Source organism: Bombina bombina, chromosome 3 (assembly GCF_027579735.1).
Source record: "Bombina bombina isolate aBomBom1 chromosome 3, aBomBom1.pri, whole genome shotgun sequence".
NCBI lineage: Eukaryota > Metazoa > Chordata > Amphibia > Anura > Bombinatoridae > Bombina > Bombina bombina.
The window spans coordinates 1,186,689,330-1,186,833,508 of record NC_069501.1 but is presented as its reverse complement, the minus strand read 5'-3'; the positions used below and the strand labels follow the sequence as shown (position 1 = coordinate 1,186,833,508).

The window sequence follows — 144,179 nt, the reverse complement described above, 5'->3', positions numbered from 1 at the left end:
TGCAATAAAATGATGCCCAGTCCACCTGCAATAAAATGATTCCCCAGCCCCACTGCAATAAATGATTCCGCCAGCCCCACTGCAATAAATGATGTCCCCAGCAATAAAATGAAGCCCTCCTGCAATAAAATGATGCCCATTCCCCCTGTAATAAAAAGATGCCCCTTGAAATAAAAATATGCCCCCAGCCCCCCTGAAAAAAAATTATGCCCCATCTCCCCTGCAATAAAATTATGCCCCCTGCAATAAAATTATGCCCCCAACAAAAATATGATGCCCCAGCAATAAAATGATGTCCCCAGCCCCCAGCAATAAAATGAATCCCCCCTGCAATAAAATGATGGCTCAGCCCCCTTCAATTGCCCCCAGCCCCCTGCAATAAAATGATGCCCCCATGGACCACTGCCAGTAGCTCATATACTGCAAGACTGCAATGCTATTGTGTATGTGACAGTCAGTGTATATAACTTAAAAAAGGCCTCAAAAGGAACTTGAAATTTACACACACGTGGGGTCTTGGACAGGACTGACTGTGGTCTGTGAAGGAGTGTGCAGCCTAGGAGGGAAAATGGGAAAAGTTTCTTAGCTCTGCCTACCATACCAATGATTCATGAATATGCACAGCCAGCCCTGGCCCTGACTACTCCTCTGTCGGTCCCACACTCGGTTCCCACTCTCTCTCTCTGATGCCTGCTGCGCCTGCAAAAGTGACCCCCACTCTCTCTGCTACGCCTGCTCTGCTGCTCACAATACCACCTTCTCCTCCCACCGACCATCACGGCTAGCCGCTCCTCCACTGACTGACTCATCAAGTGGGTCATGACGGAACAAACTCTCCTCAGACATTGCCATTGCTGTTGTAAACTGATGGTATCTCTATTAAAGTCTATGGATATGTTTTATGTTACCAATGGTTTACAACAGCAATGGAAACAAGGAATAAAATGGTTTACAGAAATTTTTAGTTTCTAAAACGTAAATCCTTTAATATATATTATGACAGTGTGAAGACCAAAATGCCTAAACAAATACTGCTTTAATTTATCTTTGTGACATATATTGTATGTCTATCTATCTATCATCTATCTATCTATCTATCTATCTCACTAATCTATCTATCTCATTCTATCTGTATGTCTGTATTTATCTATCCATCTATCATCTACCTACCTATAGATCTATCTATCTCTCTAATCTATCAGTATCCACTATCTATCTATTTATCTGTCTGTCTATCTATCTCTTCCTATCTATCTATTGATCTACCTACCATCTATCTCTCCAATCTATCTCTATCTATATCTATCTATCTACCTACCTATATATCTATATATTATCTATCTAGCTATCTATCTCTCTAATCTATCTATATCTATCTATCTATCTATCTAATATATATTTCTATCTATATATATCGATCGATCTATCTATCTATTTGTCTATCTGTCTATACATCTATATACCTATACATCTATCAACCTTTGCATCTATCTATCTATCTATTATCTATCTATTTATCTATCTATCTATCTATCTATCTCTATCTATCTAATCTATCCACCTAAACAAAGTCCATGGCGTGCAGCTGCATTAGACCAGAACCGGAAATAAAACCTCAGGAGTAAAGGTTATCCAGAGGCTGTCAGAGTGGAGTGCCGTAGCTGTGGGCGATCAATCCGCTGTCAATGATACAGAACTAAAGACGTGCAGGCACTACCGGTGTGATAAAAGGTAAAAACAGTCCTTTATTGGGCTTCAATAAAATACAAAGAATCCATATGAATGGCATACACATAGACAAAAGGGACACACTAAAAGACTTGATAAACATCACCAATGATGCCTACTGCGATCACATGGAAACTGGGGACCACTCAACAATAGTGCTGTCTGCTAGTCCAACCCTCTTTCAGCATTACCTAGCCATAATTCCATTAGCTTCACCACCATTTGTTTGTTCAGAAACATGTACACATTTTATAATCGGTAGGCCTAGTTGCCATTGCTGTTGTAAACTGATGGTATCTCTATTAAAGTCTATGGATATGTTTTATGTTACCAATGGTTTACAACAGCAATAGGACTTAAATGGTTTACAGAAATTTTGAGTTTCTAAAACGTAAATCCTTTAATATATATTATGATAGTGTGAAGACCAAGATGCCTAAACAAATACTGCTTTAATTTATCTTTGTGACATATATTGTATGTCTATCTATCTATCTCACTAATCTATCTATCTAATTCTATCTGTCTGTCTGTATTTATCTATCCATCTATCATCTACCTACCATTCGCCTAGATTACGAGTTTTTGTCGGTAAGGCTGTGCGGGGCTAATGAGCCTTTTTTTCTTACCGCTCACTTAAGCCAACGCTGGTATTACAGGTTTTCTGCAAGCCGGCCTTAGCCTCAGAAAAGTGAGCGTTGAGCAAAATTTAGCTCCACATCTCACTGTAATACCAGCGTTGCTTATGGTAGCGGTAAGCTGGCTAAACGTGCTTGTGCACGATTTCCCCATAGGAAACAATGGGGCTGAGCTGGCTGAAAAAAAACCTAACACCTGCAAAAAAGCAGCGTTCAGCTCCTAATGCAGCCCCATTGTTTCCTATGGGGAAATTAATTTTATGTCTGCACCTAACACCCTAACATGAACCCTGAGTCTAAACACCCCTAATCTTACACTTATTAACCCCTAATCTGCCGCCGCCAACGTCGCTGCCACTGTAATAAATTTATTAACCCCTAAACCTAAGTCTAACCCTAACCCTAACACCCCCTAACTTAAATATAATTTAAAAACATCTAAATAAATTTACTACAATTAAATAAATTATTCCTATTTAAAACTAAATACTTACCTATAAAATAAACCCTAAGCTAGATACAATATAACTAATAGTTACATTGTAGCTAGCTTAGGATTTATATTTATTTTACAGGCAACTTTGTATTTATTTTAACTAGGTACAATAGTTATTAAATAGTTATTAACTATTTAATAACTTCCTAGTTAAAATAAATACAAATTTACCTGTAAAATAAAATCTAGCCTAAGTTACAATAACCCTAACCTAAATTACAATTACACCTAACACTACACTATAATTAAACTAATTACCTAAACTACCTACAATTAATTACAATTAAATTAAATAAACTAAATTACGGGGGAAAAAAATTAAATTACAGAAAATAAAAAAAGAATTACAAGAATTTTAAACTAATTACATATAATCTAATCCCCCTAATAAAATAAAAAAGCCCCCCAAAATAATAAAATTCCCTACCCTATACTCAATTACAAATAGCCCTTAAAAGGGCTTTTTGCGGGGCTTTGCCCCAAAGTAATCAGCTCTTTCACCTGTAAAAAAAAATTCAATACCCCCCAACATTAAAACCCACCACCCACACACCCAACCCTACTCTAAAACCCACCCAATCCCCCCTTTAAAAAACCTAACACTACCCCCTTGAAGATCACCCTACCTTGAGACGTCTTCACCCAGCCGGGCACAAGTAGACGTCCAGAGGGTCCGAAGTCTTTATCCTATCCGGCCAGAAGAGGACCTCCAGACTGGGAGAAGGCTTCATCCAGACGGCATCTTCTATCTTTATCCTTCCGGAGCGGGTCCATCTTCAAGACATCCGACGCGGAGCATCCTCTTCATCCGACGACTGAATGACTGGTCCTTTAAGTGACGTCATCCAAGATGGCGTCCCTTGAATTCTGATTGGCTGATAGAATCCTATCAGCCAATCGGAATTAAGTTAGGAAAAATCCTATTGGCTGATGCAATCAGCCAATAGGATTGACCTTGCCAATAGAATGCGAGCTCAATCCTATTGGCTGATTGGATCAGCCAATAGGATTTTTCCTACCTTAATTCCGATTGGCTGATAGGATTATATCAGCCAATCGGAAATCAAGGGACGCCATCTTGGATGACGTCACTTAAAGGACCAGTCATTCAGTCATCGGCGTCGGATGAAGAGGATGCTCCACGTCGGATGTCTTGAAGATGGACCCGCTCCGCTCCGGAAGGATGAAGATAAAAGATGCCACCTGGATGAAGCCTTCTGCTGGTCTGGAGGTCCTCTTCTGGCCGGATAGGATGAAGACTTCGGACCCTCTGGACATCCACTTGTGTCCGGCTGGGTGAAGACATCTCAAGGTAGGGTGATCTTCAAGGGGGTAGTGTTAGGTTTTTTTAAGGGGGGATTGGGTGGGTTTTAATGTTAGGGGAGTATTGTATTTTTTTTTACAGGTGAAAGAGCTGATTACTTTGGGGCAATGCCCCGCAAAAGGCCCTTTTAAGGGCTATTTGTAATTTAGTATAGGGTAGGGAATTTTATTATTTTGGGGGGCTTTTTTATTTTATTAGGGGGATTAGATTAGGTGCAATTAGTTTAAAATTCTTGTAAGTCTTTTTTATTTTCTGTAATTTAGTGTTTGTTTTTTTCGGAATTTAGTTTATTTAATTTAATTGTAATTAATTTTAGGTAGTTTAGGCAATTAGTTTAATTATAGTGTAGTGTTAGGTGTAATTGTAACTTAGGTTAGGGTTTATTTTACAGGTACTTTTGTACTTATTTTAGCTAGGTAGTTATTAAATAGTTAATAACTATGTAATAACTATTGTACCTAGTTAAAATAAATACAAAGTTGCCTGTAAAATAAAAATAAACCCTAAGATGGCTACAATGTAATTATTAATTATATTGTAGCTATCTTAGGGTTTATTTTATAGGTAAGTATTTAGTTTTAAATAGGATTAATTTATTTAATTGTAGTAATTTAATTTCATTTTATTTAAATTATATTTAAGTTAGGGGGGTTAGGGTTAGATTTAGGGGTTAATAAATTTAATATAGTAGCGGCGACGTTGGGGTCGGCAGATTAGGGGTTAATAAATGTAGGTAGGTGTCGGCGATGTTAGGGATGGCAGATTAGGGGTTAATAAAATTTAACTAGTGTTTGGGAGGTGGGAGTGCGGCGGTTTAGGGGTTAATACATTTATTAAAGTGGCGGCGATGTCCGGTCGGCAGATTAGGGGTTTAACATTTTAGTTAAGTGTTTCCGATGGGGGGGGGGGCTTGGTTTAGGGGTTAATAGGTAGTTAATGGGTGTTAGTGTACTTTTTATGTTACGGCGTTAGCCCATAAAACTCTGACTTTTATATGCGGTAGGAGTCTTGGAGTCTAGGAGTCTTGCCAGGAGAGGGCCAGGAGAGGGTCTACCGCTCACTTTTTCAGGCAATCTTAATACCGGTGTAGGCAAATCCCATTAAAAAGATAGGATACACAATTGACGTAAGGGGATTTGCGGTAAGCTAAAATCGTGGAAAAAAGTGAGCGGTAGCCCCTCTCCTGCCTGACTCGTAATACCAGCGGGCGTTAAAAAGCAGCGTTGGGACCCCTCAACGCTGCTTTTAAGGCTAACGCAAGACTCGTAATCTATCTATCTGTCTCTGTCTATCTATCTCTTTCTATCTATCTGTCAATCTATCGATCTACCTACTATCTATCTCTCTAATCTATCTCTATCTATCTGTCTCTATCTATCTATCTACCTATATATCTATCTATTATCTATCTAGCTATCTATCTCTCTAATCTATCTATCTATATCTATCTATCTTATATATATTTCTATCTATCTATGTCTATCTATCTCTCTAATCTATCTATCTACAGTGGGGCAAAAAAGTATTTAGTCAGTCACCAATTGTGCAAGTTCTCATACTTAAGAAGATGAGAGAGGCCTGTAATTTTCATCATAGGTATACCTCTACTATGAGAGACAAAATGTGGAAACAAATCCAGACAATCACATTGTCTGATTTGGAAAGAATTTATTTGCATTTTATGGTGGAAAATAAGTATTTGGTCACCTCCAAACAAGCAAGATTTCTGGCTCTCACAGACCTGTATCTTCTTCTTTAAGAGGCTCCTCTGTCCTCCACTCATTACCTGTATTAATGGCACCTGTTTGAACTTGTTATGAGTATAAAACGAAATGCTACATACGTATACTACTGCCCTTAACGAAATGCTACATACGTATACTAAATTTGAGACATGCTTTATTGAATATATTGTGGATACAGTCCAATTTCTTTTAACCCATAACTATTTTCTATTTGAAGGCTGTTTTTATGTACAATGTCAGGGCACGGCGATGGGGGCGAAATTCGCCCCCTCGTATGCTAACTTATATCTTGGATATTTTGAATTGAAGAAAATATTCACTACTAATAATCCTTTTCAAAACCGTATTTTATTCTATACTAGATTTATAGATGATTTGCTAATAGTCTGGAAGAATGGTGATTCAACTATAGAACAGTTTATGGGATATTTAAATGACAATAATAACAATTTGAGGTTTACATTCTTTTGCTCTGAGAATAGTGTAGATTATCTAGACCTAACGATAAAAGGAGATGTAGATAAAGGATGCATTACAACAGAAATATTTAGAAAAAAAACATCAGGCAATACCATACTTAGGGCAGATTCTGGCCATCCCTATAGTGTGAAAAAGGGGATCCCTAAAGGCCAGTTTATGCGCTTAAAACGTAATTGTAGTAGTGAAGAGAATTACTCTATACAAGCAAATATATTAAAAAATAGACTGATGGATAGGGGTTATAAGAAAAGAGATCTAGAAATAACCATGGAAGAGGTTAAGGCCATGGACAGGAAAGCTTTATTGCAGGATAAAAACAAACAGGATAAAGTTTTAGGAAATATGGATAAGTTAACTTTTTCCACTAAATATAGTAGACAATATTCAGAAATTTGTAAAATTATTCAGAAATTTAGCCCACTACTAAGAAATGATCCAAAATTGAAAACAGTCATAGACAAAGGAATCAGGTGTGTATCAAGGAGAGCAGAAACCATAGAGAACAATCTTAAAAGAAATTTTTCTAACAAGGAGAAAAAAGAGGATAGAATGTGGCTTAAAAAGAAAAATGGGAACTATAGGTGTGGTGGCACACCATGTAAATCATGTAAATACTTGGTTAGGAGTGATACTTTTAACTCTACAGTAACAGGTAATGTGTACATGGTGAACCATCACCTTAATTGTAATTCCAGATATATAGTGTATCTTATCACTTGCAAACTTTGTTTTTTTCAATACACTGGTAGAACGACACGCATGCTCAAAGATAGAGTGAGAGAGCACCTACTGTCTCTTGAGAGTGAGGTGCCAAAGACACCAGTGGCGAAACATTTTGCCCAACATAGAAGGAATGATAACTTTGATATAAGTGAATTAAAATATATCAATACTTTATTTTCATTTCAAGGTATTGATCATGTGCCCAAGCTGAATACAGGTGGCAATAGATCACAGACGCTTAATAGGAGAGAAGTGTACTGGATTTATACTTTAAAGACAGGGAGTCCTTTAGGCATAAACGAAAACTCAGATGTAAAACTTTATATAGGTAACTAAGTTAAAATCGATAGTTAATAGTATTCGAAATTTTCTCCATAGGATGATAAATATTTAGATATAACTATTAATAAATAAAGGTGAAAAGTTTTTCAAAATATAGCTATTACTAGAGGCTTTAGATTATATTGCAATGGATTATTATTAATTTATTGTGCTTAGTCCTTAATATACGGCTATACTTATATCTAATATATGCCCTTTTATTTGTGTACTATGTAATAGCTCAGCGGTATATAAAATTCTGAGACAGTAAAAGTATTTGTTTATATAGCATTAGATATTTTTCCCACCATTTGTGTTAATGTTTCTAACTATATATTTTTAGATACAATGTGCTTGTAAATTTAAGATTGTTATTTTAAATATTGTGATGTGATAATGATGCACCAAATTGAATGACGTATAGATCACAAACATGCCGCTAAATATATAAGCGGTAGTATACCTTTAAATCCTGAGAATGAATAGTGAGTGTAATAAAAGGTGCAATCAGACAGCTGTGAGTATCCCTGACGAAGTGCTGTTTAGCAGCAGGAAACGCGTTGGATGTAGCTTATGTGTGTGGAGTGGTGGAACCTTTGTTTTTTCGATGTAATAAATACACAGTGTTGATTTAGCTTGGTCTGTGAATGCTTATTTCTTCGCAATTGTGGTAAGATGAGTATAAAAGACACCTGTCCACAACCTCAAACAGTTATACTCCAAACTCCACTATGGTGAAGACCAAAGAGCTGTCGAAGGAAACCAGAAACAAAATTGTAGACCTGCACCAGGCTGGGAAGACTGAATCTGCAATAGGCAAGCAGCTTGGTGTGAAGAAATCCACTGTGGGAGCAATAATTAGAAAATGGAAGACATACAAGACCACTGATAATCTCCCTCGATCTGGGGCTCCACGCAAGATCTCACCCCGTGGGGTCAAAATGATCACAAGAACGGTGAGCAAACATCCCAGAACCACACGGGGGGACCTAGTGAATGACCTGCAGAGAGCTGGGACCCGCGTAACAAAGGCTACCATCAGTAACACACTACGCCGCCAGGGACTCAGATCCTGCAGTGCCAGACGTGTCCCCCTGCTTAAAGGATTACTTTCTGTTATAATTTTTAAGCTAAACAACTAACATATTAAAGTTAATAAACATTAATTAAAACCTACTGACCTATATTTTCTCCAAAACGAAGTTTCATAACGTTCTAAAAGTTATATCTTTTATTCGCCGATGATGTCACGTTATCCTGCCCACTATTTTCAGCACTGCATGTTCAAAATACTTAAACCAATAACTTTGTGTTTAAAGCGCCATTTTGAAACCTAGGTATTGTAAACGGATTGGTACAGAGCAAAGGATACCCACGGAGTATGTTTGGAAAACAATTAAATTTGCAGACAAGATTTCTGATATACGGTAGAGATATGTTAATGAAATGCTATTGATAAAAAGCGTATTTGGGGTAGTTAGTTAGTAACAGGCATAGAAAATATTTACTTACAGTGGCCCTTTAAGCCAGTACATGTCCGGGCCCGTCTGAAGTATGCTAGAGAGCATTTGGATGATCCAGAAGAGGATTGGGAGAATGTCATATGGTCAGATGAAACCAAAGTAGAACTGTTTGGTAGAAACACAACTTTTCGTGTTTGGAGGAGAGAGAACACCATACCTACTGTGAAGCATGGGGGTGGCAACATCATGCTTTGGGGCTGTTTCTCTGCAAAGGGAACAGGACGACTGATCCGTGTATATGAAAGAATGAATGGGGCCATGTATCCTGAGATTTTGAGTGCAAACCTCCTTCCATCAGCAAGGGCATTAAAGATGAAACGTGGCTGGGTCTTTCAGCATGACAATGATCCCAAACACACGGCCCGGGCAACGAAGGAGTGGCTTCGTAAGAAGCATTTCAAGGTCCTGGAGTGGCCTAGCCAGTCTCCAGATCTCAACCCCATAGAAAACCTTTGGAGGGAGTTGAAAGTCCGTGTTGCCCTGCGACAGCCCCAAAACATCACTGCTCTAGAGGAGATCTGCATGCCGGAATGGGCCAACATACCAGCAACAGTGTGTGACAACCTTGTGAAGACTTACAGAAAACGTTTGACCTCTGTCATTGCAAAGGATATATAACAAAGTATTGAGATGAACTTTTGATATTGACCAAATTCTTTTTTTCCATCATAATTTGCAAATAAATTATTTCCAAATCAGACAATGTGATTATCTGGATTTATTTCCACATTTTGTCTCTCATAGTTGAGGTATACCTATGATGAAAATTACAGGCCTCTCTCATCCTCTTAAGTGGGAGAACTTGCACAATTGGTGGCTGACTAAATACTTTTTTGCCCAACTGTATATCTTTCTATCTAATATATATTTCTATCTATCTATCTATCTATCTATCTATTTATCTATCTATCTCTATCTCTATCTGTCTGTCTGTCTGTCTGTCTATACATCTATATACCTATACATCTATCTACCTTTGCATCTATCTATCTATCTATCTATCTATCTATCTGTCTATCTATCTAGCTATCTATTATCTATCTATCTCTACCTATCTAATCTATCCATCTAAACAAAGTCCATGGCGTGCAGCTGCATTAGACCAGAACCGGAACTAAAACCTCAGGAGTAAAGGTTATCCAGAGGCTGTCAGAGTGGAGTGCCGAAGCTGCGGGCAATCAATCCGCTGTCAATGATACAGAACTAAAGACGTGCAGGCACTACCGGTGTGATAAAAGGTAAAAACAGTCCTTTATTGGGCTTCAATAAAATACAAAGAATCCATATGAATGGCAGACACATAGACAAAAGGGACACACGGCCTGACGCCTGATGTGTTTCGCGCCCCCTAGTGGCGCTTAATCATAGGCAGCCCAATAAAGGACTGTTTTAACCTTTTTTTCACACCAGTAGTGCCTGCACTTTTTTTGTTCTGTATCTATCCATCTAATCTATCATCTATCCATATATGTATCTATCTGTCTCTCTGTCTGTACATCTGTCTCTCTGTCTCTGTATCTTTAACTATATACTAGAGAGAGATACACAAAAATGTATGGTTATATTACATTATTATTGTACATTATCCCACCAATAAACGACTAAATGAAAATGTTATTTCAGTAACTAAATACAACCTGCAAAGCTCTTAGTAGTTATGGAAGTAAGTCCAAGCAATGAGTACAAGGGCTGTTTAGGAATTTCCTGAATGTGTTGTGAATCTCATTTGTGAATCCCCTTCTGCAGTGTTCTCTAACAAAGATCTCTTATCCTGTGCTCTTCCTTTCATAGATTCTCTGGCACACAAAGGATAGGAAAGCAATTCTGTGTAGCGGACTAAAGTTGCAACTTCTAAACACCATTATTAGAACACTCTTAAAGCAGATAATCCTTCAATCAGAACCATTCACCCCATCGGCTTTGTTGTAACTTAACAATATTTCATGCTCTAATGGAAATGTTTCTGCTATCTGAATAACACTATTATTTGTTTTATATCTAATGCTGGACATGCCAGGACGGGGTTATTTAAACTCAGAAAATGTTTTGTCACATTCATTTATGTTTTAATGAGTGTTTATACTGTGATAAATAAATTACTTTAAAATTAAAACTGAAAAAATATGGAACAAAAATAGTTTTTTTGCATACAGATGCAGTAGGTTTAAAGGGATACTAAACCCATTTTTTTCTTCTATGAATTGGATATAGCATACAATTTTAAGCAAATTTCGTATTTACTCCTATTATCATTTTTTTGGTTCTCTTGGTATCTTTATTGAAAAAGCAGGAATGAAAGCTTAGGGGCCGGCCCATTTTTGGTTTGGCACCTGGGTACAGCTTGCTGATTGGTGGCTAAATGTAGCCAAAAGTCAGCAAGCGCTATCTAAAGTGCTGAACCAAAAATTGGTCGGTTACTAAGCTTTCATTCCTGCTTTTTCAAATTAAGATACCAAGAGAACTTAGAAAAAATGATAATAAGAGTAAATTAGAAAGTTGCTTAAACTTGCATGCTCTGTCCGAATCATAAAAGAAAAAAATTTGGGTTTAGTGTCCCTTTAAATTCAAGTGAAATCAATGCAAATTTGCTACCGTTGCTACTATTAATCATTTCAATTCATCCAAATCTCCTTGTAAAATATTGTATACAGCCTCATGTGATTATTATTTTTTTTATCTCTTATTCTAAGCTATTTTGTCACTCTCTTAAATGGACAGTCTACTCCAGAATTGTTCTTGTTTAAAAAGATAGATAATCCCTTTATTAAATATTCCTATTTTTTTAATAGCCAACACGGTATCGCTAAAGCTTACAAAATTAGGAGCAATGAGGTGTGTAGCTTGCAGAGTCTCTGATTGGTCCATAGTGATGTGGGCGTGTTTGTAGCTTAGATTTGTATGTAGTGATACGGGCTTACTGTATAAATATATCGGCTCGTTGTATTACTATTCATTAGGTTAGTTTTGAATATTATATTGGGTATCGGATCTACACAGTATGTAGTGCGCTTTAGAATCGGGGACTCTGTGACCACGCACATTACACAAGTCTAGAGAAGATTACTGAGAGTGGAGAATCTGTACTTAGTGGTGTGCGGCTAGCAGAGTCTCTGATTCGCCTTAAGCAAGTGGGGCGTTGTTTGCTATCTGGACAGCAGATTGGTTGATTGTTTAGTTATAAGGTAGCAAGGTAGAGTGTAACAAATTGTAAAGCCTGATGAAACGGCATTGATAGCCGAGAAACGCGTTGCAAAGCAACTTTTAAATGTTTTTATTAAACAGAACTTTTTATCACTCTTCCTTGCTCCTGTGGGTTTGTGATCACCCATAACTAACAGCTTTTGGATCCCTTATTCAGCTGTTCGTTGCAGCCTATTACGGAGGTCGTCTGGAGAAACCGGATCCTCATTACCATCACCTGGGTATCAGCATTTGTTTAGCAGAGTCGCCATTGAGGAGTCAGCTGAACGGCTCTGAAGTTTCGGTCTATCTATTATTGCACTGCATGTGCATACATGTTTGTGAGTATATTACTTTGAGCACAAACAATTGGTTTTCAATTATTGGAACTTGCTGCACAAAGAGCGCCTCTTTTTTTCTTCTGTTTTTCAGGACACTTTTACTTTCTGCTTACAACTTGGAGAGAGCAGCTCACCATTGGATTGATGAACTTTACACCATACTTATAACCTATTTTGGGTTAACACCCACTCTAAGGGACTTCATTTATGTATTTATTTCATGTTTGTTTATTCAATTTCTTTTATTAATTTATTTTGGCACTATTTTAAATAATTAAGTTTGTAACTAGCTAATCTATATTAAGATTTTTATTAGTGATTAGATATTTGGCGCACCTCTGTTTTTTTGTGGTTAGTACAGCGGTTGTACTGTGATCAAACCACATTTGTTGTTATATTAATACACTTTTTACCTCTGTGATTACCTTGTATCTAAGCCTCTGCAGTCTGCCCTCTTTTTTCAGTTCTTTTGACAGACTTGCATTTTAGCCGATCACTGCTGACTTATAAATAAGTGAGCATACTCTTATCTATATGGCACACATACAATTTCATATACACCCATTGAACGCCCATGTTCAGCCAATTTTACAAAAAAGCAACAATAACACTTTGTATTTTGTACTAAAAAGTATGAATTTCTATGTGATTTTTTTACAATTTATGCTGTGCATATTTAGTAAGTAATTTATATAAATATTTTTTTTTTAATAAAATACGATTTTTGATTAAGAATTTTGTTATGATTTTTGATGCACCTTAAAGGGACAGTCTATTCCAGAATTGCTATTGTTTATAAAGATAGATAATACCTTTGTTACCCATTTCCTAGTTTTCCATAACCAACACTGTTAAATTAATATACTGTTTACCTCTGTGTTTACCTTGAATCCAAGCAACTGTGGACAGCCCACTTAGAGACTTGCGTTTTATTAAATCAGTGCTGATTCACAGTAGTGAGCACAATGTTATCTATATGGCACACATGAACTAGCGCTGTCTAGCTGTGAAAAACGACAAAAATGTACTGAGATAATAGGCGGCCTTCAAGGGCTTAGAAATTAGCATATAAGCCTACCTAGGCTTAGTTTTCAACAAAGAATACCAAGAGAACAAAACAAATTTGTTGATTAAAGTAAATTGGAAAGTTGTTTAAAATTGCATGCCCTATCTGAATTATGTTTAATTTTAATTAGACGATATTGTCTTTAACCCCTTAGTAACCAGACCACTTTTCAATTTGTTGACCATCTGGGACCAAGGCTATTTTTGCATTTCTGCGATGTTTGTGTTTAACTATTATTTTCCTCTTACTCATTTACTGTACCCACACATATTATATACTGTTTTTCTCGCCATTAAATGGACTTTCTAAAGATATCATTATTTTCATCATATCTTATAATTTACTATAAAAAAATTATAAAATATTAGGAAAAAATGAAAAAAACACACTTTTTCTAACTTTGAGCCCCAAAATCTCTAACACATCTACAGCCACCATAAAATACCAATGCTAAACAGTTTCTAAATTTGGTCTTGAGTTTAGAAATACCCAATGTTTACATGTTCTTTGCTTTTTTTGCAAGTTATAGGGCAATAAGTACAAGTAGCACTTTGCTATTTCAAAACCATGTTTTTTCAAAATTGGCGATAGTTACATTGTAACACCAATATCTGTCAGGAATCCCTGAATAACCCTTCAAATGTATATATTTTTTAAAAGACGACAACCTAAGGTATTAAACTTGGGGTATTTTGACTTTTTTCATGCAACCATTTTACCACCAATCTATGCCAAAGTTTGGGGGGAAAAAAAAATAATTAGATTTTTTGACAAATAGCAATTTAAGAATACATTTACTGATAAAATGGTAAGGGTTACTGCCAAATAACACCCTCATATGTCTTCAGTAGCATCTCCTGGGTACAGTGATACCACCCATGTATAGGTGTGTCGGGTTCTCTGTGGGCTAAAAGGCCTTTTCTCCAACATTGGTGTGTCCGGTCCACGGCGTCATCCTTACTTGTGGGATATTCTCTTCCCCAACAGGAAATGGCAAAGAGTCACATGATCCCTCCTAGGCTCCGCCCACCCCAGTCATTCTCTTTGCCGTTGTACAGGCAACATCTCAAAGGAGATGGTTAAGAGTTTTTTTGGTGTTTAAATGTAGTTTTATTCTTCTATCAAGTGTTTGTTATTTTAAAATAGTGCTGGTATGTACTATTTACTCTGAAACAGAAAAGGATGAAGATTTCTGTTTGTAAGAGGAAGATGATTTTATCAGACAGTTACTAAAATCGATTGCTGTTTCCACACAGGACTGTTGAGATGAAGTAACTTCAGTTGGGGAAACAGTTAGCAGACTTTTCTGCTTAAGGTATGACTGGCCATATTTCTAACAAGACCATGTAATGCTGGAAGGCTGTCATTTCCCCTCATGGGGACCGGTAAGCCATTTTCTTAGTTTAACATAAAAGAATAAAGGGCTTCAAAAAGGGCTTAAAAACTGGTAGACATTTTTCTGTACTAAAACGATTGCTTTATTAGGCATATTATACAGATTCTAACTAATTATTGGTGTTATAATCTTGGGGAAACGTTTAGGAAAATGGCAGGCACTGTGTTGGACACCTTTTTCAGTTGGGGGCCTTTCTAGTTATAGACAGAGCCTCATTTTCGCGCCAATAATGCGCAGTTGTTTTTGGAGAGCAAGGCATGCAGATGCATGTGTCAGGAGCTAAGAATCACTGAAAAAGCTTATAGAAGGCGTCTTGTGGTATCGTATTCCCCTCTGGGCTTGGTTGGGTCTCAGCAAAGCATATAGCTGGGACTGTATAGGGGTTAAATGTAAAACGGCTCCGGTTCCGTTAATTTAAGGGTTAAAGCTCTGAAATTTGGTGTGCAATACGTTTAATGCTTTAAGACACTGTGGTGAATTTTGAACAATTCCTTCATACTTTTTCACATATTCAGTAATAAAGTGTTTTCAGTTTGAAATTTAAAGTGACAGTAACGGTTTTATTTTAAAACGTTTTTTGTGCTTTATTGACAAGTTTAAGCCTGTTTAACATGTCTGTACCATCAGATAAGCTATGTTCTATATGTATGAAAGCCAATGTGTCTCCCCATTTAAATTTATGTGATAATTGTGCCATAGTGTCCAAACAAAGTAAGGACAGTAATGCCACAGATAATGATATTGCCCAAGATGATTCCTCAAGTGAAGGGAGTAAACATGATACTACATCCCCTACTGTGTCTACACCAGTTATGCCCACACAGGAGGCCCCTAGTACATCTAGTGCGCCAATACTTATTACCATGCAACAATTAACGGCTGTAATGGATAACTCCATAGCAAATCTTATATCCAAAATGCCTACTTATCAGAGAAAGCGCGATTGCTCTGTTTTAAACACTGAAGAGCAAGAGGACGCTGATGATAACTGTTCTGACATACCCTCACACCTATCTCAAGGGGCCATGAGGGAGGTTTTGTCTGATGGAGAAATTTCAGATTCAGGAAAAATTTCTCATCAAGCTGAACCTGATGTTGTGACATTTAAATTTAAATTAGAACATCTCCGCGCACTGCTTAAGGAGGTGTTATCTACTCTGGATGATTGTGACAATTTGGTCATTCCAGAGAAATTATGTAAGATGGACAAGTTCCTAGAGGTTCCGGTGCCCCCCGACGCTTTTCCTATACCCAAGCGGGTGGCGGACATAGTAAATAAAGAGTGGGAAAAGCCTGGCATACCTTTTGTTCCTCCCCCTATATTTAAGAAATTATTTCCTATGGTCGACCCCAGAAAGGACTTATGGCAGACAGTCCCCAAGGTCGAGGGGGCAGTTTCTACTCTAAACAAACGCACTACTATTCCTATCGAAGATAGTTGTGCTTTCAAAGATCCTATGGATAAAAAATTGGAAGGTTTGCTTAAAAAGATTTTTGTACAGCAAGGCTACCTTCTACAACCAATTTCATGCATTGTTCCTGTCACTACGGCAGCGTGGTTCTGGTTCGAGGAACTAGAAAAGTCGCTCAGTAGAGAAACTCCATATGAGGAGGTTATGGACAGAGTTCACGCACTTAAATTGGCTAACTCTTTTATTTTAGATGCCGCTTTGCAATTAGCAAAATTAGCGGCGAAAAATTCAGGGTTTGCTATCGTGGCGCGCAGAGCGCTTTGGCTAAAGTCTTGGTCAGCGGATGTGTCTTCCAAGACAAAATTGCTTAACATTCCTTTCAAAGGTAAAACATTATTTGGACCTGATTTGAAAGAGATTATTTCAGACATCACTGGGGGAAAGGGCCACGCCCTCCCACAGGATAGGTCTTTTAAGGCTAAAAATAAACCTAATTTTCGTCCCTTTCGCAGAAATGGACCAGCCTCTAATTCTACATCCTCTAAGCAAGAGGGTAATACTTCTCAACCCAAACCAGCCTGGAAACCAATGCAAGGCTGGAACAAGGGTAAGCAGGCCAAGAAGCCTACCACTGCTACCAAATCAGCATGAAGGGATAGCCCCCGATCCGGGACCGGATCTGGTGGGGGGCAGACTTTCTCTCTTTGCTCAGGCTTGGGCAAGAGATGTTCAGGATCCTTGGGCGCTAGAAATAGTTTCTCAAGGTTATCTCCTGGAATTCAAGGAACTACCCCCAAGGGGAAGGTTCCACAGGTCTCAATTATCTTCAAACCAAATAAAAAGACAGGAATTCTTACATTGTGTAGAAGACCTGTTAAGGATGGGAGTGATTCATCCAGTTCCAATAAGAGAACAAGGGATGGGTTTTTATTCCAACCTGTTCATAGTTCCCAAAAAAGAGGGAACATTCAGACCAATTTTGGATCTCAAGATCCTAAACAAATTTCTAAGGGTACCATCGTTCAAAATGGAAACTATTCGAACGATCCTACCTACTATCCAGGAAAATCAATTTATGACTACCGTGGATTTAAAGGATGCGTACCTACATATTCCTATCCACAAGGAACATCATCAGTTCCTAAGGTTCGCTTTTCTGGACAAGCATTACCAGTTTGTGGCACTTCCATTCGGATTAGCCACTGCTCCAAGGATTTTCACAAAGGTACTAGGGTCCCTTCTAGCGGTTCTAAGACCAAGGGGCATTGCAGTAGTACCTTACTTGGACGACATCCTGATTCAAGCGTCGTCTCTGTCAAAAGCAAAGGCTCATACGGACATCGTCCTAGCCTTTCTCAGATCTCACGGATGGAAGGTGAACAAAGAAAAAAGTTCTCTGTCCCCGTCAACAAGAGTTCCCTTCTTGGGAAAAATAATAGATTCCTTAGAAATGAGGATTTTTCTGACAGAGGTCAGAAAATCAAAAATTCTAAGCTCTTGTCAAGTACTTCATTCTGTTCTTCGTCCTTCCATAGCGCAGTGCATGGAAGTAATAGGATTGATGGTTGCAACAATGGACATAGTTGCTTTTGCACAAATTCATCTAAGACCATTACAACTGTGCATGCTCAGACAGTGGAATGGGGATTATACAGACTTGTCTCCGACGATTCAAGTAGATCAAAAGACCAGAGATTCACTCCGTTGGTGGCTGACCCTGGACAATCTGTCACAGGGAATGAGCTTCCAAAGACCAGAGTGGGTCATAGTCACGACCGACGCCAGCCTGGTGGGCTGGGGTGCGGTCTGGGAACCCCTGAAAGCTCAGGGTCTATGGTCTCGGGAAGAATCTCTTCTCCCGATAAACATTCTGGAACTGAGAGCGATATTCAATGCTCTCAAAGCTTGGCCTCATCTAGCAAAGGCCAAATTCATAAGGTTTCAATCAGACAACATGACGACTGTTGCATATATCAATCATCAGGGGGGAACAAGGAGTTCCCTGGCGATGGAAGAAGTGACCAAAATAATTCAATGGGCGGAGGATCACTCCTGCCACTTGTCTGCGATCCACATCCCAGGAGTGGAAAATTGGGAAGCGGATTTTCTGAGTCGTCAGACATTCCATCCGGGGGAGTGGGAACTCCATCCGGAAATCTTTGCCCAAATAACTCAATTATGGGGCATTCCAGACATGGATCTGATGGCGTCTCGTCAGAACTTCAAGGTTCCTTGCTACGGGTCCAGATCCAGGGATCCCAAGGCGACTCTAGTAGATGCACTAGTAGCACCTTGGACCTTCAACCTAGCTTATGTATTCCCACCGTTTCCTCTCATTCCCAGGCTGGTAGCCAGGATCAATCAGGAGAGGGCTTTGGTGATCTTGATAGCTCCTGCGTGGCCACGCAGGACTTGGTACGCAGACCTGGTGAATATGTCATCGGCTCCACCATGGAAGCTACCTTTGAGACAGGACCTTCTTGTTCAAGGTCAATTCGAACATCCGAATCTGGTTTCCCTCCAGCTGACGGCTTGGAGATTGAACGCTTGATTTTATCAAAGCGTGGGTTTTCAGATTCTGTAATAGATACTCTGATTCAGGCTAGAAAGCCTGTAACTAGAAAAATTTACCATAAAATATGGAAAAAATATATCTGTTGGTGTGAATCCAAAGGATTGCCATGGAACAAGATAAAGATTCCTAAGATTCTATCCTTTCTACAAGAAGGTTTGGAGAAAGGATTATCTGCAAGTTCTCTAAAGGGACAGATTTCTGCTTTATCTGTCTTACTACACAAACGACTGGCAGCTATGCCAGATGTTCAAGCATTTGTTCAGGCTCTGGTTAGGATCAAGCCTGTTTACAGACCTTTGACTCCTCCCTGGAGTTTAAATCTAGTTCTTTCAGTTCTTCAAGGGGTTCCATTTGAACCCTTACATTCCGTAGATATTAAGTTACTATCTTGGAAAGTTTTGTTTTTAGTTGCAATCTCTTCTGCCAGAAGAGTTTCAGAGTTATCTGCTCTGCAGTGTTCTCCTCCTTATCTGGTGTTCCATGCAGATAAGGTGGTTTTGCGTACTAAGCCTGGTTTTCTTCCTAAAGTTGTTTCTAACAAAAATATTAACCAGGAGATAGTTGTACCTTCTTTGTGTCCGAATCCAGTTTCAAAGAAGGAACGTTTGTTACACAATTTGGATGTAGTCCGTGCTCTAAAATTCTATTTAGAGGCTACTAAAGATTTCAGACAAACATCTTCCTTGTTTGTTGTTTATTCTGGTAAAAGGAGAGGTCAAAGAGCGACTTCTACCTCTCTTTCCTTTTGGCTTAAAAGCATTATCCGATTGGCTTATGAGACTGCCGGACGGCAGCCTCCTGAAAGAATCACAGCTCACTCCACTAGGGCTGTGGCTTCCACATGGGCATTCAAGATTGAGGCTTCTGTTGACCAGATATGTAAGGCAGCGACTTGGTCGTCACTGCACACTTTTGCCAAATTTTACAAATTTGATACTTTTGCTTCTTCGGAGGCTATTTTTGGGAGAAAGGTTTTGCAAGCCGTGGTGCCTTCCATTTAGGTGACCTGATTTGCTCCCTCCCTTCATCCGTGTCCTAAAGCTTTGGTATTGGTTCCCACAAGTAAGGATGACGCCGTGGACCGGACACACCAATGTTGGAGAAAACAGAATTTATGCTTACCTGATAAATTACTTTCTCCAACGGTGTGTCCGGTCCACGGCCCGCCCAGGTTTTTTAATCAGGTCTGATGAATTATTTTCTCTAACTACAGTCACCACGGTATCATATGGTTCCTCCTATATATATTTCCTCCTGTCCATCGGTCGAATGACTGGGGTGGGCGGAGCCTAGGAGGGATCATGTGACCAGCTTTGCTGGGACTCTTTGCCATTTCCTGTTGGGGAAGAGAATATCCCACAAGTAAGGATGACGCCGTGGACCGGACACACCGTTGGAGAAAGTAATTTATTAGGTAAGCATAAATTCTGTTATTTTTAGGTAGCGCATTCCAGTTTTTCAACTTGGAATTTTCACATCGGTCATCATGCACCCATGTCCTATTTGGGACATTTCTGAAGCTGGCCAATGGAATTTACCCCCATCAAACCATATATTTTTGAAAAGTAGACACCCTAGGGTATTTAAAATGCTGGTATTTTAACACTTTCCATGCACTAATTCAACCACTAGTCTTTGTCAAACTTTAGGGTAGTTATTTTTTTGTGTTATTTTTCACACACATTGTATTTTATGCATGGATTTTCAGTTCCTGTTATGTGTTACTGCCAAAAAACACCTCAATATGTGTTCAACAACATCTCCTGAGTACAGTGATACCACCTATGTATAGGTGTGTCGGGTTCTCTGGGGGCTAAATGGCCTTATTTTTAGGTAGCGCATTCCAGTTTTTCAACTTGGAATTTTCACATCGGTCATCATGCACCCATGTCCTATTTGGGACATTTCTGAAGCTGGCCAATGGAATTTACCCCCATCAAACCATATATTTTTGAAAAGTAGACACCCTAGGGTATTTCAAATGCTGGTATTTTAACACTTTCCATGCACTAATTCAACCACTAGTCTTTGTCAAACTTTAGGGTAGTTATTTTTTTGTGTTATTTTTCACACACATTGTATTTTATGCATGGATTTTCAGTTCCTGTTATGTGTTACTGCCAAAAAACACCTCAATATGTGTTCAACAACATCTCCTGAGTACAGTGATACCACCTATGTATAGGTGTGTCGGGTTCTCTGGGGGCTAAATGGCCTTATTTTTAGGTAGCGCATTCCAGTTTTTCAACTTGGAATTTTCACATTGGTCATCATGCACCCAAGTCCTATTTGGGACATTTCTGAAGCTGGCCAATGGAGTTTACCCCCATCAAACCATATATTTTTGAAAAGTAGACACCCTAGGGTATTTCAAATGCTGGTATTTTAACACTTTCCATGCACTAATTCAACCACTAGTCTTTGTCAAACTTTTGGGTAGTCATTTTTTTGTGTTATTTTTCACACACATTGTACTTTAGGCATGTATTTTCAGTTCCTGTTATGTGTTACTGCCAAAAACCACCTCAATATGTGTTCAACAAAATCTCCTGAGTACAGTGATACCACCTATGTATAGGTGTGTCGGGTTCTCTGGGGGCTAAATGGCCTTATTTTTAGGTAGCGCATTCCAGTTTTTCAACTTGGAATTTTCACATCGGTCATCATGCACCCATGTCCTATTTGGGACATTTCTGAAGCTGGCCAATGGAATTTACCCCCATCAAACCATATATTTTTGAAAAGTAGACACCCTAGGGTATTTCAAATGCTGGTATTTTAACACTTTCCATGCACTAATTCAACCACTAGTCTTTGTCAAACTTTTGGGTAGTCATTTTTTTGTGTTATTTTTCACACACATTGTACTTTAGGCATGTATTTTCAGTTCCTGTTATGTGTTACTGCCAAAAACCACCTCAATATGTGTTCAAAAACATGTCCCGAGTACAGTGATACCACCTATGTATAGGTGTGTCGGGTTCTCTGGGGGCTAAATGGCCTTATTTTTAGGTAGCGCATTCCAGTTTTTCAACTTGGAATTTTCACATCGGTCATCATGCACCCATGTCCTATTTGGGACATTTCTGAAGCTGGCCAATGGAATTTACCCCCATCAAACCATATATTTTTGAAAAGTAGACACCCTAGGGTATTTCAAATGCTGGTATTTTAACACTTTCCATGCACTAATTCAACCACTAGTCTTTGTCAAACTTTTGGGTAGTCATTTTTTTGTGTTATTTTTTACACACATTGTATTTTAGGTATGGATTTTCAGTTCCTGTTATGTGTTACTGCCAAAAAACACCTCAATATGTGTTCAAAAACCTCTCCTGAGTACAGTGATACCACCCATGTATAGGTGTGTTGGGTTCTCTGGGGGCTAAAAGGCCTTATTTTTAGGTAGCCCATTCCATTTTTTCCACTTTGAATTTTCACATCCCATGCACCCATGTCCTATTTAAGACATTTCTGAAGCCGGCCAATGTAATTTACTTCAATCAAACCATATATTTTTGAAAAGTAGACTTCCTAGGGTATTTCAAATGCAGGTATTTTAACACTTTCCATGCACTAATTTAACCACTAGTCTTTGTCAAACTATTGGGCATTCATATTTTTGTGTTATTGTTCACATACATTGTACTTTAGACATGGATTCACAGCTCCTGTTATGTGTTACTACCAATTTATTTGTTTTCCATGAATGTGCATATATTTGAAAAGTTGACACCCCAAGGTATTGTATATGGCGTGCTTTGATGCCTTTGAAGCAACCGTTTTAGCCCAAAAAATTGGAGAAAGTGTATGGTGGTTATCTTTCAATTTTAACTTTTAAAAACGCATTGCTTTTTGACTATGATTTAGGAGAGACTGTTGTAAGTTATTGCAAAAGAATACTTCAGGTTGTTTTCTGCAAGGCACCCTGAGTACACCTATGCCCCCCATGCATAGGTTTGCCAGGATTTTGGGAAGGTTATGTTACAATTTTATGACTTGTGATTTTAGTTATTAACAATGAGAGTATTTCTTCTGATAGGCCTATCTTTAGTTTGTGGCCTATCGCATACCCCACTTTTATTTATTGCCATGAAAGTGTATATTTTTTAAATGTTGACACCCCAAGGTATTGTATATGGTGTGCTTTGATGCCTTTGAAGCAACCGTTTTAGCCCAAAAAATTGGAGAAAGTGTATGGTGGTAATTTTTCAATTTTCATTTTTACAGACACATTGCTTTTTGACTATGATTTAGGAGAGACTGTTGTTAGTTATTACAAAAACATACTTCAGGTTGTTTTTTGCAAGGCACCCTGAGAACACCTATGTCCCCATGCATAGGTTTGACAGGGGTTTTGGTTAAAAAAAAAAAACAGGCCCAATTTTAGAAAAAAATAGAGTAGTGAAATGTAAAAATCTGGCACAGTAAAAGTAAAAAAAAAAAAAAACCCATCTAACAGTAAACATAACCAAAAAAAAAAAAAAAATATATATATATATAACACCAAATGTATTTATTGTTTTAAAAATTGACCATTGTATGGTACCGCTTGAAGCAGTCCCCAATGCAGAGTGCAGGCTGTCCAGGGCAATCAGGACAGTGATATATGGTGTCCCTTCTCTTCCCCCTCTTGGTACAGACTCTGCATTTTTTTTGTGGTTTCTGCTTTGCGGCAGTAGGGGGGATTTTAAAAATAAAATGAGTAGCCCCAACTCTGCTCTCTCCCATCACCGCCCGGGGAGCAGGTGCATCATGGTACAAAATCCCAGTAATAATCTGGAGCTGAAACTGTAAAAAAGTTTTTTTAACTCTGGGGTTTGCTTTTTTGAACAACAAAAAAGCGTTGTGGGTTGCAATCTGCATTAGGTAAATTACAACCTTTTTGTACCAGGCCCTTGTCTTCCGCATAATTAGGTAGGGCTGCAGCAGCTGATCAGCCAGATCAACCCCACCCATATGCCGGTTATAAGACTTGATGCACACTGGCTTCCTTATGATCTCAGCTCTGCCACGTACAGAAACCGCCACCGTCCTCTCTGTGTGGATGGTGGTAAGAAGGTATACATCCTTCTTGTCTCTGTACTTAAGTGCCAACAGCTCCTCTTGGCGCAGAGCTGAGGTCTCCCCCCTTCGTAGCCGGGTGCGTACAAGTTGTCCTGGGAAACCTGCGCGGTTCTTTTTAATTGTACCGCAAGCTACTGTATCAAAGCAATACAGTAGCTTGAACAAAAGGACACTTGTATAAAAATTGTCTAAGTACAAGTGATACCCTTTGTTCATTAGGGGTAATATCAGGTCCCAGACAATCTTGCCAGTGGTTCCCATATGTTCTGGGCAACCTGGAGGGTCAAGGTGGCTATCCTTTCCCTCATACACCCGGAAGGCCTGAGTATACCCAGTCTCGCTGTCACAGAGCTTATACACCTTTACCCCATATCTGGAGCGTTTGGAAGGAATATACTGCTTGAATCCCAGCCTTCTCTTATACTTCATTAGGGATTCATCAACGCATATATTCCTTCCAGGTGTATAAGCCTCTGCAAACCTGGCAGAAAAGTGGGTTATCAGGGGGCGGATTTTATACAGCCTGTCAAATTGGGGATGCTCCCTAGGGGGGCACAGGCTGTTGTCGCTGAAGTGCATGAAATGCAGAATCATTTCATACCTCTTCCTCGACATAGTCTGGGAGAAAATGGGGGTAGAGCAGATGGGGCTACTACTCCAGTAGGAGCGAATGGAGGGTTTCTTTATGATGCCCATCAGCATAGTCAATGCCCAGAATTTTTTGAATTCTGGCACATTGATGGGGGCCCATTGCTGCTTTGCCAAATATGTTCCAGGCTTTGCAGCACGGAACTGATGGGCATATAAATTAGTTTGGGCGACAATGTTCCCCAATATATCATCGCCCAGAAACACTTCCAGAAACTGCTGGGGGCTAAAACCTGCCACATCTATATTTATGCCAGCATTTGCTGTGAAGGGTGGGATATCTGGCCTCTGGAGATGAGGCGTTACCCACTCTTCAGCAGCAATGGCAGCAACACGCCTCCTTCTGGCAGGGGGGCTAGCAGGGGGGCTGGCAGGGGGGTAGCAGGGGGGCTGGCAGGGGGGCTAGCAGCCACAGATACATCACTATCAGTTGAGGCTGCATCTAGTGATGTATCTGAGCACATGGCAGGGTCAAAATTGGGTTCTGAGTCAGAAATAGAGGCATCTGACTCTGACGCAAGGATGGCATACGCCTCCTCAGCACTATATCTTTTCTGTGACATTTTTGTATCTGTCACAGAAAACAATTACTAAAAAAAATTAAATTAACTAAATTAATTAACTAAATTAACTAGCAAAAAAGTACAGCTATGCTACTGCCAGTGATTTATAGCGATCACTGGCAAGCTAGGGGTTAATGGCTCTGAAAATTAAATTAAATTAATTAAATGTTTCTGAAAAGAGCCTTTGGGTTTTTAAAAAATTACAACAGCAAAATTAACCCCTAAAAAAATGCACAGACAGCAAAAAAGTACAGCTATGCAACTGCCAGTGATTTATAGCGATCACTGGCAAGCTAGGGGTTAATGGCTCTGAAAATTAAATTAAATTAACTAAATGTTTCTGAAAAGAGCCTTTGGGTTTTTAAAAAATTACAACAACAAAATTAACCCCTAAAAAAATGCACAGACAGCAAAAAAGTACAGCTATGCAACTGCCAGTGATTTAAAGCGATCACTGGCAAGCTAGGGGTTAATGGCTCTGAAAATTAAATTAAATTAACTAAATTAATTAACTAAATTAACTAGCAAAAAAGTACAGCTATGCTACTGCCAGTGATTTATAGCGATCACTGGCAAGCTAGGGGTTAATGGCTCTGAAAATTAAATTAAATTAACTAAATGTTTCTGAAAAGAGCCTTTGGGTTTTTAAAAAATTACAACAACAAAATTAACCCCTAAAAAAATGCACAGACAGCAAAAAAGTACAGCTATGCAACTGCCAGTGATTTATAGCGATCACTGGCAAGCTAGGGGTTAATGGCTCTGAAAATTAAATTAAATTAACTAAATGTTTCTGAAAAGAGCCTTTGGGTTTTTAAAAAATTACAACAACAAAATTAACCCCTAAAAAAATGCACAGACAGCAAAAAAGTACAGCTATGCAACTGCCAGTGATTTATAGCGATCACTGGCAAGCTAGGGGTTAATGGCTCTGAAAATTAAATTAACTAAATGTTTCTGAAAAGAGCTTTTGGGTTTTTAAAAAATTACAACAACAAAATTAACCCCTAAAAAAATGCACAGACAGCAAAAAAGTACAGCTATGCAACTGCCAGTGATTTATAGCGATCACTGGCAATCTAGGGGTTAATGGCTCTGAAAATTAAATTAAATGAACTAAATGTTTCTGAAAAGAGCCTTTGGGTTTTTAAAAAATTACAACAACAAAATTAACCCCTAAAAAAATGCACAGACAGCAAAATGCAGCAAAAAAAAGTGCACCTATGCTACTGCCAGGGATATATAGTGATCACTGGCAAGCTAGGGGTTAATGGCTCTGAAAAGAGCCTTTGGTTCTATATTTTTTAACAAATAAAAGAAATAAATCTCTCTCTCTGCTAAATACAGGTCTCTCTCTCCAACAAAATGGCAAGTGAAGAGAGGGAGGGAGATCCACACTGATCATAGTCAATATTTACAAATATTGACATGATCAGACAAATGGGGTATTTTATTATTATTTTATTTTTAAGGGTGGGAGGCTCAGATTGGGTGACCCTAGCTTGCCCCTATGATGATGCAGGCTAGGGACACCCCCAGAGGCCCCATGATGCACTGGGCATCGCCATCTTGGATGCCTAGTGAAGGGGGAGGGGGGGGGCTATTTGGGCTTTTTTTTTTTATTTTATCCGTTTTTTTTTTATTTTTAATTTATTATTTAATAACCAATTAAGTGCCTCGACCCACCGAGGCACTTAGCACACAAGCAGAGCATCGGAAGCGTGTCCGATCGCTTCCGATGCTCTGAAACACTGCCGGGCTCCACGTGGAGCGAAACCGGAAGTGATCACTCGTGGGGGAGTGATCAATCCGGTCCCGGCACTCAGGAACAGTATTGCAGGATGCCTAGACATCAAGGCAAGCCTGCAATACTGTTAGAGCAGCTGGAAGCGATTTCGATCGCTTCCAGTGCTCTGTTAAACCGACGACGTATGCCATACGTCCTCGGTCGTTAAGTGCTTTTTTTTGAGGACGTATGGCATACGTCGTCGGTCGTTAAGGGGTTAACAAAGAAAACCATGAGAGGAACATTTGATAATAGAAGTTAATTGGAAACAGTAAAATAAATACTGTACAGGTATACCTCACTTTACAGTGCTTCGGCTAATACAGTGCTTTGTGGAGCTGAAGTTCAACCTCCAAGGATTTTGAAACAGTACTGTAATCTTCGTGAGATTGCGAGAAAAGTGACTGGCACCATTTTGTTACGCTTAGTTCACTCTGTTTACAGCATTCCAGTGCAATCTGTGACTCAGTGCTATAGTCTGGCAAATTTTACTACAGTAATTGTCACTATTTTACAGGTACAGTATTTATTGACTACTAATTAAACACTGTGCTGTGCAAACTAAACGTAGCGCTATTGCACCCCTAATATATGTTAGTTCAATGATGTTTTCAAGTTTTTAAACACACTGGCAAGTGAAAAGAAAGCTAAAACTGCCTTGTTTCACTTTAAGGAGGTTTTCACTTTACAGCGGGGCTCCGGTCCCTAACCCCCTGTATGAGCGGGGTATACCTATATATTCTCTGTCTGAATTGCAAAAGACAAATTTTGGGTTTTATGTCTGTTTAATGTGTCAGCGTTTTAAAAAATTATTAGCTTGAGATGCTCAGAAACCCCAAGGCAAAATTGTTACAATAGCGAAGACCACAGATGTACAAAATGTGCATGTCTAGAAAGACATGGGTGAAAGGCAAGTATTCAGATCAGAACAAGACAATGGGGGAGATTTAATAAGCAGCGGATGCTCCTTAACTTTTCTGCCACCTTTTAGGTGGCGAACTGCAATCATCCCGAAAGGAACAGAGTCTCTTCAAATGTTTTACTTTATTGTGTAGGGTTACAGATAAGTTGCAGTAAAAGACGTTCTCAGAGAAAGCACCTGCACTTCCAGAGCGATTCAGTGTTCCCTCCTCCTTCCTCCTAGCAGGCTTCTCCCAATGACATTGCTTCCAAATCCACCAGGTCCTACTAGATTTTAATTAGTTAAACTGTTTGAATTACATATACTGTATAGAAAACTATAAGATACTGTCACTTTCACTGGCTAATAAGGGGTTTTCACAGACCTACAAAGGAGGCAAATATAAGTGAAAAATTCAAAATGAAAACATGGAGGTTATATTGATGATAATTGTCAAATGGTTTTTAGTATGTAATTAATATAATCTGAAACCAGAGTCATCCAAACAGTTTATACAGAGGGCCAGTGGGATGTTCCAAGACTTCATTACATTATACTCATACTAAAGATAAATAATCAAACACAAATTAAATTGTAATTATATTTTTAGTTAAAAATGACATAAGAATTTAGATAAAGGACCACTCAATGCATTAAAAATACATAATTAACAAGCACATAATAAAAAAGACAATGCAATAGCACTTACTCTGAATTTCAAATAAGCAGTAGATTTTTTTTCTGACAAATTCCCCCCCCCCATTTTCCTGCCCCCTGTATCATGTGACAGACATCAGCCAATCAGAGACTAGTATATGTAAACACTGTGAACTTGCTCAGTAGGAGTTTTCTCCCCAGAAAGTGTGAATATAAAAAGTATGTGCAAAATTTGATAATGGAAGTAAATTGGAAAGTGTTCTATCTGAATTCTAAAAGTTTATTTTGACTTGAGTGTCCCTTTAATAATTATTTTAATTGAATTGTTTGTATTACTGTCCTTTACAACAGTTTGATAGAAGTACACATGCTTAGTTACCTAATGAGAAATATGGAACTGATAACAAATTACCAGTGACATATCCAGCAATTACATCTGGGGCAGCACTTCCTGGAGGCCCACTGGTGATTTGTGAGAGGGTTGCAACAGAAAGGCGTTACTAGGCTTCCCGTGGGAGGGGGGGTCACAATGTCCTTTGGGCAAAGGTGGGCAGCGCTAGAAAAAAATACAAACAGTGTTTTCAAGCAGTGCTTTAAAGAAAACAAGTAGATAAATTGGGTTGTTTTTATTTCCGGGGGTTTTTGTTCCCAAATGTAATTTTTTATTTTTTTATTTCATTATTTCTTTTTTATACAACGTAAATAGACATGACACTCATTTTTTTTTTAAATACAGTTTACCTCTATAATCAAATTTGTTTCATTCTCTTGGTATCCTTTGTGAAGGGGCAACAGTGCACAACTGGGAGCTAGCTGAACACACCAGGTGGGCCAATGATAAGAGGCAAATATGTGCAGCTAGCTCCCAGTAGCGCATTGCTGCTCCTCAGCCTACCTAGGTATGCTTTTAAACAAAGAATACCAAGATAACAAAGCAAATTATAGAATAGAAGTAAATTGGAAAGTAGCATTGCATGTTCTTTCTGTATCATGACATTTTCATTTTGACTGTACTGTCCCTTAAAGGGATCCTGTGTCTTCCTAAAGACTTAAGAAGATTAAGGGCCAGATTTCTAGTGGATTAACGCTACCCCCTCTCACTCTAAATACACTTGAAGTAAGTATTTGTGCCTTGGTAGTGCTCGTATTATAAGTTGCAAGTAAAAACTTCTCTCTCGTGCGCTAACATGATGCAAGTAAAAAGCAGCACTTAGAATAGAAGTCACGTGAAAAAAACTAACACCCTACTCACTTGCAAACTCGATCGCATATTCACAAGTGCGTTAACCCGTCATGAAAATATTAATATTTCATGTTCCATTGTTCTTCACATAGCAGAATATGTTCTGCTTATTCATAAATGCATATTTATACATATATCTGATGGTATTTTTGTACAATATATATCTATACCTATTTATATAGATGATTATATATAGGTATAGATATATACAGATAAACAGGAATATCTATTTATAAATATTTAGAACATATTCTGCTATGTGCAGAACATTGGAATGTGAAATATTTGCACTAAATACACAGTATAAAACTTTATTAAATATGAATATTGCATAAATATGTTTTCATCTACTTAAAGGGATACTGAACCCAAATTTTCTCTTTTGTGATTCAGATAGAGAGGCCTATTTAACAAAGGTCTTGCGGACCTGATCCCACAGTGCGGATCAGGTCCGCAAGACCTCGCTGAATGCAGAGAGCAATACGCTCTCCGTATTCAGCATTGCACCAGCTGCTGGTGCAACGCCGCCCCCTGCAGACTCGCAGCCAATCAGCCGCCAGCAGGGGGGTGTCAATCAACCCGATCGTACTTGATCAGGTTGAATTGTGGCGATTCCTGTACGCCTGCTCAGATCAGGTGGACAGGGTTATGGAGCTTAATAAATGGGCCACTTTTTTATTGGTGGATGAATTAATCCTCCAATCTGCAAGAACAACCCAGGTTGTTCACCAAAAATGGGCCGGCATCTATACTTACATTCACTGCCTGATGAAAGGGTGCCACTAACACCGTGAAACGCGTAGCAGATTTTTTGTATTGATTTTAATTCAATCTTTTAATAAATTATATCTCATGCCTTGGGATATTTACTTTTTATGATTTGTGAGCTTTATTTGAGGGTTATATTCCTTCTGTGGATTGTGGTTCCTGTGTACTGGAGTAAGCCAGCTGGTGGGCTCTGATATACCAGCCTGCTCTACTTGCACTGCATTATAGAGCGCACCGTTTGTGAGTATTCAATCTCAGTGGGGATTTATTACTGGGAGCATTGTTCCTTTAAAAGTGACCATCTTCACTATTGGAGTGTTTTTCCCTCCCCCTAATCCCCTTTTTTCCCACTACTACAGAACCCAGGGCACATTGAATCCTATGTGAGCTAGCTGGTGGGCTCTAATCAATCCAGAATGTTGGAATAGCACTGTATTATAGTGCGTTCTCTTTGTGAGTACCTGCTTTTAGAGAGAGGGTGTCTTTGGGAATATTGAATCTATCTGTTGTAACATACTGCACCATTGGAGCGCCTTCTTCCTTTTGTTTTTAAACTTACATTCTTGCATTTCAAATAAAGATACCAAGAGAATGAAGAAAATTTGACAATAAGAGTAAATTACAAAGTTGCTTAAAATTTCATGATCTATGTGAATCACGAAAGAAAAAATTTGGGTTCAGTGTCCCTTTAACTGCAAAGGGTTCCAATGTGCTTATATATATACAGTATATGTCAATATATGTGTGCATATGTATTTATATGTGTATATATATGTCTGTAAATACATATATAAATATATAAATACATATGTACACATATATAAACATATATGTATATACAGGGAGTGCAGAATTATTAGGCAAATGAGTATTTTGACCACATCATCCTCTTTATGCATGTTGTCTTACTCCAAGCTGTATAGGCTCGAAAGCCTACTACCAATTAAGCATATTAGGTGATGTGCATCTCTGTAATGAGAAGGGGTGTGGTCTAATGACATCAACACCCTATATCAGGTGTGCATAATTATTAGGCAAATTCCTTTCCTTTGGCAAAATGGGTCAAAAGAAGGACTTGACAGGCTCAGAAAAGTCAAAAATAGTGAGATATCTTGCAGAGGGATGCAGCACTCTTAAAATTGCAAAGCTTCTGAAGCGTGATCATCGAACAATCAAGCGTTTCATTCAAAATAGTCAACAGGGTCTCAAGAAGCGTGTGGAAAAACCAAGGCGCAAAATAACTGCCCATGAACTGAGAAAAGTCAAGCGTGCAGCTGCCAAGATGCCACTTGCCACCAGTTTGGCCATATTTCAGAGCTGCAACATCACTGGAGTGCCCAAAAGCACAAGGTGTGCAATACTCAAAGACATGGCCAAGGTAAGAAAGGCTGAAAGACGACCACCACTGAACAAGAAACACAAGCTGAAACGTCAAGACTGGGCCAAGAAATATCTCAAGACTGATTTTTCTAAGGTTTTATGGACTGATGAAATGAGAGTGAGTCTTGATGGGCCAGATGGATGGGCCCGTGGCTGGATTGGTAAAGGGCAGAGAGCTCCAGTCCGACTCAGACGCCAGCAAGGTGGAGGTGGAGTACTGGTTTGGGCTGGTATCATCAAAGATGAGCTTGTGGGGCCTTTTCGGGTTGAGGATGGAGTCAAGCTCAACTCCCAGTCCTACTGCCAGTTTCTGGAAGACACCTTCTTCAAGCAGTGGTACAGGAAGAAGTCTGCATCCTTCAAGAAAAACATGATTTTCATGCAGGACAATGCTCCATCACACGCGTCCAAGTACTCCACAGCGTGGCTGGCAAGAAAGGGTCTAATGACATGGCCTCCTTGTTCACCTGATCTGAACCCCATTGAGAACCTGTGGTCCATCATCAAATGTGAGATTTACAAGGAGGGAAAACAGTACACCTCTCTGAACAGTGTGTGGGAGGCTGTGGTTGCTGCTGCACGCAATGTTGATGGTGAACAGATCAAAACACTGACAGAATCCATGGATGGTAGGCTTTTGAGTGTCCTTGCAAAGAAAGGTGGCTATATTGGTCACTGATTTGTTTTTGTTTTGTTTTTGAATGTCAGAAATGTATATTTGTGAATGTTGAGATGTTATATTGGTTTCACTGGTAAAAATAAATAATTGAAATGGGTATATATTTGTTTTTTGTTAAGTTGCCTAATAATTATGCACAGTAATAGTCACCTGCACACACAGATATCCCCCTAAAATAGCTAAAACTAAAAACAAACTAAAAACTACTTCCAAAAATATTCAGCTTTGATATTAATGAGTTTTTTGGGTTCATTGAGAACATGGTTGTTGTTCAATAATAAAATTAATCCTCAAAAATACAATTTGCCTAATAATTCTGCACTCCCTGTACATACATATAGCTATTTAGACATGTATATGTATGTATCTCTTTGTTAAAGTCCTTTGCAAACCTTTTTTTCCTAACACCTGGGACCTCACATCTTTAAGTCCTTATAACTTTTTAGAATATTTTTTATCAGGTGGTTTTATTATGAGTGTAAGTGTACATTTAAATGTATTTTTGATGTGTTTTGGGAAATTGTTTTGTTTCGGGAAACAGTTAACCAGAGCTCTGAGGACGCGATATACTGACGCGTATAAATTTCAATTGCTCTCAAGCGATCACGCTTTCAACTTTTAATACGAGCGCTACTCCTGACTCACGTAAACACCTGCGATAAACCCCTTTTCGCTCATGCTTAACTGTTAGTGCACCCCTCATAATCTGGTTTTAAATCTTTAATTGGACCAAAAATAAATTGATGCACTATGCATTAAAGGAAAAATAAACTATCATGTACCCATATGCAGAATCGCACAGCCCAGCGAAAATTTGTTTAACTTTAATTCATCAATTTTTTTTTAATCATTATTGTTTATGTCCATAATGTACCTTTCAAAATGCAATCCTATCTCACCGTCACTCCGCCTGGATATAAAAAAAAATTGTATTTTGGAATCACAAATATCTTCTTTCTCCTTTTCATTGGTTCCCCACTGGCGTCCCAACTGACTCACTTCACGCCCACAATTGACAATACGCATGCGTTTCTCATGGAATGCTCAGCCTCTGTCGAGGTGCGTTCATGAGACACGCATGTGCATTATCTTTCAAGCTGCAAATTTCAGATATGCTGTTTTTATTGTTTTGTTGACGCATGCGCAATAAAGGAGGCTTCACTGCAACGCTCATGGATGTACACGTAAGAGCGGGTGGGACTGCTCTTACGTGAGAAATAGAAAAAGCAGGAAACTAGCGAGTGGGCGGAGGATGTAAAGAAAACGGTATGCGATTTATTATATTTATTATATAATTATATACAAAAGACCAATGAATTAAAAATAAAAAATTAGCAACTGCATTACTCTTTAGAAGACTAATGAATGGCATTAATTGTGAAGCACAAAATTAACTTTCACTTTAACTAGTAATTGTTTTACGTAATGCTGCCTGGCTTTATTTTCTCCATCTAGATAAATGTGCTTCTACATAAGTGACTTGAAACTTAAACTAAGGAACTTGATGACAAAATCAAATGAAATCTAATCTAAGGTCTAAGTGGATTTATGTTATCCAATCCTTAAAAATCTGTGTTTTTTCCTCTTCCTAAAATATCCACAAGAAAATGTAATAATGTATAAAACAACAAGGAAATCACTTGTTAAGTTAACTTTATAGCATAGTTATTACCACAATATGGAAAAAATAAGGGCCTCGATCCGATATGCAGCGCCGCCCGCAAAAGCCGGCAACGCCAAATTTTGCGCTGGTTTGGTATCACATATAACCTAGAAGTTACGCTCGTATATTTCTGCCTTCGGCCGTAGTTTTTTGGCCCATAGACAGGTATACCAAACCAGCGCAGTTTGGTATCCAAAATACAGCGTAAGGACTTACGTGGCGAAAATGGAGAAATTCTACTCCATTTTCACCTCGCCACAAATTGCAGGCGTAGTAAGCCTTGCGCTGTCTATTGGAGCCCCGTAACTCCCTAAACTAGCTGCTAAATAAAACCTAACACCTAACGCATGCGCAATGTCTATCTACCTGTCAACCGCGATCCCCCGCCGCAATCCCTAATAAAGTATTTAACCCCTAAACCGCCGCTCCCGGACCCCGCCGCCACCTACATTAAATGTATAACCCCCTAATGTGAGCCCCTACACCGCCGCCATCTACATTACCTACCCCCTAATGTGAGCCCCTTACACCGTCGCCATCTACATTACCTACCCCCTAATGTGAGCCCCTTACACCGCCGCCATCTACATTATCTACCCCCTAATGTGAGCCCCTTACACCGCCGCCACCTACATTAACTACCCCCTAATGTGAGCCCCTTACACTGCCGCCACCTACATTAACTACCCCCTAATGTGAGCTCCTACCCCGCCGCCAGCTATATTAAAATTATTAACCCCTAATCTAATCCCACTATACCGCCGCCACCTATATTAAATTATTAACCCCTAATCTAATCCCTCTATACCGCCGCCACCTATATTAAATTATTTAACCCCTAAAATACTAAACTATCCCTACCACTAAACCTAAGTCTAACCCTACAAATAGCCCTGAAAAGGGCTTTTTGCGTGGCATTACCCCAAAGTAAACAGCTCTATTGCCAGCCCTTAAAAGGGCTTTTTGCGGGGCATTGCCCTAAAGTAATCAGCTCTTTTACCAGCCCTTAAAAGGGCTTTTGGCGGGGCTTTGTCACAAAGTAATCAGCTCTTTTGCATCTAATCTAAATCCCCCTAAACCGCCGCCACCTATAATAAATGTATTACCCCCTAATCTAATCCCCCTACACCGCCGCCACCTATATTAAATACATTACCCCCTAATCTAATCCCACTATACCGCCGCCACCTATATTAACTATATTAACCCTAATTATATTAGGGTTAATATAGTTAATATAGTTATTATATTATATATAATAACTATATTAACCCTAATTATATTAGGGTTAATATAGTTAATATGGTTATTATATTATATATATTAACTATATTAACCCTAATTATATTAGGGTTAATATAGTTAATATAGTTATTATATTATATATATATATATATATATATATATATATCTATTTAACTGTACCTAGTTAAAATAAATACCAAGTTACCTGTAAAATAAATATAAACCCTAAAATAGCTACAATGTAATTATTAATTATATTGTAGCTATTTTAGGGTTTATTTTATAGGTAAGTATTTAGATTTAAATAGGAATATTTTAATTAATAATATTAATATTAATTAGATTTATTTTAATAAGAATTTAGTTAGGGGTGTTAGAGTTAGATAGGGTTATTATACTTAATATATATATATATATATATATATATATATATATATATATAAAATAACTATATTAACTATATTAACCCTAATATAATTAGGGTTAATATAGTTAATATAGGTGGCGGCGGTATAGTGGGATTAGATTGGGGGTAATGTATTTAATATAGGTGGCGGCTGTGTAGGGGGATTAGATTAGGGGGTAATACATTTATTATAGGTGGCGGCGGTGTAGGGGGATTTAGATTAGATGCAAAAGAGCTGATTACTTTGTGACAAAGCCCCGCCAAAAGCCCTTTTAAGGGCTGGTAAAAGAGCTGATTACTTTAGGGCAATGGCCCGCAAAAAGCCCTTTTAAGGGCTGGCAATAGAGCTGTTTACTTTGGGGTAATGCCACACAAAAAGCCCTTTTCAGGGTTATTTGGAGGGTTAGACTTAGGTTTAGTGGTAGGGATAGTTTAGTATTTTAGGGGTTAAATAATTTAATATAGGTGGTGGCGGTATAGGGGGATTAGATTAGGGGTTAATTAATTTAATATAGGTGGCGGCGGTTTAGTGGGATTAGATTAGGGGTTAATAAATGTAATATAGGTGGCGGCGGTGTAGGGGGATTTAGATTAGGGGTTAATTAATTTAATATAGCTGGCGGCGGGGTAGGGGGATTTAAATTAGGGGTTAATAATTTTAATATAGCTGGCGGCGGGGTAGGGGGATTAGATTAGGGGTTAATAATTTTAATATAGCTGGCGGCGGGGTAGGAGCTCACATTAGGGGGTAGTTAATGTAGCTGGCGGTGGGGTAGGAGCTCACATTAGGGGGTAGTTAATGTAGGTGGCGGCGGTGTAAGGGGCTCACATTAGGGGGTAGTTAATGTAGGTGGCGGCGGTGTAAGGGGCTCACATTAGGGGGTAGTTAATGTAGGTGGCGGCAGGGTCCGGGAGCGGCGGTTTAGGGGTTAATAACTTTATTAGGTGCGGCGGGGTCCGGGGCAGCGACGGTTTATGGGGTTAATACATTTTTTATTATTAGGAGAGTGAGGGGGAATAGCGGATAGAGGGGTATACGTGTTGGGCTATGTTTGGGAGGCGTGTTAGACAGTACGGGAGATTTTATAACTAAGTCAGGTTTTGTAGTTTCTAAAGTTTCTAAAGTGCCGTAAGTCACTGGCGACTACAGAAATTTGTACTTACGCAGATTTCTGGACATCGCTGGTTTATCCGACTTACGACACTTTAGCATCTGACGGCGCTGTATATGTGATAGCTCGAGTTGCGAGCTGAAACTATGGGCAGCGGGGGTTCCCTCGCTTGTGCCGCAAACTACGATCTATATCGGATCTTGCCCATGTTGTCTATCTTTATAACCATAAAAAAGTGTTCATAGTTCAAGAATGAACAAAATTACTTTTTTAGTCAAGGACAACCCTTTTTAAATCATCAACATCTGTTTCATCAGCCTCATACTGTTTCTGGAAGACGTATGAGGAACAGTTGGAATTTAATTTTTTTTTATAACATCCTGAAATGCATTTCTCAAAAGAAAACATTTTATATGACTATTTTTTGTATGATCTCTGTAAGAAAGTCAAGAACATCAGCACATAACAGCTGTAAACACTTGCACAACACAAAAACATTCTAACATACACAAGCATTCACACACCATCCCACACACACTTTGACACACACAGGGCAGTTTCTAAAGAATCTGGCTCCCAGGGCAAAATTCCAAAATGCGCCACCCTCACAGATTCTAAAGTCCCCCTCCTAGACCTTGCATGTCACTCTGTCATTTAGAGGTCAGCTCCAAAGCAGCAGTGCACTACTGGGACTTAGCTGAACACACCTGGTGAGCAAATGACAAGAGACAAATGTGTGTTGCGACCAACCACCAGTTAGCTCCTAGTAGTGCATTGCTGCTGCTAAGGATATGTACATATGCTTTTCAACAATGGATACCAAGAGAACAAGAATAATAGAATTGTCTTAAAACATTTTGGTGTATCCTGAATTATAAAGTTTAATTGTGATTTTCCTATCCCTTTAAATATGTCCTTTTTATACTACAATATTTTCTCCAAATATATTGATATTATCTAAAAATATCTTTATTTTTTTACTAATTGCCATTATATTTATACTTTTCTTATATCTATGCATATTTATTTGTTTAATGCATATCAAACCCTTTAAATTCTTATCCAAAATGTATCTACAAAACTTCCAATAGACTTTAAAGTTGAACTTTGAAGAAAAGTCATCAGGTAAGATTTTCTAAAAGACTGCAATATGTCACTGGGTGTATTTGTAACTAGATATGTGCGATTCGTTTCGGATCGATTCGGAAATTTGGAAAATTCATCGATTCGGATCAAACCGAATTTCCGAATTAAAATACTGCCGAATTTACCGAATAAATCCGAATTACTTCGGATTTATTCGGTAAATTCGGATGGCCATGGATTACACTACTATTGTACAGTATAAATCTAATCCCACCTAACACTTACCGAAATTCCGAACCGAACCGAATCCAGACGAATTTAGTACATAATACTAGTCTAATCCCACCTAACACTTACCGAAATTCCGAATTTCCGAACCGAATCAAACCGAATCCAGCCAAATTTATTCGAATCCAAATGAATCCAAAACAAATCCGAACCGAATTTATTCGAATCCGAATGAATCCGAAACAAATCCGAACCGAATTGATTCAAATTTTTCCGAATTCTAATCGCTCCGAACCGAAATTCGAAAAAATCCGAATCGATCCGGACCGAACCGAACCGAATTTTTTCGCCATGCACATGTCTATTTGTAACATATTTAGGGGTCTATTACAATTATTTAGAAAAGTTATAACAATTTTATTTTTTACAAAATTCACTATTAAAGTCTATGAGATTTTTGCTGTTTATTTTTCAAATATACTATACACACAGGCAGTAATAGACAGATACATGCAAACACAGACAGTAATAGAGAAAGATATGCACTCACAGACAGTAATAGACTGAGACATGCACTCACAGACAGTAATAGACAGAGACATGCACACACAGGCAGTAATAGACAGAGACATGCACACACAGACAGTAATAGACAAAGATATGCACTCACAGGCAGTAATAGACAGAGACATGCACTCACAGACAGTAATAGACAGAAATATGCACTCACAGACAGTAGTAGACAGAGATATGCACTCACAGACAGTAATAGACAGAGATGTGCACACACAGACAGTAATAGACAGAGACGTGCACTCACAGGCAGTAATAGACAGAGACATGCACACACAGGCAGTAATAGACAGAGACATGCACACACAGACAGTAATAGACACACATGTACACACAGGCAGTAATAGACAGAGACATTCACACCGACAGTAATAGACAGAGACATGCACACACAGGCAGTAATAGACAGAGACATGCACACACATGCAGTAATAGACAGAGATACACACACACAGGCAGTAATAGGCAGAGACATGCACACACAGGCAGGGATAGATAGGCATACACACACACACACAGACTCAGGCAGTAATAAACAGAGACATGCACACACAGGCAGGGATAGATAGGCATACACACAGGCAGGGATAGATAGGCATACACACACACAGACTCAGGCAGTAATAAACAGAGACATGCACAAACAGGCAGGGATAGATAGGCATACACACACAGGCAGGAATAGATAGGCATACACACATATACACTCAGGCAGTAATAGACAGAGACATGCATACACAGGCAATAATAGACAGAGACATGCACACACAGACAGGGATAGATAAGCATACACACACACACAGGCAGTAATAGGCAGATGCACACACAGGCAGGGATACATAGGTATACACACACAGGCAGGGATAGATAGGCACACACACACAGGCAGGGATAGATAGGCATACACACACAGGCAGGGATAGATAGGCATACACACACAGGCAGGGATAGATATGCATACACACACACTCAAGCAGTAATAGCAGATACACACACACAGGCAGGGATAGATAGGCATACACACACACTCAGGCAGTAATAGAAGACACACACACAGGCAGGGATAGATAGGCACACACACACACACTCAGGCAGTAATAGCAGACACAAGTACTCACATGTGAGTTTGTGAAAACTTGTCATTGCCATTATGGAGTAAAGGAAACATACACACACCCATCACTATTAAGCAATTGTAAACAATAAGGCCTAGATTTAGAGTTCGGCGGTAAAAGGGCTGTTAACGCTCCGCGGGCTTTTTTCTGGCCGCACCATAAATTTAACTCTGGTATCGAGAGTTAAAACAAATGCTGCGTTAGGCTCCAAAAAAGGAGCGTAGGGCATTTTTACCGCAAATGCAACTCTCGATACCAGAGTTGCTTACGGACGCGGCCGGCATCAAAAACGTGCTCGTGCACGATTCCCCCATAGGAAACAATGGGACTGTTTGAGCTGAAAAAAAACCTAACACCTGCAAAAAAGCAGCGTTCAGCTCCTAACGCAGCCCCATTGTTTCCTATGGGGAAACACTTCCTACGTCTGCACCTAACACTCTAACATGTACCCCGAGTCTAAGCACCCCTAACCTTACACTTATTAACCCCTAATCTGCCACTCCCGCTATCGCTGACCCCTGCATATTATTATTAACCCCTAATCTTCCGCTCCGTAAACCGCCGCAACCTACGTTATCCCTATGTACCCCTAATCTGCTGCCCTAACATCGCCGACCCCTATGTTATATTTATTAACCCCTAATCTGCCCCCCACAACGTCGCCGACACCTACCTACACTTATTAACCCCTAATCTGCCGAGCGGACCTGAGCGCTACTATAATAAAGTTATTAACCCCGAATCCGCCTCACTAACCCTATCATAAATAGTATTAACCCCTAATCTGCCCTCCCTAACATCGCCGACACCTACCTTCAATTATTAACCCCTAATCTGACGACCGGAGCTCACCGCTATTCTAATAAATGTATTAACCCCTAAAGCTAAGTCTAACCCTAACACTAACACCCCCCTAACTTAAATATAATTTTAATCTAACGAAATAAAATAACTCTTATTAAATAAATTAATCCTATTTAAAGCTAAATACTTACCTGTAAAATAAACCCTAATATAGCTACAATATAAATTATAATTATATTATAGCTATTTTAGGATTAATATTTATTTTACAGGTAACTTTGTATTTATTTTAACTAGGTACAATAGCTATTAAATAGTTAAGAACTATTTAATAGTTACCTAGTTAAAATAATAACAAATTTACCTGTAAAATAAATCCTAACCTAAGATATAATTAAACCTAACAGTACCCTATCAATAAAATAATTAAATAAACTACCTACAATTACCTACAATTAACCTAACACTACACTATCATTAAATTAAATAAACACAATTGCTACAAATAAATACAATTAAATAAACTAGCTAAAGTACAAAAAATAAAAAAGAACTAAGTTACAGAAAATAAAAAAATATTTACAAACATAAGAAAAATATTACAACAATTTTAAACTAATTACACCTACTCTAAGCCCCCTAATAAAATAACAAAGCCCCCCAAAATAATAAATTCCCTACCCTATTCTAAATTAAAAAAGTTACAAGCTCTTTTACCTTACCAGCCCTGAACAGGGCCCTTTGCGGGGCATGCCCCAAGAAGTTCAGCTCTTTTGCCTGTAAAAAAAAACATACAATACCCCCCCCCAACATTACAACCCACCACCCACATACCCCTAATCTAACCCAAACCCCCCTTAAATAAACCTAACACTAATCCCCTGAAGATCTTCCTACCTTGTCTTCACCATCCAGGTATCACCGATCCGTCCTGGTTCCAAGATCTTCATCCAACCCAAGCGGGGGTTGGCGATCCATAATCCGGTGCTGAAGAGGTCCAGAAGAGGCTCCAAAGTCTTCATCCTATCCGGGAAGAAGAGGCGATCCGGACCGGCAACCATCTTGATCCAAGCGGCATCTTCTATCTTCATCCGATGACGACCGGCTCCATCCTGAAGACCTCCACCGCGGACCCATCTTCTTCCGGCGACGTCCAACTGCAGAATGACGGTTCCTTTAAGGGACGTCATCCAAGATGGCGTCCCTCGAATTCCGATTGGCTGATAGGATTCTATCAGCCAATCGGAATTAAGGTAGGAATATTCTGATTGGCTGATGGAATCAGCCAATCAGAATCAAGTTCAATCCGATTGGCTGATCCAATCAGCCAATCAGATTGAGCTCGCATTCTATTGGCTGATCGGAACAGCCAATAGAATGCGAGCTCAATCTGATTGGCTGATTGGATCAGCCAATCGGATTGAACTTGATTCTGATTGGCTGATTCCATCAGCTAATCAGAATATTCCTACCTTAATTCCGATTGGCTGATAGAATCCTATCAGCCAATCGGAATTCGAGGGACGCCATCTTGGATGACGTCCCTTAAAGGAACCGTCATTCTGCAGTTGGACGTCGCCGGAAGAAGATGGGTCCGCGGTGGAGGTCTTCAGGATGGAGCCGGTCGTCATCGGATGAAGATAGAAGATGCCGCTTGGATCAAGATGGTTGCCGGTCCGGATCGCCTCTTCTTCCCGGATAGGATGAAGACTTTGGAGCCTCTTCTGGACCTCTTCAGCACCGGATTATGGATCGCCAACCCCCGCTTGGGTTGGATGAAGATCTTGGAACCAGGACGGATCGGTGATACCTGGATGGTGAAGACAAGGTAGGAAGATCTTCAGGGGATTAGTGTTAGGTTTATTTAAGGGGGGTTTGGGTTAGATTAGGGGTATGTGGGTGGTGGGTTGTAATGTTGGGGGGGGGTATTGTATGTTTTTTTTTACAGGCAAAAGAGCTGAACTTCTTGGGGCATGCCCCGCAAAGGGCCCTGTTCAGGGCTGGTAAGGTAAAAGAGCTTGTAACTTTTTTAATTTAGAATAGGGTAGGGAATTTATTATTTTGGGGGGCTTTGTTATTTTATTAGGGGGCTTAGAGTAGGTGTAATTAGTTTAAAATTGTTGTAATATTTTTCTTATGTTTGTAAATATTTTTTTATTTTCTGTAACTTAGTTCTTTTTTATTTTTTGTACTTTAGCTAGTTTATTTAATTGTATTTATTTGTAGCAATTGTGTTTATTTAATTTATTGATAGCGTAGTGTTAGGTTAATTGTAGGTAATTGTAGGTAGTTTATTTAATTATTTTATTGATAGGGTAGTGTTAGGTTTAATTATATCTTAGGTTAGGATTTATTTTACAGGTAAATTTGTTATTATTTTAACTAGGTAACTATTAAATAGTTCTTAACTATTTAATAGCTATTGTACCTAGTTAAAATAAATACAAAGTTACCTGTAAAATAAATATTAATCCTAAAATAGCTATAATATAATTATAATTTATATTGTAGCTATATTAGGGTTTATTTTACAGGTAAGTATTTAGCTTTAAATAGGATTAATTTATTTAATAAGAGTTAATTTATTTCGTTAGATTAAAATTATATTTAAGTTAGGGGGGTGTTAGTGTTAGGGTTAGACTTAGCTTTAGGGGTTAATACATTTATTAGAATAGCGGTGAGCTCCGGTCGTCAGATTAGGGGTTAATAATTGAAGGTAGGTGTCGGCGATGTTAGGGAGGGCAGATTAGGGGTTAATACTATTTATGATAGGGTTAGTGAGGCGGATTCGGGGTTAATAACTTTATTATAGTAGCGCTCAGGTCCGCTCGGCAGATTAGGGGTTAATAAGTGTAGGTAGGTGTCGGCGACGTTGAGGGGGGCAGATTAGGGGTTAATAAATATAATATAGGGGTCGGCGGGGTTAGGGGCAGCAGATTAGGGGTACATAAGTATAACGTAGGTGGCGGTCGGAAGATTAGGGGTTAAAATTTTAAATCGAGTGGCGGCGATGTGGGGGGAGCTCGGTTTAGGGGTACATAGGTAGTTTATGGGTGTTAGTGTACTTTAGGGTACAGTAGTTAAGAGCTTTATAAACCGGCGTTAGCCAGAAAGCTCTTAACTCCTGCTTTTTTCAGGCGGCTGGAATCTTGTCGTTAGAGCTCTAACGCTCACTGCAGAAACGACTCTAAATACCGGCGTTAGAAAGATCCCATTGAAAAGATAGGATACGCAAATGGCGTAGGGGGATCTGCGGTATGGAAAAGTCGCGGCTGCAAAGTGAGCGTTAGACCCTTTAATCACTGACTCCAAATACCAGCGGGCGGCCAAAACCAGCGTTAGGAGCCTCTAACGCTGGTTTTGACGGCTACCGCCGAACTCTAAATCTAGGCCTAAGTAAATAAATACAAAAAAAGGCATAATGTCAAATATATATATATTTTTTAATTCAACAGTCCTTAAAGGGACAGTCTACATCAGAATTGTTATTGTTTAAAAAGGTAAATAATCCCTTTATTACTCATTCCCCAGTTTTGCATAACCAACACGTTTATATTTATATACTTTTTACCTCTGTGATTACCTTGTATCTAAGCCTCTGCAGACTGCCACATTATCTCAGTGCTTTTGACAGACATGCAGTTTAGCCAATCAGTGCAGACTCATAAATAACTCCACGGGAGTGAGCACAATGGTATCCATATGACACACATGAACTAGTACTGTCTAACTGTGAACTTTTTTCAAAATGCTCTGAGCTAGGAGGCGGTTTTCAACGGTTTAGAAATCAGTTTGAGCCTACCTAGGTGTAGCTTTTCAAAAATACCTCCAAGGGAACAAAGCAAATGTTATGATAAAAGTAAATTTGAAAGTTGTTAACAATTGCATGCCCTACCTAAATCATGAAAGTTTAATTTTGACTAGACTGTCCCTTTAACAGAAAACCTGTTCCTTAGTATGTGGAAACCCAATTTTTATAAAGCACCTTTTTTAATTAGCTCAGTAAAACTAAAAAGTCTGTGCATATCATTATGTAATGAATAATTTGTCATATGCATAAAACATCACCTCTTTAGTGACACAGATCAGTGAGATAGGAGACTGCTTTACTCAGGGTGATTCCTCTCCTTTTTACTTTCAATTTTAGCTCTAAGTAGTTATCCGGTCTTAACACGTCCCCTTCGTGATCTTGTTGCTCCATTAGTATGATTGACATCCAATGCAGCCAATTAACATAACAGCTTCCTTTCAAATATATATATATATATATATTTGTAATGTATATGCTTGTGATCTGTGTATTATAACCTTTGCTATACCAGTAGTTTATCAAGCAAGCACTGCCACTTTAACACAATAAAAAAAAAAATTTTTTTTTATAGTGCTCCCTAATGCTCCCCGGGCCACTGCCCAGTCTGCCCGCCCCTGGAAACGGCCCTGGACACACACGTACATGCACACACACATACTCTAACACACAGACACATGCACACACAAATGCGCAGACACACACATTCTCTAACATATACAATCATATATACTTACACACACACACACACACTGACACACACGTACATGCACAATATACACATATTCTAACACACACAAGCATTTACACACAATCCCACACACACTCTGACACACATGTACATGCACACACACTCTAACACACAGACTCATGCACACACACACATGTGCACACACACATACTCTAACATATACACACATATATACTTACACACACACTCTGACACACATGTACATGCACACACACTCTAACACACAGTCACAGACACATGCATGCAGACACACGCACATTCTCTAACATATACATACATATATACATACAGATATACACACACTCTCTCTCTCTCTAACACACACATTCACACTCTCTGTTAGGGTTAATTGCATTCAGAGAGGATCATGTCAAATTGGTTAGCAGTAGAGGACTCAGCATAGTTAAGTTATTTTGTGATGGGGATAAGGACAGAATGGTTACAGTTGGTTGAGGTTGGGACATTATTATTTTGCAGTGAGATGTCCAGAAAGGGTTGTTAGGATTATAATATAGTTGGTTTGTAAAGAGAATATTATTAATTACTCTATTTCCAGAGCTTTCAATACTCTTGAAAATTCCTTTATTATTTCATGACATCACACAAATAAATGGAGTTGGTCTATTATAGCCACGTGTTAAATGTATTCAGAAACAAACTCTGTGCAATGGATTTACACTGCACTAAGGAGATCACATAGGAGGGGGATATTGGATTTCAAATAGATGCTATTTACATTATATAGTACCATTGGGGTGTTAACTCAATGCAGAAAGATACTTCTTATTGATATTCTGCATTTAGGTCTATGTAATTAAAAGCAGTTGTATGCATTTAAAGCATCTATATAGCTGGGAGAGGAACCAAAAACAAATAATAGCAAAATCCATAGGCGACTATTGCAGACTCAGCTATTATGTCACAGAGGATCCCATAGAACGTAATAGAAAGTGATAGCTGTCACCATTATTTAGAAGCTGCTTTTACTACTCAAATTTTTACCAACTTAAATATGATAGCTTCTCAGCCCACTATTAACAGTTCTGCAACATTGTTGTAGAACTGTGACAATCAATAGTTGATCAAATATTGCACTACAAAGGGCTCCAATGCAATAATATATGTATGTATGTCTATATATTAATATTTATACATACAGTCATGACCAAAAATACTGGCACCCCTGCATTTATGTCAGATAATGCACCACTTCACCCAGAAATTTGCTGCAATTACAAATGTTTAGGCATTCTCATGTTTTATTTATTTTGTTTGTATAAGCATGACACAAAAAAAGTGGAGAAAAAAAGCCAAATCTGACAAATTCCACCCAAAAATTGGACGACAAAATTATTGGCACCTTCTGAAAATTGTAAAAAATAATTGCATTCCAAGTTTGTGATGCTCCTGTGATTTGTAATTAAACTCACCTGTATCAACAGGTGCTGACAATATAGAAATCACACCGGCAACCAGTTAAAATGATAAAGAATTGACTCAACCTTTCTGTTGTGTGTCTCTGTGTGCCACACTGAGTATGGAGAAGAGAAAGAGCAGCAAAGATTTGAGAAGAAAAATTGGGGAAAAGCATGGACAATCTCAAGGTCCAAATCCAAAGATCTTAATGTTCCTGTGTCCACTGTGCGCAACATTGTCAAGAAGTTTACAGTCCATGGCACTGTAGCTAATCTCCCTGGACAAGGACGAAAGAGAAAAAATGATCAAAGATTGCAACAAAGGATTGTTCGAATGGTGGATAAAGAACCTCTATCAACTTCCAGACAAATTCAAGCTGACCTTCAGGAACAGGGTACAAATGTGGCAGCACACACTATAAGCCGCCATCTGAAAGAAAAGAGACGCTATGGTAGGAGACCCAGGTGGACCACACTGCTGACACAGAAACATAAAAACGCCAGATTGGAGTTTGCCAAAACTTACCTGAGAAAGCCAAAATCATTTTGGGGGAATGTGCTGTGGACAGACAAAACAAAATTACAACTTTTTGGTAAAGCCCATCATTCTACTGTTTTCTGAAAAAGAAATGAGGCATTTAAAGAAAAGAATACAGTCCCTACAGTCAAACATGGTGGAGGTTCACTGATGTTTTGGGGTTGTTTTGCTGCTTCAGGCACTGGATGTCTTGACTGTTTGCATGGCATTATGAATTTTGAAGACTACCAAAGAATTCTGTGGTACAATGTAGGGCCCAGTTTCAGATTTGGCTTTTTTTCTCCACTTTTTTGTGTCATACCAATACAAACAAAAGAAATAAGCATGATAATGCCTAAACATTTGTAATTGAAACAATTTTCTGGGAGTAGTGGTGCATTATCTGACAGAAATGCAGGTGTGCCAATATTTTTGTCCATGACTGTATGTATTTATGTGTTTAAATGTGTATATATGTATGTAAATACATAGATACACATATAAATACATAAATAGATATGTACACACAAATAAACATATATGTACACATACAGTACATACATATAGATATTAAGGTAAGGGGCCGATTTATCATGTGTCTGGCAGACATGATCCGCTGTAGCAGATCATGTCCGCCAGACATCTATAAATGCCGTCAGCATACACTGTCTGCATTTATCATTGCATGTCTAGTGAACTGCTTTTGCAATGCCGTCCCTAGCAGGTTTGCGGCTAATAGACCACTGGCAGGGGTTGTTAATCAACCTGATAGTAATGCGATCGGATGGATTGCTGTCGGCCACCTCAGAGCAGGCGGACGAGTTAAGGAGCAGCGGTCTTAAGACCACTGCTTCATAACTTCTGTTTCCGGCGAGCCTGAAGGCTCGCACGGAAACAGATGTATTTGGCCCCATTCAGGCCATGATAAATCGGCCCCTTAGAGATGTTTATGTATGTATCTCTTTGTTAAAGTCCTTTGCCTGCTTTTTTTTTTCTTCTAACACCTGAGACCACATATCTTTGAACCCTTGTAACTTTTTTATGCAATTTTTAAAAATAATTTTTAACAGATTATTTTATTACAAGTGTAACTGTACGTTTAAATTTATTTTTTCATGTATTTTGTGACACTGTTTTGTTTTGAGAAACAGTTAACCAGAGCTCTGGTTAACCAGAGTTATCCGAGGCGTGTTAACTTCAAATGCACTCAAGAGATCGCAATTACTTTCATCATGTAAGGAAAATGCCACCTGATACACACAAAAACTGTTAGCGCGCCACTCGTAATCTGGCTCTAAATCTTTAATTGGACCAAAAATAAAATTATGCATTGCATAAACTAGTAATTGTTTTATGTAATGCTGCCTGGCTATATTTCCTCCATCTAGATAAATGTGCTTCTACATAAGTGACTTGAAACTTAAACTAAGTAACTGGATGTCAAAATTAACTGAAATCTAATCTAAGATCTAATTTATTATTTGTTTAAGTGGATTTATGTTATCCAATCCTTAAAAGTCTGCATTTTTTTCCTCTTCCTAAAATATCCACAAGAAAATGTAATGATGTATAAAACAACAAGGAAATCACTAAGTTAACTTTATAGCATAGTTATTACCACAATCTGGAAGTTGTCTACCTTTATAACCACATAAAAGTGTATATAGTTCACATATGAACAAAATTACTATTTTAGTCAAGGACAACGCTTTTTAAATCATCAACATCTGCTTCATCAGCCACATACTGTTTCTGGAAGACGTATGAGGAACAGTTGGAATTCAGATTTTTTTTTTTTATAACATCCTGAAATGCATTTCTCAAAAGAAAACATTTTATATGACTACTTTTTGTATGATCTCTGTAAGAAAGTCAAGAACATTAGCATCTAACAGCTGCTCGCACCTGCACAACACACAAACATTCTAACATACACAAGCATTCACACACCATCCCACACACACTTTGACACACACGTACATGCACACACACTCTAACACACAGACACATGCGCACACACTCTCTAACACACACAGACGCATACACACACACTGTCTAACACACACACACACACATGCATACAAACACACATGCACACACACACACATTTTCTAACATATACACTCACATATACTTACACACATTCTCTCTCTTTCTAACGCACACGCACACTCTTTGTTAGGGTTAATTGGATTCAGAAAGGGGCATTATTATTTTGCAGTGAGATGTCAAGAAAGTGTTGTTAGGATTATAATATTGTTGGTTTGTAAAGAGATTATTATTAATTACTCTATTTCCTGAGCTTTCAATACTCCTGAAGGTTCCTTTAGTATTTTATAATGATATCACACAGATAAATGGAGTTAGTCTATTATAGCCACAGGTTACATATGCTCAAAAACAAACATCTATGCAATGGAAATACAATGCAGTGAGGAGATCACATAGGAGGGGGTATTTGGTTTCAAATAGCGGTTCTTAACATTATTGAGTACAGTTGGAATGTTAACTCAATTGAGAAAGATACTTTTTGTTGATATTCTGCATTTAGGTCTATGTGATTTAAAGCAGGTGTATGCATTTAAAGCTGAGAGAGGATCCCAAAGCAAATAATAGCAAAAGTTATAGACTATAGCAGACTGAGCTATTATGTCATAGAGGATCCCATAGAAAGTAATAACTGTCACCATTATTTAGAAGCTGCTTGAGCTAATCAAATTTTTAGCAACATAAATATGATCACTCTCAGCCCACTATTAACAGTTCTGCAACATTGTTGTAGAACTGTGCCTATCATGTGACTATCAATAGTTGGTCATATAGAATCTAGTCATATCTATGAAAAGTTCTTCATGTTAAAATGTTTAATATAGATTAAAATAATTTGTTTTCTTATCTATCACAAGTATGCTTTATTTTTTCATGACAATGCAAATCATTCCACAAGTTTTCATTTCTGTGAAACAGTTAAACACAAAGATAACAACAAAATAAAATGTCTCAGTAACATGGACAGAAGTCTGTATCTCTTGTGTGTTTTCGCATCTGAATGAAACTCCAGGGAATATAGCCAAACACCTCCCATTCCGAATGTTGTTGTTGGAATGACAAGAAAAGTTTTCCATGAATACAGGGGGCTACAAGTGGAGCTGACCCAGAACTTTTGCTAAACCAATGTTTGCCCTGTCTTATTATAAGACATTGCAGCAAATACATAATGCTTTCTAGAAACCACACAGGCAAGAGGAAGAGCTTTCCTGGGAAGCTTTTTGGAAAATGGCTTTGAATGTACCAGGTCTGATTGCAGTGATAATTTTTTATTCAATTACCTTAGCAACTGGTATGTGGGCTGCTTGGAAGGCAAAAAAGAGTGAAAAAGGCAAAAATAAAACAGAAGTTGCCATAGTGGGAGGTAGAAATCTGAATATGTTTGTTGGACTGTTCACCACAACTGGTAAGATGTACATTTTTGCAATAATATTTTATAAACTATTTTTTTTATTGTGATTGTGGTAATAAAAATACAATAATTAAAAATGAAATATAAAAAATTAATTATTGCTATTTTTATACCACTTTGCTCATAATATTGTTTATTTCTTAGATATATATATTTTTTTAATAATCATTATATTAATTTGTTATTTTTTTTAAATAAAAACATGCTTTGCCTTATATACAAATATCAAATATCAAATGATTGTAAACTTATGTAAAGATCTAATTATATGTTAAATATTACAATAAAATAATTTTCAAAAATGATATATAAAAAGGAATAAAATACATATAAATAATATTCAACTGAATTAAAAAAATTACAAAGATATATAGTTTTGTTCTATATTTATATGAATTACATTTTTTTAATGTATAATTACAAGGTTGAACATTACATTTATATCAAAACTAGTCAGCAACTGGCATTCATTTCCTTAGTGCTTTCTTTTATTTTCAATAATAAATGTATTTCAGATTGTTCAGCTTTTAGTTGAATATTTTTATTTGTTATTTATATTATTTAACTATATTATTTCATTTACAACAAATTTACATTTTATTTGTAATATGCCATTTGAGAACTTAATAACAAACTTTTGCTATGCAAAAGAAAGCAAAAAATAATGCTATATAATTTATATTATGTATTCTATTGTGTCTTAGTCTGAAGAAGCCTAAATATACATTAAATTAAGACTATTTTATACTTTAAGAGCCATGTTACCTTTCTATTTTAATCAACAATTTAAAAAAATCCTTAAAATTAATATAAAGTAGATGATTCTCAAGTTAGTATAATGAATGTACCTTATAGCATTCACTTTCTGGATTTTTAAATGTTTTTTTTTTTAAAGATTCAGTCAATAATAAAATAACAATTTCCCCCAAAGCAAACAAAAAATAAATAAATCCAGGAATATGTCCTGTAATTGATATATATGTAACTGATATATATAGACTTAAAGGGACAGTCTACTCCAAAATGTTTAATTTTTAAAAAGATAGGTAACGCCTTTACTACCCATTCCCCGGCTTTGCAGAACCAATGTTGTGATATTAATATACTTTATAACCTGTAAACCTCTACATTTCTTACATTGTCTCGGTGCATTTCTATAGCTTTTCACAGCAAAACACTGCTAGTTCATGTGTGCCTATACATAATTATTATTATTATTATTATCAGGTATTTGTAGAGCGCCAACAGATTCCGCAGCGCTGTAAACATAGTCGATGTACAGGATAGCTTTTGTAGGGATCAAGTGGGTAGAGGCCCCTGCCTAGAGTTTCACTGTTGTAGTCGGCTCTAATGAAGGTGATCTGCAACCAGCTGGGCTCGTAGGCTTACATTCTAAGGAGTTTAAGGGAAAAGCAATGGAGTTAGGAAAAGTTAGTGTGGGTTGTAAGCATCCCTGAATAGTAGAGTTTTTAGGGAGCGCTTGAAGCTGTTAAAAACTAGGGGAGAGTCTTGTGGAGCGAGGCAGGGAGTTCCATAAGATGGGGGCCAATCTGGAGAAGTCCTGTAAATGGGAATGTGAGGAAGTAACAAGAGTGGAGGAGAGGAGGAGATCCTGAGCTGATCGAAGGGGACAGGAGGGAGAGTTTCTGGAGACAAGTTCTGAAATGTAGGGGGGAGCAGTGCAGTTGAGAGCTTTGTATGTCTCTCAACTGCATTTTTTTGCTCGCTCCTGTAATTTTATTCATGAGTCAGCACTAACTGGCTAAAATGCAAGTCTGTTGATAGCACCAGAGGCATAACTAGAAACCACAGGGCCCAGGTGCAAGAATCTAAGAAACCCAACTATTCCAAATGAAAAAATAAGCATGATGGAGAATTCCCCATAGATGTAATATGCTGTAGTACATATAACAAGTAATGTGGAACACATTAAGGGGAAACAAAATGTACAGTGTCCCTTTAATTTCTTATTATCAGGACTGAAACTGGGAAACCAAACAAAACTGACAACACAATGCCAATTTCACACCTTTACAAATTAAATTACAGGTATTCGAATTGCCCACTTTGTACAGTGTCTAAGACAACTCTTAAACAATCTGAATGCCATTAATATATGTGCATGATAGGTATATGTGTCGGTGCTTGTTTCTTTAGTAGTTATATTTACACTTTAAATATTTTAAAAAGTATCCAAATTTAACAATAGAAATAATCTGAATTGTAAAGGAAGTATACTCAACGGAGCATAAATCATATAAAAACAAATTATTCTATGCTTGATGCATTTTTTTTTAATTGCTCAGTAGATTTGCATTTCTTGATGCCAGATAAACCATATGTTGTACTCTGTTAGCAAATGTGGAGTTAAAGGTTAGGAAAGAGAGGAGTATGAGAAAATATTGGCTGGCTGCCTCATTGAGATTTGGCAGCCATATTGAAGTGATGTGGAGTTTTCCAGTGTATTCCATAATGGGGGAGGAGCATCTCTGTCCCATGGCGTTGGAGATAATCCATTTTGTAAAGAATTTTATATAAAGTTCATAGCTGTACCGCACACCTTTTTGGCCGTAATGCAACGTAACTACCGCACCTTTCAAAAAGTCCTTTTTCAATGGGACTTCCATAGCGCCGGTATTACAAGTTTTGCCTGGGAGGCCAAAAAGTGAGCGGTACAGCCTATACCGACAAGATTTGTTCTGCCATTTAAAGTCAGTAGTAATGGGTTTTGCGCTACAAAGCTGTAGCATAAAACTCATAACTAAAGTGTTACAAAATACACTAACACCCATAAACTACCTATTAACCCCTAAACCGAGGCCCTCCCGCATCACAAACACTATAATAAAAATATTAACCCCTAATCTGCCGCTCCGGACATCACCACCACTATAATAAACATATTAACCCCTAAACCGCCGCACTTCTGCATCGCAAACACTAGCTAAATATTATTAACCCCTAATCTGCCACCCCCAACGTCGCTGCCACTATACTAAAGTTATTAATCCCTAAACCTAACCCTAAGTCTAACCCTAACTTAAATATAATTAAAATAAATAAAAATAAAAATTACTATCATTGACTAAATAATTCCTATTTAAAACTAAATACTTACCTATAAAATAAACCCTAAGCTAGCTACAATATAACTAATAGTTACATTGTAGCTATCTTAGGTTTTGTTTTGTTTTTAAAACGATTTTTATTGAGGTTTTTCTAATACATATCATAGTATACATATATACTATAGTCAGGTTATTTCTTCAGGTAACGTCATTGAGTAAGTAACTGATAATGATTTGGTTTGAGAAATATGTGGTATCAACAAGCATAATTGAGAAAACAATGAATCTTACTTATTAGTGTAACCTCTGTTTCTTAGTGGTAGATATCTAGTAAAATAAGCAACGTCTTCAGCTTAAGATAAACAAAAATAACAGTGTAATCTCTATAGAAACTTTGTCTACATAAAACTAGTATATAAAAATGAAAAATGAGGAATAATTACAATGGTAGTAGCCACTTTTGGGCCTTAGCATATGTATATATATATAGGAAATAGGTACAGCGGACCAGAGCCGCTTTATTGTGGTGATAAGAAAGGGTTAAAACTAGGCTGTATAGTGATATGGGTTTAGTAGGTCTATATGGAAGCAGTACCCCTGTGTTATCTTTTAGTTAGGAGTATGGGCTGCCATGGAATAGTAATCCTCATAATAAACTAGTAGTTCTTAAGAGCCATTATAGAATGTAGTCGGGTTGGGATAACGCATACTAACTTGTATAGTATTTCTTATTTTACCAAGATAATCTGGGTCATGACATATCGCCGACATGGGGGGCGCTCAAGATTCATTCTTGTAGTGATCTCAGTAGAGACAAGTGTTTTGAGGCTACGATCTGGAGCTGTTAGAAAACACGTCCATGCTTTCCAAAGGCTAGCTCCGCCTCCCCTTATGTTTTATTTTTATTTCACAGCTAAGTTTCTATTTATTTTAACTAGGTAGATTAGTTAGTAAATAGTTATTAACTATTTACTAACTACCTAGTTAAAATAAATACAAATTTACCTGTAAAATAAAACCTAACCTGTCTTACACTAACACCTAACATTACACTAAATTACATTAATTAAATACAATTAACTACATTTAAAAAAAATAAACACTAAATTACAAAAATAAAAACACAGCAAAACCCACCACCCCCACAAACAACCCCCCCCCCCCAAAAAAAGAAACCTACCTAAAAAACCTAAGCTCCCCATTGCCCTGAAAAGGGCATTTGGATGGGCATTGCCCTTTAAAGGGCATTTAGCTCTTTTTCGTTGCCCAAAGTCCCTAAGCTAATAATAAAACCCACCCAAGAAGCCCTTAAAAAACCTAACACTAACCCCCGAAGATCCCCTTACAGTTTTTGAAGATCGGACATCCATCCTCATCCAAGCGGGCAGAAATCCTCATCGAAGCGACAAGAAGTCCTCAACGAAGCCGGGAGAAGTCTTCATCCAAGCAGCAAGAAGTCGTCCTCAAGGCGGGCAGAAGTCTTCATCCAGACGGCATCTTCTATCTTCATCCTTCCGACATGGAGCGGCTCCATCTTCAAGAGATCCGGCGTGGAGCATCCTCTTCATACAGTTTCAGCCGTACACTGAAGGTTCCTTCAAATGACGTCATCCAAGATGGCATCCCTTGAATTCCGATTGGCTGATAGAATTCTATCAGCCAATCGGAATTAAAGGGTAAGAAATCCTATTGGCTGATGCAATGAGCCAATAGGATTGAGCTTCAATCCTATTGGCTGATCCAATCAGCCCATAGGATTGAGCTCGCATTCTATTGGCTGAGTGGGTGGTGGGTTTTACTGTTGGGGGGGTTGTTTGTATTTTTTTTTTACAGGTAAAAGAGCTGATTTCTTTGGGGCAATGCCCCGTAAAAGGCCCTTTTAAGGCTAGGGTTTTTTTTATTTTGGGGGGACTTTTTTACTTTGATAGGGCTATTAGATTAGGGGTAAATAGTTTAAATATATGATCATTTATTTTTTATTTTTTGTAATTTAGTGTTTATTTTTTTTTGTAATTTAGTTAATTGTATTTAATTAATGTAATTTATTTAATTTTAGTGTAATGTTAGGTATTAGTTTAAGACAGGTTAGGTTTTATTTTACAGGTAAATTTGTTTTTATTTTAACTAGGTAGTTAGTAAATAGTTAATATCTTTTTACTAATTAATCTACCTAGTTAAAATAAATACAAACTTAGCTGTGAAATAAAAATAAAACCTAATATAGCTACAATGTAACTATTAGTTATATTGTAGCAAGTTTAGGGTTTATTTTATAGGTATTTAGTTTTAAATAGGAATTATTTAGTTAATGATAGTAATTTTTATTTTTATTTATTTTAATTACCGTATATTTAAGTTAGGGGTGTTAGGGTTAGACTTAGGGTTAGGTTTAGGGGTTAATAACTTTAGTATAGTGGCGGCTGTTATGTTGGGGGCGGCAGATTAGGGGTTAAAAAATTTATGTAGGTGGCGGCGACATTGGGGGCGGCAGATTAGGGGTTGATAAGTGTAATGTAGGTAGCAACGACATTGGGGGCAGCAGATTAGGGGTTAATAAGTGTAATGTAGGTGTCGGCGATGTCGGGGGCGGCAGATTAGGGGTGTTTATACTCGGGGTTTGTGTTAGGTATAAACATACATTTTCTTTCCTCATAGGAATCAATGGGGCTGCTTTACGGAGCTTTACGCTCCTTTATTGCAGGTGTTAGGCTTTTTTTTAGCTGTCTCTCCAATTGATGTCTATGGGGAAATTGTGCATGAGCACGTAAAACCAGCTCAAAGCAGTGCTGGTATTTGTGTGAGGTATGGTGCTCAACACAACCATATTGCCCGTTTTTTTTTTTAAAACCTGTAATAGCAGCGCTATTAAAGGTGAGCAGTGGAAATTAATTGCAACTTATTACCGAGCCACTCATAATGCAAAACTCGTAATCTGGCCGTCTATTGTTTATGCCAATAGTCAATACCTGTAATGTACTGGGTTTGTTTTCACCAAGGGTGAATTTGTAAAGGGTCAGGGGGAAATGTAAAGATATACAACTATTCATAAAGGAGAGCAATTTTTTAGAATCTCGACTCAATGTAGTTCCAAAATGGAGTATAGGACCTGCAAGTCACTACAGTATAGATAGAATAGACCTTTTCAAGATCACTAAACCAAGCAGTACATTCATATAGTCAAAATCATTAGGAATAATCTGACATATGGTGATATGGCCTCAGTAATTAAGATGGGTTGTTTTGTACCAACAAGACTTTTGGAAACTATTTTGGCCAAGTGTGGTAAAGTTTATAAAATACAAAATAGAAAATAGGGGGCGCCCTTAATAACCAATATTCTAAGTGTCAATATTTAAAAGGACATCAGTGAAATATTTGAAAGGACATCAGTGAAATGTAGCAATACTCAATTATACAAACCCAACTATGCATACACTATTAAGCAAGGTTAGCAAATCTAAGAATCTTAAGTATTGTTATCCCAAAACAATATAAATAAGATTAATGAAATCTACAGTAAGATTTATGGATACTTAACTCAACAAATTTAGATATGTATAAAGTCTCTGGTGGTCGCAGGGTAATGATGCAGGCAGCAATCTGTGATGATCCAGGCCAGGATCCAAGAGCAATGGTCTAAAAAAGATAAGAGAAACAGATGCGCCACATGGCCCAGTATTGTTGGAACAAAGATAATGTTTTGTAGTATACAGCAATTACACTCACATGTGTTGAAGCACCTCAAATGGTGCTGTAAGAGCAGTCTGGGATCTATAACAGTCACCCAGAAGACCGGCCTCCTAAGATTGGTGTATAGTCTGTGGTGAGGATATATAAAAGACAAAGAGTGCCTATATGGCCTAGTACTGTTTAACCAAGCTTTAAATGCCACAAAGAGTAAAATATTGCACTCACATTTGTTGTAGCATCCCCATAGATGCTAATAGAGCAGGCTGGGATCAATTCAGTCACCTAACAGACTTAGTACAGAGGCAAACAGGAAAACAGAGGTCTCAAGATGATTCAGGAGGCTCAGGAATATCCAAAGTAATCCAAAGATAGTAGCAAGTGTTTTTAAAAAGTAGTAAAATTACTTTATTAAAAAATTAAAAAGTCTCAAGCGACGCGTTTCTCAGCCAAGGGCTGTTTCATCAGGCTTAATAAAATTGGTTACAAACACTTGCTATATATAACAAACATATAATTAAGATAATTGGTAACATTTGATAGGGGGTGGCCAAGCAAGGATGTCAGCCTTTTCATAGCCAATCGGGTTCATTTCATTTGTAACAAAGTGTCAAATGTATACAAACACTACCATAGACTTATAACAACAAACATTTCCATTCATAAAACAAAATCATTAAATCACTATCATTTAATCCCTGGCCCAAAATTCCCTCATAAGTGCATGTTCAACCTTCATCATTGCAGATTCGTAGTTAAAGCTCAAGCTACAGCAATAAATCAGTAATTAGGAGTGAAACAATTCATATAATAACAACACGATCTGTGTTGATAACATACACTCATCATAACATTTCCATTTGTGATAATGTGTGTGATCCCAATAATAATAGCTGTATCTTATCATACCATTCAGTTGATCTCCACATACTTTAGAAAGCTTGCTATGTTGTATCGTAATATATTTGAAAGACATAGCGTCCTTCACTTCCTACTGCACATGTCTAGTGTGATTTTGTCAGTAAGAGTGTAAGATTGTTCGTAATTGGTCAAGTCCTAGTGTGTCATAGATAACACTGATTGATGATTGGTTGTAGTCAATGTTGTCTCAATACTTGGGGGAGTGTCTATAATTGGCATGTTTGTCTCATCTGTCAAAACAGCGGATATCGTGTGTAAAATTGTCTCCAAACAGTCAAATATAAAATCATCAAGATCATACTAGGATCCTCAAACATAGATAGTTTCTCTGTACTTACAACATAAGTCCTCCGATAACTGGCTTATATCTGGCACACACTTCATCTTAGTCAGATCTTTGTCATTAATCATATGCCGGACAACTCAAAGTATACGTCATCAGGAGGTGTGTTTGTTATATAAGACTACTCCGGACATATGTGATATATATAGTGTGATTGGTGAAAATATGTTACATCATCACAGAGGTTGTAGTCAACGTTGTCTCGATAGATGGGGGAGTGTCTATAATCGGCATGTTTGTCTCATCTGTCAAAACAGCGGATATCGTGTGTAAAATTGTCTCCAAACAGTCAAATATAAAATCGTCAAGATCATACTAGGATCCTCAAACATAGATAGCTCCTCTGTACTTACAACATAAATCCTCCGATAACCAGCTTATATCTGGCACACACTTTATGTCCCTTTAAACAATTTCCAATTTACTTCAGTTTTCAAATACTCTTGGTATCATTTGTTGATAAAGCAATAATACACTACTGGGATCTATCTGATATGCAGCCTTTTTTGTTTTGATAATGGCCCGTATATGGGCCGAAACAACTCCAGAAGTCCTGTTAAACTTTTTCTATGTGTTTGGAGGTGTATGAGGGGTGTCCCCACAGGACGCCGAGGTATTCCGCTATCGGCCTGGAATCTTGGGGGAAATTTAACTCTAACATCTTCTGCAGTTTTTTGGATATAAGCTTGGCTCGCACTTCTCTGCAAACTGGACAAGTTGCCCTCCTAAACAAGGCCTTTTTTACCAATTGGAGGAGAAAAGTTTACATCTTTTTTTAGGACAGATGTTTCTACTCCCTTTTCCCTCTACTTTATATGCAACTTTAAAAGTAGATTTGAATCTATATAATTAAAATTACAAGTTTTAGAAATAGTTCTTAGCTCCTTTTCCTTACTCCCCTTTATTCATGTTAAAATGTATATGGAGTGGGTAGCACCAGGATGAATAATATCCCCCTTTTATTTCTAAGTTATACCCCAATCCTGTTATACCACTAAGTAGTGCCACTGTCTCCTTTTTGTACTTATAGGGATTTAACAGATGCCAGGGTCGATTTTCTATGTTCTGTGATTCTATCACACCAAGTGTTCATCAAGCCTTGATTTAGGGAAGCAATTGTTTGTTTGTCTAATTGGGCTCTCAATGAAATAAGCGCAATGTAAATTCTCACGCATATGAGTGGAAGGTTTTATAGTTTTTCAGACAGGGAATATCTGAATCTTTGCATTTTGTCAAACTAATGCTAATGCTAATAATGAAAGTTTTTTTTTCCTTTTAACTTTTTAGCGACATGGGTTGGCGGTGCCTATATCAATGGCACAGCGGAGATCGTGTACATGCCTTCAAGAGGACTGGCATGGGTTCATGCACCATTGGGATTTGCAGCAACGTTTTTTATTGGTAAGGAAAATATAAACCCAATTAGTATTTACAATGGTAGACTGTAGCGTTCCTTATACATACATTGCACTACAATGTCGCTTTAACGCATCAGATGATTATCTCTTTAAAATATCTGATTTAAAAAGAAACTTTCATTAAATCCTAAAGCATTAAAAAATTAAAGATTTAAAGTTCAAGTGCAGATGTTTTTATTATGCTAAGAGAGAACAGAGTGTGTTTGTTTTCTCTGAAGACACATCGGAGGCCACGCTGTGTCACTGGAACTACAAAACATCTCTTGGCTGAATTTTGTGCTTAGACATAAAACAACACTTAAGCCAGTGGTCTATAGTCTTCCGTACCGCTGGTTGATTATCTACTAGTCAATAACCCTGCCCAGAGGGCAGTCTAATTATTTTTTAAGCTACAGATGTAGAAACAACCTATTTTGTAACTCTGCTTTTATTTAAATATTTAAGCTACAGATGTAGCAATACTGTATTTTTTTATGGACTACTGTCCTAAATATATAAAAAAAATAATAAAGAAACATTACAGGTATAGCAACACCTTATTTGGACAATCTACTGTCCTAAATAAATCCAAAATTGCTGCTCTTCAAATTATGTCTATTTTAAGTATATTTCTTTATAAACAACATTTTTAGTAAAACAGGCATCACTTCCAGTTCATAATTTGCCTTGTTCTTGTCCGTCTATGACCTTAACTTTTACATCAGCAGAGCTTTTTACCCTGGAAAATGCTACATATAGCTGTCCATGGCTGAACACTGTCTCTGGCAAATAGATGCCAACTCTATCTAGAGTTTGTCCCTGAGCTTTGTTAATGGTCATAGTGAATGCTAATTTAACTGGGAATTGTCTTCTTAATACAAAAGGAAGTTCAGTATTATAGAAAGTAGACTACACACATAAGTGCAAACTAAAAGTCTAGGCAAATAGCACCTACAAATAACAATCAAAAAATAAGAAACAAAACAACTTGGAATGCGTGCAAAAATTGCTTTATAATATCAAGATATATCAAATGTACATAATAATAAAAAGTTGTCCCATTCATACAACCATACACATACGCACACATACTGAGGGGATCCCCCAAAAAATTCAAAAGCGCTTGTGAGGTAATAAAGTGGTGCACCACAAAACAGAGCATGCAGTCCTTTAAATGAAGTCTGTGAAAAGGCAGCAATAAATGCAGTCAAGCAGCCGGTTGTTAAAGCAGTGGAATGATGTCATGAGTATAGCAAGTTTAGTATTAACAGCAGATGCAGTATCACAGCATATAGTTCATAAATTGCTGGTATCATCCCATTCAAGGCTGTAGCTCACAATCACATTCATCAAGCGAAATAACAAGCCATTCGGGCTCAACCAGTTATCCTCAAAGCAAGTTAGAAAAACACTGAACCACAAATATGATATGAATGTTCCATGAACAAGGTGCTATGAATGCTTATGCACAAACACAGTTCAACCGCATCGAGCGGCGTGTCAGATGTTGCTGAGATTAAGACAATACTTATCCACATAAAAACGTGAAGTAAACAGCCAACATCAGTTCAGCTTAGAGGATCGTCCACTGGAAGAAAGGAGGGGGTTTCCCCAAAGAGGTGCGGTTGTGAAAGACCAACGCGTCCCTGTGCGCGTTTCACTCCGCTCTCATGGTCGCTCTATATGCTGTGATACTGCATCTGCTGTTAATACTAAACTTGCTATACTCATGACCATCATTCCACTGATTTAACAACCGGCTGCTTGACTGCATTTATTGCTGCCTTTTAACAGACTTCATTTAAAGGACTGCATGCTCTGTTTTGTGGTGCACCACTTTATTACCTCACAAGCGCTATATTTACCTCTAGGTTGCACTACAAATATAAATATTATCTATTTGAGGTGAGCTGTACTAAACTGTGTTTTTATGAAGTTCAGTATTACTTGGGGCTAAATCTATTCGAGGAATGAAAACATTTTGCCCTTCAGCTGTACCTGTTAATACTTGTGCAATAATTACATTTTGACGCAAAGCTTTCTGGTGTCATTACAAAGACCTCTTTTGGTGTTAAGATTACACAAAAGCATAATAATACTACCTATTTTAAGATTGAGTTTATGAACTGGCATTCCAGAAGGAGCCAATTCATGTAAAAACTCAACTGGGTAATTATCCCTATCTTCCTGTGATTCATCATCAATGGAATCAGTACTTAAAGGGACAGTCAACCCAAATTTTCAAATAGGTAATTCCTATAAAGTTGCTAACGATTTTTAATTTGCACTGTAGCCTAATTTATTAGCCTAAATCATTTATAAGCATTACTGCTTACTTGTTTCTTACTTGCTGTTTAAAATGCCCACCTGCCCCCTCCCATATTTCGTCATCATGATCCTCAGGTTGTTCAGTGTCCAGCTCTAACTCGGCTAATTCTCGTTATTCCACGTTCCTGTGTTTTTGCACATGCGCATTGCGCCGCTCTCACTGTAGAGGGAAGGAACTCAAAATCCTTTCTCAAGTTCCCAGACGTCTGATATTTCAGGCGTACCAGTGTGCAGTCATTGTAGTCTGTGAAGTCTCCGGCAGTGTACAGTCATTGTAGTCTGTGAAGTCTCCGGCAGTGTGCAGTCATTGTAGTCTGTGAAGTCTCCGGCAGTTTGCAGTCATTGTAGGAAGTCTACGGCAGTGTGCAGTCATTGTAGGAAGTCTCCGGCAGTGTGCAGTTTCGTTTCATCTCTTGTACCCGGTAAGTAATGCTGATAGTGCAAAGGTTTCAGTGCAGCACTTCACTGGATTATCAGAAAGACCCTTTTTGAGTTTGAGCCAATTACAATCACTGTTGTTCAGACCCAAAAACATGTGATCGGCAAGTCAAAAAATGCCCTATACTTAGGGGCCTATCTATCAACTCCGAATGGAGCTTGATGCCCCGTGTTTCTGCCAGCAGTTATGAAGCAGCGGTCACAAAGATCGCTGCTCCATAACCTGTCCGTCTGCTCTGAGCAGGCGGACAGACATCGCCGGAAATCAACCCGATCGAGTACGATCGGGTTGATTGACACCCCCCTGCTGGCGGCCCATTGTGAGCTGCTGGTGCAATGCTGAATACGGCGAGCGTATTGCTTGCCGTATTCAGCGAGGTCCGCCAGACTTTCTTAAATAGGGGCCTTATTATTGAACACTTCTGTTCTCAGTAATCACAATCTATTTTCTTGATACTTTTCAACAGATTTTTGGCAAAATTTTGCACTTCCGACCACAATCGTTTCTGGTCCTCCCAATAGGATACTATCGGGATGATTGACACCTCTTACGAGCGGCCAATATTTCACTAGAAATGCTTGTGCAATGTTAAATGCCAATAGCGTATGCTGTCGGCATTTAGCGAGATCGCTGCAGCAAATCATGTCCGCTTGACCCTACATAAATCTACCCACTAAAGGTATTTAATATATTGCAAACCTGGCTATCTTTGAGAATATTACAAGATGATTTGGAATAAATGTGTTATTTTTGGCACATTGAAATAGTCAATGGTGCCATTTTTAATATATGGCATATATTTCTTAAATCTCTCTTCATCTCTCTTGCACAGTCCTTCATTAGGCGGTGGTCCTATAATATATATATATATATATATATATATGTATTTAATAGTCACATATGCAATGTCTCGCACAGAAAATTAGATTTAAGACAAACAAGAGAAAACAGAACTCACACCTGCACCATCTAGAAAGCTGTTTTTATGTCATACTATCATAGTACCTTTGCCTTTTTCTCTGTGTTTTCTTCTGGCAATCACGTCATTGTGAACGAAATATTAATGTTTAACATTTCTTCTTGTTTAATGCTGATCAAGATATTTGGCATGGGTTGTTGTAAAATCAGAAATACTGAAATATTACAAGGTTGGAATTCTTTTGTTTTTATTTATTCATTTTTTTAATAAAGAAAAGAAAAAAATGTCACTAGAAAATCTCATAAATTTGCTCTTACACGATTTACAGTTTGAGAATTATTAAAATACCACTAAAGAAAATTTGAGCTTTAGACACTTTTACTTTGGGAAAATAATTTCCCACACTTTTCTTTTTGAATGAAGATCTAGCAAAATCAAGAAACGCTTTATTCTCAATGATTAAAAAAATAAATAAAAATAATTACTTTTACAGTAGTAAAAAAAAAAAAGAAGCATTTAGCAAACTTGCCCAGAATACCCATCATTCCCACATTCAAATGGCATTAATATTGTTTAACACATATTATGATGGTTTCTGAACATAAAAGTTACTTTTAAATGTTATCTTGTTATTAAAACAATACACTGTACACAAATATCAATCCAAAAAACTCAAGTGTATATTTTTGAGCTGACAAATAGACAATGGGCTCAATGTACTAAGCAGCGTTTGCCGCTTTTGAGCTCTTGCGGGGTAGACTTGCATATGTGAGCCTGCTCTCCGCAACGTTTGCTGCTTTCACTAGTTCTTATAGTTCTTATAATTGAAAAACTGTATTTTTCATAGCACTATTGATCAAAAGTTAAACTATGACTTCTTTATATCATGCATCTATCTAAACATTAAAACCCAACCTTTGTAACTTTGTAGGTGGACTATTTTTTGTGAAGCCGATGAGGTCTAAAAATTATGTGACGATGATGGATCCCCTCCAGGAAGCCTTTGGAAATACGATGGGAAGTATCTTGTTTATCCCTCCGTTACTTGGTGATATATTTTGGTTTGCATCAATTCTTGCTTCTTTAGGTAAGTACAACAGGTGACATTTTAAAAAAATGATTTCAACTTATTTACTTTTCAAATGATATATTTTACTTTCATTCATATATATATATTTTAATAGACAAACCAAAGTATTGACCTAGGCCCATTTTGGTATATTTCATGCCACCATTTCACTGCCAAATGTGATTTAAAAAAAAAAAAAAGCGTTAACCTTTTCACAAACTTTAGGTTTCTTACTGAAATTATTTACAAACAGATTGTGCAATTATGGCACAAATGGTTGTAAATGCTTCTCTGGGATCCCCTTTGTTCAGGAATAGCAGACATATATGGCTTTTGAATTAGAAGGCTGCTAAATGCCGCTGTGCACCACACTTGTATTATGCCCAACAGTTAAGGGGTTAATTAGGTAGCTTGTAGGGTTAATTTTAGCTTTAGTGTAGAGATCAGCCTCCCACCCCCTGATCCCTCCCTGACCCCCTCAAACAGCTCTCTTCCCTCCCCCACCTCAAAATTGTCACCGCCATCTTAAGTACTAGCAGAAAGTCTGCCAATACTAAAATAAAAGGCTTTTTTTTTTTAATATATTTTTTTTTTATATTCATTCTGCAGTGTTGGATCCCCCCTTAGCCCCCAACCTCCCTGATCCCCCCAAACAGCTCTCTAACCCTCCCCCTTCTACCTATTTGCCTCCATCTTTGCAAAAAAATGTTTTTTTTTATTAATAAATGCCAATTTTTCTATAGTGTAGCTGCCCCACCTCAATACTCTCCCCCATCCCCCTCCCAGATCTCTTTCCCAACATTTATTCCCCCCCTCTCCCTCCTTCCCATACATTGGAGTCTTCAGTCTCGTACATAATGTAGCATGTGCTCCCGCACACATGCGCGCACGCTCCCGCACACTCGAGCACACTTCAGGAACAGGATCTGGAACTGCCTCCAGCGATGGGCCACCCACCCGCCTCCCTGCTATGGCTCCCACCCACTAACGATCGGCACCATCGCTGGCCGATGCAGAGAGGGCCACAGAGTGGCTCTCTCTGCATCGGTAGCTAAAAAAAGGATATTGCAGGATGCCTCAATATCAAGGCATCACTGCAATACCATAAAAGCGGCTAGAAGCGATCACGATCGCTTCCAGCGCTTGAAAACCCTGAGGATGTGCAGGATACATCCTTGGTCATTAACCTCCTCTTTTTGTAGGACGTACCCTGCACGTCCTTGATCATTAAGGGGTTAAGATATTAAAATTGATTACAAAATATTTTTCATGTTCAAATGTATTTGAGTGGAAAGGTCTTGAAAGTGTATACATATGTGTATATATATATATATATATATATATATATATATATATATAAATTCCAGAAAATAGGAGCGCACTTGCCGGGTCTTAAACAAGTAATAATATTTATTTAAACAACGTGACGTTTCGGGGTGGTTAGCCCCGTCCTCAGACCATTACAACAACTCAAATAAGCAGCAAACATTTATACATTACCCTCCACCATCACCACGTACTACCGGAAGTGCCGCCGGCGTCCTGCAGAGCTCAGTGCGCAGGTCCGCCGGTTGCCATAGCAACACGGATATACAGCTCTGAAATTGAATAAAAAGATTTTATAAAACACAGCGAATACCTGCCATATAAATACTTATATTGTTTATCATACTATAAGAGTATTTAGTAATCTATGTGTGGCTAACTGTTAGTGTTATTAATATACGCCACCATGTAAACATGTACCCGGTTGTCAAGGCAACCGTTGTAATGGCATTCAACCCAACGTAACCTCAAATCATCAATGTGTGCAATAGCAATGCTTAATAGCCTAGTAGAATCATATATGAGCTATTGATGTAGCTAATTGTGACAGCTCTATAGCAAACTCCCCATATATAGCAATTCCCTTAAGCAATAAACCTTTAATGTGGTACTATATTAGGGCTAAGACAATAGTAAAGTGTCACTAAAAATGTATCTATAACCTTTGGCTTATAAGCCAAAGACATGATTATAACTAGGTCATCTTACAAGAAACAATGCCAATCCAATTGTGTGTTTAACCCCTTGGGGGATAGAGTCCCCAAGTTGTAAATCCACCTGGATTGCAACAGAAGATTGGCTCTATCACCACCCCTACTGAGTTTAGGTACGTGATCAATGATCACATACCTCAAATCACTAACAGTATGGCCACTCATTGCAAAATGCCTGGCAACTGGCTGCTCAGATTCTTTCTCTCGGATTGCCAATCTAATGGCAGAGCGATGGTTGGCCATACGTATGCGGAGGGTGTCTACCGTCTTACCCACATAAAAGAGGCCACATGGGCAATGTAAGAGATAAATAATATACTCAGTGGTACACGTTACTCTATATTTAATTGTGTACTTTCTGTTAGTATGGGGATGTGTAAATGTCTTGGTATTACTCAGTCCACTACACGTAGTGCAACCAAGGCATCTATAACAGCCCACTTTTGATGATTGCAGCCAAGTAGTCTTCTTATAACTGTCCACCGGATCAACTTTAACTAGGGAGTCCCTTAGTGATCTTGCTCGTCTGTAGGTCACTCTTGGTGGTTCCATGGTGGTGAATGGCAATGTTTGATCACTCGTCACTATATCCCATCGATCTCTCACAACTCCAGGTATTCCCTTTTTGTCTGCAGTGTATGTAGTTAAATAGGTCAAACGATTCTTCGTCTCCAGGGGTTTTCTTGTACATAGGGCCTCATCTTGCTTCATATCCCAGAATTTTGCAAGGTGTTGATCAATGTGGGCTTGTCGGTACCCTCTTTGTAGAAATCTTTCTTTCATCTCTAATAGTTGTTCTTTGGCCTTATTGGGATCACTATTGTTGCGAACTACCCTTTTAAATTGTGATATCGGTAGCGCTCGCTTTAGGCCAGCTGGGTGGCAGCTTGAAGCTTGTAATAATGAATTTCTATCCGTGGTCTTTTGAAAGAGGGTAGTACCCAACCCATCCCCCTGGACTGCAATGCGTAAATCCAGGAAATCCACTGAGGTTTGATTATGCTCCATTTTAAATTGGAGATTTGGTAGAACCTGGTTCAATTGTTGGAACCATTCAGAAAGTTCATTTTCTGTGCCTTCCCAGATCAAGAACAGATCGTCAATATAACGACGAAAAAATCGTATCCTAGTATCCTGGAATAGTTCTGTTTGGTGTTGTTCGAACTCAGCCATATATAAGTTGGCGTACGATGGGGCCACACTTGACCCCATCGCCGTCCCAAGCAGTTGCAAGAAATACCTGTTCTCAAAACGAAAGTAGTTCATTCTAAGACAAAATTCCAACAGTTCCAATAGCCAATCCATATTAGGACCTACATAAGGATATCTATACAGGTGATTACGTATAGCCTCTATACCTTGTTGGTGTGGTATCACCGTATAGAGGCTCACCACATCAAGCGTAACTAGGTACTCAGTTCCCTTCAATCCTTTAATATCCTTTAGTTCCTTAATTAAGGAAATAGAGTCCAATAAGAATGATGGCATGTTATGGACGATGGGTTGCAGAATAGAATCTAAATATACTGCAATTGGCTGTAGTAGGGATCCGATTGCTGACACTATTGGTCTCCCAGGTGGTCGAGTGGCATGTTTATGCACCTTGGGTAGTGTATAAAACACTGGTGTCCTCGGGAACTGTACTGTAAGATAGGTCAGCAATTTATCATCAATCTGTCCGCCTGTTAGGGCATTGTGTAGTGATGCATCCACTTGTTTTTTAAACGTCCAAATTGGATCCCCAGGTAGCTGTCTATAGGTATTTTTATCCTGAAGTTGGGACATAATCTCCTGTTGATAATATGTATAATCCAGGAGTACTACCTCCCCACCCTTATCTGCTTCGCGGAAGATGATGGAGTGATTTGACTTCAAATCCTGTAAGGCTTTCCTTTCTATCTTCGTCAGATTGTTTCTGCAGACATCTTGCGCCGCTATGCATCCTTTACTTACTTGGTTTGCTAATAGGCGGCTGTAGGTTTTTATACTCGGGTTAGAGCTGTGCGGATCATATTTACCTTTAGGCCGAAACCTAGGTATTTCTGAAGAATTGGTACCAAAATGTTCCCGTAGTTGGAGCGTGCGTTCAAATTTTTGTATATCCAAATATGTTGTAAAAGGATCATTGAGTTCAGTGGGGATGAAGGACAAACCCTTATTTAACACCTGAGCCTCCATGGGTGTTAATACATGTGAACTTAGATTTAGGACTATGTCCTCTTTTAAAATCGTCGTTGTCTGGGGGGTCTTCCTCTTCCTCTTGATCCCCCCCCTCCTGATATGTGGTCTGTGCCCCTCAAGTTTTTTGAGCGAATAGTGACACCTTGGCTGTTGTGAATTAACTCAATATTAGGTGCACTTGCCCCATCTGATTCAGAACTGTTGCCAGATGAATCTACTGTTGTTAGATTTCTGGGTTTATAATATCTTGGTCTCCTAATCTGTATCTCATTCATACCTCTTCTTTCTTCTGGGCTCAGTAGCCAGCGGTATACCCTCTTCTCTTTGTAGTCTGATGTAACTATGTCCCATTTCTTGTTCTTAAAAGTGGTTAGTTCATGTTGGTATTGTTGTAGTTGGTTTTCTAATTTGCTTAGCCAATCATTATCTTTATCAGATTCCAGAATTGCCCTATTGGTCTCTTCAAATTTGGCCACTTCTGTTTTAGCTGTCTCCATCAGTGCCCTGACTTCCTCTATTACTAAGAGGATCAAGTCCAATGAGCATTTATTTAATATACTGCACCATTTGGCACAAAAGGCAGTGTTGTTTCTCCCTATAGTGGGTACATTTTTAACCCTGAATCCTCTGGGTATGTACATCTTGCGATGATATTCTGAAAGGAAACTCCCATGTAGAGAGAGGTCGGTGCATTTCTTTTTCAATTTAAGCCATTTGGTATAAAGATGTTCAGTTGAGACTTTTAAATCTCTTGCTGGCAATGCTGCGAATCTGATGCGATCTGCATCATCTTGTGTGTAATTGAAAACAGTAGCCCCAGGGATATCATCCTCTGTGTCTTCCATAGTAATTGGCATTACTTGTTCCATATCTGTATATCCGGTAATTATCCCCACAGTCTTTAGTGCACACACCAGTGTAAGTGAAAAAATGATGGTCTAGAGTCTGATATAGAATCAATAGTAAGGGTGCTATAGTGCCAAAAAAAATATTATTATTCAATGTCCATAGGGCACTGCACGCACTTTTTAAGTTTAAAGCTGCCCGGGGTGCATTCAATCAAATTGCATACAAATTCCAGAAAATAGGAGCGCACTCGCCGGGTCTTAAACAAGTAATAATATTTATTTAACCAACGTGACGTTTCGGGGTGGTTAGCCCCGTCCTCAGACCATTACAACAACTCAAATAAGCAGCAAACATTTATACATTACCCTCCCCCATCACCACGTACTACCGGAAGTGCCGCCGGCGTCCTGCAGAGCTCAGTGCGCAGGTCCGCCGGTTGCCATAGCAACCCGGATATACAGCTCTGAAATTGAATAAAAAGATTTTATAAAACACAGCGAATACCTGCCATATAAATACTTATATATATATATATATACAGGTAGCCCTCAGTTTACGACAGGGTTAGGTTCCAGAAGGAATGGTTGTAAATCGAAACCGTTGTAAATTGAAACCGAGTTTATAATGTAAGTCAATGGGAAGTGAGGGAGATAGGTTCCAGGCCCCTCTCAAAATTGTCATAAGTAACACCTAATACATTATTTTTAAAGCTTTGAAATGAAGACTTTAAATGCTAAACAGCATTATAAACCTAATAAAATAATCACACAACACAGAATATATAATTAAACTAAGTTAAATGAACAAAAAGATTTCCTAAACAGCATTATAAAACTAATAAAATAATCACACAACACAGACTTCACTTGCATTTTTCTGCAAACAGTTCTTTCTATGCATTCCAATATGGACTGATTTATAGACAGGAAGATCTTGTTCCTTTGAAATCTGCTCGATAGCTCAGGTCTGGTTAAACTGAATAATTTTAGCTTGCGTGGCTTTGCTGCAACACAAGCGGACAGCTCACCTACTGGCTATTTTAATAAATGCACTGCTTCTCAATGCTTTTCAATAGCAGTCACATGACTGGAAAAAAAGGTTGTTATTCTGAAACGGTGTAAATTGAACCGTTGTAAAACGAGGGCCACCTGTATATATATAATATACATTTGTATATATGTGTTTCTTATACATTATAGCCCTCAAATACCTTATTGTATACCATATACATTTGAACCCTTATCAAAATTTACATTTTTATATGAAATATTTTAATCAGAAAGTGTGAGTGTAATAGTTTATTATAATGTATTTATGTTGCGTTCGGTGCAATTTTTTTTTTTAATTAAGTTGTCCCTTATCTGTATCCCTTGTTGAGGACAATTAGAGAAAGATATAAAACAGGAAATAAAAGAGACGGTCCAAATAAGGCTGTGTAGAACATAGGATAATCTAAGAGGGATTCCACACAGCCTTGTTTGCACAAGCAGAGATAAATAGAAAATTAGTTTAAACATGGCGACACCCGTTACTTTATAGATATGAAACTTTATAATTATATTTTCAATATTTAAACAACTAATATAGGGCTAGATTATGAGTGGAGCGCTAAGTATAGCGCGCAAGTGATAAGGGTTATTTTGCATCTCTTTTTTACGAGTTAAAAGTAAACGTATTCGCTTGAGCGCAATCTAGTTCAACTTCAGAGCTCTGGTTGACTGTTACACGTGACTAAAGAGTGCACAAAAACATAAAAAATACGGGCTCAAAGATATGAGGTCACAGTTATTAGAAAAAAAGGGCTACAATGGACTTTAACCAAGTGCGCTAACCCAAAATGAAATATGAATGTTCTTCACAAAGCAGAATATGTTCTATTTATTCTTAAATACATATTTCTATATACTGTACTGTATATCTGACTTTTTGTTAAAATATATATCTATACCTATATATATATAGAGGAATATAATATATAGGTATAGATATTATTATTATTATTCTTTATTTATAAAGCGCCAACAGATTCCGCAGCACTGTACATGGGTAACAAAGATAAACGGACAGTACAATATGAGACACCAGACAAAATTTAACAAATAAATACAGGGGGAATTGGGGGCCCTATTCCCATGGGAACTTACAATCTAAATGGGTAGGAGGGTGAGAAACAGGAGGTGGGGACTGCAAAGGTGGGAATGATGTTAGTGTGGAGTTAGATGAGGGCAACTATTAGGCAAGTGAAATTCATTAGTTAATGATTTGGTGATAGGCTTGCCTGAACAAGAATGTCTTTAGGGAGCGTTTAAAGGAGAAGAGGTTGGGGGAAAGTCTAACAGCTCGAGGAAGTGCGTTCCAGAGGGTTGGTGCCGCACGAGAGAAGTCCTGCAGTCTAGCATGGGAGGAGATATATACAGATATATATAGGAGTATCTGTTTAAAAATACTTAGAACATATTCCCCTATGTGAAGAACATTGGAATATGGAATATTTACATTACGTACTAAGATTAATACTTTATTAATATGTTTATTGCATAAATATGTTTTTTTCCTGTTTTCAGCTACTTGACTGCAAAGGTCTCCAATGCATATATATATATACAAATTACAGAAGGGGACTGCACTCTCAGACTGGACTGGGTACACATCCATGACCCTGCAACATGCTCAGCCCTGGGTGCTCACTGGCACTTACAGGAAACTGTGCTCTCCCCAGAGTCACAGGCAGTTAACCCCAGACAGGTCTGGGTGCAAGAACCATATGGAAAATTATAAAACAAATTAATACAACACACAGAGAAAGTCCAGCACTCACTTACAAGCTCCCAGCTAAGATTAAAAGCAAAAATGGAAGGGTTAGTTACTTCATTTGGCCAAATGGGATAAGCTCAGCAACCACGTCAAGGCCTCTCTCTTCTGATATTTATGCAAATTACTCTTGGGTCTCCCAAGAGTAATGGGGGAAACCAGACGTGGACTCCTTGCACACATGCCCTTAGAGAGATACAACTGCACCTCACTGACAAGGCCCAAACAATTGTCTGGGGTTGTTGTTTATTTTGTTCAGAGAAGAATTACCTGGTATTTTTTTGCTGGACTGTCATTGGGCAGGGTCAGACTGACATGCTACAGGATATTTTTTCTCTGTGAAAAGGCATAGTGTGATAAAAGAGTGTGCACCCTGAGTTGCAATGAAAATTAACAGGCATGGAAGTTATTCTAGCTTTTGTTCTATCTCAGGAGTGCGGCTCTCTTCTGATATATATACTGTATATGTATTTATGTGCTTATATGTCTCTAAATATATAAATACATATATAAATACATATGTGTATATACACACACACACACACACATATATATATATATATATATATATATATATATATAATTTAAAGTGAGAGAGAAAATGTTATGTCCCAAACCAGGATATCACTACCTGGTGTTATAGTGTTCAAAACCCTTTATAAAGGGAATTGGTGCAGACCCTAGTAAAGTGATATATAACAATTTTAAAGAAGTAGCTAAGGATAGATTATTCCTTCTTATTAAAGAAATATTAAGTACACAATGACACACCTTTTTACTTCCTTTGGCGTAAAGGGAACCTGCTGAAAAGCAGACTGAAGTAAAAAGGTGTGTCATTGTGTACTTAATTTGCATATCTTACCCAGAATCCTTTGCTGCATTAGAAACAATGTAATTCAGAGGTTTTCTGTGGGAAAACAAGCCTCTGGGTCTGTCTAGAGTTGTTAATGAACTACACAATGAGTTATTTTGTCTATATTGTGTGCGTAGTGGAGGATTTTAAACTCGCCTTTTATCTCCCCCTAATTTAAAACGTTGTTGTATTCTGCCTGGAATCAACTTCCCCCAGCAGTGATTCTAACCTTCTCCCAGCTGATGAGTGGCAAAAACCACGAAACAGTCTGTCCTGGGATGGTTATGAATCACTGCACTAATCCTAGCTAAGTTTATAAGCTGTGTGAACAGCGATACTTTGGTGTAAAGGGAACCTGCTGAAAAGCAGACTGAAGTAAAAAGGTGTGTCATTGTGTACTCAATTTGCATATCTTACCCAGAATCCTTTGCTGTATTGGAAACAATGTAATTCAGAGGTTTTCTGTGGGAAAACAAACCTCTGGGCCTGTCTAGATTTGTTAATGAACTACACAATGAGTTATTTTGTCTATATATATATATATATATATATATATATATATATATATATTTAGACATGTGTATGCATGTATCTCTATGTTAAAGCCATTTTGTTGGTTTAGCACACTTGGTTAAAGCCCTTTGCAGCCTTTTTTTCCCAAACACCTGAAACCTCCTATCTTTGAGCCCTTATAGCTTTTTAAAGCTTTTATTTTAAATAATTTTTATTCAATAGTGCTATTATGTAGTAAGTGTACTTTTAGATATTATTTTGATGTGTTTTGTGCAACTTTTTAGTTGAGAGTAACAGTTAACCAGAGCTCTGAAATTGCGCTGTCCCAACTTACGTTAAATTCAATTGTGCTCTAGCGAACATGTTTACTTTCAACCTGTAATAAGCACGCTACTTTGGATGCGTGCAAAGAGCCATGATAAACCCCTTTCCACTTGTGTGCAACAGTTAGCGATACATTTGTAATCTAGCCCATAAATACACATGTATACATACAGTATATAGACACATATATATCTAAGTGCATTGGAGCCCTTTGCGGTCAAGTCGCTGAAAACCTGAAAAATCATATTTATGCAATCTTCATATTTAACAAATTGTTTATTTATTTACTGTAAATATTTCACATTTCAATGTTTTTCACATAGGGGTGTATGTTCTAATTTTGTATATATATATATATATATATTATATATAATATATTCTTCTACGTGAAGAACATTGGAATAATAAATATTCTATTTTCATGTCATATTTACTGCTCTTGAATAAACACGGTCGGGTTAGTGTGTGAGTATGTTTTTTTATTTATTTTTTTAAGTTTGCGCTCTCTATTGAAGTCTATGGGAGAATTAAAACTAATATTACATTAAAACATTTGCGATATTCAAAGTTCCCCTTTTAGCGTGTTCACTAGTTCACTAACTTTTTACTTTCAACTCATAATATAAGCTCAACCCAATGCACACAAAGGGGCCTATTTATGAAAGCGTTAACCGAAAATACGCTAGAATTCCGCATCGTAATTGTTGCGAGGTTGATCCAACCTAGTTATCAAAGCATCAAGATCGGCAAATGTTGAAATTTGTGATGTAAAATACGATCCCGCAATATCAATCCGACGCAGATCTATGCTTACGTCATTACAGATGTTCCGAATACACATTCGACTGTATTTGACACTTTTTCCAATTTATCAAACATTTAACAGGTACGCTTGCGGCTATTCCGACGCAGCGTACAGGGTTTTCAAACAGCCACCCTTGAGGCCACAGATGCCATAGAAATCAATGGGAGTATGTGTTAGGGTGCCAGGAATCAGACTGAGATGAGAAGTGCAAAAATAATCACACCTTTATTAATAGCAAAAAATAATAAAAAGTCCGCAAGTCAAATAACAAGGCAGGAATCAAAACCAGAGCTGGTAGTCAGAAGAGCCGAGTCAGGAACCAAAGCGAGTAGTTAGACGAGCCGCAATCAATGAGGAACAAGGAGAACAGCAGAGTCAGGAACAAGCCAGGGATCAGGAACCAGAAGGGACGTCAGACAGCCAGGTAATACACAGGAGCTCTCACAAACAGGTCTGAGACAACACAAGGGCAAAGCATACTGAACAGAGGCCATTTAAATAAGTGATGATATCACAATTCTGAGACTGCATCCTGTCTCACACGGATGATGTACACCAGTCTGGCCATAAAAGGAAATGCAGGAAATGAGCAGCATCACACAGTATGCACCAGAGTCAGCAAGAGAGGTGAGTAAAATGGCTGCTAGCAGTACATGGCAAACAAAACAGGGAAAAACCCTGACAGTACCCTCCCCTCAATGACCCCTCCCCCAAGGGAGGACAAAAGGCTTATTGGGGAAATCGGCATAAAAGGCACGGAGGAGGGTGGTAGCATGAACATCAGAGGAGGGAACCCATGAACGCTCCTCCAGACCGTAGCCCCTCCAGTGAACTAAATACTGTACATGGCCCCTTGACATACGAGAGTCAATAATGTTGCTGACCTCACACTCCTCATGGTTGTCAACAAAGATAGGATGGGGACGAGGCAACACAGTGGTAAACCGATTACAAACCAATGGTTTCAAGTGGGAGACATAAAAAACATTGGAGATGCGCATTGCAGGAGGAAGGTCAAGAGCGTAGGCCACAGGATTGACCTGTCAGAGTATTCAAAAAGGACCAACATAATTGGGAGCCAGTTTATTGGAAGGCACACGAAGATTCAAGTTGCGGGAGGACAACCAAACTCTCTCACCAACCTGGTAGGAAGGCGTGGGCAGATGCCTACGATCAGCCTGGAACTTTTGGCGCTGCATAGATTGATGAAGGCAATTCTGAATCTGCACCCACGTTTAACAGAGTTGCCGGAGATGCTCCTCCAAAGCCGAAATACCCTGAGACATGAATGAATCAGTTAACAAGGGTGGTTGAAACCCATAATTCGCCATGAACGGGGATAACTTGGAGGAAGCATTAATAGCACTATTACGAGCAAACTCTGCCCAAGGTAACAGTTCAGACCAATTATTGTGGTGATCTGAGACATAGCAATGGAGGAACTGTTCCAGAGCTTGATTAGACCATTCCGCAGCCACATTGGATTGAGGGTGATATGCCGAAGAGAAGGAAAGCTGGATCCCCATTTGAACACAAAAGGAACACCAACATTTGGAGACAAACTGACTACCCCAGTAAACTGAAGACCTCCCGGGCAAAAATTGAAGCAAGCTCCTGAGCGGTAGGCAACTTCTTCTAGGGAATGCAATGTGACATTTTCGAAAAATAGTCAACCACCATAAGGATAACAGTATTGCCATTGGAAACAGGAAGCTCGACAATGAAGTTCATGGAAAGATGTGTCCAAGGATGCTCACCATTAGCAATAGGTTAAAGAAGACCCACAGGAAGACGTCGAGGAGTCTTATTCTGTGCACAAACTGAGCAGGAGGCAACATACGCAGCAACATCATTACGAAGACCTGGCCACCAGAATTGTCGAGTGAAAGAGCAAATCATTTGGTTCTTGCCTGGGGGACCTGTGGCTTTAGGATAGTCGTAAGTGTGCAAAAGTTTAGTTCGAAGATTCTCAGGCGCAAAACACTTACCACTAAGTTTCTCAGGAGGTGCATTGGTTTGTGCAGCCAGTATCTCCTCCCCCAAGGGAGAAGTCAAATTAGTACGTATGGTAGCCAAAATATGGTCAGGAGGTATAACTGGAGTAGGTACAGACTCCTCCTTGGACAGAGTGGAAAATTGTCAAGAGAGGGCATCAGCCCTAACATTCTGACTACCAGGCAGGTAGGAGACCACATAATTAAACCGAGAAAAAATAGCGCCCATCTGGCCTGTCGGGGCGACAAACGTTTTGCTTCAGATAGATAAGTTAAATTCTTGTGGTCAGTAAGAATTAGCACTGGCATGCTAGTACCCTCGAGAAGATGCTTCCATTCCTTGAGTGCCAACATTATGGCCAGTAATTCCCTGTCGCCAATTTCATAATTGCACTCCGCTGGAGACAATTTCTTAGAGAAGAAACCACACAGATGCAAGGAACCGTTGGCGTAGTACGTTGAGACAAGAGGGCACCTTACTCCAGTCTCAGATGCCTTAACCTCAAGAACGAAAGGCAGGACAGGGTTAGGATGAGCCAGAACTGGAGCGGCAGCAAAGGCAATCTTAAGACTATCAAAGGCCTTAATGGCAGTAGGTGACCAATGGAGTGGATCATTCTCTTTATGAGTCATGTCTGTGATAGGTTTGACCAAGGAAGAAAAGTTTTTAATAAACTTTCTATAGTGATTGGCGAACCCCAAAAAACGTTGAATAGACCGAAGACCAACTGGACGAGGCCACTGCAGAACTGCAGATAACTTGTCAGGATCCATGGAGAACCCTGCAACAGAGATAACATAACCTAGGAAGGTTACTTGAGTCTGATGGAACTCACATTTCTCGAGTTTACAAAACAGGCCGTTCTCACGTAGTCTCTTAAGAACCCGTGTGACATCAGAACGATGAGCCTCAAGTGTGGGTGAGTGTATGAGGATGTTGTCTAAATGCACCACAACACACTGTTGAAACATATCTCGTAGGACTTTATTAATACATTCCTGGAAAACCTCAGGAGCATTATATAGGCCAAAGGGCATTACAAGATTTTCATAATGCCCGCTCCTGGTGTTAAATGCTGTTTTCCATTCGTGGCCCTCATTGATCCTAACGAGATTGTAGGCTCCTCTCAAATCAAGTTTAGAAAAGACCGTAGCTCCCTTGAGGCGGTCAAAGAGTTCCGTAATGAGCGGAATAGGGTAAACATTCTTAATGGTAAGACGATTAAGACCCCTATAATCGATGCATGGTCTTAACTCGTCACCCTTTTTCTTCACAAAGAAGAAGCCAGCCCCTGCAGGAGAGCAGGATTTGCGGATGATCCCCCGCGACAGAGCATCGGCAACATACTCCTCCATAGCACAATTCTCCGCAACAGACAGAGGGTAAACCCGGCCCCAAGGCGGAATGGCTCCGGGTTGCAGGTCTATGGCACAATCGTAAGACCAGTGAGGAGGCAACGTACCAGCACGCACCTTGTCAAAAATATCTAGGAACTCTCAGTACTCCTCTGGCAATTGAGATACCAAAGAAGTGCACAAGACTTTAACTGGTTTCAGAAGACAAGTGGAAATATATTGCGAAGACCACGACAAAATTTCAGACCTGCGCCAGTCAAGACTGGGATTGTGCTTTTGGAGCCAGGGATAACCCAGAACAACAAGAAAATGCAGAGAGTTTATCACCTGGAACTGGAGGGTTTCAAAATAGAGAGCCCCAACAGCCATGGACAATGGAGCAGTTTCGTGAGTAACGAGTGTGGGCTGAAGGGGCCTGCCATCAATGGCCTCAATAGAAAGCGGAATGGACCAAGGCAAAACAGGAATGGAGTGCTTTCATACAAAAGCACTGTCAATGAAATAGTCAACAGCACCGGAGTCAACAAGAGCCTGGGTGACTATGGAGGAGTCCATCCAGGAAAAGACAACTGTGACCAAAGGTTTCTCCTTTAGTGGTTTCCGGGGACAAGGATAATCCACCCAAGGTCTGCCCCCGACAGGACCTTAGGTGTGAGCGTTTCCCGGCCGTGTAGGACAAGACTTCAAAAGGTGGCCCTGTAACCCCCTATAGAGGCAGAGCCCCTCCCTCCTCCTAAAGGCCCTCTCCGCCACGGAGAGACGCATGAATCCAAACTGCATCGGCAGTACCTGGTGACTCAGGACCAGGAGGCATGGGAGGAGAGGGAGGCATGGGTGGGAATGAACATGTAGGAGACAACGGAACAGGAGGCTTCCACAAGAGCTCCTTAAAAGAGGACCTCTCACTTAGTCTGATGTCAATAAGGATAAAAAAAGACACCAATGCCACGAGATCCTCTGGTAAATCTCTGGCAGCAACTTCGTCTTTAATCGCATCAGAGAGCCCATGAAAGAAGGCGGCAACAAGGGCTTCATTGTTCCAACCTACCTCTGCGGCAAGCGTACGGAACTCAATGGCATACTGAGCAACAGATCTTGTACCTTGCTGAATGGACATGAGTCATTTAGCAGCAGAGGAACGAGCCAGAACATCAAATACCCTTTGACAGGAGGCCACAAATTCAGGGTCATTTGAAATCACAGGTTTATTAGTTTCCCACAAGGGATTAGCCCAGGCAAGAGCTGTGTCAGAGAGTAACGAGATGAGAAATCCCACCTTAGCTCTGCCAGAGGGAAACGCCTGAGGTAACATCTCAAAGTAAATGCCCACCTGGTTCAAAAACCCTCTGCACTGATTAGGATCACCTCCATAACGCTGAGGTAGAGGTGCAGAACCGGACATGCTCCTGGTAGGACTAGGTGCAGCAGCGCAAACAGGAGCAGCCATAACTTGCGGGACAGTTTGGTCCAAATGTGCAGTGCGAGTCAGGAGGGTTTGCAGGGCTAGTGCAAATTGATCCAAGCGGTGATCCTGTTCATCCATCCTGGAAATTATGGCAGGTAAAGGTGGATTATTAGCACCATCAGGATTCATGGCCCTTGCATAATGTCAGGGTGTCAGGAATCAGACTGGGACGAGAAGTGCAAAAATAATCAAACCTTTATTAATAGCAAAAAATAATAAAAAGTCTGCAAGTCAAATAACAAGCCAGGAATCAAAACCAGAGCTGGTAGTCAGACGAGTCGAGTCAGGAGCCAAAGCGAGTAGTCAAACGAGCCAGAATCAGGAACAAGGAGAACAGCAGAGTCAGGAAAAAGCCATGGATCAGGAACCAGGAGGGACGTCAGACAGCCAGGTAATACACAGGAGCTCTCACAAACAGGTCTGAGACAACGCAAGGGCAAAGCATAGTGAACAGAGGCCCTTTAAATAAGTGATGACATCACAATTCTGAGACTGCATCCTGTCTCACACGGATGATGTACACCAGTCTGGCCATAAAAGCAAATGCAGGAAATGAGCAGCATCACACAATATGCATCAGAGTCAGCAAGAGAGGTGAGTAAAATGGCTGCCAGCAGCACATGGAAAGCAACAAAATCTTATATTCGTTGCTGCAAGAGAATTAAGCATACCCCATTGATTTCTATGGTTGAAAAAAAGTTATGTTTACACTTAACACCCTAATATAAACCCCAAGTCTAAACACCCCTAATGTGCCGCCCCCAACATCGCCGACACAAATAGAATATATTAAACCCTATCTCGCCGCTCCTCAACATCTCCGCCACTAAATAAACTTATTAACCCCTAAACCTCTGGCCTCCCACATCACCACCACTAACTAAGCATATTAACCCCTAAACCGTCAGCCCCCACATCGCCAAAAACTTAATTAAGCTATTAACCCCTAAACCTAACAACCCCTTAACTTTATATTAAAATTACAAGATCCCTATCTTAATATAAATTAAAACTTACCTGTAGAATTAAAATAAACTAATTTTAAACTATAAATTAACCTACCCTAACTATTATACTAAAATTAAATTAAACTACCAATTAAATAAACTAAATTACATATTAAAAAACCTAACACTACTAAAGTTATTTAAATATACAATTAAACATTATTACAAAGTCCTAAATTACAAAAAAAACCCACTAAGTTACAAAAAATAACAAACACAAAATTCCAAAAAATAACAAACGAAATTATCAAAAATTTTTTTTTTTACACCTAATCTAATAGCCCTATCAAAATAAAAAAGCCCCCCCCCCCCAAAATAAAAAAAACCCTAGCCTACAATAAACTACCAATGGCCCTTAAAAGGCCCTTTGTGGGGCATTGCCCCAAGGATATCAGCTCTTTTACCTGAAAAAAAAAATACAAACACCCCCCAAAATGAAAACCCACCACCCAACCAACCCCCCCAAATAAAATAGGGATTTTAGTAGCTCTCATCCTACTGGCTGATTTGAACAGCAAATAGGATTTCAGAAGCTCACCTCCTATTGGCTGATTTGAATTAAACACTCAAATCAGCTAATAGGAATGCAAGGGACGCCATCTTGAATCGCGTCCCTTGCATTGAAGCTTCAATTTACGGCGGCAACCATAAGAAGAGGAGCTCCGTGTCGGATGGCTTCAGGATGGATCAGCTCCGCACCGCAGGGATGAAGTTAGAAGATGCCGCTTGGATGAAGACTTCTTCCGCCTGGATGGATGAAGACATCGCTGCATGGATGTCGGGACTTCAGAACTGTAAGTGGATCTTCGGAGGTTAGTGTTAGGATTATTTTAAATTTTTTGGGTGGGTTTTTATTTTAGATTATGGTTTGGGCTTGTAAAAGAGCTAAATGCACTTTTAAGGGCAATGCCCATCCAAATGCCCTTTTCAGGGCAATGGGTAGCTTAGGTTTAGTTAGGGTTTTTATTTGGGGGGGTTGGTTGGTTGGTGGGTTTTACTGTTGGGGGGTGTTTGTATTTTTTTTTTACAGGTAAAAGAGCTGATATCTTTGGGGAAATGTCCCACAAAAGGCCCTTTTAAGGGCCATTGGTAGTTTATTGTAGGCTAGGGTTTTTTTATTTTGGGGGGGCTTTTTTATTTTGATAGGGCTATTAAATTAGGTGTAAAAAAAATTATTTTGGATAATTTCGTTTGTTATTTTTCGTAATTTAGTGTTTGTTATTTTTTGGTTTTTTTTGTAATTTAGGACTTTGTAAAAATGTTTAATTGTATATTTAAATAATTAAAGTAGTGTTAGGTTTTTTAATATGTAATTTAGTTTATGTAATTGGTAGGTTAATTTATAGTTTAAAATTAGTTTATTTTAATTCAGATATTGGGGCCTAGTTATCAAGCCGTCAACCTCAAATACGCTGGAATTCCGCAGCGTATTTGTGGCGAGGCTGATACGCCTTAGTTATCAAAGGCTCGAGACCGGTAAAAGTAGAATTTTGTGACGTAAGCTTCGATCCGCCGGACTCAGTCCGACACAGATCGATTCTTACGTCACTCCAGATGTTCCGCACACAAGTGCGGCACATTCTCACTACTTTTGCTAGTTATCAAAAAACTAGCAGGTACGCTCGGCACTTTTACGGCCCAGCGTACCTGGTTTTCAATCCGCCACCCCTGGAGGCGGCGGATCCCATAGGAATCAATGGGAGTCTGACCATAGCGAAAGTACAAGTTCGCTGCTACCCGACATCCCATTGATTTCTATGGGAGCTGTCTACACCTAACACCCTAACATGTACCCCGAGTCTAAACACCACTAATCTGTCCCCCCCTACACCGCCGCAACTAAATAAAGTTATTACCCCCTAAACCGCCGCTCCCGGAGCCCACTGCAAGCTACTCTATACATATTAACCCCTAAACCGCCGCTCCCGGAGCCCACCGCAACTATAATAAATGTATTAACCCCTAAACCGCTGCTCCCTGAACCCGCCGCAACCTATATTAAATGTATTAACCCCTATCCTGCCCCCCCTACACCGTCGCCACCTATAATAAATTTATTAACCCCTATCCTGCCCCCCACTACATTTATTAAATAAATCTAAATAAATTAACTCTTATTAACTAAATGAATCCTATTTAAAACTAAATACTTACCTGTAAAATAAACCCTAAGATAGCTACAATATAATTAATAATTATATTATAGCTATCTTAGGATTTATATTTATTTTACAGGTAACTTTGTATTTATTTTAGCTAGTTAGAATAGTTATTAAATAGTTATTAACTATTTAATAACTACCTAGCTAAAAGAAATACAAAATTACCTGTAAAATAAATCCTAACTTAAGTTTCAATTAAACCTAATACTACACTATCATTAAATTAATTAAATAAACTACCTACAAATAACTATAATTAAATACAATTACATAAACTAACTAAAGTACAAAAAATAAAAAAAGCTAAGTTACAAAAAATAAAAAAATAAGTTACAAACATGTTAAAAATATTACAACAATTTTAAGCTACTTACACCTAATCTAAGCCCCCTAATAAAATAACAAACCCCCCCAAAATAAAAAAATGCCCTACCCTATACTAAATTAAATAAAGTTCAAAGCTCTTTTACCTTACCAGCCCTTAAAAGGGCCATTTGTGGGGGCATGCCCCAAAGAAAACAGCTCTTTTGCCTGTAAAAGAAAAATACAACCCCCCCCAACATTAAAACCCACCACCCACATACCCCTAATCTAACCCAAACCCCCCTTACAAAAACCTAACACTAATCCCCTGAAGATCATCCTACCTTGTCTTCACTCAGCCGAGCAGCGATGGAACCGAAGTGGACATCCGGAGCGGAAGAAGTTAATCCTCCAAGCGGCGCTGAAGAAATCTTCCATCCAATGAAGTCATCATCTAGGCGGCGCTGAAGAAAAGTCTTTGATCCAGCCGATGTCATCTTCAAAGAGGCGCTGAAGAGGTCTTCTATCCGGGCGAAGTCATCTTCCAAGCCGGGTCTTGAATCTTCCTTCCGCCGACGCGGAACCTCCTTCTTCACCGACGGACTACGACGAATGACGGCTCCTTTAAGGGACGTCATCCAAGATGGCGTCCCCTCAATTCCGATTGGCTGATAGGATTCTATCAGCCAATCGGAATTAAGGTAGGAAAATTCTGATTGGCTGATGGAATCAGCCAATCAGATTCAAGTTCAATCCGATTGGCTGATCCAATCAGCCAATCAGATTGAGCTCGCATTCTATTGGCTGATCGGAACAGCCAATAGAATGCGAGCTCAATCTGATTGGCTGATTCCATCAGCCAATCAGATTTTTCCTACCTTAATTCCGATTGGCTGATAGAATCCTATCAGCCAATCAGAATTGAGGGGACGCCATCTTGGATGACGTCCCTTAAAGGAGCCTTCATTCGTCGTAGTCCATCGGTGAAGAAGGAGGTTCCGCGTCGGCGGAAGGAAGATTCAAGACCCGGCTTGGAAGATGACATCGCCCGGATAGAAGACCTCTTCAGCGCCTCTTTGAAGATGACATCAGCCGGATCGAAGACTTTTCTTCAGCGCCGCCTGGATGATGACTTCATCGGATGGAAGATTTCTTCAGCGCCGCTTGGAGGATTAACTTCTTCCGCTCCGGATGTCCACTTCGTTTCCATGGCTGCTCGGCTGAGTGAAGACAAGGTAGGATGATCTTCAGGGGATTAGTGTTAGGTTTTTGTAAGGGGGGTTTGGGTTAGATTAGGGGTATGTGGGTGGTGGGTTTTAATGTTGGGGGGGGGGTTGTATTTTTCTTTTACAGGCAAAAGAGCTGTTTTCTTTGGGGCATGCCCCCACAAATAGCCCTGGTAAGGTAAAAGAGCTTTGAACTTTATTTAATTTAGAATAGGGTAGGGCATTTTTTTTATTTTGGGGGGGTTTGTTATTTTATTAGGGGGCTTAGATTAGGTGTAATTAGCTTAAAATTGTTGTAATATTTTTAACATGTTTATAACTTATTTTTTTATTTTTTGTAACTTAGCTTTTTTATTTTTTGTACTTTAGTTAGTTTATGTAATTGTATTTAATTGTAGTTATTTGTAGGTAGTTTATTTAATTAATTTAATGATAGTGTAGTATTAGGTTTAATTGTAACTTAAGTTAGGATTTATTTTACAGGTAATTTTGTATTTCTTTTAGCTAGGTAGTTATTAAATAGTTAATAACTATTTAATAACTATTCTAACTAGCTAAAATAAATACAAAGTTACCTGTAAAATAAATATAAATCCTAAGATAGCTATAATATAATTATTAATTATATTGTAGCTATCTTAGGGTTTATTTTACAGGTAAGTATTTAGTTTTAAATAGGAATAATTTATTAAAGTATAGTGTAGTGTTAGGTGTAATTGTAACTTAGGTTAGGATTTATTTTACAGGTACATTTCTCTTTATTTTAACTAGGTAACTATTAAATAGTTAATAACTATTTAATAGCTATTGTACCTGGTTAAAATAAATTGAAAGGTACATGTAAAATAAAAATAAATCCTAAGATAGCTACAATATAATTATTATTTATATTGTAGCTATATTAGGGTTTATTTTAAAGGTAAGTATTTAGTTTTAAATAAGATTCATTTAGTTAATAAGAGTTAATTTATTTAGATTTATTTAATTAATATTTAAGTTAGGGGGGAGTTAGGGTTAGACTTAGGTTAAGGGGTTAATAATTTTATTACAGTGGCGGCGGTGTAGTGGGGGGCAGATTAGGGGTTAATAAATTTATTATAGGTGGCGACGGTGTAGGGGGGGCAGATTAGGGGTTATTAAATTTATTATAGGTGGCAACGGTGTAGGGGGGGCAGGATAGGGGTTAATAGGTTTAATATAGGTTGCGGCGGGTTCAGGGAGCGGCGGTTTAGGGGTTAAACTATTTATTTAGTTGCGGAGAGGTGGGGGATCAGCAGGATAGGGGTTAATAACTTTATAATAGAGGGCGACGGTGTAGGGGGGGCAGGATAGGGGTTACTAGGTATACTGTAGGTGGCAGCGGTGTCCGGGAGCGGCGGTTTAGGGGTTAATACATTTATAAGAGTTGAGGCAGGGTCTAGGAGCGGCGGTTTAGGGGTTAATACATTTATAAGAGTTGCGGCAGGGTCTAGGAGCGGCGGTTTAGGGGTTAGTAACTTTATTTAGTTGCGGGAGGCTCCGGGGGCGCCGTTATAGGGATAGAACAGTGTAGTTTAGTGTGAGTGCTTAGTGACAGGCTAGCAATAAAGCTGGGAAAAAGCCGAAGGGCAGCGAGATCGGATGAGTGATAACTATCACAGTCCGCTGCTCATCGCCCCGCGGCTTTTTGACAGCTTTATTTGATAACTTAGGCGTATTTTTTCAGGTCCGCGGCGGCGATGTGAGGCGAGCTTAGGCGGGCGTATTGGGCCGGCGAAGCCAGAAAAGTAGACGGCTTGATAACTAGGCCCCTTAGTTTTTGGCAATGTGGAAAAACACGAATAACAGCGTCATCGATGACTGTTAGTTAACAACAGTCCAATGCTCATCGCCCCGTACTTGGTGCACGTGTTTTTGACGGCTTTTTTAATAAATATGGAGATCGTATTCAGATTCGTGGCCACAATGTTTGGCGATGTTAGGCGAGCGTATTGACGTCCGTGAATGCAATATAGTTGATGCTTTGATAAATATCCCCCAAAAAGCCTACGTCTAGAGAAGATAATGTGGAAGCGCTAAATAGCGCTCCCATTGTATTCTAGCGTATAATTGTAAAAATACATCTTTATATTATTCTAAGGCTATTCTTTGCATTGAATACATCATGTCTAGCATGTATTTACTGTTTTTTAACATCACGTTAATATCTAAAACACATATGTTTAAACATTTTAAAAAAATTTCAACAAAATGGTAATGAAAAAAGACAAATCAAAAAAGTGCCCAAGATAATTAGATAGACCAATGTGCAAAAATTGTTAATACATAACTAAATAATCACATTTTCATTTCATATAGATTTTAATATATGAATGGTTTGTATCCAATAAGGTCTCTATATTTCAGAATTTGTGTTATTGTAACTAGTGATGTCGTGAACCTAAAATTTTGCGTTCGCGAACAGCGGACGCGAACTTCCACAACTGTTCACGAATGGGCGAACCGCCATAGACTTCAATAGGCAGGCGAATTTTAAAACCCACGGGGACTCTTTCTGGCCACAATAGTGTTGGAAAAGTTGTTTCAAGGGTAATAACACCTGGACTGTGGCATGCCGGAGGGGGATCCATGGCAAAACTCCCAAGGAAAATTACATAGTTGATGCAGAGTCTGGTTTTAATCCATAAAGGGCATAAATCACCTAACATTGCTAAATTGTTTCGAACAACGTACTTTAAAACATCAGGCAGGCACTTAAACGCACAAGTGTGAAGGAAACTGACTGCTATTATTTAACACAGTCAAAAAAGTGTTTTTTTTTTTTAAATCTACACTACTGTTACACCAGATATGAGTTGCACTGGGGTGACACTGTGCCCTGGCAGGCAGGCACTTAAACGCACACGTGTGAAGGAAACTGACTGCTATTATTTAACAAAGTCAAAAAAGTGTTGTTTTTTTTTAAATGTACACTACTGTTACACCAGATATGAGTGGTGGCACTGGGCAAGTGGGCACAGTATACGCTGTGAGCCTGACACACACACTGGCAGGCAGGCAACTGCAATTAGATTACACAGGGGAAAAAAAAAAAGCAGACTGATGTTCTAGCCCTAAAAAGGGCTTTTTGGGGTGCTGTCCTTACAGCAGAGATCAGATGAGTCCTTCAGGACTGTAGTGGACACTGAATACACTAGCCTAGCTATAGATTTCCCTATTAAATCAGCAGCAGCTACACTGTCCCTCCTCTCACTAAGAATGCAGCTTCCGAATGAATCTAAAATGGATGCTGTCCAGGAGGTAGGAGGGTCTGGGAGGGAGGGTCTGCTGCTGATTGGCTGGAATGTGCCTGCTGACTGTGAGGTACAGGGTCAAAGTATTACTCAATGATGACGAATAGGGGGCGGATCGAACATCGCATATGTTCGCCTGCCGCGGCGAACGCGAACATGCTATGTTCGACGGGAACTATTCGCCGGCGAACAATTCGCGACATCACTAATGGTAACCTCTCAAAAACCTGAAAATATATCAAACTACTGTTATACATTAAAAAAAACAAACAGAACCTGCAACATATTTCTGTGTGCAACTTTTTTGTCTTGTGTAACAGTTAACCAGAGCTCTGAAGTCTCGCTAACCTAACACACATTAAATTGATTGCGCTCAAGGGTCACATTTACTTTCAAACCGTAATTTGCACGATATTTCTGTCACGCTACAAAAAGAAATACCCTATGTCACTTACGAGCTACAGTTTGTATGCCACTCCTTATCTTCTTTATTAGTATTTACTCAAAAAGGTCAATAATTAGATTGGAGAATGAACATTTCAGTAGCTCTCTGTCACAGGCCCCCACTGGGAGCATAATTTTATCTAAACCTTCTTTTTACATGTGGGTGCAGTACAAGGCATGACAGTCTCCTTATCTCAGTTCTTTTGACAGACTTGAATTTTAGCCAGTCAGTACTGACTCATACAAAACTCCACAGGAGTGAGCAAAATGTTATCTATATGGCACGCATCAACTAGCAGTGTCTAACTGTGATAAAAAAATGTCAAAATGCATTAAGATAAGAGGCGGCCTTCAAAAGGTTAGAAAACAGTTTGAGCCTACCTAGTTTTAGCTTTCAACAAAGAATACCAAGAGGACAAATATGATGATAAATGTAAATAGGACATTTAAAATGTTTGAAAATTGCATGCCCTATTTGAATCATGAACGTTTAGTTTTGACTAGACTGTCCAAGTTCATTTGACATAATCTGTCCTTCATAAAACAATGTTGAATCCATGTTGATAAGCCATTAGTTTGACAGCACTGAATGGTACAATATCAACCCAAACAAAAATCAGATCGCCTAACTAGCATTGGGTTGATCAGAATCTTGTGCTTGTTCTTGCTTGATAACGATCTCTGAACGTTATCTGATATTGTCAGTGATCACAATCTAAAAATTATTCTGCCATTAAAGGGACATTATACACTTGTTTTTTCTTTGCATACATGTTTTGTAGATTATCTATTTATATAGCCCATAAAGTTTTTTTGTTTTGTTTTTTTTAAATGTATAGTTTTGCTTATTTTTAAATAACATTGCTCTGATTTTCAGACTCCTAACCAAGCCCCAAAGTTTTAGGAGAATACCAACGTATACCTTCTCCAGCTTGCTCCTGTTTGTGTAAAGGGTCTTTTCATATGTAAAAGAAGGGGGAGGGTCTTATTTCCCACTTGCAGTGGGCTTTCCAACTACCTTTTTTTCAACAGAGCTAAACTGAGAGCTTCTAAGTAAGTTTTTAAACAGTTTTATACTGGATTTTTATATCAGTATCTGTACATCTTATTCTTTATAGTAGTGTCTATTACATGCAGTTATATGAAAATGAGTGTATACTGTCCCTTTAATACCCTGAAGCTTAAAATAGATACTTCCCTAAAACATCACTTAATAGTTATCTGAATGGAAAAACAAACTGATGATTTGGGCAATTTAGCAATTACATCACAGACTGTTTTATGATTAGTCCCTTTAAAAAAAGGTGTCAATATAATGAAGTTCCACAGCACCCAGGATTCAAAAGAAAAAATTTATTGAGGTACAAACAGTAGCAACGTTTCGGGAATATTTCCCTTAATCATGCATAGCATCAACAGGTGATTACAGAGCTTATATAGGGACAATTTTAACCCTTCACATTTCTTAACACCATGTATTAAACACCTTATGTTAGAAATAGCGCCATCTAGTGAAAATTACACAATAATGTGACTAATTTTAATAAAAACTACCTTATAGTTAAAAACATATATTTCAACCTGTTAATCTAATTAAAAACAAAACTTAAACAGAGATTTTATGAGTTATACTTAATAGGTTATACTTTATTTCAAATTCATCATTACAGAAACACTGCTAGATCAAGCTCCCTATTTAGACCCATAGGGATCATTGCATTCAATTTGTGGATCCAAAAGGATTCCTTTTGTTTTAGCAATTGTTCCCTATTGCCTCCTCTACGTATCTTACCTACACTGTCAATGACCTGCCATCTTAGTTGGCTAATACTATGTCCAGCCTCTAAAAAGTGACTGGACACAGGAGCATTGGTATCTCCACATCTAATATTCGACTTGTGTTGACTCATCCTATCTCTCACCCTTCTAGTGGTCTCACCTAGGTAGATCCTGGAGCACGGACATTTTCTAAGGTAAATGACATAGGATGAGTCACACGTGTAGAAATCCCTGATCTTGAATTTCTTGCCTGTTAGGGGATGTAAAAAAAACTCGCCTTTAATTACAGCATTACAGCACGCACATCCAAGACAAGGATATGTGCCAGTTTTCTTAGCTGTTATATACTTTTGGTTCATTGTCTTCCTAGTCCCTACATCACTCCTTACTAGCTTATCTCTCAAGTTAGGTACCCTTTTGTAAGCCATCATTGGGGGTTCCTTAAAAGCATCAATATCAGGGTTACAATGTCTCAATACATTCCAGTGCTTATGGATGATCTTGGAGATATCCTTGCTATAGGGGTTAAATTGAGTTACACAGACCATACGCTGTGAATTTTTCTCTTTCCCAATGGTAATTGGTTTCTCTTCCAGGATCCTCTCCCTTTCTTTATTGATTAAAGGATCCGGATAACCCCTTTCTTTAAACCTGACTGCCATTTCATCCAGTCTTTGTTCAACCACCTGTCTGTCTGTCACTATCCTCTTTACTCTTAGCATTTGGCTACGTGGGAGAGAATGTTTTAATTGGTTAGGGTGATGTCAAAAGCTGTCAAAAGCCAATAATGTGTTTCTGTCTGTTGGTTTTTTATGAATGTCCACATTCAAAAGACCATCCATATTCCTGTAAACCACAGTATCAAGGAAGACTATACTTTCCTCACTAAAGGATAAGGTGAATTTAACACCATTCACTGCATTGTTCAACTCTTCAACAAAGGAGAGGAGGGTTCCAACGTCACCCCACCACACGCCAAACACATCATCTATGAAGCGCCACCAGGCTGCTCCATAGAGTTTAAAAAGTGAATTCTCATAGACAAATCTCTCTTCTATTTGTCCCATAAAGAGGTTGGCGTATGATGGGGCGACATTGGAACCCATTGCTGTCCCTCTCACCTGTTCATACCATTGGTCTGCAAACAAAAAGTAATTGTGATATAACACAATCCTTAATAATTCCTCTAGAAATGCTAATTGTGGCATAGTATATAGACCTGTGTGTTTAGAGTATACATACTTGACTTAATTCCACTTTCATGGTTAATAACTGTATATAGGCTACACACGTCTAAGGTAAATAAGAAGTACTTAGTGTTCTGTACAGATAGATTTTTAAGTTTAATTAAGAAGTCACTGGTATCTCTGATATATGAGGTCAACTTTAATACCTCAGGCTGGAGTATTTTGTCTAAATATGTGGCAATGTTAGTAAATACAGAGTTGACTCCTGCCACTATGGGGCGACCTGGAGGTCTTTCAATATTTTTATGTACCTTAGATACTGTATACAGGATAGGGGTTTTTGGCCATTCAATGAATAAATATGTATATAAAGATTTATCAATTATATTTCTTGCCAAAGCTCTATTTATAACAGATTTAATTTCCTTTTGGATGTTAAAAACAGGGTTAGTATTTAACTTTCTATATGTGGTATTATCTTTGAGCTGACCCTCTATTTCTGTTATATACAAATCATTTTTTATTAGAACTGTAGTGCCACCCTTATCAGCTCTACGAATTGTAACATCTTTGGTTTTCAAACCCTCAATGGCAGCTCGTTGATCCCCTGGTAAATTAGATTTACATATTTTTGATCTGTATTTTACTTGTTCTTTCAATTTTTCTAGGTCAGTATTTACCAATTTTACAAAGGTTTCAACGCTGCCATTTACTTCTGGTGGGATAAAAGTGCTCTTTTTAAACAGACCAGTGCCCTTAAGTTTTAATATATTACTTGCATTATCAACAGAGGAATTTTTTGCATGCATTAGATTTTTATTAGAGAAGAAAGCTTTCAATTTTAAACTCCTAAAGAATTTAAACATATCTTTTTCAAGCTCCATCATACTCCAACCTCTTTATGGGACAAACAGAAGAGAGATTTGTCTATGAGAATTCACTTTTTAAACTCTATGGAGCAGCCTGGTGGCGCTTCATAGATGATGTGTTTGGCGTGTGGTGGGGTGACGTTGGAACCCTCCTCTCCTTTGTTGAAGAGTTGAACAATGCAGTGAATGGTGTTAAATTCACCTTATCCTTTAGTGAGGAAAGTATAGTCTTCCTTGATACTGTGGTTTACAGGAATATGGATGGTCTTTTGAATGTGGACATTCATAAAAAACCAACAGACAGAAACACATTATTGGCTTTTGACAGCTATCACCCTAACCAATTAAAACATTCAATTGCTAAGAGTAAAGAGGATAGTGACAGACAGACAGGTGGTTGAACAAAGACTGGATGAAATGGCAGTCAGGTTTAAAGAAAGGGGTTATCCGGATCCTTTAATCAATAAAGAAAGGGAGAGGATCCTGGAAGAGAAACCAATTACCATTGGGAAAGAGAAAAATTCACAGCGTATGGTCTGTGTAACTCAATTTAACCCCTATAGCAAGGATATCTCCAAGATCATCCATAAGCACTGGAATGTATTGAGAAATTGTAACCCTGATATTGATGCTTTTAGGGAACCCCCAATGATGGCTTACATAAGGGTACCTAACTTGAAAGATAAGCTAGTAAGGAGTGATGTAGGGACTAGGAAGACAATGAACCAAAAGTATATAACAGCTAAGAAAACTGGCACATATCCTTGTCTTGGATGTGCAAGCTGTAATGCTGTAATTAAAGGCAAGTTTTTTTTACATCCCCTAACAGGCAAGAAATTCAAGATCAGGGATTTCTACACGTGTGACTCATCCTATGTCATTTACCTTATAAAATGTCCGTGCTCCATGATCTACCTAGGTGAGACCACTAGAAGAGTGAGAGATAGGATGAGTCAACACAAGTCGAATATTAGATGTGGAGATACCAATGCTCCTGTGTCCAGTCACTTTTTAGAGGCTGGACATAGTATTAGCCAACTAAGATGGCAGGTCATTGACAGTGTAGGTAAGCTACGTAGAGGAGGCAATAGGGAACAATTGCTAAAACAAAAGGAATCCTTTTGGATCCACAAATTGAATGCAATGATCCCTATTGGTCTAAATAGGGAGCTTGATCTAGCAGTGTTTCTGTAATGATGAATTTGAAATAAAGTATAACCTATTAAGTATAACTCATAAAATCTCTGTTTAAGTTTTGTTTTTAATTAGATTAACAGGTTGAAATATATGTTTTTAACTATAAGGTAGTTTTTATTAAAATTAGTCACATTATTGTGTAATTTTCACTAGATGGCGCTATTTCTAGCATAAGGTGTTTAATACATGGTGTTAAGAAATGTGAAGGGTTAAAATTGTCCCTATATAAGCTCTGTAATCACCTGTTGATGCTATGCATGATTAAGGGAAATATTCCCGAAACGTTGCTACTGTTTGTACCTCAATAAATTTTTTCTTTTGAATCCTGGGTGCTGTGGAACTTCATTATATTGACATATGAGAGAGATTTGCAGTCCACTCTGTACCACCGGTCACCAGGGAACCCTATTCAGGGTACAAGGAAACTAAGGTGCTGTTTGAGCATTGTTTATTGCTATCTTTAAAAAAAGGTGTAGTAATGTAAATAGATGACATGTGAAATTAACCTGTGCCAAAACCATACAAATATTTGTGCATGACTATGGGATATGAACAGGGGCGTTACCAGTACAGAGGACATGTGTGCTTGTTGGGTTAACTTTAATTGAAGGCACAGGAAGCTCTGTCCATGGCTTATCAAATCCTTTTAGTTGTTGATTTTGATAAGTAAAAAATAGCCCCATAAATATGTAATTGAATATTGAGAATTTGGATTCTGATCATAAAAACAGGACTGGCATATAAAGGGCCATTTTATTTACCTTAAGACCATGAAAAAGTATTTCTGATTAACAATTAAATGGCTGGTTGTGTTCAAACAGCTCATCAGCTGCAGTTTATTTATCATGCTTGTAATTATTTAAAAAAAAAAACTTGATCAGCCCCATAATAAGCAATTTGAAGAAGGGAACCCCTTGGATGTAAACAGTATCATACTGAATTTTCTTACTTTGGCCCCGATATTCAATACATTGACATGTATTTTCAAATAAAAGGGGCGTGGCTGAGCAGTGCCAGCGAGCAGCAATTTCTCTTCCATAGAAGTCAATGGGAGCATGACGTCCCCATCTGCATGGCTGACATTGCTGTTCAGCTGCATTTTGCTTTGGCCAGGTGAGGGGGGGTCCCTATTTGAAGTGTGCCTACACAGTGCAGACAGTGTGCTCACTGAAACTAAAAATAGTTTCCATGTAGGCACACTTTTAGGGCTAGATTACAAGTGGAGCACAAATATCGTTTTCACAAAAGCAATATTTATGCTCCACTGAGTAATACCAGCGCACACAAATGTGCGCAGGTATTACAAGTTAGCCACAATGCAAATGTGACCTCAGTTTTACATAGGCTCCAATGGGAGCCTCGTTCTCATGCCATCAGACATAGCATGAGAACTAGTGCAGCGAAGGCAGCAAATTGTAAATATATATGAATAGGCTTATATACATATATATTTATGTGCTAATATGTTTATATACACATATTAACACATAAATATATATGTATATAAGCATATACATATATATTTACAGGCAACAGAATAGACCGCAATGTAAAGGAACTTTTCAGTGCTGTTTTTTTTCTAACACCCTACAGCCGCCAAAAACTGCTAAATGCAGTTACTTTATTAAAAAATAAAGATTCTACTATCAGTCACCTAGATTATGAGTTTTGCTCTAAACAGGGTGCGAAACGAACGCAACAAAAGTTGCATTATTTCACCCCCCCATAGTGCTGCCATTATGATTTCAAAACAGCCAATAGGATGAGAGCTACTGAAATCCTATTGGCTGATTTGAACAGGGGACTTTGTATATTTTGTACAGGTAAAATAGCTGATTTCTTTAGGGCAATGCCCTACAAAAGGCCCTTTAAAGGGCTATTAGTAGTTTATTGTAGGCTAAGGGGTGTTTTTATTTTATTTTTATTTTTTTATTTTTATAGGGCTATTAGATTAGGTGTAAATCTTTTTAGTTTTGATAATTTCATTTATTTTTTTTGTAATCTTAATCGGCTAGATTACGAGTTGTGCATTAGGGCAAAAAAACAGCGTTAAGAGGTCCTAACACTGCTTTTTATGCCCGCTGGTATTATGAGTCTTGCAAGTTTAGGGTGACCGCACACTTCTTTGGCCTTACCACAAAACGACTTACATAAACTTCGTAAAGTCTTTTTTCTATGGGACTTCCATAACGCTGATGTTACGAGTCTGTCCTGGGAGGCCAAAAAGTGAGCGGTGCAGCCTACCCTGTCAAGATCCCTAACGCATTAAAAAAAGTCAGTAGTTATGAGTTTTACACTACAATGCTGTAGCATAAAACTCATAACTAAAGTGCTAAAAAGTACACTAACACCCATAAACTACCTATTAACCCCTAAACCGAGGCCCTCCTGCATCGCAAATACCGCCACCTACATTATATTTATGAAACCCTAATCTGCTGCCCCCAACATCACAGACACCTACATTATATTTATTAACCCCTAATCTGCCGCCCCCAATGTCGCCGCCACCTACCTACACTTATTAACCCCTAATCTGCCGCCCCCAACGTCGCCGCCACTATATTAAAGTTATTAACCCCTAAACCTAAGTCTAACCCTAAACCTAACACCCACTAACGTAAATATAATTTAAATAAGTCTAAATAAAATTACTATCATTAGCTAAATTATTCCTATTTAAAACTACTTACCTGTAAAATAAACCCTAGGCTAGCTACAATATAACTAATAGTTACATTGTAGCTATCTTAGGATTTATTTTTATTTTACAGGCAAGTTTGTATTTATTTTAACTAGCTAGACTAGTTAGTAAATAGTTATGAACTATTTACTAACTACCTAGCTAAAATAAATATAAATTTACCTGTAAAATAATACCTAACCTGTCTTACACTAACACCTAACATTACACTACAATTAAATAAATTAACTACATTAAATACAATTACCTAAATTAAATTAGCTAAAGTACAAAAAACAAACAAACACTAAATTACAGAAAATAATAAACAAATTACAGAAATTTAAACTAATTACACCTAATCTAATAGTCCTATCAAAATAAAAAAAGCCCCCCAAAATAAAAAAAATCCCCTAGCCTAAACTAAACTACCAATAGCCCTTAAAAGAGCCGTTGGCAGGGCATTGCCCCAAAGAAATCAGCTCTTTTACCTGTAAAACAAAATACAAACAACCTCCCCAACAGTAAAACCCACCACCCACACAACCAACCCCCCAAATAAAATACTATCTAAAAAAACCTAAGCTCCCCATTGCCCTGAAAAGGGCATTTGGATGGACATTGCCCTTAAAAGGTCAGTTAGCTCTTTTGCCGCCCAAACCCTAATCTAAAAAATAAAACCCACCCAATACACCCTTAAAAAAACCTAACACTAACCCCCTGAAGATCGATTTACCGGGAGATGTCCAGACGGCATCTTCTATCTTCATCCATCCGGCGTGGAGCGTGTCCATCTTCAAGACATCCGACGTGGAGCATCCTCTTCTGGCGACAACAAAAACAGTCGTAATTAAGGTAGAAAAAATCCTATTAGCTGATGCAATCAGCTAATAGGATTGAAGTTCAATCCTATTGGCTGATGCAATCAGCCAATAGGATTGATGTTGCATTCTATTGGCTGTTCCAATCAGCCAATAGAATGCGGGCTCAATCCTATTGGCTGATTGGATCAGCCAATAGGATTGAACTTCAATCCAATTGACTGATTGCATCAGCCAATAGGATTTTTTGTACCTTAATTCCGATTGGCTGATAGAATTCTATAAGCCAATCAGAATCTAAGGGACGCCATCTTGGATGACGTCACTTAAAGGTACCTTCATTCTGTTTTAGTCATCGCCAGAAGAGGATGCTCCGCGTCGGATGTCTTGAAGATGGACTCGCTCCGCGCCGGATGGATGAAGATAGAAGATACCGTCTGGATGAAGACTTCTACCCGTCTGGAGGACCTCTTTTTCCCGGCTTGGATGAAGACTTCTGCCTGTCTGGAGGACCACTTCTGTCTGGCTTGGATGAAGACTTCTGCCCGTCTGGAGGACCACTTCGCCTGGCTTGGATGAAGACGTCTCCCGGTAAGTCGATCTTCAGGGGGTTAGTGTTAGTTTTTTTTTTAAGGGTGTATTGGTGGGTTTTATTGTTTAGATTAGGGTTTGGGTGACAAAAGAGCTAACTGCCCTTTTAAGGGCAATGCCCATCCAAATGCCCTTTTCAGGGCAATGGGGAGCTTAGGTTTTTTAGATAGTATTTTATTTGGAGGGTTGGTTGTGTGGGTGGTGGGTTTTACTGTTATGGGGTTGTTTGTATTTTGTTTTACAGGTAAAAGAGCTGATTACTTTGGGGCAATGCCCCGCAAAAGGCCCTTTTAAGTGCTATTGGTAGTTTAGTTTAGGCTAGGGTTTTTTTTATTTGGGGGGGGCTTTTTTATTTTGATAGGACTATTAGATTAGGTGTAATTAGTTTAAATTTCTGTAATTTGTTTATTATTTTCTGTAATTTAGTGTTTGTTTTTTTGTACTTTAGCTAATTTAATTTAATTTAGGTAATTGCATTTAATTTAGTTAATTAATTTAATTATAGTTTAGTGTTAGGTGTTAGTGTAACTTAGGTTAGGTTTTATTTTACAGGTAAATTTGTATTTATTTTAGCTAGGTAGTTATTAAATAGTTAATAACTATTTACTAACTATTCTACCTAGTTAAAAAAATACAAACTTGACTGTAAAATAAAAATAAATCCTAAGCTAGCTACAATGTAACTATTATTTATATTGTAGCTAGTTTAGGGTTTATTTTATAGGTAAGTATTTAGTTTTAAATAGGAATAATTTAGTTAATGATACATTATATTTAAGTTAGTGGGTGCTAGGTTTAGGGTTAGGCTTAGGTTTAGGGGTTAATAACTTTAATATAGTGGCGGCGACGTTGGGGGCGGCAGATTAGGGGTTAATAAATGCAGGTAGGTGGCGGCGATGTTAGGGACGGCAGATTAGGGGTTAATCATATTTAACTAATGTTTGCGAGGCGGGAGTGCGGTGGTTTAGGGATTAATATGTTTATTATAGTGGCGGCGACATTGAGGCGGCAGATTAGGGGTTAATAAGTGTAGGTAGGTGGCGGCGACATTGGGGGCGGCAGATTAGGGGTTCATAAGTATAATGTAGGTAGCGGCGGTGTCCGAAATAGCAGATTAGGGGTTAATAAGTATAATATAGGTGTCGGCGATGTCGGGGGCGGCAGATTAGGGGTTAATAAGTGTAAGATTAGGGGTGTTTAGACTCGGGTTCATGTTAGGGTGTTAGGTGTAAACATAACTTTATTTCCCCATAGGAATCAATGGGGCTGTGTTACGGAGCTTTGCGCTGCTTTTTTGCAGGTGTTAGACTTTTTTTCAGCTGGCTCTCCCCGTTGATTCCTATGGGGAAATCGTGCACGAGCACGTACAACCAACTCACCGCTGACTTAAGCAGCGCCGGTATTGGAGTGCGGTAAGGTTAAAAACTTTGTATGAGAATAGTACTAGAGAGCGCAGGAAGATACACCAAACTCCTAAAAATACCTATGGGTCCCCAACTAGGTAGCAGAAATGAACATAAAAGTAAAAAATAGATAGGAGCGCTAAAAGCTAAAGGTGATAAGGTGTATTATTGTGAGACTTATTAGAGAGAAAGAAAATAGACAAAGTAGATGAATGTCTAAAGAGACAAAGATTTATTCACATTAGGTGATATATAAAATGTAAAAACAGACGTCTCCGTAAATAAAAACAATTTATACAATTAAGTTGCCATCACTTGATATATGACTAGACTTGCAATGTAAAGTTCATAATACAGCAAAGATAGTCCAAATCCACACTGAACTTTCAATCGGGAGTTGGTTTGCTAGCAAAACAAGGGCTTACCCAGACGAGTGCACATTCAGTCTTCTCCGTGACTAGTTGTACGGCCGTAATGACGTCACTATTGAGGGCGCTGTCCTGAATACACTTTCTGATTGGTGTAAATGCGAGGTCAGTAAGTTAAACTGTTTCTTGGCTTTCTTTGCTACAATGCAGCGATCATCGAAGAAAATATTCCTGCACTTAGTGCCAGATAGCACGCAGGATACCAAATCCAAGAATGTAGTATAAAGTAATGTCCAGAAATGACCCGTTACAGGTCTAGTGGCAAAATTGGAAGTGGCTAACAGTGTTAGCAGTATTGCACACTTTTAAATGACAAATAGTAGCTTAGGTTTAGTTGCAGTACATCCCAAATCCAAGAATGTAGTATAAAGTAGTGTCCAGAAATGACCCGTTACAGGTCTAGTGGCAAAATTGGAAATGGCTAACAGTGTTAGCAGTATTGCACACTTTTAATTGACAAATAGTAGCTTAGATTTAGTTGCAGTACATCAACGCGTTTCTCCCTCTGCAGGGCTTTTTCAAGATGAATAATCTGCAACAGGTGTATCTTCTTTTAAAGGTGTAGCTTGCTTCCCATTGGTCAAATTCCACCTGGGAGATTGAAGCTAAGGCGGTCTTTGGTTTTAAAAATTTTACTCAACGCTCACTTCTTGTCTTTTAACGACGGGTTTCTGAAAACTCGTAATACCAGCGCTGCAGGTAAGTGAGCGGTGAGGGAAAACTGCTCGTTAGCACCGCATAACCTCTAACGCAAAACTCGTAATCTAGGGGAATGTTTTTTATTTTTAGTGTTTTTAGTGTTAATTATTTTTGGTAAACTTAGATTATTTAAAATTCTCATAGGATTTGTTTTTAAGTATAATTTAGATTTTTAAACTTGTTTCTTAGTGTTAGGTTTTTTAAATTTGTAATTTAGATATTTTAATTGGTAGTATTTTTTATTTTATTAGATTAGTTATGTTAGGTTAATTTATAGTTTAATGTTAGGTTTTTATTTATTTCACAGGTTTTATTTATTTAAATAGAGTTATATTGTAATTTTAATTTAAAGTTAGGGGGGTGTTAGGAGGTAATAGTTTAATTTAGGGTTTTTTTCGATGTGAGGGGCCTGCCGTTTAGGGGTTAATAGGTTTATTTAGTGGTGGAGATGTAGGAGGCTGGAGGTTTAGGGGTTAATAACTTTATTTCGTGGCGGCAATGTCGGGGAGTGGCGGAATAGGGGTTAATAACTTTATTATAGTGGCGGCAATGTTGGGGTGCGGGGGAATAGGGGTTAATATATTTAAATAGTGTTGGCGATGTGGGTGGGCGTTAGATTAGGGGTTAATAACTTTATTGAATAGTCGCGATGTGTGTGGGCGGCAGATTATGGGTTAATAGCTTTAATATAGTGTTTGCAATGCGGGAGGGCGGTAGTTTAGAAGTTAATAGGTAGTTTATGGGTGTTAGTGTACTTTGTAACACTTCAGTAAAGTTACGAGTTTTGTAAAACATTTTTGTGGCGCAAAACTCATAACTACTGCTTTCAGATGGTGGTATGGATTGTGTCGCTATAGGCTGTAACGCAACCATTTAAGCTCACCGCACAACCTGTAATACTGGCGCTATGGAAATCCCACGCAAAAACTTTATTTTTTTGAGTGCGGGATTGACGTTGCGTTACAGACTAAAATGCTTGCGGTATAGCTATACTGACACGACTCTCAATACCGGCGTTACTGCTTTTACGATGAAATTGCCATTTTTTCAGCGTTAAAAGCCGCAACGCAAAACTCGTAATCTAGGTGTTTATTTGTATTTTACACTGTATTTTGGGGGCATTTGGTGGGCATTTCTAAAATTAACCAGCTGCTTATTTACTGCAAACAGGCAAATACGCGCAAGTGAAAACAGTTTGCTTCTAGAGCAGTTAACGCTTGTTAAATAGCGCTCCACTTGTAATTTAGCCCTGAAAGTTACAAAAGCAAATTGTGCCAGACTTTAGTATTTTACTTAACAAATGATACAATTATAATAATATAATGAGCTAATTTTCTCTTTGTGTGCAGGAGCCACTGTGAGTGTTATATTGGATGTGAAGGGATACCTATCCATCATTATATCAGCTTGTACGGTTATATTGTACACTTTGCTTGGTGGTTTGTATTCAGTCGCCTATACTGATGTCATTCAGCTTCTTTTTATGATAGTGACTCTGGTAAGTCTTGTGCTATATTTTCCAGCATAGAAATGGTTACTAGATAAAAACTGAATACATATTATAGTTAACTATGTCCTATAAATATGGTGTTTGTGCTTTTATAAACTTTTCTGTTTGTAAACTTAAAACACCAAACAACCGCCAAAATGGTTTCTAGGCAACACCCACAATATACACAGTATTTACTGACATATAATGACCAAAAATATCTGCACTCACTGGATTTTAAGCAAAAAAATATATTTAATATTGTAATATCTATACAGTTTGTGGATCCTACATAACATATTAAATATATATAGTATCTCACAAAAGTGAGTACACCCCTCACATTTTTGTAAATATTTTATTATATCTTTTCATGTGACAACACTGAAGAAATGACACTTTGCTACAATGTAAAGTAGTGAGTGTACAGCCTGTATAACAGTGTAAATTTGCTGTCCCCTCAAAATAACTCAACACACAGCCATTAATGTCTAAACCGTTGGCAACAAAAGTGAGTACACCTAATTACGTCCAATTAGTCATTTTCCCTCCCCGGTTTCATGTGACTCGCTAGTGTTACAGGGTCTCAGGTGTGAATGGGGAGCAGGTGTGTTAAATTTGATGTTATCGCTCGCACACGCTCTCATACTGGTCACTGGAAGTTCAACATGGCACCTCATGGCAAAGAACTCTCTGAGAATTGTTGCTCTACATAAAAATGGCCTATGCTATAAGAAGATTGCCAAGACCCTGAAACTGAGCTGCAGCACAGTGGGCAAGGCCATACAGCGGTTTCACAGGACAGGTTCCACTCAAAACAGACCTCGCCATGGTCGACCAAAGAAGTTGAGTGCATGTGCTCAGCGTCATATACAAAGGTTGTCTTTGGGAAATAGATGTATGAGTGCTGCCAGCATTGCTGCAGAGGTTGAAGGGGTGGGGGGTCAGCCTGTCAGTGCTCAGACCATATGCCGCACACTGCATCAAATTGGTCTACATGGCTGTCGTCCCAGAAGGAAGCCTCTTCTAAAGATGATGCACAAGAAAGCTTGCAAACAGTTTGCTGAAGACAAGGAGACTTAGGACATGGATTACTGGAACCATGTCCTGTGGTCCGAAAAGACCAAGATAAACTTATTTGGTTCAGATGATGTCAAGCGTGTGTGGCAGCAACCAGGTGAGGAGTACAAAGACAAGTGTTTCTTGCCTACAGTCAAGCATGGTGGTGGGAGTGTCATGGTCTGGGCCTGCATGAGTGCTGCCAGCACAGGGGAGCTACAATTCATTGATGGAACCATGAATGCCAACATCTACTGTGACATACTGAAGCAGAGCATGATCCCTTCCCTTCGGAGACTGGGCCGAAGGGCAGTATTCCAACATGATAATGACCCCAAACACACTTCCAAAATGACTTGCTTTGCTAAAGAAGCTGAGGGTAAAGGTGATGGACTGGCCAAGCATGTCTCCAGACCTAAACCCCATTGAGAATCTGTGGGGCATCCTCAAATGGAAGGTGAGGGAGTGCAAGGTCTCTAACATCCACCAGTTCCGTGATGTCATCATAGAGGAGTGGAAGAGGACTCCAGTGGCAACCTGTGAAGCTCTGGTGAACTCCATGCCCAAGAGGGTTAAGGCAGTGCTGGAAAATAATGGTGGCCACACAAAAAAAATGACACTTTGGGCCCAATTTAGACATTTCCACTTAGGGCTCGATTTATCAAACTTTGTTATAGTTCTCCTTTCAGTTCTCCTCCCAGTTCTCCGCATATTGCCATCGGATCGACGCACATGTGCGCCGTTATTTATCATTAAATCGGTCGTATTTTTACGTTACTTTGCAAAGTCGAGATGTGGCGTGATATTGATAAATCTCTCCATTAGTAGTACTTTAGCGCCGTATTTATTATTAAAAATGAGCATAATTATAGCGCATAATAGCAAATAAATTATAGCTTTATATTTGTATATAAATATTAGATTTAAACAGTGTATGTAAAGCTTATTCATATGTATGTACATCCGTATTTATTTATTTTTTAAATTTATTTGTTATAGTTTAATATAATTAAGAGTTATAATTGTGAAAGTATAATGATCTTAAAAGCATAATATATGTTTGACTGCAGTTAAACAAGCTTTATTATTGAACAAACGTGTTTTATTAAACTTTTGTCTGTCACTTACTTAGGTAATACATTACCATGATGCAAAAACTTTACAGTTTGTATAACATGTGCAATGTATTTCGAAGATATACCCAAACTATAATATTTCCATTGCATCCTCTCTTCTAGGACTACATGTTGACAGTATTATGTTGTCAAATTCATTTAGAAAAAATACTTTATACTATGAACAAAACACACAGACAAGAAAATGTTATTAATTTCTCAAAAATAAATGTATTTAAAACAAAAATTATCGGCTAGATTATGAGTTGTGCGTAATACCGCTACTATTACGAGTCTTGAAGGTTTAGGGTCACCGCACACTTCTTTGGCCTTACCGCAAAACGGCTTACGTAAACTTCGTAAAGTCTTTTTTTATATGGGACTTCCATAGCGCCGGTATTACGAGTCTGTCCTGGGAGGCCAAAAATTGAGCGGTACATCCTACCCTGTCAAGATCCGTAACGCATTCTAAAGTCAGTAGTTATGAGTTTTACACTACAACGCCGTAACATAAAACTCATAACTAAAGTGCTAAAAAGTACACTAACACCCATAAACTACATATTAACCCCTAAACCGAGGCCCTCCTGCATCGCAAACACTATAATAAAATGTTTAACCCCTAATCTGCCGCTCCGGACACCGCCACCACCTACATTATATTTATGAAGTCCTAATCTGCTGCCCCCAACATCAGACACCCACATTATATTTATTAACCCCTAATCTGCAGCCCCCGAAGTCACCGCCATCTACCTACACTTCCCCTAATCTGCCACCCCCAACGTCGCCGCCACTATAATAAACATATTAACCCCTAAACCGCCGCACCCCTGCCTTGCAAACATTAGTTAAATATTATTAACCCCTAATCTGCCGTCCCTAACATCGACGCCACCTACCTACATTTATTAACTCCTAATCTGCCGCCCCCAATGTTGCCGCCACTATAAGAAACATAATAACCCCTAAACCGCCGCACTCCCGTCTCGCAAACATTAGTTAAATATTATTAAACCCTAATCTGCCATCCCTAACATCGACGCCACCTACCTACATTTATTAACCCCTAATCTGCCGCCCCCAATGTCGCCGCCACTATATTAAAGTTATTAACCCCTAAATCTAAGTCTAACCCTAACCCTAACACCCCCTAACTTAAATATAATTTAAATAAGTCTAAATAAAATTCCTATCATTAACTAAATTATTCCTATTTAAAACTAAATACTTACCTATAAAATAAACCCTAAGCTAGCTACAATATAACTAATAGTTACATTGTAGCTAGCTTAGGGTTTATTTTTATTTTACAGGCAAGTTTGTATTTATTTTAACTAGGTAGATACACAGCCCCCCCAAAACACACACAGCCCCCCCAAAACACACACAGCCCCCCCAAAACACACACAGAGAGAGAAGGGACTGGAAAGCACATTGTATTTAGTATAAAGTTACTAGCAGACCATCACAAATGTGATTTTCCATACACCTTAAGTACATGAGATTGTAAATACAAGGCAGATCTAGAAATGCTTTAAAACAAACCAAAAAAAAACAGAACATTGCTGGCTATTATACTGTGTTTTACATTTTACTAACAGCAAACAATTTTTTCACTTTCAGAGTTTTACGTGCATAAATACAATTGTTTGAATTTCAATACACAAACACCAGCATCTAATATTTATTTGAATATGATTAGTAAAATCTGGAGACTATAAATAAAAAAGGTCTTGTGATCAACTGACCCTTATTTAAATTGCTAGAGCATCAGAACACTGAAATCCTGCAGTTTCTGAAGGGTTAAAGGAAAGAAGATTGGATTTAGCAAGGAGTTATCCCGGCCAGCAGTCTTGGCTGGCTTTCAGGTGTCTGACCTCTCATTCTGTGCATTCAATTTACGATCGAGCCGAGCACACACACATAATTAAAGTTATGCACTGTCTGGCAATTACAAGCAGGCAGAGACTGGATAAGAGGAATGCGGGGAGGGGAATTTAAAAAAAAAACAACTGCACGCAGGTTCCTTCAGTGCCGATTACTTAACTTTACTGCATTCAGAACTAAACAACCCCAGGCAGGCTGGATTGCTAAAGTGCCTGCCACGGTAACGGTTATGTTAATTTACCTACTATAGCTTCACAGCTGACTCACGGTCCCGGACAGAGCACTCTCTGCTCATACCTCCAGCCCTCCACAGAGTCCACACTACTGCACATTTGAGCACACCTGCCCGCCCCCCAGAAAAGTTCCCGGGTCCAAAAAAAAACTTTTTTTTTAAAATATAAAATAATATGCCTTCGCCTTGCCTTGCGAAAATTTAAAAAAAAGCCTTACTGACTAGTTGGTCTTGACAGGTGACTCGTAGGTAGTTGGCTGCGGGTGATGCGCAGCGTAGGGAGGATAGGTCAAGGCAGGGGGTGAGGGACGACACACTGGAGACACAAGGAGAGACAATCTATCAGACTCAGTGGACCGGACTCTTTTGATGCTGGGGAGGAGCCGGTGATGCAGGGATACCTGCAGCCAATCAGAGCGCAGCTGAACTTGGCTCCTTGAAGTTGTCCCTCCCCACTCGCACACTTCAGCTTGTGCGAACAGGGATCTGAATGAAAGCAGTTTAAGCCTGGCCCACATGCCTGCAGTGAAATAGACTTCACTGACAGGCAGGATATAGGGCTCTATCGCACGTGCGATTGCCTTAAAGAGACACACCAGAAACCAAAATTTTTTTACTGTAATAAAAAAAAAGCATCAGATTTTTTTTTTTGGGGGTTAGAAATAAAATATAATTTTTCTAATAGGGGGCTATTGGAAAAATTATATTTTATTCAGCAAATTTTTAGAATAGTTATTAAATAGTTATTAACTATTTAATAACTACTTAGCTAAAATAAATACAAAAGTACCTGTAAAATAAAACCTAACCTAAGTTACACTAACACCTAACACTACACTATAATTAAATAAATTACCTAAATTAACAACAATTAAATCAATTAAATTAAATTAGCTAAAGTACGAAAAAAACCAAACACTAAATTACAGAAAATAATAAATAAATTACAAGATATTTAAACTAATTACACCTAATCTAATAGCCCTATCAAAATAAAATAAAGCCCCCCCAAAATAAAAAAACCCTAGCCTAAACTAAACTACCAATAGCCCTTAAAAGGGCCTTTTGCGGGGCATTGCCCCAAAGTAATCAGCTCTTTTACCTGAAAAAAAAAATACAAACAACCCCCCCAACAGTAAAACCCACCACCCACACAACCAACCCCCCCAAATAAAATACTAACTAAAAAAACCTAAGCTCCCCATTGCCCTGAAAAGGGCATTTGGATGGGCAGTTAGCCCAGTTAACTCTTTTGCAAGCCCAAAATCCCTAACCTAAAAATAAAACCCACCCAATACACCCTTAAAAAAACCTAACACTAACCCCCTGAAGATCGACTTACAGGGAGACGCCTTCATCCAAGCTGGGCTGAAGTCCTCAACGAAGCTGGGAGAAGTCTTCATCCAAGCCGGGCGAAGTGGTCTTCATGAGGAGATGGAAAAAAGACAAGAGGGCAAAGGAGCCTCTCTAAGAGTAAAAGTTTTACTAAGCATTCAATTCAGCACAAAATACAGTAATATACATACAAAAGTTAAAATCAAACAAGCAGTGTGTGACAATATCACCATATGTTTCTCCCCGGCAGACAAGGGTAAGTCTTTGTAGATTGCAAGAAGTCGTTTGAACTTCTAAATTTTACCGCCAGCAGGACGGCTGATTACAGGCTTGCATAAGAGGAGAAACACGTTAACCTCAACGCGTTTCTTCTGGTATCCACCAGACTTTTTCAAGAAAAAGTTTTTTTATTACAACGATTCATATTTTTCTCTGAGTTTTTGGACAATATAGTATGTCCTGATCAAATTATTTTCTGCTTCCATAAGGGTATCCAAAACTTCTTTTTTGTTGATCCATATTTCTTGATCTTCAGGAACTGTTAAAAAGAGAAATTAAAAACGTTAGTTTGAGAACATGAAATTCTTTTTCAAACTTTCATCATGTCTGTATTCACCTCACATTTTAATTATAACAAAAGGTTTACCTAATATTTGACTAATCACTTGAAGGAAGGTACTTCTCACAGGTCTATACTCAAATTTATCAACACCTAGGTTGTTATTTCCTGCATGTCATCTTAATAATATTGTGCCCACGCACATGCACTTCATGTGAGCCATCTGTTCCAGATGTATTTCAATACCATTTTGGCCTTTTCAAGAGTACTGCATAGCTAAAAAGCTAACAATTTTATTGATGCAATATAATTCAATAACTCACCCCAATTATAGCATTGCGTAAAAATAGAGGCATTGGATTGCTGCTCTTCAGCTGCTTCAATGTTTATATCTCCTTCTTCAAGAATAGCTTTAAGACATTAATCGATAATTACACTATTGACTTATCTAATATGAACAATGCTGATTTCAATCAATATCCCTGTAAGAACATTCTTAACTAAAATGTGAACATAATGCAATAAATAATAATGAATTAAGATCATGTGTGACATACACCTAACATAATTTAGAACCTACATATATTTTCTTGTGGTTGGTCACTATTCGATATCGAATCTTCCATATCATTATTATTTGGTGCTTCCTCATCAGGTGTTTCATTGCTGGCTGTTTCTATATGTAGATGATCTTCTTCAATCATGTCTATAAATAAGATTATAGTCATTAACTCTAATACAAATTAATATTAGAAATATAAATGTGAATAAAATCTACCTCCATTATCGGTGTCATCATCAATGATGGGCATTGGCTTTCTGCGACGTGGTCGCCTGAGAAATTTTTTTTTCCTTTTAAGATAATTTAAAAATAATTACATTTACTATAAATGATATGTTCTGAAAAAAATAATTACAAAATTTCTGGAAAGATAACTACTCTATTGTTACCTGCTGGAATAATACCCTCAGAGTCCATAAACACAGTGGGTAGTGGGTCTGAATCTGCTTCTGGACTGGATGGATTGGTAGTTATTGGGCACAGATAACGTGGCGCTCTTCGGTTTTTGACTGTAAAATGAAGAAAATTGTACATTTATAGTTCGATTTATGAAATAAATAATATACTACAATGTAACTCAAATTTTATGTTTCTAATTTCACAATATCTTAGAGTAACTAATAGATTCTTTAATCCTGTTTCACAATCTTTAATCAGACACCAATAGATACAAAAACAAAACATGTATTCTAACTAAAGTTAAACATTCGAGAAAGGAACATATTATATAAGTAACAGAACACAGACACATTATAATTGCGTTAAATCTACTGATACACGACTGTAATGAAATATGTCCATAGATGTATATAGACATACATTGTTTATGATGCTCATATTGTAATTTTTTTAACTAGCCATAACGGTAAAACTTGACAGTCAATAATTTAAATTCAACATATATATTATTAAACTTCGAATTGTAAGCTTTGTATAATACTCACATTTCCTGAGATAGGTTTGTATAAAAGTCCTTAATTTGGATTGTCTCCTGATTAGATCATTATATCTCTTGAGGCGTTGTTTTCGAGTCCTTTTATGCCCAGACAAACATCTAACCCATCGCACCATCTCACATAAAATTGGATTATGTCTGTCTTGATCCAAGGTGAAAATCCCATTCCTTTTTTTGGAAAATATTTTTCCATTGTATACGTAATAAGTAATTCTCCAATGGAAAACTTCTTCGAACGCTTCATCATTATTAATCTCTTAGTCTAACCAAAACACTCCACCCAATAACGGAACTAATTTGCTATCTAATTGCGCAATAAAGAAACATATGTATACCCACATAAAAACTAACTATACAGTCAATATTATTTATTCAATAAGTAACGAATTTCAAATAATTTTTTTTTATTTTGTGTAAAACTAACATTAAAATCGTTATTTATTTTCATCTAAATATAAATTAAAGATACTTTTTACAAAATGCGCAATATCGTGGACTATATTTTGACAGTAGATACATTGTTTTATGAGTTCTAGTTGCATATTTTTTAATTTTTTTAATTTTTTTAATTTTACATAATAACTTTAGATAACTAAATATAAATGTTAACGTTCATTAATATATTGACATTCATTCCAGTTATAATAATTAAAAAATAAAAAGAATTAGACCAATAATAATCAAGTAAAATTGTATTATCCAATCAGATTGGAGATAGTCATTTTATTTAAATTATTCGTTAAATCTATTCATATAGTTTATTACGCCCTATTTCTAGAACTTTATAGTGATTGTTAGAATCATTCATAATGTTATTTTAACTTTGAACAAAGAATATACCATTTTTTGCGCCATTTATATAACCAATATTGCAATGGCTATCGGACTATCTGGAAAGACCAAAAGTGGCAGAAGTGTGATGTTTACACATCGTCAAAACTGTATATTGGTTGAAGCTATCATAGAACATTATGACAATATCATTGGATATCAAGCGAGATCTATTAACCTTCAAAGAAAGAAGGCAATTTGGGAACAAATTAGTCGTGCTGTATTGAGGGTAGTTATACGAAAGTGCAATCCCTATAATCTTATCCTATATATGCCACTCTCAAATACTTAATACCTCGATAAGTGTTTGTTAGAAATTAATTATGAAAAAAGTAAGAGGGCGCTGTGGATAGTAATAGGATCTTATAATGGATATTTGTCAATACTTGGCATCAGATGCTTTACTCGAATAAAGCATCAAATATGAATCGATATTTAAATGTATCAAAATGTTTCTTCAAATTATTAAAACAACTTGTGAAACTTTGTTGTATTTATTTAGCTACTAAGAATTATTATGCCTAGTTAAAGCTTTACACCGGTAATAAATAGATCTTCCAAAGAGTGTTTTATACTCAGATCATTCGAAAAGTATTTCTATGCTCTAACAGTCTTAAATAAAGATGTGTAACTCATGAAACTTAGAATTATATCACATATGTTCTTGTGTCTTAATTTATGATCTTCATTATATCATATGGTTCTTAGAAACAATTTGTTTAGACCTTATATAAAATATTGATACTTATTTTACCTCTGTATATAAAAAACTGCACTTTTTCTATATATGCACATAAAGTTTTCCCAAGTTAGAAAAACACATACAGTTTGCCCAAGTTAGAGAAGCACATACATTTATATATATATATATATATATATATATATATATACATACATATATCAAAATTCAGAACATATATCCGGTTTCAGAACATTTCAGAACATATATCCGGTTTCAGAACATCTAAAAAATACTGCAGTATTTCCTTAAAAGTATAGATTGCAAAGTATGCCACCTCTGAGAGTTAAAATGGGTTATAATGTCCCGGAGTTAAAATGGGTTATAATGTCCCGGAACGCGCTCCAAATAATTTTGTAAGCCACTTAGGGGTAGTCAAATAGTCACGCATAAAAACCTTTTCTTTAGGTGATGCGGGATGGGTTTTTAATGTCTCGGTCTTACCGTAACTTTTTAATTCAGACAAATCACCCTCTGTCTAGCGGTCTTTCAACCTGCCTGTTTGTACCTTACTGTGTGACGCTGTGAATCCTTCTCCTCAAACGGCTTGCTTAGTAGTTTCCTCAGACCTTCAGTCACTGTTTGATGACCCACCAAATAGGGTAGCGGTTAGTTTTTTCAAATTCCATGATGTCAGCATACAAAAACAGCTGTTCCAAGTCTTAGCTGTTTGACTTCACTTAAAGATCTCGCTTTAAGGCTTTTTTCAAATTTGTGCAAGTGATTCTAAGTGTATATTCACAACCTCACCGCAGTCTGTATTACTTAAAAGGTTAGTGGCACTGCACTTAGTACAAATGTACGCAGATTCACTTTCACCTATGATTGATCACAGACACAGATCATCTGGGTGTATATGCAGTCTGGTATGTCTTGGCTCACAGCTTCTACGCGTTTCACCCTTTATCTCGGGCTTTATCAAGATCAAATTAGTCGTGCTGTGTCAGTGGAGGGTAGTTTTCCTAAAGACGTAAGGGCCTGTCGGAAGAGGGTGACACGATATTCGTAAAAATATTAAGAAAAAAGTGTGCAAGGAAAAACATTGAAAGGAACGGGTGGAGGCCCCTCATATAGGGCAGAACATCTGGATTATGAACAGATGATGTATGCCAGGATGGGTGACGCTGTCGTGGTGGGCCTTGATGTTCCATCGTATACTATGGATTTTAGAGGTAATTATATAATTTAATATTGTTGTGAAATGTTTGTTTATGTGTATTATTTTAGGTTTCTTTGATTTGTCTGTATATTATAGAGCAACATGAACAGGCGTTAGAACCAGAATTAGAACATGCCCAGGAGGACCTACCTTTCGAGTCTGAATTGACTTCACAGGAGCCACAACCTTCCACATCACGTGATATATCATGCAGAGAAGAAACTGTCAGTAAGTATATAATAATTCAAATTAATATTGCAGTCAAATGTATCTAATAATTCTATAATGGAAACCAATGGTCCATGTATTGTAATGTATTTTCAAATGTATCATACACATCAATACCTATTTGTTAATCTAAATCAGGGGTATCAAACTCAAAAGTATCTAAGGGGGCACTTCCACTAGATCCTAAGCTATGGCTGTTTCTGTGCACTCCCAGAAGGTTGACAACAGCACAAAAAAGATGATACACATTTTGAGTAATGGTATAAAAATATTGCTAGTCCAGAAATGGAAGACATGACATACACCTGATATAGTACAATGGGTACATAAATGTAATTATATAATAAAGTTTGAGGAGTACCATTATATGAAGGTCAGATGCATAAATTTGTACGCACAGATACAGTCATTGTGGGAGGCTTATGTGTCGCAGAGATTTGAGATCCAGGGTCGAGATAGATAAGAATGGATCACATAAATAAAATACCCGGAAAGGGTGAAATTGGGATCAGGTGAGATACAACAAAACTTGTCATTGTGTACCGTTGGTGTGGGAAGGTATAGTGCGGTATGTTTGTCAATCTTCTGACAGAAATCTATGTCAAGTTTGCAGTTGTGTTTTTCATTTGTTATATTGTTACTACTATAAACTTGTATAAAAAGGAATCCAACCTTTATGCCTCGAAGGTCTCCACAATTGTAATTTTTTTTTTTTTTTTTTACATGAACATTGTATTTATTATTCATGTATTTGTCCTTCGGATGTTACTGTACTGTTTTTCTTTACTTTGGATGACCAATAAAAATATTTTTCAAAAAAAAGAAAAAGTATCTAAGGGGCCACAGGTAAAGTTATCTTCTGTAATTGGGGGCCACTTAAACTGAGTAGGTGTTCATAAACTGTATATAGTAGGAAATGTAAGTGACATTTATACATGTAGTAGTGAATATTGGGAGTTGTCGCCCACAGTAAACTTACAGTTGTATATTTATCTTGTGATTATCAAGTAAAGTGATCATCTTGGAAGTGAATATCAGCCTACAAAGTGAAATTTAGCCAACGCAGTGTGGGCTAGTAGTCTATGCTTGAAAAAGATGCTTTGTCTTTATATTTGTTTTGTGAGTGCCGATATGAATCTCATTTATTTACAACAGAACCATAACAAAACAAGGGAGGGACATATGAAACTATTGTGAGGGATGAATTTGGACATGTTGACTGTACTTTGGGACCACTGTTCTAAATATTAAAAAAAAAAAAATTAATATGTTAATTTTTTAAAATTCAATATTTTTGGTCCATTTATATTTATATAAATCTATTTATGTTTACAGGTGTACGAGGATTACTGCAGACAATGCAGGATTCTTCAATTACATTATTTGATGGTAAGTATTCTTTTCTTTTCTTGAAAAAAAATTATAACAATTAACGTTATTTACAATCGTAGATGAAATAGAAATAAATTTGGAACCACTTGTGGAGGACACTGTTTGTCCTGATGATGAGGATGAAACACAAGTAGAAGGAATAACTCCAACAGAACTTGATACACCTCAAATACCGGAATCAGAATTAGAGGAAGAGAATGAGGATGCACAAGAAACTCAACTAGATCAACCTAAAAGAGCTAATGAAATTGAAAAATTGACTGATAGGGCATTGTCTTTTCCCAATGAACAAAATGAATTTTTTAAACAAATGATAGAATTAGAAAAAGAAAGAAATGCTATACTTAAAGAACAGGCAAATGTTCAAAAGGAATATTATAGTAAAAAGATAGAGTTCATGAATAGGTCACATCAAGAATAAGAAATGTAAAAAAATTTTAGTGCACTTTCATATACAACATTTGTTTGTATGTTTATTTATAGTTTTGTAGTTTTATGCTTTTCTATTTTTTGTTTAATAAAGTGTTAATATATTTCAATAAAAAAGTTTATTCACAATTATGACATTATTGAACAATTATTCATTATTGAAAAATAACTATATATTTTTTATTAACAAATATATATATATATATATATATATAAAAATATATACACATTAGTGTATATATATATATATATATATATATATATATATATATATATATATATATATATATATATATATATTTATATTGAAACGATAAGGAAAAAAAATTGAAGGAAACATAAAGCTAGTATCTGAATCCAAATAATTAAAAACATGATTCAAACATGATCCACTTTTCAATTTCCCTGTAACATATAAAAAATAAATTGCAATTAATAATATTGTTGAGACAATATAAAAATATAAATTTAGTTTTCTATATAGAGACTTACATGTAAAAAAATCTTTCAATGATTTCCAAACGATTCTCTACTCCAGCTCTAGTGGTATGTCTTCTTATAATTTCTTGAGGGGCATAAACATCTTCAGGGACATCCTCCAGACACACCTCCTCTAGATTTCCTTGAGAAATAGCAATATTGTGCATTATGCATGACACGAAAATTATATTGTTACATTTCTCAGGGGAATATTGGAGATCACCACCAGAACGGTTCAAAACTCTGAATCTCATTTTTAGAACCCCAAATGTTCACTCAATTGCACTCCTTGTTGACCTGTGAGACTCATTAAACTTTATTTCAGAGCGTGTATAAGGAATTGGTACAGGTGTCAAGAGCCAGGGCCTACAGGGATACCTGCTGTCACCTATGACAAAACAATGAAATTCAATGTTTTAAATTATCAGTCTAAAATGTATACAAATGAACAATACAATGAATCATATATGTAAAAATCTATATTTTAAAAATGATGGCTCAAAAAATAAATGTAAATTTAAAGGGATACTGAACCCAAATTTGTTCTTTCATGATTCAGATAGAGCATGCAATTTCAAGCAGCTTTCTAATTCACTCCTATTATCAATTTTTATTCGTTCTTTTGCTATTTTTATTTGAAAAAGAAGGCATCTAAGCTAAGGAGCCAGCAATTTTTTGGATCAGACCATGGACAGCACTTGTCTATTGGTGCTGTCCAATCAGCAAGGACAACCCAGGTTGTTCACCAAAAATGGGCGGGATCTAAACTTACACTCTTGCTTTTCAAATAAACATACCAAGAGAATGAAGAAAATTTGATAATAGGAGTACGTTAGAAAGTTGCTTAAAATTGCATGCTCTATCTGAATCACAAAGAAAAAATTTGGGTTCAGTGTCCCTTTAATATTTCTATGTATTGATAGAAATCTAATGGTTGATATATTGAAGAAGAAAATTTGGAATAAATAAAATAATTAATGGCCTGTTTAACTACAGGTTAACAATTTAAAACAAAAAAATAGTTAATAATATTTCAAATGTCATATTCACCTAATAGCCAACCGTGTGGCATGTCTCCACATTCAAATGCTGTAAATAATGCAGACTGCTTTAAGATGTGGAAATCATGGCATGACCCTGGAAATCCAGATCTTACTGCCCAAAATCGAAGGTTGGCATCACACACTGCCTGAACATTGAGAGAGTGGAAGTGTTTTCTGTTTCTATATTGCTCCTCCCTGGAAGCAGGTGGTCTAAGTGTAATGTGTGTGCAATCTATTGCACAAAGAACATTTGGAATACCTGCAACTTGATAAAAACCAGCCTTAACTTGGTGCCATTCATGGACATTCCTTGGTACATAGATAAACTTCAGATGCTTTAGAATAGCTTTTAAAACTGTCCTCAAATGTCGGCAAAATGAAGGCTGGCTAATGCCTTCCACAGCACTGGACACAGCCTGAAATGAACCTGTAGCCAGGAAATGCAAAACTGCCAATAATTTTAGCATTCCAGGGATTGCCCTTATTCTTCTGGTCTGTGGCTTAAGATCATTCTGGATAAGAGCATAGAGATTGTGTATGCTCTCCCTATTAATACGAAATCTTTTTTTTAATCTCGTAATCTGATAATGCCTGTAGTCCATGACGTGGTAGAAACACTCGGGGAACTCTTTGGCATCTACATAAGGGCAAAATAGGTTCATCTGGACGACTTTCATGGCCCCTTGCTAAAGAAATAGCAGACAAAATCAGGAAAAAATTCATCTTCATGCGCCAAAAAAAATGGATTAATTTGAATGTTCTCCTCTGTGTTTAGGGAGAACTTTAGTGGTCGTATTAGTAGGAGAAGTTTAGGTTCTTCATCTGCGCAAAATAATGATAAATATATGTTTTGGAGAGAAGTGAGTAGTATTGTTGAAAATACGACCGGAAAAGGGCATTTTAATGCTTTATTTGACGCAAATGTGCGCCTAGGCGAGAGACAGTGATGGGCGAGAATTTAGCGGTCGTATTTGCTCATTTTTAGGTGTATTCTGGAATGATAAATAGGGGAGAAATTACGACGGCGTGATTTTAGGCGCAAATGTAGGAGAATATGTTTGATAAATCGAGCCCATAGGGGTGTACTCACTTTTGTTGCCAATGGTTTAGACATTAATGGCTGTGTGTTGAGTTATTTTGAGGGGACAGCAAGTTTACACAGTTATACGGGCTGTACACTCACTACTTTACATTGTAGCAAAGTGTCATTTCTTCAGTGTTGTCACATGAAAAGATATAATAAAATATTTACAAAAATGTGAGAGGTGTACTCACTTTTGTGAGATACTGCATATAGTATCCCTTTGTATTATCCTTCTTTTGCTCTAAAGTATCTACTTCTCAGTCCCTCAGGTACTATTATATAGTCCGGAATCTGTATAATCACAAGGCTGAAATAAATATATAATTGTGCTTCACATACAACCTAAGCCTTTTAACTATGTTTTATATTGAAATAGAGGAAGCAGATTTTAATTTCATTAAATATTAACTGAATTACTAATCACTTGTCTTATTTTAAACATAGTGGATTTGTGTACCATTTGCTCTTCTAAATTCAGCATCTGAAAACATTGCTTACACAGCAGTTCATGAACTATATCAAGCTCCATGGATTGGTAAAATACACACTGAGTACATTGGAAGATGGTTAGATGACCTAGCATATCTGGTGAGTACTTTTTTTTTGGATAGTTTAATAAACTACAGCTATAAAGGTTTATAGAGAACATTTTTAAAGGGAACATTTTTTTACTGATATTTTCAGCTACTTAATAGTTAAAGGGATAGTAAACCAAATTTTTTTTCTTTCATAATTCAGATAGAGCATGCAATTTTAAGCAACTTTCTAATTGACTCCTATTATCAGTTTTTCTTCGTTCTCTTGGTATCTTTATTCAAAAAGAAGGAATGTAAGCTTTAGAGCCGGCCAATTTTTGGTTCAGAACCTGGGTTGCACTTGCTTATTGGTTTGCTAAATGTAGCCACCAATCACAAGCGCTAGCCAGGGTGCTGAAACCAAAAATGGGCCAGTTCCTTAGCTTATATTCCTACCTTTTCAAATAAAGATACCAAGAGAACGAAGAAAAATTGATTATAGTAGTAAATTAGAAAGTTGCTTAAAATTAAATGCTCTATCTGAATCAAGAAATAAAAAAATTGGGTTTACTATCACTTTAAGGAATGGGTGATGTAACCACATTATAAACCAGTTCATATCTGGTTTCTGGGATTTTTGTTTCAGGTCAATAATTATACTTAGTTTTTGCACAATAGTTTTGTTTTATACAACCAAACTGAAACCAAAAATATATATTATTTTAATGTATATACTATAAACAAATAGCAAATACATTGGATTTATTTTACTTAGTAGGCCTAAAATACACTGAAAAGTATGACGTGTGTTCAGCCATTTAAAATGATGTATTGTAATCATAGTACATATTGGCAGTTTCTGCAGTTTCTACAAGAGCTTTTGGGTATGATAAGTGTCACATGAAGTTATAAGAACTATTGTAGTTTTGTGCTTAATATATTTGTACCTCCTTGCAAATACCACGTAGGCGGCATACATATATACTCCTGCAATATCACTTGTTCATGGCTATGGTAATATACTTGGCTATTCCTTGTAAAACATAGTTCATAATGGAGTTTTTATTGCTAAGCCCATCAATATTCACAACCTATTTTATCATATTCCTAAGCACAAATAAATTGATAGCTTCAGTATGGGCACCTAAATAATGCTCCCCTGGAATTTTTTATTTTTTTTTACACACAAATATTAAAGATTTAATAATTTATTTATTTTTTTAATTGTTTTTTTTTTTATTAAGGAAATATAATATCATGTATACAAGTCACAGAATAATACATAATTCCTTATTGTTTTACATACTTTTTTTTCACATAGCACAAAAAATAAACAACATAACAATTTTAAACTGTAGTAAGAGACCCCTGCGGGGGCAGCCCGGGGTGTAGTCGCCCCAACTGGGGAGAAAGTTAGAGCAATCAAGTATAGTGTTCGAAAGGAAAAAGAGGGAGAAAACTCCCATCCTAAGTCTGTATCAAGGGACCTAGTAGGGTGCATCATGTAGAGCTGGAAGAAAGAGGAAGAAGAGAGGGGAGAAGACGGAAGGTGGAGGCAGTAAGCAAAGGGATAAAGAAGAGATAGGTGGAGGAAAAAAAAAGGGGGAGGAGGCAGAAGGCAGTCGGAATCAAGGGTATGGAAGAATTGTAGACCATCTAGGGAGGTTTAAGAAACCATGTGTTCCAAATTGCCCAGTATTTATCCATGCAGTCAGTCCTATTAAAGAAGCCCTTTTCCATAGAAGCTAGATAGTCGATAAATTGGGTAATCTGGTCAAAGTTAGGGGCCTCTAGTTGTTTCCAGTACCTGGCTATACACACCTTAACTGCAGTTAAAATTGTAACTCTTAAAACTTTTTGAGGTTTCAGAAGATCTTGAAGTCCAATATGTAGTAGGTCGAGAACTGGGGTTGGGGGCAATGTCATACCTAATTCTGAAAGTGGGGAAAATGCTTGTCTCCAAAGGGGGGATGATCTTTGGACAGGTCCACCATATGTGGAGATCTGAACCAGATTGTCTGCATTCTCTCCAGCACAGAGAGGAGGCCAGTTTGTGGGGAGTCAGGTACCATTTCAAAAGGACCTTAATTTATGCCTCAAGATATGTAATGCAGTGTATAGCATGTTTAGTAATAGTAGTTGCATGTTCCACGTCTAGAGCAGAAATCGGGACATTCATCTCTCTAACCCAGGCCCCAATTTGCCAGGGTTTGTCCTCACTATAATCACTGAGCAAGATGAGATGGTGGTCTGTGAGTGGTCTAATCAGATTTTTCCCAGTTTTCCAGCTTTTTTCCCAGTTAGTACTTCCTCTCAAATTTGTCTTGGGGAACCCCCAAGCCTGACAGAAGCCCAGCATTCTATAGCCTTTAAATGAAAGCCACTTGGGGGCAGGGACTACAAGTTCAACAATTTGCTTGGAGGTAAGTAACCGTTTTTGACGATATAGATCATCTACATCTACAAAAGACTAATCTTGTACATGGATGTCTGGAAGGCCCGTCAGTAGCCCCTGTAGGCCATGGATAGGCGAAGGATGCGGAGCAATTCCCTTATGATGTCTGAGTCTATGCCAAGTGTGACAGTTGTTGAGAATAATATTGTTCATTAGTGACAAATCTGGCAATGTATCTTTAGGTACCCATATCAGGTCACTAAGTTTAAGGTCCCCAGGGAGGAGAGCTGTCTCAAGGAGATACCACGCTGGTTTCTCTACGTTATTACTCCATCCGGCAATATGAGTAAGGCGGGTAGCGTCGTGGTATAAATGAATGTTTAGGAAGGCTATACCCCCTTTATGGATTGGACACTGAAGAATGCGATTAGCTACTCTCGGCAGCTTCCCTTTCCATACATAGTTGATAAATAAACAACTAATACGCTAGTGACAGATAGCGTCACTGCAGTACTTATAAGAGGCGCCTAGGGGCTGATAAAACACACTAAAATATGGAAAGAAGATAATAAACTAATGAGACAAAAATTATAATGTAATAACAATATATGTGGGTATAAGGGTATACAGACAAATAGTCCAATAGATGGTGGGTGATGATAGGACAGTTCTTTGTTGCAATGACAGATAATCCCAAATGATGTATATCCAAAGCGACAGGCCGCTCCTCTAGGGTGTCATGCCGTGACACAGGTAAAGGGAATCTAAACAAATCAGAATAGAGGGCGCCACATAGTGCAGATCATAAAGATACTTTAAAACAGGTACAGGAATGGCAGAAGAATCCTACTCACAATATGTAAAGCACAGATGTGCAAATCCAGCAGTCCGGAACCGCCCGTCATCCGGTAGACCAATAGATGATGTCACAAAGGGGATCCTCGTCTCGCCAGGGAGAGTCCAGAGATACCACGGAAGGGAGTCTATACAGCAATGGTCAGTCCCACAGGTCCAGAGGCCTGAATGAAGAGTCCACAGCTCCAAATTGGTGGAAAATAATAGGTCGGCAGCAAATAGGCAGCAAATAGAGGGTTAAAAGAACTTTAAAAAAATGTATTATAATAATAAAAACAACAGCAACGCGTTTCTCAGTGTTACACACTGTTTCATCAGGCTATACAAAAACACACTCTCAGCTGCCATATTTAAACCATAACAAACCAATCGGATTGCAGGAAAAATTGCACACCCCTGGCGGATAGTACCAAAATACATATAGTGGGGGTGGAAGGTTAACATAAGTACTTAATAATATATTAATACAAAACATTAATTATATATAGAATTCATAAACACTATACTTTTTCCAAAGACAACAGATCCCTAATTTGTGTATAAAAATAAGGGGCTAAAAATTACAATTGAATGTTAAAACCAGATTAGATGAACCTATAACATACTGATAATGGTACATTCCATTCATCAGTGAAAATGTAACAAACATTTATAAAAGGGCATATCGATCCTACTTCACTAAAATTGATTTGATTATTAATAGTATTGATGTGTAGGATGTTAGCTCCAGATCGAGTGGTAAAAATGAACATTTAAAAAAGAAGAATGATTATATTACGGGGTTTATATCAATTTTGACTTTTGCCCCTGATCCCCCAGTATTATATTCATAGGTCGCACCTATTGTCTCCACTCCTCCATGGATAGGCCATTAACTGTTCATCTCTTCACTAGTCATTACTGCACTATGGTGATTGGTCATATATTGGTCATATCGATTCCTGTATCTTTACTTTAATGGCTTTGGTCTGGCCTATGTGTTGTTTTTTTTATCAAATAGGTTATCTGTGTGTGAGAGGATATCTTTTATTTATGAACTAATTTTATTTTCTATATATATATATATATATAGGGCGCACCTTTATAATCCTTTGCACTTTATCGGTACACATATACACCATATATGTACATTCATATATATTATTTTTAATTTCTCTTTACATACATTATAGTACATGTTATTATTATTATTATTCTTTGTTTACCACTATATTGCTCTGCACAATCAGGAACAGCAGCGATTGGTTGCCTGTCCCCAATATTAATGCTTACATTGCGTGTTCATTGGTGGACACATACACACCCTCACTTTTATGGATACCACCCACTCAGTGTTAAGAACCGTTTAGGATTATGGTATTTGAATTGTTACGATTACACTTTCCATCATATATTCATACTATGGCAACCAAAACCCTATTCATTTATGCATTATGAGCATTGGATGTTATACCTAGCGTGTCGGCTCTCGCCCCTTTTCTCACTTTGATCTCATAATATTAGAGATCGCCACCTCCGGTTCCCTGAACAGTTTATCGTTATATCTGTCTGATAGTTTATTCTTATGTATCGCATACTATAGCGGGCAAATAGGTTTGCTAGCTAGCATTGGAGTTATTCCATCCTTGTTATATTTACAATGTTTTGACACCATAGGCAATTATTCTGTTTTCGTGACTAACCACGCCCCCAAACATTACATCACTTTATGTTTATTTAGATTTTCACACCCCCTGTTGTCATGACAACTAAGGTCCTCTTTACATATTATTGGGACTTGTTATAGCGGTTTTCTTTAACTTTTTATGCTCAAGCAATATATTTTAGTTTAACCATCTGTTTTAATGACATGTGTTGGTTGTCTGGTTGCTTGATCTCTTATACATCTGATATATTATACACTTTGCGTGTCTACACACGCCCCCCTTCCACCTGACATAACATTAGGACGTCTGCATTAAATATCTATGAGTCTGAATAAACCCCGTAATATAATCGTTCTTCTTTTTTAAATGTTCATTTTTACCACTCGATCTGGAGCTAACATCCTACACATCAATACTATTGATAATCAAATCAATTTTAGTGAAGTAGGATCGATATGCCCTTTTATAAATGTTTCTTACATTTTCACTGATGAATAGAATGTACCATTATCAGTATGTTATAGGTTCATCTAATCTGGTTTTAACATTCAATTGTAATTTTTAACCCCTTATTTTTATACACAAATTAGGGATCTGTTGTCTTTGGAAAAAGTATAGTGTTTATGAATTGTATATATAATTAATGTTTTGTATTAATATATTATTAAGTACTTATGTTAACCTTCCACCCCCACTATATGTATTTTGGTACTATCCGCCAGGGGTGTGCAATTTTTCCTGCAATCCGATTGGCTTGTTATGGTTTAAATATGGCAGCTGAGAGTGTGTTTTTGTATAGCCTGATGAAACAGTGTGTAACACTGAGAAACGCGTTGCTGTTGTTTTTATTATTATAATACATTTTTTTAAAGTTCTTTTAACCCTCTATTTGCTGCCGACCTATTATTTTCCCTATTCTGGGATCTTTCCACCAATTTGGAGCTGTGGACTCTTCATTCAGGCCTCTGGACCTGTGGGACTGACCATTGCTGTATAGACTCCCTTCCGTGGTATCTCTGGACTCTCCCTGGCGAGACGAGGATCCCCTTTGTGACATCATCTATTGGTCTACCGGACGACGGGCGGTTCCGGACTGCTGGTTTTGCACATCTGTGCTTTACATATTGTGAGTAGGATTCTTCTGCCATTCCTGTACTTGTTTTAAAATATCTTTATGATCTGCACTATGTGGCGCCCTCTATTCTGATTTGTTTAGATAGTTAATAAATAGAGAGTGTATTTGGGAGAGATACATTTTCAGAATCGTAAAGGGTATACACCTGAATAAATATAGAATCTTGGGTAAGATGGCCATTTTCAGGGTGGCAATCCATCCCATCCATGAGATTTCCCTATAATCCCATCTTGCCAGAAGTTGTTTGATTTCTAGGATAACGGCCAAAAATTATGCCGAATAACCTTGGATATGTCGGAGCCTAGCAATATTCCCAGATGCTTAATTAGATCAGTATTCCAAGTAAAGGAATAGCAAGACTTGAGAGCAGTCAGTACATCCAAACCTAAGTTAATCACGAGGGCTTCCGTTTTAAGAATGTTTACTTTGTAAAGGCTTAAAGGGACAGTTTACTCAAAAATGTTCTCCCCTTTAATTTGTTCCCAATGATCCACTTTACCTACTGGAGTGTATTAAATTGTTTACAAGTAGCTCCTTTACCCTTATATTGGCATTTGAAATTGTTAATTTAGCATGTAGTATCCCCACCTATTCTGAAAGTTTGTGGCCACGCGTACCAGCTATAGATAAGCTTTGTAAACACAGCCAGCAGAAGAAATTACACTCCCAGTGTGATAAAGCAGAGATAAGGTAATAAAATGTTGATTTTCCATTGTTCCCTCAAAGTATTGGTGATTGTTTTAAGGACAGATATAAGATAAAGAAGCATGTATATGTGCACAATGTGATACAGTAATGAGATCTGATTATACCTACAAGCTCAACCTATTTTATTAGGTTGTGGCTTCAAAACACAAAATCAGAGCATTAATATACAGAAATAAACCTTAAAAAGCTAATTTTGATACATTTTTTACTCTGCAGTTTGTAAAAAAAGCAATTGTAAACACATTAAGGGAAAAACTATTTTACAGTATACTGTCCCTTTAAGGTGCCAAAAAATTCCAATGACTTGAATACTTCCCCTATTGAGGAGCATGGGTTAGTCTGAAGAACGGTCAGGTCGTCCGCGAAAAGAGCTATTTTTTCCGTGCGGCCACCAATTGTGACCCTCATCTATTTTCTGAGAGAGTCTAATCTCCTGGGCCAGAGGTTCCATAGCTAGGGCAAAAATCAGGGGGGAGAGGGGACAGCCCTGACTTGTACCATTCACTATGGAGAAGGCTCTAGAGCGAAAACTCACTCCTTTAATTGTTGCAAATGGGGCAGAATACAAAGCTTGGACCATTGTAATAAACTGTGGGAGAAAGCCAAATGACTTCAAGACCTGCCAAAGATAATCCCATGGCACCCTGTCAAACGCTTTTTCAGCATCTAATGACAGGGCTACGACGGGTAGTCCTAATCTAGCTGATTCCGAGAACACCTGGAGCAATTTGCAAGTGTTATCTGGGCCCTCTCTACCATGAGTGAAGCCTAATTGGTTGATCTGTAGAGTGGAAGGCAGTAGGTGAACTATCCTGTTGGCTAGTAGTTTGGAATAAATCTTGACATCAAGGTTTATTAGGGAGATAGGCCTATAACTGGCACAACATAGAGGATCCTTATATGGCTTAGGGATCGTAATTATAGTTGCCTCAAGGAATTCTCTTGAGAATCGACCTAGTTCTGCCACTTCCATGAATATAGAGCGCAGAAGAGGAGCAAGGTGAAGTCTAAGAGTTTTATAGAAAGCCATCCGGCCCAGGAGATTTATTAGGTCTAAGCTGCTTAATGACACTGTAGATTTCTTTGATAGTGAACAGCTTCAGGAGTGTACTGCGCGAGTCCTCAGAGAGTGTGGGGAGATTGAGGGTTCCAAGGAATTCTTGAATCAGGTCTGGAGAGGGGGTATCAAGATTCTCTGATTCTACAAGATTATAAAGCTTGTAATAGTAATTAGCGAAGGCATTACCAATAGCGTCAGGCGCAATGATTTTGGATCCATTTATTTCCAGATCTTGAATCCTGGAATGTATAGTTCTAGCTTTGAGTTTCCTAGCCAATAGCTCATTAGCCTTGTTGCCTTTGCAATACACAAGTTGTTTAAATCTTGCCAGATTAGCTTTGACCTTGTCAGATTCTAGATGAAGAATCTGTCGCTTAATAACGACAATTTCATCCGAGATCGGAGTAGTGGGGTTCTTTTTTTGTTAAGTTTTTCTAAGTTCCTTAATTTTACAACTAATTGGCCCAGTGGGCCTCCCTTTTTTTTTTGTATTTGGCCATTTCAGAAATACAGAACCCCCTAATGAATGCCTTAAGTGCCGCCCATATAGTTTGAAAAGAAGTCTGGCCTCGTTTATTAAATTTAATGAATTCAATAAGTGCGGTTGTAAGAGAGTCTCTGAAACCTGGTTCCTCCCAGATATAGCTGGGAATCTCCAAGTATAACCTCCACTAGGGGCTGAAGACGGAGATATATCAAAGGTAACCGTGCCATGGTCTGACCATGGACATATTTGGATACAGGAATTGGCAACCTCGTTTAAGAGCCTAGAGTCCAAGAGGAAATAATCTAACCTGGAGTAGGATCGATGAGGTTTGGAAAAGAAGGTAAAGTCCCTATCTTCAGGGTGACAGGACCTCCAGACATCATATAGTTCATGGCGCATGGAAATGGACCTAAACTTAGCAGCTGAGTTAGTGTAGGAATCTATAATTTTGCCAAATGTGAGTTTTTTGTCAAGCCTGGGGTCCCATACAGTATTGAAATCACCCCCAACTACAATATGTCCTTGTCTCACTAATTTTGCCTTGTCTAGAATTTTGTTAAGAAGCTGAATTTGTTGTTGATTAGGAGCGTAGAGGTTAACTGGGGTATATATGCTATTATTCATTTTAGATACACATATGATGAATGTAACGGTACCAACAGGATACCAAGGGTTAACACCAGATGAACAATGTCCTGAATATGGGATCAGCAGCTCACAACCCAGCCAGTTTACCCCTCAAGCATGAGACCAGGCTCCACATTGCAGATTTTAAAACAGAATGATATTTATTAAAAGGCTATGCCTAGTATTTATGCAGATCTGACCCCAGCTGGGGGGTTGAAAGAATCTTGTACATTAGATAGAGAGCAAACGCCCTTTGACATGCCACAATAGAATTACCTTACTTAGCAGATAACAACTTAAACACAAGACACACTTGGCTTTTCTTATCACCTAGGCGTCTGCTCTCTGGAGGTGATTAAACAATGGAATGTTAATCACTAACTTTAATGACAGTACACAATAGCTGAGGCTAGTAACCTTGTATTGGGAAAATAGCTTCTGAGAGCTGAACAAAGTTAACTCTTTAGTTCTGACCGAAGGGTCTGTCACATATACATAGCACACAATACAGCCTATAGACAACCTTTCTTACATTATAGTCCAGAAGTGGCTAGGTTTGCCACAATGAATCTACCTTCAGGATCAGTTTCTAAGTATATTTGGGTAAATTGCAGGTCTTTATGTAGGAGGATAGCTACTCCTCTGGTTTTATCAATGTATAAAGCTGTCTTAAAGTCTGGGTAGAGAGACGATTTATAGGGCTGGGTTCGGTCTGCAGTCCAGTGGGTCTCTTGGACAAATAAGACATCAGCTTTAAGTTTCCTACCATACACAGTCAGTAGACTACGCTTAGTAGGCATGTTCAGACCTTTTGCATTCAATGTCAGAAACCGTAAAGGGGTCGCCATGGGAGGAAGAGGAGGGAAAGCAGGGAGGAGAGAAAAAAAAGGGGGGTAAAGGAAGAGGGGTATAGGTTAGAGATAAAGACTGAAATATAGAAAGTTTAGATCGTAAAAGAGAAGTGCTCCCCTGGAAATTTAATCTTTGTATCCAAACATAAGCACTCACTTGAGTCACTTTTTATACCAAAGTATCAGCATATTTAAAATGATGTGTAGCTTGATGCATGTCGATACTGATATTAAATGAAAATATTCTTCAAACTGCCTGGACCACCATAAAATACATAAAATACCCTGACATTTTATAATACTCTATTTTGATTCTTTCCTATGTTCATTCCCAGGGGAGATGCATATGTGAGAAGCTAGAATTTTGTCCAGTTTTGATATATTCAGTAACTACAGGGACCTCCTGGTTGTTTTACCGTAAAATTAAAATTTCAGTTTAATACAAACATTTCTTTCATATAGGTGGCAAGAGTCCATGAGCTAGTGACGTATGGGATATACATTCTTACCAGGAGGGGGCAAAGTTTCCCAAACCTCAAATGCCTATAAATATACCTCCCACCTCACTCATGCCTCAGTTTTACAAACTTTGCCTACTTAGGAGGTGGTGAAGCATGATGTGCTTGATTTCTTCAGTGAAAGGCGCTTCTAAGCACATTGAAGCCCAGTTCCTCTCTAAGTGCAGTGTTTGTCTGAGGGATGTGAAGGAAGTATTGCCTGATGATACCATGTTTTCACCTATGGAATATCTATTCCTAAGGTTCTCTGTAAATCGGTCGCAGGGATTCATCTGCTGCCTCCCTTTATAGATCGACAATATACTCGTGTACCATTACCTCTGCTGATATGTTTCAGTACTGATTTGACTGTCTGCTATATGTGAATGGGTGTCTTACACGGTAAGTATATACTTTTATTATATAAGATACTCTCAGCTATAGATTGGACATTTTTTAACTAAAGTTGTTATATATTATTTGTATAATTGCCTTGAGTCAGTAATTCAGTGCTCTTTTTTAACGACTTTGTGGCTAAGCTTTATGGCGGTTTTTCCTTATTTGGACGATATATTGGTACTAAGTCAATCTTTTCATTTAGAGAATTTCACACAAACCAATTTCTGTTGTTTCTTCAAAGACATGTTTGGAGGATCAGGAGCAAGTTAGTATTATACTGACAAAAATTGTACATCTAAACAGCACTCACATTCCTATGAAAGAATTAGGAAGGATATAGACTTGGATGAGACTCCTCGGTGGAGTTCAGAGCTAGAATATTAAAATTTAACTTTTATTTGAAGTTATTAAAATATATTACAAACACACAAAGACAAAAACTTTTAAAATTATCGTCTGCTGTGAAGATTATTGCCTTTATTAAGTAAATCCTCAATAGGAATAAACGAATAACAAGTGAATTGTGGGCTTTAGTGATAGGCTTCTGTATAGCATAATAAATCTTGAATCAAATATTGAATGCTTTTCCTAGGATATAAGTAAATTGTATAGTAGTGTGGTTTTTCTTTTACTCAGATTATGATAGTCAAATATACTGCTAGGGTTAGGGCACAATCAATGTTGCTACCATTAATCCTTTATTCTCATAGAGTTAGACAATTTATCTGAGGAGATGTTAGTTTTCATAATATGACATACAGGTCCTTAGTTTACCTAGGTAAGTACAATTAGCCAATGGACCGATAATAATAGGATTTTTGGCTCTTATGCCTTTTATAGTAAAGAGGTATACCTTATTCTTCTAGTGTTGCAGGTAGTTTTGTTATTTTTCACGATTAAATAGGATTTATTTTATAGTTCCCCACTAGATGTCAGTTTTGTAATATGCAATCACCCTATCGTTTGGGAAATGACATTCAGTATGTAATTCGGGTAATTAAATTCATCAGGGTGCAGGGAACATCTGAAAGAATACTGAGGACACTGATGTGAATATATTGGTGGATTTACTGTTAGCCTTAATATTCACTTGGGAGTCTTAAGAGTCTTTAAGATATAGTTAGTTTATATTAGGACTCGATAACATTAGGCTTTCAATAAAAGGCAGACACTGGGGGGGGGCTCACAGTCCCCTAGCAATGAAAGAAGTATCTCTAATACTTTCTTGGGCTGAATCCAACTCTTGTCTAATCACTGCGATTCATATACCAGGTGAAGACAATTTAGAAATGGATTAACTCAGCCGTCAGATTCTACATCCGGGGAGTGGTCTCTCTATCCTGATGTGTTCTATCAGATTGAGCAGATGTGGAGTCTTCCAGACGTAGATCTGATGGCCTCTTGTCTAAACAAGAAACTTCCCAGATACCTCTCCAGGTCCAGGGATCTTCAGATGTAATTGATGAATGGTCTAGCAGTTCCATGGTTTTACCAACCTGCTCACATTTTTTTTTACCTCTGGGAGTGATCTCAAAGATCATAATGGAACAATTTTATGTGTTTCTGATAGCACCATCATGGCCTCACAGGTTCTGGTATGCAGACCTTGTCCAAATGTCCAGTTGCCAACCTTGGTCACTTCCTCTAAGACCAGACATTCTGTCTCAAGGCCCATTTTTCCATCCGGATCTCAAATCTCTAAATTTGAAGGCATGGAAATTGAACGCTTAGTCCTTAGTCATAGAGGTTTCTCTGACTCTGTGATCAACACTATGATACAGGCTTGTAAGCCTGTTTCAAGGAAAATATATCATACGGTTTGGAAAAACTATATTTCATGGTGTTCCACTCATGATTATTCTTGGCATTCTTTTAGGATTCCTAGGATTCTACAGTTTCTTCAGGATGGTTTGGATAAAGGTTTCTCTGCCAATACTTTGAAATGACAAATCTCTGCTCTTTCTGTTTTATTTTCACAGAAAGATTGTTAATCTTCCTGATGTTCACTGTTTCGTACAGGCTTTGACTCATATCAAACTTGTTATTAAATCTATCTCTCCTACTTGGAGTCTAAATTTGGTATTAAAGACTTTGCAGGCTCCTCCTTTTGAGCCTATGCATTATTTGGACATTAAACTACTTTCTTGGAAAGTGTTATTTCTCTTGGCTATCTCTTCTGCTAGAAGATTTTCTGAATTGTTTGCTCTCTCTTACGAGTCTCCTTATCTGATTTTCCATCAAGATAAAGCTGTTTTGCGGACTTCGTTTACATTTTTGCCTAAAGTTGTGAATTCTAACAACATCAATAGGGAAATTATTGTTCATTCCTTGTGTCCTAATTCTAAGAATACTCTTGAAAGGTCTTTACATTCTTTGGATGAGGTAAGAGCTTTATGTTGAGGCTACTAAAGATTTCAGAAAGACTTCTAGTCTATTTGTTATTTTTTTCTGGTTCCAGAAAAGGTCAGAAAGCCTCTGCCATTTCTTTGGCATCTTGGTTGAAACTTCTGATTCACAAAGCTTATTTGTAGGTGTGGCAGTCTTCGCCTCAGAGAATTACAGCTCATTCTACAAGATCAGTTGCCATATTTTGGGCTTTCAAGAATGAAGCTTTAGTTGATCAAATTTGCAAAGCAGCCACTTGGCCTTCTTTGCATACATTTACTAAATTTTACCATTTTTATGTTTTTGCTTCTTCAGAAGCAGCTTTTGGTAGAAAGGTTCTCCAGGCAGCTGTCTCGGTTTGATTCTAGTGCCTATGATTTAATATTTTTTAATTTAATTTCTCAGTGGAAATAAATGTTTTTATTTTATGCCTCTCTCTAGAGTCTCGTGGACTTCCACATCTTGGGTATTATATCCCATACTTCACTAGCTCATGGACTCTTGCCACCTATATGAAACATAATATATGTAAGAACTTACCTGATAAATTCATTTCTTTTATGGTAGCAAGAGTCCATGAGACCCACCCAATTTTTGGGGGGTTATGATTTTTTTTATACAAAGCACTTTATTTATCCTGTTCCTCTTTTTTATGCTTTTACTTCTTTTACACCTCACTAACTTGGCTATACGTTAAACTGAGGTAAGAGTGAGGTGGGAGATGTATTTATAGGCATTTGAGGTTTGGGAAACTTTGCCCCCTCCTGGTAGGAATGTATATCCCAATACATCACTAACTCATGGACCCTTGCCACCATGAAATAACTTAATTTATCAGGTAAGTTCTTACATAAATTATGTTTTTGGTACTGAAAAAATTAGTACTCTCATGGTCAGGTCCATGGAGAAATTTGACAGCTTATCTATGTTCACAAGATACCTACACACAGAAAAGATAATAATTTGTTGTGAGGCTTACCCAATGCTGGCCAGCTCCCTACCAGTCTAGTATAATACTATTCTTCTGAGTTTCCTCTGGAAGGTCAAGTGCAATGCTCTTTAAAGGAAAATGCTTAAGGCCAGATAACAAGTGGAGTGCAAAATAACAATTTAACTAAATCGATAATTGTGCTCCTCTTTGTAATACCAGGGCACGCTAATGTGTACTGGTATTACAAGTTTACAGCAATACGAACACAAGTGAAGAGGTAAGTCGGGCAGTAATGGGCAGCAGTTAGTAAATATATATGCATATTACTATATACACATATTAACACATAAATATATATGTATATAAGCATATACATATATATTTACTGGGAATACACAGCTCCCATAGGCCACAATGTAAAAGCATTTTTAATTTTTTCTAACATCCCACCAACTTTAAAGCCCCTAAACTGCCTATTGCAGTTTTTTTTTTATTTTAATTTTTTGGGGGGCACTTTGAGAAAATTAACCAGAGATTGGATCTCTGGTTAATATTCAGGGTGCTACTGCAAATTTGCCCGTTTGTGGGAGCACGATAAATTAGCGCTCCACTGGCAATCTAGCCCTTAATGTTTTAAAAGGTTATTGAGGGCTGGACATCATAACCTTCAATTTAAACAACATTATTTGTACTTTTATAAAAGAGATCTTTGAAATGGGTTTTCTAGTTGAGCAACTGATCAGCTAGCTTTACATATTCTCCCATATAGAACTTTTATTTTGTGATTTCAGAGCCTGGGAGGCATTGCATGGCAAATCTATTTTCAAAGAATTCTTGCTGCCTCTTCTACCAAGCAAGCAATGGTAACCTCCTATCTCTCAGGCGTTCTATGTGCTGTGATGGGTGTTCCATCTATTCTGATTGGTGCAGCTGCAGCCTCAACAGGTAGAACTACACAGTCTCTTGCATTTGAAAAGTTTTTGTAATGGTTCACCTACTGTAATGCTACCTAACTCTATCATCTTCTTACCATGATTATTTAAGACTGGAATCAGACTAACTATGGCTTACCAACGCCCAATGAGAGAAATGAGTCGAACATGATATTGCCCTTGGTTCTACAGCATCTTTGTCCTACGTATGTGTCTGTAGCTGGTTTAGGCGCCATAGCAGCAGCTGTAATGTCGTCTGCAGACTCCTCCCTTCTGTCGGCCAGCTCTATGTTTGCGTACAATATATACAAAAAGCTGCTGAGGAAAAAGGTGAGCTTTTATGGTATTCTTTTAGCTTACTTTGTTTAATAGTTTTTCAAAGTACTCCTGTAGTATGTGAAAAAAAACATCTTATTTCATGTAATTATTATTATTATTATTCTTTATTTATAAAGTGCCAACAGATTCCGCAGCACTGCCCATGGGTACAGAGATAAAAGTACAACATAGAAACAATACAATAAAAGACAACATTTTACAGACAGATAATGGTTGAATTGAGAGGGCCTTATTCCTGTGGGAACCTGCAATCTAGATATTTCAAAGAGGGTTTTTTCAAAGCAGTTCAAGACTAATTTATCTGTGTAAAAGTCAAGAGCTGTTAAGTTTTAGACAGTTTATTTAGTAATATTATTATTATTATTAATGTTTATTTATAAAGCGCTAACATTTTATGCAGCACTATACAGAGGTACATTACATTAATTAAGGTAAAACAGTACTAGGGGTCAATTTATCAAAGCGTCAACTGATAATACGCTTGAATGCCGTATTGTATTTGTCGCGAGATTGATCCGCCGTAGTTATTAAAGCATCAAGATTGGCAAATGTTGAAATTTGTGACGTAAAATATGATCCTGCGATCTCAATCTGACACAGATCGATGCTTGCATCATTACAGATGTTTCGAATTCACATTTGACTCTATTTGACACTTTTCCCAATTTATCAAACATTTTTACAGGTACACTGGTGTCTATTTCGACGCAGCGTACCTAGTTTTCAATCCGCCACGCTTCAGGTCGCGGATGCCATAGAACTCAATGGGAGTCTGAAAACACAGAAAGCTTATGTTCGATGCTGCAAGAGAATAAAGTATATTACATAATAAAAGTAAATTAGAAACTCTATTAAAATTGTATACCCTTTATAAATCAAACAATATTATTGCTCCACATTTGGTGCACTAGCAGATATAGGGATAAAAATGAAAAATACATTACAATTTATGGATTATGCTACAAATTAGTCTCTCATTCCAAAGCAAGGGGACAATATTATTTCTACAAATTTGTTGAAACGTTTTGCCCCAAACTTGTCGCACTAATAGATATAGAGATAAAAATGAAATAAATACACAATGTAATATAGCTAACTTCCTTTTATTTTTATGGGAAAAATCTATGTGCACCATGTTTAAGCCATCTAATATAAGTCCCACTCTCCACGTCGCACCAATTTTGACTCAACACTTTTCGCACCAATTATGACGCAAACTCGTAAACAACCCACACACTAGTGAATTTTTCAACCACTTTTGATTGGAATATGCATAATCACATGATTTATGACATCAACCAATCTGATTCAAATATACATTTTAAACTATCACTAACGAATCAAATTACTCGATACTTTTGTCATTGATCACTCATCAGAACTTTTAAGTGCCATTTGTTACATTGTGTATTATACTTTGAAAGTATGTATATGTGAAATTAGTATTAAAGATAAACAAAAATAAAAGATTAGCTTTAGAGAAATGTGCTTGTTCATGAACAGTAATGAAATGGTATAAATAAAGTTGGGGAAAACACGAATAACCGTGACATTGATGACTGTTAGTTAACAACAGATCGATGCTCTTCGCACCGTACTTGACGCGCATGTTTTTGACAGCTTTTTTGATAAATAAGGGTATTGTATTCAGATCCGCATCAGCGATGTCTGGCGAGCGTATTTACGCCGGCGAATGCACTGAGATTGACTATTTGATAAATTGACCCCTTAGAGTTACAATAACAAGTTATACAATGGTACGTTATATACATTGCACAAGCTTCTTTAACAAACAATACAAAAGTTCCTTAAAACACTAACAGTTATGTTTTCCATTAAATGTGAGGAAATAATACAATAAAACAAGTTATTTTATTTGTTTTTTTACATGCAAAAAACCTAAAGGACTGTTACATACAGTATAATTGCATAACCAACAGGTGCTCAGTGCTTACTCTAAACTTAAAACAAGCAGTACATTTTTTCTGACACATTTCAAAACGTACTTCAATTGGATGGCCACCTGTATCATGTGACAGCCATCAGCCAATAACAATCTCACATACTGTACATATAAACTGAGAACTTTTGCACAGGATCAGGGGTAGCTGGTGCGTCAGAAAGTGCTCGATATGAATCATGAAAGTTTCATTTTGCTTTTAGTGTTTCTTTAAAAAGGGAGATGAAGTCAATATTAAGCTTTCAGGATACAGAGTGTACAATAAAACAATATATATCTATTTTACTTCTATTATCAAACGTACTTATATCCTTTGTTAAAATGTAGCTCCTTTCCATGAGAGCATATAGAGGTAGCCACAGGAGTGGCAGAAGTGCTTACAACAATATGTGTAACAATGTTATACATACACTGTAGTTCTCAAGACATGTGCACACTGCTGAGCCTACCTTAGTATGCTCTCAGGGAAAGGCAGCTATGATTCAACAAAAGATACTAAAAGAGGTAACTTTGATCAGAGAAGTAAACCAGGAAGTGTTTTTTAACATTATAAACTTTATCTGAATAAAGTTTAGTTTAGTCTGACATGTCTCTTTAAATCATTTTAACCCTTTGAGTGCTAAGCCCTTTCCCACCTGGGTGCTAAGATTTTTTAATGTTTAAAAAAAAAAAAAAATTTGAACAATTTGTTTTTTTATTTTATTTTTTCCAGACCCCCAAGACTTATACGGTTGGAAAAGTTAGGCGATTCCCTTTCCAATGGTGTCTTGGGGGTCTGTAATTGCTTAGATGCCTGAGATACATTAACATTAACATTGTTAAGTATAAATAAAGTTGCGTGGTGACATCACCGCGTTATTGCGCATGACGTCACCACGCAAAACGGGAAGCCCCAGCAATGCCTGTCACTCTACAGGCACAATCGCTGGGGTAGGAGCGGGTGGGAGACCTCAGATCTCCCTCAAGGTGGGAGAGTGTTAGTGACGGCTCTGAGCCGTCATTAGCACCGGAGTGGGATACTCTGTGACGGCTCAGAGCCGTCATAAGCAGTCAAAGGGTTAATTACTAAGAATATTAACGGTCCATAAAACCCCCCAAAAAACCTTCATGATTTAGATAGAGCAAGCAATTTAAAAAAACGTTTCCAATTTATTTTATTATCACATTCGCTTTGTTCACTTTGTTGAAAAGCAGGTAGGTAGGCTCAGGAGTTGCACACATGTCTGCAGCACCATATGGTAGGAGTTGTGCTAGAATGTCATACAGTTGCAATAGCACTAGATGGCAGCAGTGTTTAAAGGCATGTGCATGTTACCTACCTAGGTATCTCTTCAGCAAAGAAAACCATGAGACCCAAACAAAGGTAATAACAGAAGTACATTTGAACTTAATGGGACACTAAACCCAATTTTTTTTTTTACATGCTTTAGATAGAGTGTGCAATTTTAAGCAACTTTCTAATTTACTCCTATTATCAATCGGCCAGATTACGAGTTTTGCGTTAGAAGCTGTGTGGTGCTAACAAGCAGTTTATTCTCACCGCTCACTTACCTGCAGCGCTGGTATTACGGGTTTTTACAAACCCGGCGTTAAAAGGCAAGAAGTGAGCGTAGAGCAAAATTGTGCTCCTTACCGCACTTCAATACCAGCGCTTCTTAAGTCAGCGGTGAGCTGGTCGTACGAGCTCGTGCACGATTTCCCCATAGGAATCAACGGGGAGAGCCGGCTGAAAAAAAAGCCTAACACCTGCAAAAAAGCAGCGTAAAACTCAGTAACGCAGCCTCATTGATTCCTATGTATAAATAAAATTTATGTTTACACCTAACATCCTAACATGAACCCCGAGTCTAAACACCCCTAATCTTACACTTATTAACCCCTAATCTGCCGCCCCTGACATCGCCACCACCTACATTATATTGATTAACCCCTAATCTGCTGCTCCGGACACCGTCGCCACCTACATTATATTTATTAACCTCTAATCTGTTGCCCCCAACATCGCTGACACCTACATTGATTTTATTAACCCCTAATCTGCCGCCCCTGACATCGTCGCCACCTACCTACACTTATTAACCCCTAATCTACCACTCCGGACATCGCCGCCACTATAATAAGCATATTAACCCCTAAACTGCCCCACTCCCGCCTCGCAAACATTAGTAAAATATTATTAACCACTAATCTGCTGTCCCTAACATCGCCGCCACAAACCTACATTTATTAACCCCTAATCTGCCGCCCCCAACGTCGCCGCCACTATACTAAATGTATTAACCCCTAAACCTAAGTCTAACCCTAACACCCCCTAACTTAAATATAATAACAATAAATCTAAATAAAAATTAATATTATTACCTAAATAATTCCTATTTAAAACTAAATACCTTTAAAATAACCCTTAGCTAGCTACAATATAACTAATAGTTACATTGTATCTATCTTAGGGTTTATTTTTATTTTACAGGCAAGTTTGTATTTATTTTAACTAGGTAGAATAGTTACTAAATAGTCATTAACTATTTAATAACTACCTAGCTAAAATAAATACAAATTGACCTGTAAAATAAAACCTAACCTAAGTTCAAATGCCCTTTTCAGGGCAATGGGGAGCTTAGATTTTTTTAGTTAGGTTTTTATTTGGGGGGTTTGTTGTGTGGGTGGTGGGTTTTACTGTTGGGGGGTGTTTGGATTTTTTTTCTTTACAGGTAAAAGAGCTGATTTCTTTGGGCAATGCCCCGCAAAAGGCCCTTTTAAGGGCTATTGGTAGTTTAGTTTAGGCTACGTTTTTTTTTTTATTTTTTTAATTTTTTTTATATTGATAGGGCTGTTAGATTAGGTGTAATTAGTTTAAATATCTTGTAATTTGTTTATTATTTTCTGTAATTTAGTGTTTGTTTGTTTTTGTACTAATTGTATTTAATTTATTTAATTGCATTTAACTTAGGTCATTTATTTAATTGTAGTGTAGTGTTAGGTGTTAGTGTAACTTAGGTTAGGTTTTATTTTACAGGTCAATTTGTATTTATTTTAGCTAGGTAGTTATTAAATAGTTAATAACTATTTAGTAACTATTCTACCTAGTTAAAATAAATACAAACTTGCCTGTAAAATAAAAATAAACCCTAAACTAGATACAATGTAACTATTAGTTATATTGTAGCTGGCTTAGGGTTTATTTTACAGGTAAGTATTTAGTTTTAAATAGGAATTATTTAGGTAATAATATTAATTTTTATTTAGATTTATTGTAATTATATTTAAGTTAGGGGGTGTTAGGGTTAGATTTAGGATTAGGGGTTAATAAATTTAATATAGTGGCGGCGACGTTGGGGACGGCAGATTAGGGGATAATAAATATAATGTAGGTGGCGGCGATGTTGGGTGCAGCAGATTAGGGGTTAATAAGTATAATGTAAGTGGCAGCGATTTTAGGGGCGGCAGATTAGGGGTTAATAATATTTAACTAGTGTTTGTGAGGCGGGAGTGCAGCGGTTTAGGGGTTAATATGTTTATTATAGTGGTGGCGATGTCCGGAGCGGCAGATTAGGGGTTAAACATTTTCTTTTAGTGTTTGCGATGTGGGAGGACCTCGGTTTAGGGGTTAATAGGTAGTTTATGGGTGTTAGTGTACTTTTTAGCACTTTAGTTATGAGTTTTATGCTACGGCGTTGTACCATAAAACTCTTAACTACTGACTTTAAAATGCGTTAGGGATCTTGGAGGTAGAGGGTGTACCGCTCACTTTTTGGCCTCCCAGGACAGACTCTTAATACCAGCGCTATGGAAGTCCCATAGAAAAAAGGGTTTACGAAGTTTAAGTAAGTCGTTTTGCGGTAAGGCCAGAAAAGTGTGTGGTGCCCCTAAACCTGCAAGACTTGTAATAGCAGTGGTAGTGAAAAAGCAGCGTTAGGTCCTGTTAACGCTGCTTTTTCAGCCTAACGCACAACTCGTAATGTAGCCAAATGTTTCTTCATTCTCTAGCTATCTTTATTTAAAAAGCAGGAATGTAAAGCTTAGGTGCCGGTGTTCTGGTAGGAGGGCGAATTTAGGAAAACAGCGAACCATGTCACGTCCTGTGACGTTACATCAGCTGTTTCACAAATTTTGGACCTAATGCACATGCATGCCAGTATATGTCACTGGTAAAATATTTAGAGCTGTGAAATTCCGGAACCCTTTCTAGAGCGCATGCGTGGGATTTTGTATCACAAATGGTGCGCTCATGGAAAGCTTTTTATTCGACTCCTCAGCAATATTCGGAACTCCGCCCCTCACTGCAACTACTCCCATTACTACTACTACTCTAAAGCTGAGTCTCCATGCTCGTGCATGACAAACAGCCACTCGGCTATCGCCACTGCTTCTTCTACTGATCCAATGCAGCTTTTCACAGGCTCCCTTCAATGTCATTGTGTTTCATACATCTCCAATTCATTATTCTCTTTGTTAATCAACCAATAGATTTACTGCTGCAACAAATGTTTAGACAAACACCGAGTGGCTGTTTGTCATGCACGAGCATGGAGACTCAGCTTTAGAGTAGTAGTAGTAATGGGAGTAGTTGCAGTGGAGGGCGGAGTTCCGAATATTGCTGAGGAGCTGAATAAAAAGCTTTTGAGTGCACCATTTGTGATACAAAATCCCACGCATGCGCTCTAGAAAGGGTTCCGGAATTTCACAGCTCTAAATATTTTACCAGTGACGTATGCGGCCAGGTATGTGATGACGCTGGCACGCATGCGCATTAGGTCCATAATTTGTGAAACAGCTGATGTAACGTCACAGGAAGTGACATGGTTCGCTGTTTTCCAAAGTTCGCCCTCTTATCAGAACACCGGCCCGTTTTAGGTCCAGAACCCTGGATAGTGCTTGCATATTGGTGATTACATTCAGCCAACCAATAAGCAAGCATAACCCAGGTTCTGATAAAAAAAGGGCCGGCTCCTAACCTTACATTGCTGCTTTTTAAATAAAGATAGCAAGAGAACGAAGACAAATTGATAATAGAAGTAAATTAGAAAGTTACTTAAAATGACATGCTCTATCTGAATCATAAAAAAGAGAAAAAAATAGGATTTAGTATCCCTTTAACACTGTATGCCCTGTTTGAATCAGAAAATAATTTTTTGGGGGTTCCCTGTCCCTTTAACTTAAGCCCGAAATCATAATTCTCCAATCTTTGCTTCTTAGTATGTTTACAGAGAAAATACAGACACTGGATTAAACTATGTTGCGGCACCTTAAAGTCTCGTCATGACTTTTGGGTCTAAATATTGACATTTATTTTCCAGTAAATTATATCAGGCTTCAGTTACAAAAAAATGATAGATGCATATTTGTATGTAACCTTGAATTATTGTTTTAAAGGGACATGAAACCCAACATTTTCCAGTTTGCTTAATTTCTCTTATTTGCTCCAATCTCTTAGTATCCTTTGTTAAAGAAACAGCACTGCACGTGAGTGAGCTAATAGTGTGAGGCATATATGTGCAGCCACCAATCAGCAGCTCCTGAGCCTACCTAGGTATGCTTTTTAAAAAAGGATACCAGGAGAACAAAACAAATTAAAAAATAGAAGTACATTGGAAATGTGTTTAAAATGGAATGTTATATCTAAATCATAAAAGAAAAAATTTGGGTTTCATGTTCCTTGAAGTAAACTGTTAATTTTATCTTTATAATTGGATTGATAGCATTTTTTTTTTCATATATTCCCCCCCCCCCCCCATGTGCACATTTATTCTAAAATAAGCAACAATAATCTATTCACCTATATTACAGTCACTGAATAAAGACAATAGATTTTATTTTCAGATTTTTTTTAAAATTGCTTTTGTAAGTAATAGATAAAATAAATATATGATATAGGGTCTATTTTTCTTTGTGTTATTTTCAGAGTTTTGTGATATTTACAAATACCAAAATATACAGTTAAAGGGACTGTAAACATCATTTCTGTTCTGTCTTGCAATAAAATAACATTTCAGTTTAAACGGTTTAGCATATTAATAAATATTAAATATTAGAGCTTTTCAATAGCCAAACTCCAACCTCCTGTATTATTTTGAGGAGCCAATCAGGGCTTGAGCCTGCAGCTGATCACATTATTAGTATAAAGTACATTCATTTGCAGTTGTTAGGAAATATATGTAGCCAGGTTTGCCTTAGGAAGTCTGCAGTGTGCTATTCCAGTTCTGAATATTAGAAAAGTCCCAATTTTCAGAGCTAAGTTACACAAAATTTGGGGGAAATAAAATAATAATTTTAATCTCAAGCTGCTTACTGTCCCTTTAAACAATGTAGGATCTTTCTTGTTCTTACACTTAATATTATCTTCCCTTATTGCACAGGCCTCTGATAGAGAAGTTATCTGGATAATGCGACTCTCCATGGTGTTGCTTGGATCTGCAGGAATGGGACTGGCATTTCTATCAAATTCGGTGTATGACCTTTGGTTCCTAAGTGGCGAGCTGGTGTATTCTCTTTTATTTCCTCAACTTTGCTCTGCCCTTTTTATAGCGGGTACCAATGCTTATGGGTCCGCAGCTGGATTCTTTTTGGGCTTCATCCTTAGGCTTTTTGGAGGAGAAAATTCTTTAAAGATTCCTCCACTTATCCATTATCCAGGATGCACTCTTGTGGATGGTGTCTATGTCCAGCTATTTCCATTTAAGACATTTACTATGCTAGTTAGTTTGATTACTATTGTTGTCATTTCTTATTCTGCACAGTTTTTGTTTATGAAAAACGTGTTGCCAATTCATTGGGATGTTTGTAATATATTTAGAAAAGAGCCAGTTCCTTTGGTGCAACATGAGTTGGAAGAAAAAGTAACTCTTCAACCTAATTCATGATAGAGTAGCCAAGTAAGTTACAATTACAAAAGATTTCACATATTTCCAAATATAATTATATGCAATAATATTACTGTATAAAAAGTATCTATGAATAGATCAGCTTTGCAATAATTTATAATATATACTGTCCAAAAAAATGACAGGGCTAATATTAATTATATTTAAATATATATCCTGTCAAAGAAACTGTAGAAATACATAACATGATGATTACACTGTTATCCTGCACACTTTGTAAATATTCTTCTTTTTTTTCCATTTGAAACATGATGTATATCAGTCTACTCCAATGCGCCAGTGCACAATTCAAAAGTCCACAAGGTCTTCAAAACAGGTCAAAACTTTTTCAGCAATAAAATTATTTTATGCAAAATGGCTGCCTGATATTTCTAATTTTTCTATATTTTCTTTCAGCTATAGCATTGTTATTATATCTAAAGTTTCAGGAGACAGCTCGCTTCTCCCATATAAATGACCGTAAGAGTGGAGGATTCGGAGGAATATTGTTAAAGAATTTAAACCTATGTCAGAGAATGTCTAAAATTATCTCTGAGCATTTATATTTCTATACACACACACACACAAGAGAAAATAGAGAAATGCACTTAACTGAGAAAGAACAAAAGCTGGAAAAACTTATGTGCTTGTCCACAAGGCCAATACCACTCAGGATGCTGTTTCGTTTAGCTCCCTATGCCTTTCACAAAGGAGAAATATCCTGTTGCATATCCGTCTGATCCAAACCCAAACTACCAGGCAATTCTCCTCTTAACAAGCAAAAACTACAAACACCAGGCATACATTTTGACCTTTCTGGGTCTCATCAGTGAGGTGCAGTTGCATTTTTCTAGGGCAGTGGTTCCCAAAGTGGGTCGTACTGCCCCCGGAGGTTGGTGGGATTATTGAGGGGGCACTAATAGGCATAAGAGGTAAGAGGGGGGCACTGGGATTACCATAGGGGGCACTAGTAGGGAAGGAGTGGAAGAGGATGCTAGTGGCCCCTCCACGTAGAACTATAGTAATTTGTAGTCCTTTATCTAAGATGCGCAAAGCAAAACAACTTTCTCTGTGATTACCTTGTATCTAAGTCTCTGCAGACTGCCCACTTATCTCAGTTCTTTTGACAGACTTGCATTTTAGCCAATCAGTGAGCACAATGTTATCTATATGACACACATGAAATAACACTATCTAACTGTGAAAAACTGTCAAATGCAGATAAAAGGCAGCTTTAATGGCTTAGTAATCAGTTTATGAACCTACTTAGGTTTAGCTTTTAACAAAGAATACCAAGAGAACAAAGAAAATTTGATGATAAAAGTAAATTGGAAAGTTTTTTTTTAAAATTGCATGCCCTATTTGAAGTTTAATTTTGACTTGACTGTCCCTTTAACTGCACAGCATAGAATCATTGTGTAGAAGCAGGAAACCCAGTAAAAGCTTGTTGTGCTTGTCTGAGTAATTTTGTACACAATCAACCATCCAAAGTTTTTAAATCTTCTGCCAGACATAATCTGGTGATGCACCACATAACACTTTGGTAAGTAGAATGCACTTCCTATAATGTTCATTTATTGGCACAGTTGTACAACTATAATCCAAGCAAAGAAGTCAACTCCAGATCGCCAGCTATGGTGATTTTGGACCTCTGCTAAGTGACATGAAACCAGAGAGTGGAAAACTGGTATCACTTTGTCAAGCCCATCCATCGGATAACCAGTTTTTGAACAGTGAAGTATTTACTAAATGTGTTTTATAAGAATAATACAGTTTTAATAAAATGTAAAACATTTTTTAAAATTAATTGTTACTCCTTTATATTGTATAGTGTCAATATATTTATTAGAGGTTGTGCACTGCTGGTCTGAATATTATTTTTATGAGTTACATTAGAGGGACGTCTATGATTTACTTATAGAACCAAGGGGGCAGTGACCTGAAAAATTTTGAGAACCAATGCTCTAGGGCAGTGTTGGAAAACTTTGGCACTCCAGATTTTTTAGAACTACATTTACCATGATGCTCTACTAGACTTCAGCGAGCCTGAGCATCATGGGAAATGCAGTTCTGAAACTTCTGGAGTGCCAAGGCTCGCAATCACTGCACTGCATGTGAGCAAGGAGTCCACGCCTGGTTTCCTCTTTTACTCTTAGGGCAAACCTAGAGTAATTTACATACACAAAAAAAGAAAATAGAGAGAGACACTCAACTGAGACCGAATAAAAGTTGGAAAAATATGTAAGTGAAAAATATGTAGAAATTGGAATTTTTTTTATTATCATGTTGTCCAGGATGCATAATGCAGACTGTCTGCATTATTAATTAAAACTGACTAGCTGGTTATTTTCTAACAATTGTCTACAAAACAGTTGCATGGTTTTCAACGTTAAATTCTGGTTGCAGAAAATTTGGTTCAAGTTGCCATCTTGTGAAATTGTAGCTTACACTAGTAGCCACAGGCCAGCACAGCTTACACTACAGCACACACAAGAAGTCACTGAGCAGCACACACAAGAAGTCACTGATTAGCACACACAAGACATCACTGATGGGTACAGCACACACAAGAAGTCAGTGACCAGCAAACACAAGAAGTCACTGACTAGCACACACAAGACATCACTGACTAGCACACACAATACATCGCTGACTAGCACACACAAGACATCACTGACTGGTACAGCACACACAAGACATCACTTACTGGTACAGCACACACAAGAAGTCAATGACTAGCACACACAAGACAACACTGACT

General features: G+C 37.8%; 1 protein-coding gene across 1 annotated transcript; it reads left to right on the top strand.

The window, feature by feature from the left end:
- Window positions 1-50,507: 50,507 nt before the first annotated feature.
- On the top strand, window positions 50,508-141,794 carry LOC128654611 (high-affinity choline transporter 1). Its single transcript, XM_053708618.1, has 8 exons — window positions 50,508-50,817; window positions 60,130-60,243; window positions 64,857-65,012; window positions 101,605-101,753; window positions 117,281-117,424; window positions 132,119-132,272; window positions 132,372-132,589; window positions 140,915-141,794. The coding sequence occupies exons 1-8, from the start codon at window positions 50,640-50,642 to the stop codon at window positions 141,416-141,418; spliced, it is 1,617 nt and encodes a 538-aa protein (XP_053564593.1). The 5' UTR covers window positions 50,508-50,639; the 3' UTR covers window positions 141,419-141,794.
- The last annotated feature ends 2,385 nt before the right edge of the window (window positions 141,795-144,179 follow it).

Excerpts from the sequence above, each read along its gene's own strand:
- LOC128654611 (XM_053708618.1), top strand. The coding sequence starts at position 50,640 with ATGGCTTTGAATGTACCAGGTCTGATTGCAGTGATAATTTTTTATTCA. Across the intron at positions 50,818-60,129 it reads TGGACTGTTCACCACAACTG|CGACATGGGTTGGCGGTGCC; the intron begins GTAAGATGTACA and ends TTAACTTTTTAG. Across the intron at positions 132,590-140,914 it reads AAAAGCTGCTGAGGAAAAAG|GCCTCTGATAGAGAAGTTAT; the intron begins GTGAGCTTTTAT and ends CTTATTGCACAG.